This window comes from Centroberyx affinis, unplaced genomic scaffold (assembly GCF_046629955.1).
Source record: "Centroberyx affinis isolate AG114_WGS23_722 - 3 ecotype Tasmania unplaced genomic scaffold, CSIRO-AGI_Caff_v1 ptg006253l_1, whole genome shotgun sequence".
NCBI lineage: Eukaryota > Metazoa > Chordata > Actinopteri > Beryciformes > Berycidae > Centroberyx > Centroberyx affinis.
In genome coordinates, this window is record NW_027283183.1 from 1 (window position 1) to 124,278 (window position 124,278).

Below are 124,278 nucleotides of genomic sequence, written 5' to 3' on the forward strand. Positions count from 1 at the left end.
TGAATGTTGTTTGTTCTGGATGGTGTTCTGGTTGGTGTTGTTCTGGTTTTTTATGGATGATGTTCTGGTTCTAGTTTGTACTGGATGTTGTTGTTCTGGTTGGTGTTCGGAATGTTATTCCGGTTGTTGTTCTAAACTTGCGGTTGTTGTGGTTGTTGTTCTGTTTTTTTTCTGGTTGTTTCTGACTGTTTTTTCTGGTTTGACAAAGTGAGTGAAACTTAAAATAAAAAATCTATTTTTGTCATTTCAGTCATTTTATCTTTCCTTATTTTCCTCATTTTATGTTTTCACAGTAGAATGAGTTTCAGTTGCTGGATCAACAACATTAAAAGCAACCAACAGTACGGCAGTCAGAGGTCAGAGGTCAGAGGTCAGAGGTCACAGCACCCAGACGAATATTCCTGTGACCAAGTGCTAGGTAAGGAATTAAGAGAAAATATACAGGTTAGTACATTGGAACAAAAACCACTGATGAGTGTTGTCACATATTCCATTAAACACCAATGAAGCTCAAGTGGTTGACGTTAATTCTTGTTGATGGAGGCAACATGGCCGCCGCCGGGGGCAAACTGGCCCGGAGAGAAGAGGTTTTATATTCTGAACAATGTGGATTCAGAAGCATCGGATCTGTGGTCATCTGTTGTGACAAGCTGTCTTTCATCGCTGTCCATCACTCTGTCTGAGGAAACAGCATGGTGAATAGGAGGATAGATAGATAGATAGATAGATAGATTTCTCAGAGGCAGAAATAATGGCAAAAAAAGGAACTCTGCTCAAAATATAAATCAGAAGATAATTATCAGTGAGTGCCTGAACTCTCTCATTCACTTTCTCTTTATTTTATTTTTTTCCTCCATACGTGTGTTTGCCGTCAGTCCAGAGGGATTCTGGGAGCTCAGGTTCCTCTGGTGGATCCTCTGTGGTTAAACTAAAAGGAGAGGTGAATCTGGATCTGCAGATCAGGCCTGTAATGAGATGCAGCGACTGAAAATCTATTGGCAGACAGAATGAAGCTCACAGCCCCACATCCTGTGTGTGTGTGTGTGTGTGTGTGTGTGTGTGTGTGTGTGTGTGTGTGTGTGTGTGTGTGTGTGTGTGTGTGTGTGTTTGAGCACTTGCACCCATATAAATAGATATGTATGCATGGTTTTACACATTTTTTCTCTCTCACACCACACACACACACACACACACACACACAAATAAACACATGTATCCATGTGCTTATGTACATACAGACATGAAAAACACGCACACACACACACACACACACACACACACACACACACACACACACACACACACACACACACACACACACACACCTTTCTTCCCATCCACCCCATTCCCCAAACACCAGCAGGACTGTAGCTTTGCACTCAATCTGACAGTGAAAACAAAAGTGAAATTAATTTGCTCCAAACTCGCATGTTTTAACGGTGTGTGTAAAAAGTAACTTGACACTTTTTAATCGGAGATGTGTGAAACTGCCCAACACATACAGCTAAAATTAACAAGAGTGCAATGCAAATACTGGCATATTGCCCCTGTTCTGTGATGTATTGAATAAGTCATGACATATTACATCCGTAAAACTAAGCGATATATTAAAAAAAAACTACAACTCTCCCCCTCCGGCTCCACTCTCCTCGGCTTCTGCAGCTCCTTTTTTGGCTTTGTTGAGCTTGTCATTAAACCTAAAAATATGTGTACATGTGTTTATGTATTGAATGTATAATTAATAAAAGAGATATTTCAAACAAAAAGGAAAATATTAATGAAAAAAGATAAAGAATGAAGACAAATAAAAACAAACCTTAAAAAAAATGATACAAACAAGTCAAAGAAAAAAAAAACTTTAAAAAAATCAAATCATCACACAAAATCAAATCAAAATATAGCCGCAAGCGGCGATTGAGGGATCCAAGCACAATTTGATAAGACAGACAGACAAAACATTACAGAAGGTAGAAAGACACACAAAAAATATCATGTTGTGAAGTTCGGACATGCAGTCTAAACACCGGCTTTTGTGTTGGCCCGTGACTTCTGTCAAGTTAATCTTTTCATATGGTCATTTGTCCAAAGATTTGAAACTTTATTATGCTTAGTTTATCACAAGCTTAGTGGTGTGAGGAGACAGCGTTACCCATGGGATTTGAACCTGCGATCTTTTGCATTGCAGACCTATTCATTAACCATTAGGCTACTGAGTCCACAGGAGGGCTGTTGAGGGAACACCAAAAAATAGGGCCAAGTAATGAGACTGTCCAAGCTATAGGCTATTTAGAGCCTTAGAGTATTTTAACTATGGTCAACTATGGTTACAATACCACCAAATGTTGCATGCTACCTCAGAATTGACCTGTGCACATATGTACCAAATTTGTTTAAGGTTGACCAACAACTTCCTGACTTAGGGTAATTTTTGTATATTAGGCCTTGCCTACAAATTTTGAAAGCCAGTTGTAGCAAAAACGGTATGGACTATCAAAAAAACTACTCGATAACTTTTGTGCAGGACAGTCCAGACATGCTGTGGGCGAAAATTGGTGAAGATTGGACAAAATATGTAGGAGAAGAAGCGAAAAAACTGTTTTGGACAAAAGTCAACATGGTGGAAAACCTTGTGGGCTGAAATGGGATTGGCCTATATGGATAGATGCAACTTGGCCCAAGGAATCCAGCAATCAAGGAATTTTGTTCCTATGATCTACAGTCACCTTTTAAAATTTGAAATGTTGCTATAGCGCCCCCTATTTTTTGTGCAATAGGCCCCCACCCACAACAGTTGACCAAACTTTGGAAGTCGATTATATGAAAACGGTGTGGAATATCAAAAAACTGCTCGATAACTTTTGTGCAGGACAGTCCAGACATGCTGTGTCCACAAATTTGGTGACGATTGCACAAAAATTTGTAGGAGGAGTAGCGAAAAAAACAGTTTTGGACAAAATTCAAAATGGCGGAAAATCTAGTTAGGCGGAAATGGGCGGGGCCTATGTGGATGGATGCAGAATGAACCAAGGAATCCAGGGAAAGTGTTTTGATTTTGATTGTGGCCCATATGGTTCAGAAGTTATAGGCCAAAAATGTAAAGTTGCTTGTTATAGCGCCACCATGAGGCCAATTGACTTGGGTTTCGTTGCCTGACTAGCGGCTGAGACTTTTGGGACCCATCTGACAAGTTTGGTCACTGTAGCTCTTATGGTTTCTGAGATCCAGATACTTTTAGGGCAGAAGAAGAAGAAGAAGAAGAAGAAGAAGAAGAAGAAGAAGAAGAAGAAGAAGAAGCAGAATAATAATAATCTGAACAAAAAACAGATTATTAGGGGTCCCCAGCACTTCATGCTGGGACCCCTAATAATACAACACAGGAAGAAAGAAAGAATGAGAGTGTGTGTGTTTGACTCCACCCACCTCCTCGTGCACGCTCCTCGTGCAATTTCAGCGGGATCGGGGGGGCGGTGCTGCAGTCGAAGCCCTTCCTGTGGAGTAGGAGCGCCGCTTCCTGTGACGGACTTCCTGCTTCCTGTTGGGGGCGAAATCGCAAACGAATGAACTTAAAAAATTTTATTCCTTTTTTTATGATTTTTGTGAATTTTTCTCCACCAAGGTTTGACCAATTTTGCTCACTGTTTACTGTTTTCAAAATATTTATGGAAATTTTTGTCTCTTCATAATTAAAATTTTAATAAGTTTCATTTTATTGTACACTTTCATTACTTTTATATTTATTATTTTTGATTTTTATTCCTATTTTTTTAATGAATTTTTCTCCCTAAAAGTTTTACAAATTTTGCTTGAAATGTCATTAGTTATTCCAAGATATTTTAAGAAAATTTATCCCCAGTATAATTTCCCATATTCATTTCATTTTACACTTTTATTTTTATATTTATTACTTTTATATTTTATTATTTAATATTTTGTAGTCCTTGTTTTATCATTTATGAATTTTGTTTTTCCACTTTTTATCTTATTTTTATATTTTTTATTTTATGTTATTAGTTTTCATATTCAAAATATTACATTTATGTTTTTTCCCCTTTTTTATTTTTTTTATTTTTTCCTCCCTCAAAGTTTCACTGATTTTGCTCAAAATTTGCTCGATGTTTTCAGGACATTTTGTAAAAAAAAACATGTCCCTTTATAATTTCTGATATTTAATTTTATTTTACACCTATTACACCTATTCTATATTTATTACTTTTTAATTTGATATTTTATATGTTTTATTCATTTTTCTATATTTTATGGTTTTCTTGTGCCTCAAACTTTCACCGATGGTTCTCAAAATGTATTTCAGGACATTTTTCAAAATGTTTCCTGTTTACATTTTCCCATGCTTATTTTATTTTATATTTTATATATTTTATTTTTATATTTATTAGTTTTACATTTATTATAGGTTTTTTTATTACCTATTAATTAATTTTTGCCCTCTCAAAAATTGTTAGTTTTCAGAACATTTTTACAAATCTTATCGCTTTATAATTTCCAAAACTTCCCAGTAATTTCCTGGTAATTTTCCACCTTATTTTCCATCATTCATTGTTTTAAAAAATGTTATTCAATTTTTTTTTTACATTTTATGAATTTTTTCTCCTTCAAACTTTAACTTATTTTCCTCAAAATTCTAATTCAAATTATTCAGAATATTTTTTTATATATCTTTAATATTTATAATTTCCCAATCATTTTCCAGATATTTTCCTGGTGATTTCACATCTTATCTTCCATCGATTATTATTTTTACATGTTTTTATTTCCTTTTTTTTTTTTATTTTTATGAATTTTCTTGTGCCTAAAGTTTAAAGCAATTTCCCTCAAAATTTCTTTTATCTTTTTCCATCATCTATTTTTTATTTTATAATTTTCATATTTTTTCTAATGTACATTTCACCGTTTGTTCTCAAAATACAACCTATTCTTTCAAGTATATTTTTCAGTTAAAAAACAACATTAGAATTAGAATTTTCCATATTTCCCGGTAATTTTACCAGTAACTTTTCCCCCACCTCTCCCTCCATGCTCCTCAGGTTGAGCAGGTGCAGGTCGCATGGAAACGAGGCACGCAGCGGCCGGAATGGGCGGAGCTTCGGCAGCGGGGGGGCGGGGCCAGAGGGGGAGGGACCGTGCAGAATGATTGGCGGGTGGCAGAGGGCGAGCGAGGAGAGGTGAGCGAGCAGAGAGAGGTGGGCGACCGAGGCTCCGTCCACTTCCTATCAGAGAGGAAGAGAAAAAACATAAGAGAAATTATATAATATATATTTATTATTAATAAATATAGCCACAAGCAGCAATTGCAGGGTCCAAGCGCAATTTGAAAAGACATCGATTAATCATGAAAAAAAACTGCTTTTGCCACAGCCACTGTCTTTAGGCCTACTCAACAAGTTAATTAACCAAGCAAAATTCAAAAGATTAACTTTAATAATTCTGCAGAATTTTTAAGCCTAATTAGAGACGTTAACACAAAACATCAAACATGCAGAATAAACACAATTTTTAACAGCCATCTAACAGCTGAGGCCTGTAGTAACTTAACAGACCTCTGTGTTTCCCACAGGTTGACAATTTACTTTGTTTAGGGTTAATTACTTTTCTTTACATTGTGTCCAATAGAACCCAACTGGTGATCAGGGGGAATATGCAGTGAACTAACACTGTTAACCTTCTGTGTTGAGCAGTGTTAGAATTGTCCGAAGTTATTCTTTACAAATACCAACACACGTGAGTTTGGAGTGAGTTTTAGTTTTTCAGTTTTCAGAACGGGGGACAGACAGATTGAGTTCAGAGCTGCTGCATCGCCACATGACAGACGAGACGTGATGCGCACTGAAGACACCATGCCCCCCCCCCCCCCCATCTGTTCATCACATCTGGACAGGTGAGATAGCAGCTCCAAGCTGCGAATAAACAAAGCGATGGGTCCAGACAACATGTACCCATGTTGTCTGGACCCATCTAATCCATGTTCTTTGACTTCTCCAGTGTCTTCAACACCATCCAGCCTCCTGCTGGCAGAGAAGCTCTCTGAGATGCAGGTAGACCAAAACCCCGTGAACTGGATTACGGACTACCTCACCGGCAGGCCGCGGTACGTCCGGATGCAGGGCCGCCTGTCAGACGAGGCGGTGGGCGACACCGGCGCACCCCAAGGACCCGTACTGTCACCACTTCTTTTCACCCTCTACACCTCGGACTTCCGCTTCAACTCCGGATCGTTCCACCTACAGAAGTTCTCTGACTCCTCCTGTTGGCCGCATGAGGAGGACAAGGAGGAGGACAAGGAGGAGGACAAGGAGGAGGAACACAGAGAGCTGGTGGAGAACAACCACCACCTCCAGCTCAACATCACCAAGACCAAGGAGCTGGTGGTGGACTTCAGAAGGAGCAGGAAGTCCCCAAACCCCGTCACCATCCAGGGGGAGGAGGTGGAGGTGGAGATGGAGGTGGAGGTGGAGGTGGAGGTGGAGGTGGAGATGGAGAACTCCTATTGGTTCCTAGGAGTGCAGCTCAACAACAAACCGGAGCGGTCGGACACTGAGGCTCTGCAGGAAAGGACAGATCAGCTGTTCTTCCTGAGGAGACTCAGGTCCTTCAGCGTGAGCAACAGGCTGCTGCAGATGTTCCACCGGTCTGTAGCAGCCGGTCTCTTCTTCTTCTGTGGTGTGCTGTTGCAGATGTTCAACCGGTCTGTAGCAGCCGGTCTCTTCTTCTTCTGTGGTGTGCTGTTGCAGATGTTCTACCGGTCTGTAGCAGCCGGTCTCTTCTTCTTCTGTGGTGTGCTAGGAGGTGGCATCAAGGCAGGGGAAGCCAACAGACTGAACAAGCTGGTGAAGAAGTTTGGCTCTGTTGTTGGAGTCAAACTGGACAGACTGGAGGCAGTGGCAGAGAGGAGGATGAGGGGAAAGATCACCTCCATCCTGGAGAACCCCTCTCACCCCCCCCCCACCCCCTCACCCTCTCTATGATGTGCTGAGGATGATGAGGAGCAGCTTCAGCTTCAGCCTCCTCCTCCCACGCTGCAAGACGGAGCGGCTCAGGCGTTCCTTTGTGCCGGCGGCCATTGGACTGTTCAACAGCATCAGCGACCCCGGTGCCAGCCAGTCATAACTCCTGACCCCCCCCCCCACACACACATACACACACCCTGCACATGACTCAGACCTGGACTTCAATCTACTGTACGCTTAGTTTTCATTTTTTGGTTTACTAATTAAGGCATGATGATTTCAAAAATCATGTTGTTTTTTCCCTGTAACGTACGGTTTAGGAGGATCACTGTGGGATCACAGGCAGTTTTTCAGAGGGGGGGGGGGGGCGATGTCAGAATCGGGGGAGGAACCAGTGTACGAAAGATTTATTTTCTCTCTACGACACACGGTTCAGAAGTTATTGGCCAAAATGTAAAGTTGCTTGTTATAGTGCCACCATCTGGCCAATGTGCATGGGCTGCCTTGCCTCAGTAGTGGTGGGCCATAGGAGCCCACCTGCCAAATATGGTTTCTGTTGGACTTATGGTTTCTGAGCTGCAGATACTTTTAGTGGAGAAAAAGGAAGAAAGAATTCCAGCAAAGAAAAAAAGCCAGAGAGCATTTCAGAACTTTCTCTCCCTCCCTTCTCTCTCCTTACCTCTGCCGCCCCCCCCTCCCCCTCCTGTCCTCCAGCAGCAGTCGGTAAAAAGAGGCGGTCAGTTTGTTATCAGTGACGCCTTGTCCGAGTCCACGGTTATCGTCCTGATTCAACCTGCGGTCCAGAACCACCTCCAGATGACCTGGGGGGGGGGGGGGGGGGGGTCAGAGGTTACAACAGAAAAACACTCTACACAGAAAAAAATGGAAAAAAAAGTTAAGTGAAAAAAGATAATCAAAATTGCCATTAAAAAAAATCACAAAAAAAAGAAAAAAAGAAAACAAAACAGAAAAAAAGAGAAAAGTTCACAGAACAAACAAACAAAACAAAAAAATCAGCAAGAAAAAGACAGTATCAAACAGAAAAAAATAATATGAATAAATATGAAATATGAAAGTGAATATTTGTCACCTGGCTGTAGAGCAGCAGCAGCCTGACTCTGAGCCGTCAGCAGCGTCAGACGAGACTCAGAGTCCTGCAGGAAGGACGAGCTGCTGCAGGGGAAGAACAGAGCCTGGAGGGGCAGATTACCCACAATCCTCCTCTGCTGCATCTGCACAGACAGAGAGACACAAAGAATATGAAAATGAGGAAAAATATGAAAGTCAGTGGAGAGGGGCAAGAGACCTAACAAAACAAAACAGAGAGACATAAATAGTACAGACAGAAATGTTTTTAAGTGAATGGAGAGGGGCGAGGGACACAGAATACATAGAGAGGGAGAGAAATTTTCCTAATTTTCTCCCCCAATTTCTCAATTGTACTTTTCCCACATTTTTATTTCACAAATTTTCCCCAAACTCTGTTTTTCCCCAAATTTTCCCCCTAATTTCTTTAATTTCCCTTGCGTACTTTCTGAAATTTTCCAATTTTTCCCCTAATTTCAATTTTTTCCCCCAAGTTTTCTTTTCTCCCCTGATTTTGCCCAACTTTTCATTTTTTCCCTTTTTTCTGTTTTTGCCTGTATTTTTCTTTTTTTTCCTCCATATTTAGAAATATTTGAATGGAAGTAAATGGAGAGGGGCGAGAGCCATAGAGAATGAATGGAGAGAGCGATGGGCGAGTGAATTTGACGCAGAACAGCGTTTGACCTGGAAGCCGTTGAGGTCGCTGTAGAAGCGGTTGCCATTGGCGATGTCACTAACAAGCCGCATGACGAGCTCACGGTTGACCTCCGACCTGATGTCCACCATGTTGGAGAGCTCTACCGAGCTCCCAGCATGCCCTGGGGCCAAGAGAGAAAGAGAGAGGGAGAGAGAGAGAAAGAGGGGGGCTTTTATTCTGAAAAGATTTGGTTTAGGAGCAAAATATAAAATAAAATATATGAGATACAAAAAAACCTATACAAAAAATGTTGAAAATTTATTTGAACATCATTTGAATAATTTATTAATCAATATTTGAAAAAATCTGTTAAAAAAAACATCAAATAAAAATGAATAAAATAGTAAAATTTGACGTGGAATAAATTATAAATGAAATTTATTCCAAGCAAGATTAAAATAAAAAAATAAAAACGTATTTAAAAAAACACAACATTTACCAAAAAGTACTAACTCAAACTTATATTTGTATATATTTATATATATATATATATGTATATATTTATGTATATTCCCGTAAAAAATCAAAACTGTTCGGTTCACCTCCCATGGTTCGGTGTGCCGCGGTTCATTCAGTCCTGTGTCCACCCCCCCAAACCACTTAACTAAAACCACTGAAGATTGCATTTTATGATGCAGGGATATTTTATGTTATAATAACAAAGAGGAGTTTTTACTGTTGAAAGAATGTCTGTTGATTTAGTTATACTGGACTTTAATTTTCAGTGAAAAAAGATTTAATTCAGGCTAATTTAAGATTTTTTAAATAAATACATTGTGTAAATTGGAATTTGCAATTGTAGTATTTGTATTTTGTATTTATATTTGTATATTTGTATTTATACGAACTGAGTTTTCTGAACTGTTACACCCAAATATATAAATATAATTTTTTGTGTTGCAAAAAACTAAGGATAAAGAAAAAAAGTGAAAAAAAATAAAATAAGAGAAAAACAATCCAACACAAAACATGAAAAAAGTAAAATAAAATAAGAATTTAATAAAATATATACAAAATATAATAACAAATATTTTAATAAAAGCAACAATAACATAAAATACATTAAAATAAAGTAACAAAATAATAGTAGAAAATTTAACAAAAAATAAACTTAAACATAATAAAAATGGAGGAAGAAAGAGCAAGAAAAAAACAATTTTTGGAAAAATTAAGACAAAAAGTAAAAAAAATTAGAGGTAATAAAGAACAATAATTTAATAACAATAAGAACTGATTTTACCGTCCACATGATAGAGGCGGAGCGTGTGCGTGAAGTGCCGGTAACAAGAAGTGATGTCACTGAAAACCTGCCCCCTGGTGACACGCACAAGGGGAGGCTCTGCCTGGGAGTATGGCTGGGAAATAAAAAATTATTATTAATACCAAAATATAAAATAAAATAAAAATATTTTCCTTCCCAATTTCTAGATAAAAAACAAGCTTGATTTTTCACACTTTTCCCTAATTTTTCTCTGTACATTTTTTACATACCTTTTTTACAATATTCCTCCATTGTCTCATATTTTATTCTATTTTCTTCCCAATTTTCCCAAAATTTTGTCAATTTTCTACAGTTTTTGCCAAAATCTTCCTAATTCTACCTACCATTTTCATCTAACATTTCATAACATTCCATATTTAAAATATTTGCTATTTATTTGTTACTCGATTTTTTGCAAACTTTTCTTCATTTCCTCCTCAATTTTCCACATTTTCTTGCAAAAATCCTCCATTTCTCCCCTGATTTTCAAAAAAAGTTTCTAAAATTGGTGCTAATTTTTTTTGGGTCATTTTACCTATGATTTTTCTCTAATTTCTTTCTCTATTAAAAAAAACTTTTTTTTTTTTTTCAAATTTTCCCCCAAATTTTATTTCACTTTTTCACCATTTCCACACCACACATTTTCCAGTTCAGTCTAACTCTAATCTAGTTTTTATGACTTTTCTCCATAGTTCAGTCTAACTTTAAGTCCAGTCTAATTTTCATCTAGCTTTAAGTTTTTTTTCTCTATTTTCTTCCATATTTTTTCAAAATTTCTCCATAGATGAAAATTTTTTTTTTTGACAAATATTTCATAATTTTTTTTTACTCAATCCTTCTTAGATTTTCTATATTTTTCAAAAGAAAGTTCCTCCGTATTTGCCTTTTTTTTTTTCCCATTTTCTCATGTTTTCCCTAAAATTTTGCATTTTCTTCCAATTTTTCCACATTCCCCCTCCCCCAGTCTAACTTTAATCCAAGTTAGTCCCAGTGTAACTTTAATTCAGACTAATTTAAATCCATTCTTTTTTTTTATTTTCAAAATTTTTTCTCTTTTTGTCTCAATTTTTATTTTTCTCCAGATATTTTCTTGAAAAAGTTGAGAAAGATATGGGTTTAACTTTAGTCCAGTCTGAATGTTTTTCTCTGGGTTTTTTCCCCCAAATGTTCTGTTAATTTTCTGTTTTTTCCTCAATTTTTTTATGATCTTTCTCCATATATTTTGTTTAACTCTAGTCTGGTGTAACTCTAGTCTGGTCTAACCTGGGCCGGTCCATCAGGTAGAAACAGATAAGCTCCACTTTTGTCTCGGTTCGCTTCGGTTCTGGTTCCGTACCACAGGAAGTGGATCTGGATCTGACGCTGCAGACCTGAAGACAGGAGGCGGAGCTTCTGCACAACATGAATATATTAATGAATTAGAAACATTTAGAAATACTAAAACAGACAATATATATGTATCTATACATATATACATATATAATAAATAAAAGTAATTTCAAACACAAATACTTAAAACCAATAAAATTAATAAAATATATCTAAAATAATAATAAAAACATAAATCAAAAACAAATATATAATAGATAAATTAATATAATAATAAAATCAATATAAAACATATATAAAACAAATGACATATTACAACTAAATTGTACAAATTATGAAAAGCTGTAAATAATTTTAATTAAAATATCTTGAAATATGTAATAAAATATGTAATGACATTTTTAATCAATACATAAAGAAAAATCAAATAACAAATATAAAATATAGCCACAAGCGGCAATTGTGGGGTCCAAGCACAATTTGAAAAGACAGAATGACAAAACATTACACAAGGCAGAAAGACACACAAAAACTGACATGTTAAGATCGGACAGTCTATTAGTTAAGGCTTAGCACCGGCTTTTGTGTTGGCCCATGACTTCTGTCAAGTTCATCATTTCATTGCAGCCACATTCACAATGGCCAAACTTTCTATTAGAACACATACCTCTTGTTCTAATGACGAGACTGGATTTGAACCCACAACTTTCAATAGTACAATAGTAAGTAATATTTCAACAATAGTAAGTCACATGGGCCAGAAAACTGCTGCTGCACTGCTCTCTATGGGTGAAACTTCTAGCCACACCCCAATCTGTGATGCCAATCAGGTATTTTGCCACTGACAGATGATGTCAAACACTTTGAGTTTTCTGCACTGTGTGATTTAGTGTTGATTTACTTTTCATGAAACTTTAAAATGGTCAGAATTCATCAGGGACTTGAACTCACAACCTTGTGGTTTCTGTAGTTTGATGAAGATTGATCAAACTATCTTGAATATATCACACTGTCAATTTATTAACTATTTGCAGCTGCACATTTCCATCTACCGTACGCTCAGTTTTCAAGATATAACAATTTTTACTAATTAAGGTATGACGATTTCAAAAATCGTGGGATCACAATCACTTTTTGCTATAAACAGGGGGGGGTGACTTCAGAATCAGGGGGTAGGTACCAGTACAGAAAACATTTACCTCACTTCAGCCGACATGTCCTGAAAATGTCAGGTCTCTAGGACATACGGCTGATTTTTTTAATGAATTTTTGAAGTTGCAACTTAATACCTATGAAGATTTGGTTATTATGCAATAAGCCACGCCCACTTTAATCAATAATGACCACATTTCATGGGTCGACGATGATTCAGAAGTTATTGGCCAAAATGTAAAGTAGCTGGTTATAGCGCCACCGTCTGGTCAATGTGGGCTGCCTTGCCTGAGTAGTGGTGGGCCATAGGAGCCCACCTGCCAAATATGGTTTCTGTAGGACTTACGGTTTCTGAGCTGCAGATACTTTTAGCGGAGAAAAAGGAAGAAAGAAAGAAAGAAAGAAAGAAAGAAGAAATAATTCCAGCAATAACGTGTGTTGTGTATGTGTTAATGATATCATCACCATCACAATTTATGTTGTGCTTGGTGCCCTACATATCCCACTTTTAAGACCCATCTAAAACAATGGCTCAAGGCAGACCAGAACTGTGATCACTTTTAACCTCACATGTTGTTCAGTGTATTTTGTCTATTTCTACTTGGAAATTTGTATTTTGTCACTTGTAATGTTACTGTTTTTGCTACCTGCCTAGGGACTACGGATGTAAATTAGCATTTTTGCTAACTCCGGCATGTTTACATCTTGTATTTTTATGCTGATGTTCATTAACGTGCTCTGTCCCTATCAAATAAACAAATAAATAAATAAATAAAATATTTTTATAAATTTTTTATGTTATTCATTTAAAATAATTTTCTGTATTTTTTAAATCAATTGAATAAAAAGTCACTATTTATATACATATATATATATAACTAATATATATTGTGTATATATATCTATATCTATATAGTATATGTATAGTATATATGTGTATATATATATATATATATATATATATATATATATATATATATATATATATATATAATTATATATATATATATTTGTTTTGATGATGTCATTACCTGCAGGAAGCCGCTGCGAGGGGAACTCCATATTTGGACATGTTTATTCTTCAGCGATAAAGGGGCGTCGGCTTCGGCTCCAGAGGGGCGGAGCACCCGGAAATGATCGGCACTGACGGACGAATCAGAGTGCAGAAAGGTGTATTCAGCCCGGGGGGCGGAACCAGACGAAGCTCGGGTCACATGATAAATGACCAATGACAGAGGAGGAAGATTGGCGATGAAGGAGAGCTGAAAAATGTGTACATTAATATGGAAATTATTATTCATATATTAATACATGGAGCAAAAAATAAAATTATTTACAATTATAATTGTAAATAACCCAACTTTTAACCATAACTAAATATCAATTTATATAGTGTTTATAAAAAGTAAAAAAACAAAACAAAACTTTAAATTATTTTCATTCATTTAAATGAATTTAAACTAATTCTAAAAAAGAAACCAAAAATGTAAAAACAAAAATAATTTGATTGTAAACAAAATTAAAATAAAACTAATTAAAACTAATTGAGACATTCAAACTAATTAAGACATTATGAAAAAAAAATTATGCTTAACTAAGAAAATTAAAATATTTTTAAAAATTAATGAATGAAGATTAAGTTAAAATCAATCAAGAATTCAATCAGTATCAAAATTAATATAATAAATAAAATTGATGAATACAATTAATTAAAATATTAAGACAAGTAAATTAAACTAAAATTAAACAAAAGAAAATTGTTTAAGCTTGAAAATGAAAAACTTGAACCTGAAAAGACTTCACAACTGAAAATTTAAAAAAAAGTGAATACTTCAGTTGTAATCAAAAAAGAAAGCATTATTCATGATTTATATGCAACAATAAAACTATCATAAATAACGAATATTCTAAATATGAAATGAAAAGAAAAATATGTAAAATTGCCTGACAGAAATGTATCAAAATAATTTAATTAAAAAAACATTAATTGGGTAGTCAAGCTATCTGCATGCCTTCAAAGTGTTCTTGGCAGGTACAAAAGGATAAAGGCAGGATTAAACAGAGCAGAAAGACTCCATGCACACTGCCTTAAAAACAGTCTTTCTGTTTTTAAAAAAACATTAATTAAAACATTAAGATGACAAAATGACACTAAACAAAGAAAATTGCTTTTTCTAATTAGTGAAGATTACATTTTTTTTTTTTTTTTATTGCAATCAAAAATGAAATTAAAAAACAATTTAAATATTTTGAAATCAAATCAAATAAAACAAAACAAATTAAAATTAAAAGAATTAAATAAAAAATACTAAATAAAGAAATATGTAAATATGTATTTAATACCTGGAAATTCTCTGTGGATGATCTGGTTGGCTCCTCCCACACCGCTGAGATCTGCGACGGGATTGGCTGGTCGGTCTCCGCATCGACGACTCGAGCATCGGGCGAATCGATAAAAATGCTGACGACGGATGACTGAAGCTGCTCCGTCGGATTAAATATGATCAATGACCTGGAATATTTATATTCATAATTAATGAGGAAATTGATGAAAAGAAAACAAGAAAAACATTTGAAATATTACAAATTATATATGCAAAAAAAGAAAAAATATATAATATGCGTATAATATGAAAAAAAATACTACTAATAATAATATTAACAACCTGGAAAATTTATATTCATAATTCATATATTTATGAGGAGAAGAAAGAGAAAAACATATGGGAAATATTCCCATATATACAGTATATATATATATATATGTATTTATATACACACATATATATTGTTAGGTTGAGTGGTAGGAACAACTCCCCCAAACCACTCTATTTTCCATCTTTCCTTTTGGCTGGTTGGTTGTAGTAGGCGGGGCTTAATCATTACTGCGGAGACCAGGTGTGCAATGTGAATGTTTTCATGCAGCCGGACTTGATTCCTTTACGCAGTTTGAGTCTACTGAAGTGAATTGCGGGCCCAATGATGTTTCCCTGCCTACGTCTGATTATCTGAGAACCACCGATGTCATTATTGTTCACGGACCAACTTAGAATCACTCAACAAAACCTGAACGGGAGTGTCTCCCAACCAAACGTCGATTCGGCTGGCCACCCATGGGGAGCTCGACTGTGCTAGCCAGCGACATCACCCTCCTGTTAGCTCTCCACCCCGAGGTAAGCCCAGACCACCCTGCCAACCAGCCTTCTTTCCATCTTTCTCTCGATGCTGCACCAGGCCAAGTTAACACACATGCACACTCACATGTCAGTGTGTGAAAATAACCCTAGACTTCCAGGGCAACCAGAGCAGGGACAACGATACTGTAAGAAAGGCAGTTTTAGCTGCATATAAGGTTGTTCCCGAGGCTTACAAACAGCAATTTAGGTCACTTTGTCGTAAGCAAGGGGAAACCTACCTTGATGTGGCAAGGGTTAGGAAGCGGTTTTTGACAAGTGGCTGGCAGCCCGTCAAGCCTACACTTACCAAGATTTGCGCCAGCTCATGCTATTGAAGCAATTTAAAACCAGTGTCCCAAGACATATAGAGGCCCACCTTAATGAATTAGAGGTGAAAGATTTGTGAAAAGGCTGCCATGGCAGCTCATTCCTATGAATTAACTCATGGAGAGATGCCTTGGAGAGGGAAGTTAGGAAGACCAAGAAGTTGGCTAGTGAGGGTGATGGACCAGAGGCTGTGACCAAGTCCAATTCCCCTGCGATTCAGTCTCAGAGTTCCTGGAAAAAGCCTGACAGGCCTCTGTTTCCTAGATCTGAGATAATTTGTCACTATTGTAAAAAGCCAGGCCACATAAAATCTAGTCGTCCTGTTTTAAAAAGAAAAGAAAGCAAATATGTGGCTTTGATTGCAGCTCAGCCATGTGTAGACCATGCTGAAGACCAATTGGTCCAGGTATCCAGGCAACCTCCCAAGGGGTCTGAAGGTTTTGTGTCTGAAAGGGGTGTGGCTGTAACCACAGATGGGGAAATGGTCAGTCTATCCTGAGGGACACTGGAGCTCTTCTATCTCTTGAGGGAGTGATAGATTTGCCACCTTCCACCGATTTAAACGCTACTTCTCTCGTAAAGGTCTTTGTTCAATTTGTTGGTGTTACATTGCACAGTCTTTCTAACTATGTCATTTAGCAGACGCTTTTGTCCAAAGCGACTTATAGTACAGTAGTTACAGTTGGTTTCACAGTAGTGAAATCAACTGTGCATCACAGTATTCATCAGCTAAGCCTTTTAAGAGGAATAAGTAGCATTCTTTGAATATTTTTTATTTTTTTATTTTATTTTTTTATTTATTAAGAAGGGTAAGAAGACAGGTTAGTTCAAGAGGGGTCCAGGTGTAACCTGAAGAGATGTGTCTTTAGTCTCCGCCGAAAGATAGGAAATGATTCGGCCATTCTGACAGAAGAGGGGAGCTCGTTCCACCATTGGGGTGCCACAGATGAAAAGCGTCATGACCGGGATGAGCGACTTTGGAGCCCACGTAGTGATGGAGCGGCGAGGCGACCTGCGAGGGTGGAGGAGCAGAGGGAACGAGGCAGGGTTTGGAACCTGACCAGAGATTGCAGATAGGGAGGCAGTCTGATGTACTGCTCTGTAGGCGAGTACCAGTGTCGTGTGCAGAGATCATGTGTGCAGAGATGGGAAGCCAGTGAAACGACAGGAAGAGGGGAGTGAAGTGAGGAAATTTTGGTTGGTTGAACACCAGACAGGCTGCAGCGTTCTGAATGTGCTGTAAAGGTCTGATGGCAGAGGCAGGTAGCCCAGCCAGAAGAACGTTGCAGTAGTCCAGGTGGGAGATGACAAGTGCCTCGACCAGGAGTTGTGCTGCTTCCCTCGTAAGGAATGGACGAGGGAGAAAGAGTAGCTCCGTCTTGTCAAGATTGAGCTTGAGGTAGTGCACAGACATCCAAGCACTGATGTCTTTGAGACATGTTGAGATGTGGCCATCAATTTGTGTATCTGAGGGGGGCAAGGAGAGGGAGAGTTGAATGTCGTCAGCGTAGCAGTGACGGGAGAAGCCATGAGAGATCACATGGCTGAGGGATTTAGTATAGAGAGAGAACAGCATGGGCCCCAGGACTGAGCCCTGAGGGACACCGGTGCTAAGAGTGCAGGGTCTGGACAGAGATCCCCTCCATGACACCTGGTATGAGCGGTTAGACAGATAGGATGTGAACCAGGAGTGTGCAGATCCAGTGATTCCCAGTTCAGATAGGATGGAGAGAAGGATTTGGTGGTCAACTATCAAAAGCAGCAGACAAGGAGGACAAGGACAGAGGAGAGGGATGAAGCCCTGGCTTTCTTTCTTTCTGAAGTCCAATGTACTAAATGGTACAAAGTCCAACTGTACCTAACTGTCGAAGGGATAGATCTGGTGTTGGGTAATGATCTGGCTGGGACATGAGTTTGTGTGACCCCGGTCATAAGTAAGGAGCCTTGTGAGGTGCCTGAGACAGCAGCTTTGGAAAGTGAGCACCCAGAGGTTTTCACTGCATGTGTGGTGACACGCTGAAAGTCTCATGTGGTGGAGACTCAGTCCCAATGTGAACAGGAAAATTCTCCTGTTGATTTGTCAGACACCTTTGCTAAACTTGCAGATCTGGAGAACAGTACTCTGTTTTCTCATGAAGCTCTCCTTGTCAAACAAAGTCAGGATCCTAGTTTGGTTCCTTTGAGAGAAAGCTGAAAGCTTGGAGGACATACAGGAAGTGGCTGAGCCGTTTTATTTATTTTTATTATAAAATGTCAGATAAGTTGTAAGTCATACCTGCGGCGCCCCTGAAAAGCAACTAGGGTTAGTTACTAACCCTAACCCTAGTTTAAGGACTTAAGTTTATCTCGTACGTATGAGTTATCATTTTGGCCGACACTGACCGCAAACAATTTTTTTCCCTCTTGCCACTCAGGGTTTCCGTACTAAGGGGAAAGGAATGTTTATTAGTGGCAGTTGTATTTAATTCATTTATTAAACTTTTTATATTAATTTAAAAAACATATTTCATTCAAAATAGAAAGATTAGAAAATTTGTTTAGTGTTACATAGAAAACAATAACAGACAAGTGGAAAAAATGATATAGGACATTATTATACTGACAATAGAAAAGATAAAATATAATAGTCATCAAATATTTAAAATGATAACTACTGAAAAATGTAAATATTGATAGATACTCAAATTAATTAAAAATAAGAAAAATAAAAGACATAATACTCATAATTATGCAGAAAAATAGAACAATTTCATAGATTTTAACACAAAGCCCCGTCCCCTACCTCGGTTTGGCGCCAATTTTCATGACGGTTTTCCTGGGCAGAGCGTCATGTACCGGCTGAACATCATCCTGTAAAAAACGTGACATGTTAAAACCATTTCAAAAATCGATTTAAATATTTTAAAAACAATGACAACAACTATTGTTAAGTTTGTTTTTGATTATTTGTTTTCCATAATTTTTTCAAGGAATATTTTATATTCTGCAAATGATGATAATAATGAGAATAGAAATGATCTAATTTATTGTCATCATTATTTAAAATAAATTTAAAATGATAAAATACAATAATAAAATAATAATAAAAAGTAATTGAAAGTTAAGTTTTAGTTTACTTTTAATTTACTTTTAATAATGATAATATAATAATAATATAAACTTTCCTCAAGACAAACAAAAGTTGAGTTGACAAATAAAGTGTTCCTATTTTTTTTTAAAAGTTAAAAAAAAAAGAAAAATTATGACAACTGATGACAATGACATGTCAATGAAAAATTATGACAATTGACAATGAAAATCATAAATAACAAATATATTCATAAATGCTATTTTTTAACAGTGTAAAGGTAAGAGGCCAAAAGGTGAAAGGTCACCATCTGCAGGAGGGGCGTGGCCTCATCATGATGGAACTGGCTCTTGTCCAATAGGAGCAGCCAGTGGGCAGAGCTTTGCAAAACCTGCTGCAGGCTAAGGAGGGAGTGGAACAATCTGCAACAAAAGATCACAATTTATGGATGTATTATAATTCTATATTTAACTATATATGTTAAGTTTTTATCTCATTTTATCATATATATTTTTTAACATTTTATGATAGATATATGATTTAATTTTTATTATGTAGAAATATTGGAATATTATTCATATTTCTATTTTAAATCATAATTTGACTGTATAGTCTATTTTTATTTGTCGTATTTTCATATTATATAGTTTGTTTTTCATTCTTTCAAACATAACTAAATTGTATTTCCCTCATTGTCTCATTTTTTTTATTAGAATAAATTAAAATATAAGAAGAAAATAATAAATTATTTTTGTTTTTTGCTAATATGTTGAATATATTTTGCGATCATTAAACTGGATTTTTTTTTTCATTTTTCAATTTCATCTTTAACCGGAAATTGTGATAGTAATATCGATAACAACAGTAATCACAGAAATAACAGTATCAATAATACTAAATAAAATATGTATATTGATTAATTTAATCATTTATTCATTAAAGTACACAAATTCAACTGAAAATATTTCAGCTACACAATAAAAAGTGTTTTTCATTGTTACACTGTAGAACAAATCAAGTCTAACAAGTATTCACTGGTCAAAGTGATTTTAATGTACCTACCTACTGTAAACAATGTCCACCTGAACAAGTGATGTTAATGTTTACACTGTGACAAAATTTACAATTGATTTTAAGCAAATGTTAAAACCTACACAGTAAAACATTGTACACTGTAAAAACCACGTTAAAGATTTTAACTAAATTTACTTCAGCGTACATATCTACACTATAAAAAAATAATCAAATAAGTCTACACTAAATTTTACACACGTTTTGAGAAAATATTGAAAAGTTAATGTTATTTCTAATTAGCCAATGCTAAACGAATGGAAAAAGTTAGTTTTTCTTATTTTAAATGAATGGGGTAATGCTAAATGCTAATGCTAAATGAGCCAGTACCTGCTCCCGTTGCCGACAGCGACCGCATTGAAGAGAAAAGCATGAAGGAATAACAGGAGAGAAAGAAAACATGCTAACGTTTAGAAAGCTGCAGAGGCTGAACGCTAAAGCGACTAGACATGCTAACGTGAATTCTAGCTGGTCTTTATCGATTTTTTTCAAATTTATTTTTTTTCTCATTGTGCCAAATATTGTCATATTTTTCTTAATGTTTTGTTGCTTTTCTCAAGCTTTTCTTCCATTTTTCTATAAGTTTATTTTTTACATTAATGCCCGTCACATGCTAACATACTAATTTCAATCAATTTTTTCCTGTAATTTTTCTGTTTCTTTATTTTATCGCATATTTCTAGAACTTTGTTGAATTCTTTTTGGTAGATAATTTACCAAAATATTTTTTTCAAATTTTCTGTTTTTTTTTGTTTGTTTTTTCATTCGTTTTCCGGAGCATTGTTTTTCACATTTTTCCACAATTTTTTTACATTCTTCCCCCTAATTTTTCCCCCCTCAATTCTCTTTTTTCTTTCTTTCAATTTTTTCCCCTCTATTGTGTCGCTTTTTGTAGTTTTGTTCCGCAATTGCAGAACCTTAACTCTAACACGCTAACAAGCAAGCTACATTCAACTCTTCCAAACGCTAAGCCCCTCCCTCCTACACTCTAAACAGGAAGTCCCGCCCCCTCTCACCTGGTATCTACATTGTAACAAATGTCCGCTTGAACAAGTGATTTTAACCAAATGTTTAACTCTACACTGTAAAAAATATCCATCTTAAGTGATTTTACCCTAATGTTGAAGTCCACACTGTAAAAAAGTTTCACCATGAAAATTTCTACATGTTTAAGACCACACTGTAAAAAAAAGTCTACTTTAACAAGTGCTTTTACCCTGTTGAAGTCTACACTGTAGAAAATGTACACCTAAACAAGTGATTTTAACAAAGTTGTCTACACTGTGAAAATGTCCCCATTAACAAGTGATTTTAACTGAAGTTTACACTGCAAAAATGTTAATTTTACAAAGGTTTTGACAAAATATTGCAATGTACATTAATGAGTTCATGTTAATTCTAAATGCTAATGCTAAATGAATGGAAGTCACTGGGAGTTAATACTTACTGCTCATGATAAAAGAATGGGAGTTAATGGGGGCTAATACTAAATGAAAACACTAAATGAATGTGAGTTAAGAGAAGTTAATGCTAAAGGCTAACGCTGAACAAGCTGGTACCTGCTGCCGTTGGCGACGGCGACCGCATCCTTGAAGAGAAAAGCATGAAGGAATAAGAGAAGAGAACAGAAAGAAAACATGCTAACATTTAGGCTCAATACTAAAGCAGCTGGAAATGCTAATACGATAACATGCTAACACCAGACATTTAGGTGAACTGCTCAATTTATCTTGCGAGGTAGCTGGATTCGCGAGATCACGATCACGCGAGAATCCATCTTGCCAGGCTTCAAGTTACGCGTTTGTGGCCGAACCACAGCGGTGCGGACCGATCAGCGTCCTGTGAGGTCAGCTGGGGGCGGGGCTTAGGTGTGACGACAGCGAGAAGCGACTGTTCGTTCACAACAATGGTGGCTCCTAAAGAGGCTGCTGACATGCTGCTGTGACATCAGTTATTTCTGAACTTCCGACCGGCTTCGGCAAGAGTTTGTTTATATGGTTCATTGATCTGATTGGTTGAAGTTAGCCCGTGATAGACAGTGATAGACAGATAGTTCAGCCAATCACCTGCCAAGTATTTTTTGAAAGTGCCTGCCCTTTTCCAAACAGTTTCCAAGGACAACTTCCCAGATGGTTCTGTGTAACAAACCATCTGGAGCGCCAGGTTACTGCTCAATGCCGACTCCACAGAATGTATTCCACATACTAACATGCTAACATACTAGCCTACATGCTAAGGAAGCCATAGCAGCTGAATGCTAAATACTAAACCAATGGAAGTGCCTTGAAACACTTAATACTAACATGCTAACATTAAGCCAGAAGCCAAGAAAAGTAGTGCTAAATTCTAAACCAATGGAAGTGACTCCAAGCATCAACATTAGGGCTGTCCCGAATACCATTTTTGGGGCTTCGAAGCTTCAGTGAGAATTACCCGTGAATATTCAACGGGGGGCGGGGGGGGGGGGGGGGGGGGGGGGGACATTGATTGGACATTGATTACCATGGCAACGGTAGAAGCTTCGAAGCATTCGGGTCAGCCCTAATCGCCATGCAAACATGCTAACATGACAGCAGAGAATCCAACCAAATGCTACATGCTAAACCAATGGAAGTGACGCAGAACATGCTAACAACATGGAAGTTATGCCAACATGCCAATTCTACCTGGTCTTTACCTTTATTTTTTATTTTATTTTTTAATCTACTTTTTCCTAATTTTGTCCATATTTTTGTCATTCATGTGCCAAATTTACTCATTTTAATTATTTTTTGTTAATTTTCTCAAACTTTTCTTCCAGTTTTTCAATGACAGGTTTTTGATATTGATGACATCATAGCAAGTGAATGCTAACATGCTAAACCTCCAAAACCTGTTCCAAACCTTAAGCCCCTCCCACATGCTAACTTTTTCAATAACATTTTTCAATTTTCATCTTTTCTTCTTTTATTTAATTTTCAATTTAAGTTTCAATTCAAATATTTCAATTTTTCATCCATTTCCCCTTAATATTATTTTTCATATTTACAGCTGACATGAGGATCTGACCAAATTGCTTCCAAATGCTAAAACCCCCCCATATGCTAACATGCTAAGTTGATCTATTCCTCACTTTGTCTTCTCTATTTTTTCCTCCATAATTTCCCAAAACCTCTTAATTTTTCTGTTACTTTTCTGTTTCTTCTTCTTTTTTTCTGGGTTCTTTTTCTCCCCTTTCATTTTTCTTCCCTCAATTCTCTATTAATGTTAACATGCTACCATGCTAACACCCCACCTCTTCACCTCTTCTCCACAAAGCCCCTCCCCCCTACACTCTAAACAGGAAGTCCCGCCCCCTCTCACCTGGTGTGTACACTACTAATTGGCCCCATTAACATGAGATTTTAACCTAATGTTGAAGTCTACATGGTAAAAAATGTCCACCTGAACGAGTGATTTTAATCAAATGTTGAAGCCTACACTGTAAAAACTGTCTCCATTAACAACTATTTAACCAAACATTGAGGTCTACACTGTAAAAAATGTCTGCCTTAAAGGAATAGTTAACACAAAATACACCCAGCTCTTCCTATCGTTCCCGCCAGACGACCCCACGCCTCGCCGATATCTCAGCTTGGATGAAGGAACGCCACCTTCAGCTTCACCTGTCAAAGACTGAGCTCCTTGTCATCCCAGCCAGTCCCTCTGTACAACAACAGATCAGTATCCAGCTCCAATCAGCTCAGCTCATTCCCACAAAGTCTGCCAGAAACTTGGGTGTCATGACTGATGACCAGCTAACCTTCAAGGAGCATGTGGCTTCTGTCGCTCGGTCATGTGGATTTGCTCTGTACAACATCAGGAAGATCAGACCCTACCTGTCTGAACATGCAGCTCAACTCCTGGTTCAGGCTCTTGTAATATCAGCCTTGACTCCTGCAGCTCCTTCCTGGCAGGGCTCCCGGCATGTAGCTCAAACCTCTGCAGATGATCCAGAACAGGCGGAGCGTCCGGTCTTCACCCCCAAAAGAGCACATGTCACTCTGCTGTTCATCTCCTCCTCTGGCTCCCAGTCGCCCGCATCCAGTTCAAGTCCTTGATGCTCGCCTACAAAGCGGCTCCGACCGACCTGAACTCCTCATTCAGGTCTACGCTCCCTCCGCCCACTACGCTCTGCCAAGGAGCCACAACAAGGCCCTAAGTCTCTATCCAGACTCTTCTTCTGTGGTTCCTCGTCTGCCACCACAACAAGGCCCTAAGTCTCTATCCAGACTCTTCTTCTGTGGTTCCCCGGTGGTGGAACGAGTTACCAAACTCCATTCGATCTGCAGAGTCCCTCTCAATCTTTAAGAAAAGGCTAAAGACCAGCTCTTTACTGAACACCTTCTCACCTGATGGACTGTGCAATTGCTAAAAAAACCCAAAAAACTCTTTCTGTGCCTCTCTGCCTCGTAGCTCCTCTGTCTTGTTGGACCAGATCTTTGCTTCATGGCTCTTACTCTCGTTCTCTGCTGACTAGATCCTTGCTTGTGTTGTATTAAAATCTCATGTGTATGTCGCTTTGGATAAAAGTGTCTGCCAAATGGGAAATTGATTTTAACCAAATGCTGAAGTCTACACTAAAAAAATGTCCACCTTAAGTCATTTAAACTAAATGTCAGGAAGTATACACTTCAAAAATTATCCACCTTAAATAATTTTAGCCAAATGCAGTCTACACTGTAAAAAACAAAAACAAACTTAAAGATTTTAAGTAAATGTTTAAGGAAAAAGTGATGTCATCAAGTTTTCACAACACTATAGAAAATTATCGAAGGGAGTTCATTCAGTATCATTTCTACACTGTAAAAAATGTCCACCTTAAATGATTTTCAGCTAATTTTGCAGGCCACACTCAAAAAATCCCACATTAGTGATTTTAACTAAATGTTAAAATCATTTATTTTTTAACTTCAGCGTTTTACTTCAGTGTTTATATTTACTCTGTACATAATGTCAGTTATTAAAACATATGACAAATTGTTGAAAACTTCATATTATTTCTAACTGCTAATGCTAAAAGAATGGAAGTTAAAAGGGGTTAACACTTACTGCTAATGCTAAACAGGAAGTCCCACCCTCTCCTCTCACCTGGTGCCATAGTCCTGGACCACGTGGTCACGGGACGTCCCGGTCACAGCATCGTGATGCTGGAACAGCGCCAGGTTCCGCCGCGCCGCCACCAGCTGCCGGAAACCATCAGCGGCAGGAAAGAAACCTGAGGCGTCGCCACGGAAATGACGAATCTCTGCTAGAGCGAGGCTGTAGAGGATTTCTGACGCTCTGTGAAGAGAGGGAGAGAGAGAGAGGTTAGGCTCACATAGAAAAGACAGAAATGTTGGGAAAATGAGGAAAATTAAGAAAAATAAAGCAAAAATATAGGGAAAAATTTGCAAAAAAGGTTAAGAAAATTTAGTAAAAAATGTACTAACAAAAAGACTAACAAAAAAATAAATAATTAGGACAACTAGTAAAAAACAGGAAAACATGAAGGGAAATAGAGAAAATGAGCCAGAAATCAGAAAAAAAAGTAATATCTCTAATTCTGTCTTTGTTGTTTACCTGAATGTGGCCTCCATCACTATCCAGTCATTTACAGAATGGACTGGAAGTGAAGTATTAGTACCAGTAAAGAGAAACCATAAGAAACAACAGAACAGAGCAAAAAACGACGACAAAAAATCTTTAGCAAAGATTTTGAAAAAATGAAGAAAAAAAACGGAAATAATTTAGGAAAATGAAGCGAAATCAGGAAAAAACAGCAAAAACAGTGGATTATTTTTCTTTCTTTTTTCTTTTCATTCTTGTCGTTTACATGAGCATCGCCTCCATCACTTTATCCAGTCATTTATAGAACGGACTGGAAGTGAAGTATCCGCTCCAGTAGGAAAGAAACAGCAGGAAAGAAAAGATAGAAGAGAGACTGAGTATAGAGAGAATTAAGACAAAATTAAGAAAAAAATTTACAAAAATAGAAATACTTCAGCAAAACTTTTGGGAAAAAATTAGTGAAACATCAGGAAAAAACTCAGCAAGAAATATAGACAAAAAAGCAAAAAAAGGCAAAACTTAAGAAAAAATTTAGCAAAAAAGTGAAAACATGAACAAAAAATAAAAAAAGGTTTTGAAATGAAAAGTGAAAAAATGAAAGGAAATATAGCCGCAAGCGCCAATTGCGGGGTCCAATCACAATTTGCAAATACAGACAAAACATTACAGAAGGTAGACACACACACAGACAAGCTGTGAAGATCAGACATGTAGTCAGTTTTTGTTATAAACAGAGGGGGGCGACGTCAGAATCGGGTGTATGTACCAGTGGATGAAAGATTTATCTCACTTGAGCCGACATGTCCTGAAAATTTCAGCTCTCTGGGACATACGGCTGATTTTTTCCACTTTAATATCTATGGAAATGTGGTCATTATGCAATAAGCCACACCCACTTTCATTAATCACAACCAAATTTCATGGGTCGACTTGGACATGATCCTAAAACGTGTGTACAAAATTTCATATAAATTTATGCAGTCAATTATGAGATATAAACTTTTAGCACTTGTAGCACCCACTAGTGGTAGAGCTCAAAATGCTTTTGTGGGTGTGTTCCAGCAACACTCCTCAACATGTAATTCTGGCTTGATTAGATGAATGGTCAATGAGTTATGGACAATTTAGTGTTAAGGTGTGTCTTGGGACCGTCCTCTTTAAATGTTGTATAAAGGTTATTGATAGGGATTTCTCTAATGGATAAATATGCCCCTGTTAAAACATTGAGAGTTAAGAACAGACACAACCGCTGGTTGACATCTGAACTCATTAATTTAATTTAGTCAAAAAGTAAAGCCTGGGCTGAGGCTAGGCGTACATGCAGCCAAGTTGATTGGGATAAATTCAGGCAATTAAGAAACATATGTACCAAACTAGTAAGGGATGTCAAATGTCAATATTTCTTAGATTCTTTCTAAACATTGCACAAAAAGTTTGGAACTTTGTGTTTGGTAGATGATTTCTCTGTTGTAACAATGCTTCTTGGCAATACATTTTATACCGTTGGAAAGCCTGTTTATTTCCCTTTTAAATGGTGCCTCATTTGTAAGGAACATGCATTTGTGGGATGAGCAGCACAGCTGAGTATGTGGGTTGCGCTCATGTAAAATTTCCCAAATCTTCTCTGCCAATGCCAAACAGCTTATTCTGCTGTTATTATTAGGCTGATATTATTAAATCAGATTTCCAAGGTATAACTAAAGGTGTTCTGCAAAGGTCAATACTTTGTCCTGTATTGTTTTCAATTTTCATCAATGCAAGTGTTCCCTCATTGTTAAATTAAATTGTAAATTCCACCTTTATGCAGATGACACAGTGCTGTATTGTAGTGCGGACTCTGTACAGCAAGCCCTACAAAATTTACAGCTTGCATTCAATTCATTGCAGACCATATTTATAGAAGACCAAGAAACTTGATGTGGTAAATTCACAGCTGTATACTCTTGATGGCACACTGATCGAAAGAGTCCCACATTATAAATACCTTGGAATTTGGATCGATGATAAATTCTCTTTCAAAACTCACACTGATAGTGTTTTTGGTTTTAGATGGTGATGTGATTTATATGCATGCTTCAGCAACAACCTTAAACCAATTAGATCCCATTTACCATGCCGCCCTTCGTTTCATTACTGGTGATAGATTTAGGACACATCATTGCGCTCTCTTGCAGAAGCTTCCTCGTTACTTAACTTCTCTTTTAAATTACAAGTCAACAAATAGCCACAAGATTACTTAACACTCAAAATTCCACGTTTCAACTGATTTAGGAAAAACAGAATTCAGCTTTTTTGCACCATATAAATGGAATAAACTCCAAGACAGGTTGAAGCTGGTCTCGCTTATGCCAGTTGGACAGTTAAAATCCTTAGTTGAGGACTTCTTTATTATTGAGTGTTCTTGTTTCACCTAGCTGTGGTTATTATTATGTATAATAATGATTTCGTATTACTATTAGCCTAGCTATCTTATTATTAGCATGAGATATGTAAAAATTGTTTCTTTTGTAGCATTAGGACATACTTTCTGCAGTTAGGTATGCTTGTGTGTTAATGAGAGAGTGGTTAGGTGTGTGTGTGTGTGTATCTGTATGCTTGTGGATGTTTATCTCTTGTCCACCTTCCCTTTATTTTCCTATTGTCTTATTGTACTGTACTATTGCTATTCTGTAAACAGGGAACATTTGTAAAAGAGGGCTAGCTCTCAATATGTTTTCCCTGTGTAAATAAAGGTTACAAACCAACAAGATTTTCACCTATGGTCAAGCATATGTAGCTTTAAGTCATGTCACCTCACTAATCATTGAAGATTTTAAACCCAGTGCTATATATGCTAAAGACGCTATTGAAAAGTCAATGCAAAACATGCCTTCATTCATTGAGCGGATCTGCACACTCCTGGTTCTCATCCTGTCTGTCTAACCCTCTCACCAGGTCTCATGGAGGAGATCTCGGTCCAGACTCTGCACACTTAGCACCGGTGTTCCTCAGGGCTCAGTCCTGGGGCCCATGCTATTCTTGCTCTACACTAAATCCCTCGGCCATGTGATCCCCTCTCATGGCTTCTCCTGTCACTGTTATGCTGACGACACTCAGCTCTCCCTCTGCTTCGCCTCAGAAACACAAACTGGTGGAGCGTCTCCTCGTGTCTCAGACACATCAGCTTGGATGTCTGTTCTCCACCTCAAGCTCAATCTTGAAAAGACGGAGCTGCTCTTTCTCCCTGGGAAAGATTTCCCTCTCACAGACCTCCATTTCCATTGACAACACTACTGTGTTTCCCTCTCAGACTGCCAAGAACCGCTACATGGGCTCAGAAGTCGGTCATCCCAGTCATGACTCTTCTCATCCCTGGTGCCACAATGGTGGAACAAGCTCCGCCTCTTCAGGTTACACCTGGACCCCCCTTGAACTAACCTATCTTCTTACCCTTCTTTAAATTTAAAAAAAAAAAAAAAAAAAAAAAGGAATACTACTTATTCCTATTAAAAGGCTTAGCTGATGAAGACTGTGATACACAGTTGGTTTCACTACGGTTGACAAAATGTACTTATTGTAAGTCGCTTTGGACAAGAGCATCTGCTAAATGACATAAATGTAATGTAATGTTCATAGCCAACCAAAACGCCTCTCATATGATTAAAGTGAAGAGCTCTTCCAGGAATTGAAAAAGGAACAACATGGTGGTGCTGGAGTTTACTTCAAAAACAATGCAAAGTATAATATTGTTCACTGTTACGACCCTAATGCTAGTCCACCAGTCTAGGGAACTGACCTACCTGTTATCGGCAACCAAGTTAGCCTAGCGTCGTAACCTGGAAGCTAACCCTGTGTGTGTGTTTTGACTTGATTGTGATCCTTACTAAACCCTGTGTGGGAAAACTGAATTTACCTCGGAGGGAAAGAACAGAGTGTTACCGAGGCTGGGTGTCGGTTGGGCCAGGCTGGCTGCTTCATGGTCCTTGGTGAGTCACTCCACTTCAGGGACTGTATGAGCGGCCAGCTCTGGTCTTTCGTGGTTAGAGTTTAGTTTAATTGTGGTGGTTGTCCTTGGGAAAATACGTGGCAGTCGGGATGATAGGGAAAACAATTAGACTACTCTTATGAGGGCTTCTGCTTCCATTTGTCCTACCGCCGCCATGCCTCCAGACTGGCGCTTCAAAAACATAACTCTCTAGGGCAGGCCGTGCCCACAGGTATTTGTATTTGTATTTGTATTTGTATACTTTATCATCCCCGTGGGGAAATTTGTCCTTTGCATTTGACCCATCCTATACACAACACTAGGAGCAGTGGGCAGTCGCAGTACAGCGCCACCAACTCCAGTTCTTTTGCCAATGCCTTGGTCAGGGGCACCGACAGGAGTATTAACCCTAACATACATGTCTTTGAAACCAACTACCAATTGGCAAGATTCTACCTCCCCTCAATCAGCATCAGTCTTTCCCTGCACCAAACCCTATCACAAACCTATCCTGCCTGTACCTAAAGAAAACCATAATAAACGTCCTATCATAACATTTACAGTGGCACTGCTGGAAACCATTATTGCTGTCCTTTACAGACCATCAATGTAAAAACTTGTTGTTGCTTTCAGAAATCAACTGATAACCTTAATCAATCATCTTAACTCATTCTCTGAAGGTAATATAATTATGGGAGATTTCAATCAAAATCTGTTTGTCACAATCTATCCAGAATGTTATGGAGGAATTCGGATTCGTTAGCAGCTAACTTTGGGTTTAACTCTGGCTTTTCAGTCTCATGAAGGTGTCTCACTTTTAACCGGGGCAGATCACCATGGTAAGCTGCTGCACTGCTAACCTGCTCCAGAGCAGGGTCGGTTCGGGCTATCAGATCAAAATGTATGAAAGGCCTCCTGGCCAATCAGCTCTCTGGAAACAGGGAGTCATCTTTCCTACAGGATCCTGATATGGACAAAAATACTGCAGAGAAACCTACAGAAACCTGTTAGGCTACTATTGAATGAACAGACAGTAAGGAGTGCTGTTCGCAGGGCGATGTGTTTGCAGACCAGCAGAATCACTTTGCTTTCCATGATAACTTCTTATATTGGAGATATAGCAGGTACTTACATGACCATATTATCAATGAATGAAAGTTACTGTTGCATATTAATTGCGCTGAATTTTTTTCACTGGATTCCCGACAGTGTTTGGTTCAATGCAGCCTATTGAAGAACCCAATGTTAGTATCCATTCCTGTCCAATACCCATGTGTTGAAGATATCAGCAGTATATTAGGGTTTATATAATCCTCTAGGGATTGTCTCCCCAATAATAAAGGGTATGTACCTTAACTAGGGGTGTGACAATACACTAAGCTCACGGTTCCATACTATACACGGTACAGGCTTCACGGTTCGATACAATGACGATATTTTTTAACAAAGTTTAAATGGAAACAAATGATGACTGTAGAAGATTCTTTGCTTATTGCTTAGACATAAAATGTCAAAAAACAATATTTTCAACTTGAAGTTTAACCTATTCCTACGGTTTCTTTTATAATGCTTTTTGCACTGAAAAATATATAACAAAGAAATAAACCAACTAATAGAATCTGTTGAATAAAATAAATCAGCTTTTAACAGTGGATGCTTGTCTAAATGAAACAAATTGTAAATTAAAATAAAATATCTAAACAAGGATGTCCTCTTTACAATTTGTGCAAATGTCTGAACATGTTGATCTAACATTCTCCAAACACCTTAGTTGGCCAGGCAGGCCACAAAACTTCAACTTAAATGAAAACAACAAATATGTTCAGACACTAATTTTCTAACCTAGGATGACATGTTTTATTTTTTTGATGAAAATTAGCATGTCAACATTTTCAGGCAGCAGCTGACACCTTTGCCCACACTGCCAGAATTTGGTAGTGACAACCGAATTTATGAATGAGAGTGAATTTGCATATTATGTCTGGTCACACTGGAGCAGAGCAGAGTAAAATGACCACTGTGTCTGTAGGGTAACAGGAGTCACTCCACTCCTCCGACCTCGCAATGGTTGTAAATAATGTCTGTAACCATAGTAACATTTATTCCAGACCAATACGGCGGCTACCACTGCCTGTGTTTTCAGATTACACACCACTAACACCAGTAACCAGAGGTGTCAATTTATCCATAAGATCTTAATAAACCGCCACAGACAGCGGCGTCATATTCTCTTTTTCCACCACATGGATTTGATACTTTCAACCGCGACATTTGGGCCCAAGACCGCAGAACTGGAGGAACAACCGTTTAATATCTATGGGAATAACCGCAATGTTGAGGAAACAGACTGGATAGAAAATTTGAGAACACTTACCTCCGTCTCTTTCAAAATAACGATGATAATGTTACGTAACGTATTTGCGCTTATATTCTATATCCTTTTCCCTGCTGAATCATATTACTTTTGCCGTTGCAACAATCTAATTTCCCCACGGGAGCAGTAGTTTCATCTTATCTTATCCAAATTGTCTGATCTGGATCTGTCCATGTTGCATGTGATTGGCTATTTGTTACAAACCCCGCCTCTTTCATGTGAACACGCTCATAGCTGATAGGTAAATCCTGGGTTGACAGAGCCAGTTGATAACCAGCAGTTAGACCAGTTATCTGGATCACCAGTGTTAGGTTTAGTGACGCCGGCTTAGACAAAAAGAGCCTATGTTGAACTCGCTACACGAGACAGAACTCTGCTCTCAACAGTGATCATGGATTGGGGCTTCAAGTAGAGGTGGGCACCAATACACCAATAACAGTTACCTGTCACTGAAATCTGAAATCAATAAAAATCAACTGATGTGGATTTTCTATATCAGTGCTCAACCTTTGCCCAAAACTAGTAATACAAAGTGATATTGTACTGCTAGTTTTATCTCTGTGAATTGACCACTATTTTGAAATTGTAAAAGCTATTGAAATATGATTTCCAAATATTATATTCTTTTTTAGTTTCAATCGTTAACATTTTTAAATTTCTATCCTTTTAAAATCTTAGTGCAACATTTTTATTGTTTTTTTTATTCTTGTCATCTACCTGAGCGTGGCCTCCATCACTCTATCCAGTCGTTTATAAAACGGTCTGGAAGTGAAGTATCCGCTCCAGTAATGATCGTCGCGGTCGGCGTACGTGAAGAAGTCGCCACGCAGCACAGGAAGCTCTTCCCCCTCCGCGTCCAGACGCCGCCGCAGTGACAGGAAGTAGTCTGACAGCGTGCCAAAATGTGCCTGAAAGAGGAGAAGACGTGAGGAAGAGGAGAACAAGAAAATACGGAGTTTATCGTTTTTGACACAATTTTTCACTGATTATTTTTTCTTATTTTTCTCAATTTTTGCTCATATTTCCCTTAATTGCTAAATTTTTTCCCTATATTTTCCCTGATGGAAGAAGAGAAGAACAGAGAAAGAGGAGAAAAAGAGTTTTTTTTGATGCAATTTTTCACTGATCTTTAAAAATGTTTCCCTAAATTTTCTTGATTTTATGTCTGAATTTTCCTTAAAAACTTTCTTTTACCACTATTTTCCGTATATTTTCAGTTTGTGCTGATTTTTACACTCATTTTTTTCAACTTTCTCCATTTTTGGTTCATTTTCCCTCTCATTTTTAACCTCATTTTCCCTTTTATTTTTTTTGCACTTTTTATTTTTATTTTCTCAGTTTTTCCACTTATTTTTTCCCAAATTTCACCACTTTTTGAATTATTTTTCCTCTAATTGGAAGAAAACATTTTCTCTTCATTTGTTGCTGATTTTGTCCTTTTTTGCCACCTCTGCTAGTTATTTTCTGTAAATCTTTGTGTTTCTTCTTATTTTGCCCGACACTTTTTCTACACCTTTTTTCTGCTCATTTTCTCCATGTCCACTGTTTCTCCTTTTGCTGTTCCCCCTTTAGCCCCCTTTGGGTTTTTTTTTACTCAGTTTTTGGTTAATTTTCATCTCACTTTTTTGCTAATTTCCTTCAATTTTTTTTCCTAAATTTCTCATAATTCTTTTTTGAATGTATTCTTCATTTGTGGCTCATTTTCTTCAACATTTCTTCCTAATTTTGTATTACATTTTTTGCTAACTTAACTTTAAACTAAATTTCTATGTTTTTGCTCATTATATCTTAATTTTCTGGACACTTTCTCATAATTTCTCCCCCCCACTTGTCTCCATGGCAACCTTGACCCTCAGCTCGGGGTGCGAGTCGTAGAAGTCGAAAATCTTCTGGTAGTTTTGGAACTGAGCGTCCCATTCGCTGCTTTCCACAAAGCGGAAATCGTCTCCAAGCGGAACGAGCAGAACGGACGAGCGGAAGAGGCGGGACTTCTGCCGGTACTGGTCCAATAGGAGCAGAGCTCTACAGAGAGAGACACAGGGAGAAATAAATCACAGATCATTGACATTGAAGGAAACAAGAAAAGATAAAGAAACAAAACAAGACACAGGGAGTAAAAGACAGAGAGAGAGAAAGAGAGAGCGACTGCTAAAATATAAGTAATCTTTCTCTATTTTTTGTCCAATATTTCTTTCATTTTTCTTTGATTTTTCTTTTTTTCAGATTTTTCTAAAAATGTCAGATTTTTCCCTGTTTACCAAAAACATTTGTCTATATTTTTGCTTTTCTCTTTTTTGCTACAACTTTTCTCAAAAAAATGTTAACTTATCTTAGATTTTTTCATTTTGTCTTGCAATTTTTTAATAAAAAAAATGTCTTACCGTTATCTTGTATTTCTGTAATTGTCTTCAAAATTTTCGTTTTTTTCTTGTTTAGCGAATTTTTCCTTTTTTGTCATTCACACATCTGTTTCCGATTTTTTCCTGATTCTTTTCTTGTTTTTCAGATTTTTTGTTTCCTCAAATATTTATTTGAGTTTTTCCTCTAAAATGTATCTGAATTTCCCATTATTTCCCTCTATTCTTCTTCTTCAGATCTTCTCACCTTTTTGTCTTATTTTGGTGTCTTTTAATTACATTTTTATTTTCCTACCATGTCCCTTACCTCTCCTGGATGTTCTGCTCTGTGATTGGCTGCGGCGGCAGCCTCCAAGGACAGGAGACCCGCCCACCAGGAAGCCGGTGGAAGTCGAACTGACAGCAGACGGCCGGGTTCGGTCCACACGTGTGCGGAACGTCATAGCTGTAGAATGGCATCATGTGACACGTGATGTCACTGCGGGGGGAGGAGTCTGGGAACAGGAAGTGGGAGGGGTCAGGGAGGAAAGGTAGAAAATTGTCAATTTGAGTAATTTTTACTCAATTTTCCCTCATTAAGAGGGAAGAAAAAACATATATATAAAATAATATTCATATAATATATAATAATATATAATATACATATATAATATATATATAAAAAACAAATATATATATAAAAGCAATAACCCAAAAATGCTGAAACATTAAAAAAAACGCTAAATAACAAACAATAAAACAATATTTTCAGCCTTATTTGTAATTTTTATGTGATTTTTGTCATTTTTTTGTTTTGTAAATGTTTTTGCATTTTTTGCGTATCTGTGACATTTTTGTCAGTTTTTCTCATTTTATGCGTATTCTGTCAATAGAAAAAAGAATAGAAAAAACAAAAAAATTAAACAAAAATGACACTGAGCAAAAAAACAACGGAAAAGACCAAAAAAAGGATAAAAAATAAGAAAACAACAGCAAATGGCAAAAAAGAAAAAACAGAAAAGACCAAAAAACAACAAACAACCCAAAAATTATATTATATATAATATTATATATTCTACCTCCCTCTGTCTCTCTTCTGCCCCCCCCCAGCTCACCCCAGTTTTGTCGCCAAAGAAACTCAAGCGTCTGTTTCTGGGCAAAATGCTTCTTGACGGCATAGTGAACACGCTGGATCAACATGGCGCCAAGCCCCGCCCCCTTCAGCAGGTAGGCCATGGAGGGGGAGTGGCCAAATGGATCTACCGCCCAACCGCTGTGAGGACGCACACCTGGGAGCCAATCAGAGAAGAAAGGTTTGTTACCGGGCGGTATGTGAAAAAGAAGCAAAAAACATGCATAAAAAAAAAATTACACAAAGGAAAATGATAGTATGAAATTTAAATTGAAAAACCTAACATAATTTTATCATTTAATTAATACATAAATTGGATAGCATTTAAGTAAAATAAAATGAAAGGAACACTGAAGCAACTACCATAAAATTACAAAAAACTAAGATAAAAAGTATGATTAAAAAAAGATTTAAAAAAACCTACAAAAAATGCCAAAAAAGAGACCACAAACTACAAAAAGAATTACAAAACAAATTACCAAAAAATCTACAAAACATTACAAAACAATTAAAAGAAAATACAGAATGGAGCAAAAAAAACCCCAAAAAAACCCAAAATAAAATAAAAATAGAGTAACACACTGACCCAGGTGGCGCTGCAGCCACTGGTGTCCCTCCATCAGCTGATCCAGCAGAGAGAAATAATGAGAATTTGCTTCATCAGCCATCACCCAACCACCAGTCACCATCTCCAACTGACCCGACTGCACCAGCCTGACCAATCAGAGAGCAGGAGGGACAAAGAGAGAGAAAACATTAAACATCATGGAAACAATTTTGGAAAAATTTGTAAGAAATTGGTAAAAAGAAATTAGAGAAAAGGCCATAAAAAGTCAAGAATTACAAAAAAAGAAAAAATTGACCTGCAAACAACAAAAAATGACCTACAAACAACAATAGACACAAAAACACCAAAATATGACAAAAAATAGACCAAAATCACAGAAAAAAAGTTGGTGAATATGACATAAAACTAAATTTAAATAAATCTAAGAAGGAAAATAAATTTTAATATAATTGGTTAAAAAGATAGAAGAAATTATTATTATTATTTTTATTATTATTATTTTTAACCTTTATTTAACCAGGTGAGTCCCATTGAGATTACAAGATCTCTTTTTGAGGGAGCCCTGGCCAAGACAGCAGCGATAGTGTTGCAACAACATACAAAAACAAACATTAAGAGACATACAATAAAAACAAGGCAGTAAAACAAATAATAAAAAACACACAGAATCCTGCACCTAAACAGAGTAGATGAAAAATGCATCTATATTATCCATTTATGCAGAATAATGGGGAAAAATAATATATACTATATAATAATGGGAAAAAAAGATATTAAAGATATTTCTTAAGATTAGAACAAGAGCAATTTAGAAAAGAAATATGGGAAAAATTGGTAAGACACTGGGAAAAAGAAAACTGGTTAAAAAAAAGTTAAAAACAGTTAAAAACAGTTTAAATGTGGAAACATTGGGAAATAATTGGGAAAAAAATTGTAAAAAATAAAATTTTTAATTTTAAAAATTTGGTAACATTTGTAAAAACAAAAATAAACAATATAGCTGCAAGCAACAATAGGACGGTTTCCACTGCATTGGTCAATAACTCCGCCTTTTTCTTTAACCGATTCCTTAGCTACTTTCAAAGTAAAAGCAAGTCTAAGAAGCCTCCATACCAACTTTTGTATCATTCTGACTTGTTGTTCATAAGAGCACCCAAGGAATTATGGGAAATGGAGTCTTTGTTATAATATAGCAACAACTTCAAAGGGCTGTTATTTGCTCAAATCTCAACATGTTATTATATGGTTTGACAGGTCATTTTGTAAGGACCCCTCCACTCTCTTCTGTTTATTGGCGGAGCTTATGGGTCCCATTGGGAAAATTGTTCAGCATGATCAGATACATACGTGTACCAAGTTTCAGAACTCTACGACTAACGGGACAGCAGGGCTGAGCCGTAGATTTTTGGAGCTTATTATAGTGCCCCCTATGGGCCAATCTGTGCCATTCTTTGTATCCCAGTAGCGGTTACCTGGGACTATGTATATGACAAAATAGACAAAAAGTTATCAATGTATGGCCGAGTTACTGGCCAAAATACAGGGAAAAAATAATTAATAAAAATAATAATAGGAATTCCACCAATTACAACAGGTTTCCCTGCTTCGCACTGGAAAGGGCATAAAGAGACAAACATTAACATGATAGGAACAATTTGGGAGAAAAAACCTTAGAGACACAGAGAAAAAAATGGAAATATATATTTATAATATAATATTGTGACAATTGTGACAAAACAGAAAGTAAAGTAGGTAGAATGTTGAAAATTAGAATGTAGAAAATTTGTTTATCAAACATGCCAAAAAACGAGTTAAAATTAGAGGAAAATTTGGGGGAAAATTATCAATAATTATGGGCAAATAGTGTAAAAAGAATTGACAAAATTGTGGGAAATAAAAAAAAAAGTGATTTAAATGAGAAAAAAGTATTTGAAAAAAGTATGGTTGCAATTTAGAAAGATTATGATTAACATTTTGGTTTAAATGTTGGTTCAAATTACAAAAGAAATTGGGCAAAATGTGGGAATATTATGGGATTTGTAAAAAAAAAAAAAACTAAACAGTTAATAAAATAATAAATTGTAAACAAAAAATAAAAAAAATGCTTAAAATAAGTCAATTTTGGGGGAACATGAGTGAAGAAACTTCAAAAATTTGTAAAAAAGAAACACAAAAGGGAAAATGAGCAAATAAAGTGGAAAAAATAGGGGGGGAAGACAGAAGAGTGAGGAAAAAAATGAAGCATCAATGAGGAAAAATGGGGGGAAAATGAACGAAAATTACAGGAAAATTTTAAAAACTTGACAAAAATGCAAAAAATTGGCTGAAAATGCAAAAAGTGTCAAAAGACATGACCAAAACACTTCTAAAATTGACCAAAAAAACACAATGAAATGACAAAAATTTCACCAAAATAAGAAAAACATCTAGAAATCAAGAAAAACAATCTAAAAACAACATAAAACAAGATAATAGAGCAAAAAAAAGCAGAGAAAAGAAATCAAGGGACAGAGGAATGAAAAGTAAGTTTTTTTGTTTACCTTTTCACCATCTCTCTCTTCTGTTCGTCAATGTCATCCCACCACTTCGAAAAATAACTGATCTCTGCCCAGATCATCTTCCTCCTGCAAAAATTAATCAAAAATATGATTATTATGATCAATTTATTTATTTATTATTGTATTTATTTATTTGGTAAGTTCATTATTGTTGCCCATGACTCTGTCAATGTTTTGCCCGGGACCTATAGCATGCTAAGCCGTCCCGGGGGGGGGGGGGGGGGAATCCCTCTCTGCCTCAGCCCACCCAAGGTTTCTTCCAAGTTTTCCTACTAAGGTTTCTCTTGGGAGTTTTTCCTTGTGTGCATTAGGGTCTCAGGCTGGGGAGCCGGGTAGATTAGGCTGTAGAATAGGTAGATTGTCTTGCTAAAATCTGCTCTTGCCTACCTTGTGTTTTTCGCTATGCTTATCCTATATAATTTTGTTCACCACTGACTGTGTTTAGTTAGACCTAGCTAGACACATTCTCTGTAAAGTCCTCTTACAGTACAGTCGTACTTGCAGTAGTATTTGCAGTAGCACGATGTAAAATATTAAATATAAGCAAATGGAAAAAAATGTACATACATGTACTACATACAATTAAAAAAATTAAATCTTAAGAAAGAAATCGGAAAAATAAAATTCAACTATTTGTAGTACTTGCAGTAATATTTGCAGTAGTACTTGCAGTAGTTTTAGTAGATTTGTGGTAGTATTTGTAGTTGTAGTATTTGCAGCAGTACTACATAAAAATAATAACAAATAAAGAAAAAAATAAAAATCTAAAAAAGTTCAGAAAAACTTACATGAATTACACTAAATCAGCACTAGTACTTGCAGTAGTAGTAGTAGAATTTGCAGTAGTAGTAGTATTATTAGTACTGCAGTACCTGATGTCTTCAGTGAGTTTCAGCACCATATTGTCCAGAATGTGTCGCGTTTGATCGTGATAATAACCGTCAAACGTCTTCAGCCAACCTGAAAAATACTGCAGAATGAAGTACATGCAGTACTACAAGTAGTACTAGAAGAAAAATACTAAGACAAGTTTTTTTTTACTAATTTTCTCTAGTTTTCTGTAGTTCTTATTTCTAGCCATAACTCAAAGACTGTTGAACTTGTCCATGGGAGGACAGCAAGCATGTCTGCAATGGCATTTTCCAATCAACCCATAGCGGGTGTCGCAAAGGCCACAAAACTATCTGCTAATGCAATTGTTGAAATTGCATGAACTTTGGTACACATGCGAAAGTGGGTATGGTCTATGATGTAATAACCATGTAATAGCTTTTAAATCAAAGTGCATTTGCACAATCAGTACCACATTTGGCAGTATTGTCTGGAAAGGCATTTCAAATGTGTACCAAATTTTAAGCAGATGGGTCAAAAGGGGGCACTGTACTGACATTCTGAAATTTAAAAAGGCTGTATCTCACAGAATTACAGTCTGATTTACACCAAACTCGGTGACATGATCCAGCTGTCCCAGCTTCGGAAATTTCCCACCTAAATCTAGCATGACAATTTTTGAATATTGTGAAAAACATTTTTTTCCCTAAGACTTTTACAGTTTTTTACCTATCTGAATCAAACTTTGCATAAAGCCAAAGGGCATTGAGATACAATTTGAAACTATGTTTCAACAAAATCAGATAAACAATATGGCCGTTAGCAGCAAATGAACTTCACAAGGGGCGTGGCCTAACACAAAGCAGCCGTGACTCACTGATTTTTTTTCTGGATCAATACAAAACTTGTTACACATGTTCAGCAGAGATGATTAAGCATGTCTGCATCATCATTCCAAACCATCTCTTAGGGGGCGCCAAAAATGGCATGAATTTGTATCTCCTTAACTGGTAAATGGAGACTTGCTCTAGATGCAAGCATTAGTTGAAATAGCTAAATGCCATGTGTGCTTGAACCACGCAATCACCGCTTGCGGCTATATAATTTGTTTCTTGATTTTTGACATTTTTCTCGACTTTTTGCGCTTTTTCTCTATTATCACTTGATTTTTTTTTCTTTTTCTTGATTTTTTGTATTATTTTTTATTACGGGTTCAAGCCCGTAGGGCTGAAACCCTATTGTTTTTGTGCTGGTTTATTATTATTGTTCATCCGTGTTGGCGCAAATTCCCGTGAGTTGGTACATAGCAGAGACATCAAATTTGACCCAATGACAGATACTATGACCCATTACTAGCTCAACAAATATTTACCCAATCGGCCTGAAGGGGGCGCTATAACTATAATTTTACTTTAAAGGCCATAACGTCCACACCGTTGGTCCAATTTTCACAAAACTTGGTACACATGTCCAGCTGACCATACTGTACAACTTTGCTATAAGGACCCTCAAGGTCCGCCTGGAAAGTTTTTGAGATATTTTGAAAGTTTTGAAAAAACACATTTTTAACATCTCCTCCTACACCGTTTTTTTTTTTTTTTTTAAAGATTTATTTTTGGCATTTTATGCTTTATTTGAGAGATATAGTGAGAGAGAGACAGGAAGGTATGGGAGAAAGAGCGAGGGGAGGACATGCAGCAAAGGACCACGGGTCGGATTCGAACCCGGGTCGCTGCGGGAATGGTACGCGCCCTACTCGGTGAGCCACCAGGGCGCCCCCTCCTACACCGTTTGACCGATCATCACCAAAATTGGTATGTAGCATCTACAGACTAATCTCATTAAAAGTGGTTAAAAGGTTGTTGATATCTACTGTCGTTTTGAAGATATTAATTTTTAAATTCGTGAGAGGGCGTGGCCCGTCAGCAAAATTGTTATAACTTCATGACTGATTGTTCAATCATCACGAAACTTGGTGAACATGTTCAGATATCATCACTGACCATGTGTGCAAAGCTGTTTTAACATTGAACAGTAGGGGGCGCTACAAATGCCAAAAAACTATCCCGTGACGAAATTGCGTGAAATTTGGTACACATTTTCAGGGAGGCTGTACTAGTCAAAATCAGAAGTTTTGTCATCATTGGTGAAATTGGGCGGGGCCTATGGTGTAATAACCATGTAACAGCCGGTAAATCAAAGCCCATTTGCATAATCGGTCCCAAACTTCTCAGCCTCGTCTGGAATGGCATTTCGAACATGCGTACCGAATTTTGTACGATTTGACCAAAAGGGGGCGCCGCAAAAGCCAAAAATGGCCGTAACTCCACACCCGTGTGTTCAATGATCGCGAAATTTGGCAGATATATCAAGGGAAATATTTGGACCATGTCCTCGGAACCGCTGAAACTTTATTTGCGACGTCAGTACCGTTCAGAAAAGGCTTGAACCCCTTTCATGGCCACTTGTGGCTATATTTTTATCTTATTTTGTTTAATTTCTTCTCATATTTCCCTGTATTTTCATCTATATTTTCCCCTCATGTATTTCCATATTCATTTGTTTTTTCACCTGGATCGTTGTGCGAGTGCGGAACGATGAAAACCTCCAGTGGAAGCTCCGCCCACTCGTCTCCACGGTAACCAATCTCAAAGCCTTGTTTCCACGCTCCGCCGTCCGGATTGTCAAAGGTCAGGAGGTTGTAGACGTCAAGCAGCTGGGCATTATGGGTAAAAAAACAGGAATTATGAGGGAAAAAGAGAAAATATGAGAAAAAAATTATGGGAAATTATGGGAATTGTTCTGCCCTCTGTTTGAGTGCAGTATAATAGCGAAGTAGATTTTTGTGTACTGCAGTGCCCCCTCCTGGTCATTTAACAGCAGTATTGGTAGAGCAGGGAATTTCCCTCAGAGTTAATGAGGCAGGGTAGAGAGCACATCTGACTGCTTCTGCTGCTGCAAATTGTCTTCAGCGTTGTTGCCTTGGACACTATTTGTCCGTGAGTATTTTGTTTTGTCAATTTTTTGATACTACATGCATAATATAATTGCTGTATATTTGTTTTGCTGCAAATTAGGTCCTAAAGTGGTTTAATTGATAGCTAGCATAGCTGTAGCCTGTTAGCTAACCTGCCTTGCCCTGTGACTCAGCATTCTGTGTAAGGAGTATTGTTCAGATTCTGATTTGTGGTTGCATTTTCTGCTTTGTTGCAGTTTTACAGTAAATCTGTGGATCTTCATTAAATATCCAAGAAAAGTTACGCCTTGTCTTTATTGGAGGACTTCATACTGTTAGCTAACTGTCTAGCTTTGAATAAGGACTACTCATTGCGAGGACAGTATAGGAATTATGGGAAAACACAGGGGGGTTGTGGGTAAAAAAAATGCTAAAATATAGGGCAAATATACAGGAACATATAGATAAAAATATAGGAAAATATGAGAAGATATGAGGAAATACAAGAAACTATAAAGAAACATACAGAAAATACAGTGGGATTATGGGAAAATACAGTTGAAAATAAGAGAAATTACAAAAAAGCGCAGTGGGATTATGGGAAAACAGTATAAGAAAATATGAGAAAATACAGGGGGATGATGGGAAAATATAAAGGAAAATATGAGAAAATATGTGAAAATACAGTGGCATTATGGGAAAATAGCTGAAAATATGAGAAAATACATGGGGATTAGGGGAAAATATATGGGAAAATCTTTTAGACATCCAGGAGCTGGGCATTATGGGTAAAAAAAAAAAGGGAATATACAGAGGAAAATATAGGGGAAATACAGAGGAAATTTTTTAAAAAACAAAAAAAAATACTTCAATGCACTTAAAATATTCTTTAAAAAAAAAACTTAAATTAAAATTTTAAAATAAATGACTTCCAAAATAAAAAAAAAAGAAAAGCTTAGACAATACTTACAATTTAAAGGTCCTATATGTAACTTTTACAAACTTTTTACATGTATAAATTGTTTTTTATTGCCAATGTGTGAACGGGTTGTAACGTAACTTAAAAAATGAGACCTCCGCCGACTTTCTCCGTTGCCTGTAACAGTGTGTAAAGCTACATTCTATGTGAAGGACTCGGGCTGTTTTTTCCGGGAGATTCCAACGGATGTGACGTGATGCTCTCCCGTGGCGTCTCTTCAGCTTCACTACTTCTATAGCTCGCTTGCTCGTAACGCAATACTTTCTGAGTGGATATGTTAGTTGGCTAGCTTGTCAAATCACTTCACCAGCTAACGTGATCCATGATACTAATTTATGTAGCTATTATGACAAATAGTGTTGATTTTAGCCAACAATAAATGATGTAACGTTACAAAGCAAAGGTGTATAACGATTGCCTTCTACTAGCCAAGAGCGATGCAAGGCAGCGGCGCACACGGGACAAGTTCGCCTTCAGGGCTTTCTGGTAGAAAGCCTTAGGGTAACCCTAACCCCTACCTAAACCCTAACCCCTACCTAAACCCTAACCCCTACCTAAACCATAACCGTGGATTTCTGTCAGAAAGGCTTTCTGGCAGAAAGCCCTGAAGGCAAAATTCTCCCGTGTGCGGCAGCGGCGGCCAAATAACGTTATAACTGTAAACAAAGCTATGCTAAGGTTAGCCAGCTAGCTGTAACTTAGCTATGCTGCATGGATCTGGCATTTGTACAGTGAACTACAATGCTGATTTACAGTAACGGTGAAATAAACAATGGTAAGCTGTAATGACACAGCAAGGTGAACTACAGTCATTCAGGAAATTATGAATACATATAACGTTACATATTCCATGTAGTTCACTAACAGTTAGCGTTATTGCAGATAACAGATAGCGACATTGCTGAGCCTCACGGTGAAACTATTGCTGTTTTCACATATGAAAACTGGCTAGCAAGCTAACGCCGACCTATAATGTTATAAATACAGCCAATGTAACGTTATCACCCGACAAAGTTCACACATAGTCACAGTTCCTCCTCACAAAAACACAGCACTGAAAACATACTTAACATACATATAACTTCAATTAATAGCCCGAGAGAGAGAGCGAGAGAGAGAGAGATGGTCGAGCGAGCTAGAAAGTGAATGAAGAGAGGGAGCGGTAGTAGCGAGAAAGCCGGTGAATCAGAGAAATAAAACGTTATTTTCTGATTGTTTCACAGCGGTTACGTTCTAAAGCACAGAGAGAGAGAGAGAGAGAGAGAGAGAGAGAGAGAGAGAGAGAGAGAGAGAGAGGGAGGGAGGGAGAGAGAGAGAGAGAGAGAGAGAGAGAGAGAGAGAGAGAGAGAGAGAGAGAGAGAGAGAGAGAGAGAGAGAGAGAGAGAGAGAGAGAGAGAGCCCCGTATCAAAATACCGGTAGCCTACCTTAGAAAAAAGATTGAAAAAAAAAAAAGATCAACAGAGAAATGTCTTGCTGCTGCTTCTCCTGAGTTTTGTTCAGCAAATTTGAAACTGACAGCTTGAATTTCAGGTCGTACTTTTTTCACTGTGCCACCATGGCGATCAGCAAATGTGACTGACATTTGAATGCAAGTAAAAAAAAAAAAAGAAACTGTTTCCTCATCTATCAACATGATGCCGGTCCATCACGTTCATATGGTCACTGTTTTGGCCGATACACAGGATGCTCGCTCGCGCCTACGGAGTGCGGGCACACGCACGAGCAACAGGATGCTGACTGCAGTTACCTTAACGGCCACCAGGTGTCACTAATAACAAGCATTTTCTGAATCTTACAAACAGTACCTTTAAAAAGAAGAAAATACTTGCAAAAAAGACAAAATAAATGTGCTAAGCTAACTGTTAGCATGCTAAGCTCTGCCCACCTGCACTCCCTCCGGCCCGTCGTCGTTCTTCTCAGCCAATCGGCAGCCTTGCATCGTTTCTGCGGCGGCGTGGGCGGAGCTTTCATTAGCCCCTCCCCCTCCCCCTCCCCTCTCCTTCCATGATGCCTTGCGGTGCAGCAGAGCGTCTCGTACAGAGGCAATCAGCTGGTTGCTGTCACCGAGGCGACGCTCCAAGCTGTCAATCTTCTGCTGGAGGCGGGGCCAATCCTGAGGGCAAGAGAAAGGCAGCGCTTGTTATTCACACCGGGACGTTCGGCTTGACATAGGAGGTGTGGGCGGAGTTCTGTGTTTCTGTATATTTTACAGCAAGAATCCTTATTCCAGCAGCTCTGCCTGGTGAAAACACAAAACATGTTGCACAAGGATAGAAAAGCATTATAAGATAAATCACATCTTGCAGGAGAAAACGTGAACCTCAGCCTGCTGGTGTTTTGTCTGGTTCTCTTTCTAACTCCATTCAGTATCTCAGCCAATAGGAGAGCTCCGTGACATCAGCGCCGGTCTCAGCCGGTTGAAGCGGGTCGTCCGTGCGCACGCTGTGGCGTTGCTGTTTAAATATCAAGTGCTGACTCCACCCACCTGGGCCAGTTTCGGCGTATGCCGGTGGCAATTACAAGTGGACCCAGAGAGAAAGTGAGAGAGAGAGTTGCTTGTCATTTTTGGTCATTTTTGGTCACTTTTCACTTCAGAAGAATGATCTCTAGCCTGTTGCTACGGCTAACTAGCTTAACTGTTCACAGACGGAGCTCACAACTTCATCGCCGAACGTTGGTTTCCTTGGAACTACCTCCAGGTTTCACCGACCTTCTCCATAGGTAAGGTGTTCAGAGAGATTAGTGGTAGCACTCTGTCTCCAAACAGTAGGGTTTTATCCCGCTGGTAGTAGCTAGCTCCTTTCTGGCTTCTACTACTAAGCTAGCTCGAGCTAACGGTACCCTAAGCCGCGGCCGCCGTGCTGTCTTCGCACCACCTGAGCTAGCTTGGCTCTTATCACAGCAGATAATTAGCCACTCGTTTAGCATTCCAGCTAAATAGCTACAACTGCAAAGCTGCCTCCCATCCCAAATCCCGGCGCTCATCTCTGCACTTAAATAAAGTGAAATGTGATGAGTGAAGTGAAAAGATAAAATCTTGAGCAAAGACATAGACCAGGTCTGCTCCGCTCGCCTCGCGCTGGAACACGCCCGTACAGCGATCGATGAAAACCAGCTAGCTAGCTAACCCAGCTAGCTAGCTAACCCAGCTAGCTAGCTAACCCAGCTAGCCAACACTGGGGCTCGGCACTGGATGTTTCAGACCCGATGGCAGAGGAGCTCCTCCTACTGGATTTTGAGGAGGAGGAAGGTCTGTGGGAGAGGACGACTCCTCTTTCGTTCCCCTGACTCACCATTTCAGTAACAGTCCCTCTGACATGTCGACTGCTAAGAGTGATGGGGGGGGCATCCGAACCCTTCCCACTCTGTGTCAACATGCACAATGTATGCAAACGCACCACCGACAAACTGGATATTCCCTGGCCTGCTGTCACAGAGGAGATCCCCCGGTCTCGCTACAAGGGGAAGAAATTGCCCCAGACTAAGCGGGCTGCTAATTGGCTCCTCCCAGTTTTCCCGGAGCTCCTGGAGGAGGTGTCCTCCTCTTAGAAGGAGAATCTATATTCCAGCAAGACCCCCATACCAGGGGCGTCTTCTCTAGATTTTGAGGGGATGGAGAGACATCCCACGACCCGTCTGCCACCGATGGAACCGTTGAGTCTTGCACATGCTGTTCTGAGCGCCGTTCACAGCTCTTTAATATGTAGCCGCCTCTTTTTCAAGGGACCAAAAGTAATTGATAGGGTTAGAACAACTGAACTTTTTGTTCGATGTTTATATATATATATATATATATATATATATTTATATAGGAGGAGGATCCTGACCCACATGTCACGACTGCCAGCCACTCAGGGCTGGCGTAGTGGAATAAATGCTTCTGAAGATATGTGTGAGGGAATTATCTCATAGTGAGGCCTCACTTCTGCTCAGAGAACCACTGTTACGCAAGTAACCGAAAGTTTTCCTCCCCCCAGGGGCCGTAGGTCACCCAGCTTGGTAATCTGAGAAACCCAGAGGCTTGTGCGACACAAAGGTACCTCTGGTCCAGACTGTCCTGCTCCTCCTCAGGAAGAGTCCTTTTCCTTCTTTGAAAATATTTTTCAATATTAATCTGGATCGAGGGAGCAAACATTCAGAGTCAGAGTTAAAAAGTTAATATTAAGAATAATTAATTAATAACGACTGCTAACGTTAACGTACAGCGTGCTAATCTCAGAAACCCAGCTGTATCCCGAATAATGTTAACTGTTAGTTCTTCTTTTTGTGAATTCAGCCGGCGAACAGAGAGAGAGAGCGAGCAAGTGAGCGGAGGGGCTGAGCGAGTCAATGCACTACACACAACTCTACTATTAAATAGTGAAAATATTGTGGCGGTCAGTGCTGATAAGCTGTCTATGTATGGGAAACCCTGAAGTAATATCAAGGCTCTGGCAGTGAGACTACCAGCTTGGTTATTCCCCTGGTCAAGAGCTGTGGCAGTACATATGTAGATAATGAATAATAATAGTAATCAGTAAAAAAAATAAACGTAAAGACTCTATAGACAACTTTTTTGCTTTAACTTATCATTATGAAGTAAATGATGATTGCACAGTGTAACCTCTATAGAATAATGACATCATCGGCGTTTAGATTGGTTCCTATAAGCCTCACTTTCACTATGCAATTCTGTCTGCCACCGGGTTCGATCTCCCGGGAGAAGGAAGGCTCGACTTACGGCACAAAGGAAGCGCGTCATCCATTGCGCAACCAACAGAGGTCCGGTAGCTATCCCCAGTAAAAAAAAAAAAAAGAAAAAAAAAAAGGTAGCTATCCCCAGTAGCAGAAATGGCGGACGGTGGAACAACCGCAGTGACAGTGGAAACTCTTCCCTCTATCATCGCACTGAGATCGGGGTTTCTAGTTCAAATTGGGATTGTTTCTTGCTTTGGACAGTAGTAGTTTGGACAGTAGCAGGCTGCTGGTGGTAGCGTTAGCCATGTTGCTAACGCTACCGCTAGCAGCCAGAAAACGAACCAGGAGCTACAAGGAAGCCAGGACCAGCCAGAAACAAACATCTATGTTTGTTTCTAGAACAAAAGAAACAAACATCTAACTATGTTTGTTTCTGGCTGCTAGCGTTAGCTAGCGTAGCTAGCGTTAGCAACGTTAGCCATGTTGCTAACGCTAGCTAACGCTAACGCTAGCAGCCAGAAACAAACAAATGATCCATTGTCCGTTTGATAATCTAAACAAAGAACAGGTTTTCTTGCAGTGGCCTTTCTAAAATGAGCAGTGGTGAAAGTTACTATATTGTGAAAGAGATCCGATTGTCTTTGCAACAGCAGCGCAAACAACAAAACCACTTGGAAACACTAGAGGGGGACAACGGGGGGAAAGTTGAAAAGTTGTCTGTATCCACTTTAAAATAAGTTATCCAAAAAGATTTAACTGATAATAATAATAATAATAATAATAACAATAATGATAATAACAGTAAATAACTGACTTCCCATTGGTCGGCCTCTCAAGCAGTTACATAATAAAATAATAATAATAAAAGAAGAAGAAGAAGAAGAATAAGAAGAAGAAATAACTGACTTCCCATTGCTCGGCCTCTTCAGCAGTTAAATAATAATAAAAATAAATAAAAATCTTCTCACTCACTTCCCATTGGCCGGTGTGTGGGGAAGGGGGTGTGGCCTGCAGCAGCTCCAGCATGCGGTAGAGAGAGAGAGCGGCGGCACAGAAGACTCCGCCCCCCAGCAGCGCTAAAGCTCGACTCCGCCCCTTCATCCTAAAACAACAACAATCAAAAACAAATGTTACAACTGGTGAAAAAAAAAAAAATTATAATTAAATAAATATAAAAAAGGTATTTAAAAAAAATCCGGAAATTTTTAAAACTTGAGACTTAATGAGAGAAATCACTGGAGAAATGGAGCATTAGCCTAATGTTTGTGAAATTTTCTGTTGAAAAAGACAAAAATTTTAGGAAAATATGGATGAGTAAAAAGAAGAAACTTTTTAAATAAAATAATTTAAAAAAACATACGAGAAAGATCAAAGGAAAAAAATGGAAAGTAAAAATAGAACTGGTAAATAATAGAAATAGAAATAGTAATGGTAATATATCGTCTGGTAATTACTGAGTAATATACAAGTCAAAACAGGGCTTTTACCAGTAGTTGTATTATAATGACTAGTTATTAAGCAGTGAGTTGTATGTGTGCATGGTAACATCTTATAAATTTCACCCGAATTTCCTCCCCATGGCCTGTAAAGTGTAGTGGGCGCTGTTTCTTGGAAATATTTGAGTAGTTTCCAAATAATGAAAACATGGTAACTAATGAAGCGAAGCCTGCGAAGCTAGTTCAGTCAGACAACTTGATCATTACAATACAATAACTGGTCAAAAGCACCTTTTTTTACTTGTATATTACTCAGTAATTACCAGTCATTGTAATGCTGTAACTAGTTATTATTTTACTTTGATATTACTTATTTCCAGTCCTTACTGCGTAATTAATAGCCTGTAATTCAATGGGTTACTGAATTTTCCAAGAAAAAAAAAATCACTGAAAAAAAGCTAAAATTTGCGGAAAAATAAAATTTAAAAAACATGAAATTAAACCACAAACAAAATCAAAAAATTAGTACCAAAAAATCTATGAGTTGTGTTAAAACTTGTGAAAAACAAAAATAACAAAAATAAAAAATAAAAATACTACAAAACAGAGGAATAGAAAAAGTATTTCAAAACGTGCAAAATTGTACTATTACATTCCTACTACAAGTACCACAAAAAATACTCCCACAAGTACTACATATTACAGTACTACTACAAGTAGAAGATAAAGTATTTTAGTAAAAATTAGCAAGTAAAAATACCTCCAAAATACTTTTTACATGTTTACCACTAAAAATACCTGTAAAAGTACTTCAACAACTCTATTGCAAACACTTTAAAACAATACTTAGTACTACTCTAAATACTTTGGAAAATACTATGAAAATACTACAAAAAGTACCAACTTTTACTAAAACTGTACTAGTACAATTAGAACAAGTATAATTTTCTTGATGTATTTATACTAAAAATACCGCGGAAATACTTCATTTTGCATGTTTACTATTCAAAATACCTCTAAAATACTTCAAACAGTACTGCAATCAACAGCAGTTCTACTTTGAATACTGTGCAAAATACTACGTGTGAAACTTTCCTGGAATATTCCCGGGAAAATTTCAAAATAGAAATAATTCCCGGGAAAGTTCCAGTCAAGATGAAACAAGAAGGGATACTCTACGTCAACACCGTGACGTCTTAAAATTCATATATGCTTTAAAAATTAAACAGAATTAAATGCCTACTTGGTGACGCTCGAGGACTTCCGTGTTCACAAACAGCCGCGAGAGCGCCGGTGTTTTTTCCCCGGCTCTGTTGTTGTGTCTCTTTTCTGCAAGTTTTCCCGGTAAAAAATACACGTTAAAATAAAAGTGGAAAAGTTAAATGTTTGTAAGTGTTGCACAGCGCGAGCCTCCCTCCCGCCCGGCCGCTTTGTTTTGTTTCCGGTTTTGACAGCAGCTCGAGCTGACTCAGCTCAGCGCTTGGTAACGCATTTCCGGTTTCCGGTCTGAGGCCCCAAGAGGTAGAGAGATTATTATAAGACTTTTAAAAATAATAACGGAACGATGTACGATGTAGTAATACCTCATGAATAGTATATAAAAGTAAATATTTTTCTTTATTTTTAGACATTTTTATTCTAAAACTATAAGAATTGTTATTATTTTATTTTTATTTTATTTTGGAATAATACATGAATTGTATGGGAATTTTACAGATTTGTTTTTTTCATTTGATTTTTTTTTATAAATACTACAATACTATATTAATTAACACACTTTACATTAAACATTATTATTTTAAAATATTATTATTAATAGAAATTATCGGAATTCTATTGCAATAGTATGGACTTTTTTTTCTACTATTTTGTTTCATTATTATGCAACATTATAGAAATAGATGATTTTATTATATATTTTCGAAAGCATATTTTAAGATTTCTTTTGTAATACTATAACAATATTATAGTGAATATTACAGTAATATTTCATTGAATATTTTCAGTCATATGAACCCGCGTGACACCCACGCACATGACCAGCACGCGCCTCCCGCTCGCCGTCTCCATCCTCCAGCCAACCCCGGCGCTCCGTCCGTCACGCCGCCCCGTTCTCAGCCAATAGCAGCAAACCCGGAAGTGGATGAAATCTGTTTTGGAAGATGAAGCTTCACTTCGGTTCGGAAAAGTGAGAATTTATTCAAATGTTCGAACTCTGCGCGTTTCTTCATGACTGCCGAGGTAACGTTATGAAAAATCAATGCTTCATAAACCGCTTCTTTCGCCCCAAATATTGTATTTTAGTGTTTTTGTAACGTTAGTTTCAAAAGATAAAGCCAGTGTCGGGAGAGAAAGGAAGCACCAGGGTCCATTGAAAAAGTCTGTCTGTTTTTTTCGGCTCTTCTCATAGGCGAACGTTACGCGCGTAGTCGAGCCATTTCTTTAAAAAGATGAATTATTATTAAAATAAAATGATGATTGTTGGATGACTTGTACGCCGAATTTAAGGATAGATTCTGTAGATTGAGAAAAGCTCTTACGTTAAATTCTCTGATGTAGGAAACGCTGCCGATAAGTAAGGCAGCTTTACGTTTCAGGATTTCTGAATAGAGATCGGCGTGGCTGTCTCTCCCATTGAGATCACATTACGTATCGAGGCTGTATATGGATACCGAACCAGTCGAACTCAGCTTTATCAAGCTAACACGAGTTAGCCACATCCGTACCGGACGTTATGCGGATTGGCCTTCGGAATAAAAGCATAAAATTGTAAAGTTGGACAAAGGATTCAAGAATAATTATTTTAATTATTTAAAAAATTTTCAAGAATAAAAAAAGTAATAATTTTAATTAATTCATATTTTTATATATTATCACAAACATTGGTTCAAAATACCCTGTGGAATAATGGGATTTATTGAAGACTCAAAGTGTAACTCAGTAGGCTTTTATTTATCAGTTAAATGTGTCTTCTTCTTCAGGTGCGTGTGCTGTACTTCGCTAAGAGTGCGGAGCTGACCGGAGTGAGGGCGGAGCCTGTTGCCGTGCCGACGCCAATCAGCAGCCGGGAGCTGTGGCAACAGTTGCTACGGCGACACCCCAGGTGCGCGAATACTAGGAATCTTTATTTTTTTACAATCGGTTTTAAAGCAGGCTTCAAAATAAAGGCACGTAGGCTTAGAAAATTGCAGTTGGAGAAACAGTTCCCAGTCACTTATAGTACGCCTTCAAAATAAAAGCGCACAGTCTAATTTACAGCAGATCTTCAAATTAAAAACACAAAAAAATGAGTTGGGATAACGGATACCAGCAGCGTCGCTAGTGGGGTGAACAGTGATGCTGATTCTGAGGGCCACGGCTTATGAATTAATGTATTCTACAGATCCTGCAAAGGCATTTGATGCTTCATAATAAAACAATAATAAACCTGCAAATTATGTAATATGTGATGAAAGTAGTTTTAATTTTCCAATCAACTATTGACTGCTGACTGAGTGACGGGCCAGTAAAAAAACAGCCAAGTGTGTGTTTTTCCACCTGTGTTTACGCCTACTCAGCAAGTTAATTAACCAAGATTCAAAAGAAAAACTTTAATAATTCTGCAGAACCTATAGGTCTAATTAGAGACGTAAACACTAAACATGAGGCCAAAGAATAAACATACGTTTTTGCGGCGGCACGCCATGCGGCCGGGGACAGGAAGTGATTTCAGGTCAGAGCGGTGTCAGACGGCCTCTAGAGGGCGTCTTCCCAAACAGAGGCAAAAAATCAAGTTGGTCAGTGTATAGAAATTGATGTAAATCAATTTCTAATCCGCCTGATGTGACATCACATCCTGTCTGTCATGTGATGAAACACAGACAGCAGAGTCTCCTGCTGTGAAAAAGTGAAACTCAACATTCGTCACTCTGCTCTCCTGTGTTAGTAACAGGATGTAAACAGTATCTCGTCTTCTGCTGCCCTACAAACTTTAACGGTAGGTAACGTTCTTACTTTGTGGTGTTTAAGGAACGTCATGGAACTCGGTAAGTGAAGCGTGTCGCAGTTCTTCCTGTACAGAGATCTGAACACACTGTGTAACCCTAACCCTGTACAGGATCTGTGCTTGTTCTGTTTACAGCCATCTAACAGCTGAGGCTTACAGTAACTGGAAAAAAAACAAAATCAAAAATCCAGACTCCCGACAATCAGTCTCTGCACTGTTAACTTTCTGTGTTGAGCAGTGTTAATTAAAAAGTATCAAGTTATTCTTTACAAATACCAACACATGAGTTTGGAGAAAATGTGGACTTTTAGTTTTTTTTACTAACGTTTTCAGAACGGGGGACAGACAGTCAGACTGAGTTCAGAGCTGCTGCATCGCCACGACAGACATGATGTCACATGACAGACGTGATGTCACATGACGAGACGTGATGTCACATGACGAGACGTGATGTCACATGACAGACGTGATGTCACATGACGAGACGTGATGTCACATGACGAGACGTGATGTCACATGACAGACGTGATGTCACATGACGAGACGTGATGTCACATGACGAGACGTGATGTCACATGACAGACGTGATGTCACATGACGAGACGTGATGTCACATGACGAGACGTGATGTCACATGACAGACGTGATGTCACATGACGAGACGTGATGTCACATGACGAGACGTGATGTCACATGACAGACGTGATGTCACATGACACACGTGATGTCACATGACGAGACGTGATGTCACATGACAGACGTGATGTCACATGACAGACGAGATGTCACATGACAGACGAGATGTCACATGACAGACGTGATGTCACATGACAGACGAGATGTCACATGACAGACGTGATGTCACATGACGAGACGTGATGTCACATGACAGACGTGATGTCACATGACAGACGAGATGTCACATGACAGACGTGATGTCACATGACGAGACGTGATGTCACATGACAGACGTGATGTCACATGACAGACGTGATGTCACATGACGAGACGTGATGTCACATGACAGACGTGATGTCACATGACAGACGTGATGCGGGCATCAGGCGCATTACAGAGCGATTTGCATCAGTTTCTCTACATCATAATGTGTCGAGCCGATATTGTGGCGCTGATGAATATCAAATCACATAGAAATAATATGAAGTTATATATTGTTCCTGGTGTTATGGCAGCTGCTAACCCTGCAGAGGGAAGTTTATGTTCATTTGGTCTTAAAGCCTAGAATAACTTTTTCAAAACTCTGGAAATATTTTGTCCTAATGTTATTTTTGGATATTAGATACTAGATATTTCTTTATATTTGGGGCTAGGGATGCACATTTTAATCAGTTTCCTTAATCGACCGCCAGTCACGTTAACGACCAATTAATCGATTAATCATTATGTAAAAAACAGCTTTTTACATAGAAAAACAAAATGGGTGTTTTCACACCTGTTTTTAGGCTGATAAACAAGTTAATAAACCAAAAGCAAAATTCAAAAGATCTTCCTGCATTCCCTGTCACTGTGCTTGTAGACTTGCTGTATTTCAACACTATTACAATGTTTACAATGAACACTGTCGTCTTTTTGGGTGTAACTCTTCCTTCCAAACAATGAGAAATAGCGCATAGTCTACATTGTCGGTTAATCCGGTAATATATGTTTGATCGATCAAATTCTTAATGCCGATTAATTGATTGTCGATTAATCATTAACGTCCCTATTTGGGGCATGTACATATTTGTTTCAAAGTCCTTGTGGCAGAAGGTACAGACATGTTCCTCTTTAGCGCCCTCTCATGGTCACTGATTCTGTATTTGGTTCATATTTTTTTCTTTACATTTTTTGAAGGTATTCTGGACTTCTGTTCAGAGCCTGGTGACAGCAGTTTGTTTGGTGATTCATTTCCATCTTTCCACTGCTTGGTGTAGCTGTCAGGTGAAGTTCAGATGTTTTGGTGGAAGTTAGAGAGTGTGTGTGTGTGTGTGTGTGTGTGTGTGTGAACTTCAGACCTCTGGATCAGCTGACTGCTGAGGAGCTTTGTATGCTCCTGATTTAGTACAAAACTGAATTGCTCTTTTTGGATTTGAATGCTCAGGGGAAATATATATTTTCAGAGCTTCGTTCTCAAAACTGAGGCCTTTTCCAACCACCTGCCAGCTGTGGCATTGATAAGGCGATTTGGGCCACCTTGACACTTGATGTTTATGCCAATAATAATCAGATATAGATCAATTACTCTTTAAAACATGAGTTTGAGTTTTGAGCCAAGATACAAGTGAAAAATCCCTGAAGCACTTAGATCTGCTGTTTCTTTAGTTATTCATGCATCATAAATATAGAGAAAGTTCAGTTTATAATCCAATGTTACTGAAGATGAAATTGAGAACTTTAATAGTTTTATCAGTTGATATTTTTTATAATTGATATGGAATAATCGGTCTTGTCTTGATTTGGCTCCAGCAGTTTCCAGCAGATTCAAGCTGAGTATTAATTCACTGAATTAATAGAAAAATACTTAATTTATTTTGGTAAATGGAGTGTTCAGTCAGTTTAGTTCAGTCACTTTATTATCCCAGATGGGAAACTTGACTTGCAGTCAGGGGCACAAGATAAAAAACAACACAAGTACAAAAAACAAAAACAAGACGTACAAAAATGTTTCCTGTACATACAATATACAGAACACAGTACTGCAACAAGACAATCTCTAAAATGCTAAATTTTATATTATATAATGTGTAGATTAAGCAGAGTTATTGCACAGGGAACAAAGGAGTTTTTACTCCTATTGCATCTGAACCGGGGAACTCTAAATCTACGGCCTGAAGGGAGAGTTTGAAACTCAAAGTGAAGCGGGTGGTTTGTGCGGTCTAATGTAGACTGGGCCTTGTGGAGAACCTGCTGGTCAAAGATGGCTGGGGGGTCTGTGGGACACCTATCACCTCACCAGCCACCTTCACAATACAGCTCAGGTGGTTTTTGTCCCTGATGTTCAGGTTACCATACCAAGCAATCATAGAGAAAGTAAGAACAGATTCAATGAATGACTTGTAAAACAAAGACATCATTTTCCTATCTACATTAAAAGCGTTTAACTTCCTAAGGAAGTACAAACGTTGCTTTCCCTTCTTACAGACCGCATCAGAATTTGCATAAAATTTCAGGTCATCGTCAATGTCAGTTCCAAGATATTTATAATGTTCTACAAATTCAATGCCAATTCCTTTGATGAAGGTCTGAGATGGCGGGTGGGATGATTTCCTTCTAAAATCAATGACCTCCTTGGTCTTTGTGGCATTTAATTGGAGGAAGGCCTCGTCACACATCTGACAAACTCATCTACCACCGGCCCATGCTCAGATTCGTCTTTATGGAGCAGGCTGATGATAACTGTATCATCAGCAAATTTCAGGATGTGCCTGTCCCCATGCTGGCTTCTACAGTCATTGGTGTAAAGAAAGTACAGCAGGGGGACAGGACTCAGCCCTGAGGAGAGCCAGAGGAAGAGGAGAGCCAGAGGAAGAGGAGAGCCAGAGGAAGAGGAGCATCGTTCTGACAGAAAGCCTTTCACTCTCACCCTCTGAGACCTACATGTTAAAAAATCTACAATCCAGCCCACATAAGTAAGCAATTTCCTAGCTAAAACATGTGGTTGGATAGTATTAAACGCAGATGAGAAATCCAAAAATAAAAGTCTGGCAGGTGTGCCAGGACCTTCTAGGTGTTTATACAGGAAGTTGAGTAATGTGACTGAGGCATCCTCTACTCATCCCAGCCCTATAAGCAAACTGCATGAGGTCCAGAGCCTCCCCCACCATCTCCAACATTTCCCTTTTGACCAGCCTTTCAAATGACTTCATGACCTGTGATGTCAATGCCACTGGTCTGAAGTCATTTAGCTCCTTAAAGGTTCTGCTTTTAGCCACCGGGACAACAGTCGACTCCTTCCATATCTTTGGAACCCTTCGCTGCTCCAGAGATATCCTAAATATATCACAGAAAACCTCACAGAGCTGTTCTGAACAATACTGAAGCCCTGGGCTCTTATTTATCTTGTTTTTCTGAAATACTGCCTTAACATCCTGAGCATCAAACATCTGGTTTGACTTTGTAGGGGGGGCAGACTCTTTGCATATTTCCCTAAGTTCATCTGCAAAGTCATGGGTATCAAATCTTAAATAAAAAGTATTTAGTGCTTCAGCTAGGTCTTTGTTGCTATCATAGCCTGTAATGCTAACTGGCTTGTTTAGTTTTTTGCTGGCCTGTCATTTTCCTCATTCCATCCCACGCTGCCTTCAAATTATTGCTGCTTAAATTTTCCTCTAGCTTATTTTTATATTGTAACTTGGCCCTCTTTATTTCCGCTCTGACCTCTCTCCTTGCCTCTCTTTTTTCTGTCTCATCACCTTTAATGAAGGCCCTATGTTTTCTATCTAGCACATTTTTCAGGGCTTTACTAACCCATGGCTTGTTGTTTGGGTACAACATGCTTCTTAAGAATGACAGTATCCTCAAAATGCGATATAACTGCATATAGTGTCGGTGAGTTCATCGATATCTGAGGCAGAGTCCTTAAACACTCAGTACAATCAAAGCATCCCTGTAATTTAGAAACAGCATCTTCACTCCAAACCTTGACTTCTCTTGTCTTCACCTTCTCCCTCTTCAGCGTCGGCCTACAGGGGGACAGATGGTGCTGTGGTCAGAGGAACCAAGGGGGGCCTCGAGAAGCCTTTATTCTCCTTTTATAGAACCATAACACAAGTCTAGAGTCTTATTTTTCCTAGTTGGGCAGGTGACTACTGGTAAAGATTCAGGGATTTGTTCAGTTTGCAATTATTAAAATCTCCCATTAAGAAGCACAGGGCATCAGGGGAAGGGACTGGAGTCTTTGTGTCTCTAGATGGTGTCAGCAGCAATTTGGGCTTTTGGGTGTGTAGACACTACTGTCCCAAATAACTGGGGGACTCCCTGGGGAGATAAAATGGACGGACAGCAATTGGATGTTGGCTGTGCATATGGACTCCCTGATGGTGACGTTATTGCACCACTGCTGATTTACATACAGACTCCGCCTCCTCGGGATTTCCCCGTAGCATAACCTAACCCTAACCCTAACCCTAACCCTAACCCGTCCACCCTAACCCTCGCTGTCTGTAGACGTGAGCCGAGTCTCACTGGGTTAGGGTTTAGGGTTTAGGGTTAGGCCACAACATGCCTACATTCACCCGTCCACACACACTTCACACACACTTCACACACCCGTTCACACACACTTCACACACATTCACACACCGATGGCGGCTAGCTGCCCTGCAGGGTGCTGCCCCTCAGGAGCAGTATGGGGTTCAGTATCTCTCGGGGGGTTAGCCGAGAGATAACCTAACCCTAAACCCTAAACCCTAAACCCGAACCCGAGAGATAACCTAACCCTAAACCCTAACCCGAGAGATAACCTAACCCTAAACCCTAAACCCTAAACCCTAAACTCTAACTCTCGACTCTTCCACATGGAGCCGGGGATCAAACCACCGACCTTCTGATTAGTGGACAACCCGCTTAGTTAGCGGGCCTTCACAATAAAAGCGCATAGAAAAATGAGTTAGCACAATAGCATTAACAGTCAAATGTACGGCAGTATTCGGGCCTTCAAAATAAAAGCGCACAAAAAATATTTACCAAAATAAAAGCATGTCAACAAATTGTCAGTATATTTTTATAGTGGTAAAATAAAAGCCCCCCTCCTTCTTGCCCAGGCTCTCTCTCCTGCAGGAGCAGCTGGTGCTGGCGGTGCGGCAGCAGTACGTTGCCATCGGCGACCAGACGCTGACGCTGAACGACGGGGACGAGGTTGCCGTGGTGCCGCCGCTCAGTGGAGGATAAACGGCTCATCATCATAATTTATACTGTACGGGTGAATTTGAATGAAAACAGTTTTAATAAATCACACATGATGAATAACATATTAGTATTGTCACTGATTAATTTTTAGTAGTTTTAAATTATTTGAATAAATCAAACATGATGAATGATGTAATAAGTAAAATTATAAAAAAAAAAAAAAGAAAGATGAATAACCAATATTGTTTTACAAAGTTAAATTATTTAAAAAATATATCAAACATGATGCATAACACATGTTCTATGATAATCTATTGTTTTTCATGACTTAAAATGATTTCAGAATGTATATTGTTTTGTTAGATTACTAGTTTTACTAATTTAAATTATTTAAAGAATTTATTAATAATTATTATGTTTGTATTGGTAAATTATTAACTGCAATATTTTAAAATATTGTCATGATTCATCATGAATTATTTATTTATTTATATATAACATTTTTATTTTCATTTGTGAATATTACAATGTTCATAAATATTTTCCTTTGTTCCTTTTTTTTTACATTTTTGTCCCTGACAGTCTATATTTTGTTATTACTGTCAAGTGTAGGATATTTTTAATTTTTATTTATTTTGCAATTTTAATGAATTTAAAATTATTTACTAAATATAATTTTTACTTTATTTTTTCTTTTTTAACAATGTTTTTTTCTTGATTTAAACGTTTTTCTTGATTTTAATGTTTATTTCCTTTATTTTAATGATATTTTCTTGATTGTTTTATTTTAACGTTTTTTGTTCCAAATGAATGTATATTTCTTTGTTTTTCTGAATATAATAATCTATAATTCTGTGGCACAGATGGAGGGAGCAGAGAAGAAGAGAGACGTCTTCAAGCTGAGCCGTGATAGGCTGTCCATACAGGAAGTGGTCGACACTGTCAGCAGCACTTCCTGTGGAGCCATTTCCATATTTCTAGGTGGATTCATATTCCTATAGATTTATATTTCTACATATTCATATGCATTCATAATGCAGTTATATAGAGAATTAAAGTGGGGAAAATATTTTAATGTATGCAAATGATATGTAAATGTGTGTGTGTGTTGTCAGGGACGACCCGCGACTCCTTCGAGGGCCGACGTGTGATTGGCCTGGAGTACGAGGCCTATGAGGCCATGGTCCAATCAGAGCTGGGCAAGCTGAGCGCTGACATCAGAACACGCTGGCCAACTGTGACGCATGTCTGTGTTCACCACCGGCTGGGGTGAAGACACACACACACACACACACACACACACACACACACACACACACACACACACACACACACACACACACACACACAGGACTTTTAATTTGAAAGACTATTTTTTCTTTTAGGGAGGGCTTTTAATTAGAAAAAATGACAATCTGTCTCTCTCTCTGTGTCTCTCCCTCTCTCTCTATCTGTGTCTCTCTCAGGTGGGTGGGGGCGGGCGAGGCAAGCGTTGCCATAGCAATGTCATCGCCTCATCGTCATGACGCCCAGCAGGCCGTCCAATACTGCATCAACCAGCTGAAGGCCAATGTCCCTATATGGAAGAAGGTCATTAAGTATTCATTATTAGTATAATTAATTTAATGAAGGCTCACTTGTTATGAAGGCCAACTACATGGAAGAAGTCATTAATTATTTGTATTATTGGTATGATTATGAATTAATATTCAGAGAAAATGAATTCTAATAAATTATACAAATTAGTCATATTTGAAAATATTACATAAATGTATTAAGATATTAGCATTTATATTGTATTTATATTGAAATCATATTACTTATATAATATGTATATAATTATATACGTAAATATTATATAATATCGTGAAAATTTAATAAAAAAACATTCTAATTTATGATAATGGCATTCATCTCTGTATGAATATTCTAATGATGTTTATGTTTGTGTGTAAACAGGAAGTGTATGCTGGTGATGAGGAAGCAAGCTGGAAGGAAAACAAAGAATGTGCCTGGGGCGGGGCTAAAGAGGCAGGGGGCGGGACTTAAAACAAAAAAACACCAATGGATTCCATGGGTCGTTAGCTTTGGCAGCCAATCATGTTCAATAATATCAATTAAAAGGTTCTGAATATTAAATAAGTGTGGAAAACAATTTTGGAACATAAAAATATTTGCAATATAATATAAATATGAATCAAAATGTTTGAAATATGAATTTAAATATTTATAATATTAAGTAAATGTGAATGAAAATATTTGGAATAAAAATTTAAAACGTTTAGAATTACTACTACAATTCATGCTATTATTAATTCTAACTTCCCTCTGAGGAAGGTCATGACATTTTGCATTAGCTCACTATAAATGAGCCAGTTTCCAGGCTTCCTATTTGCAGTACATTCACTGTTTATGAAAGAGAACCAGAATTATGGAAATAACAAATATTATTAAGAATGCACCGATCAATCGTATGGCCCTGGAGCGTTCCCGTGGCCTAGAGGCCAGCTGATTGGTTGAAATGAGCAAATACGTGTTGTGATTGGTCGGACTAATGTGGGTGTTAGCCACAGGATATCTTCAAATCTGATTGGTTGGAGAGTACTGTGGGTGAAAAAGAAATTTGCGGATCAGTTTGCCGTCTTGCTGTTAGGATTCTTTCAAAAATCCACAAATAAATGAAAGTGATTCCACAAATGCCAGGTCATGCTTACATGCAAAAAACATATTTGTGAACCAATTATTTTGTTTGTAAGATACAAAACATTTGTGGCTTTTACTTCATTTGTGACATGTTCACACTATTTATTTATGAAACAATAATAACCCCGAGTTGCGTTGCGAGTTTCATTGCACAGTGGGTCCAAAAGTCCAGTACTGACCTCAAATTAGGCAATTATTATCTCCTATTTTGCCTTTAAACGCCGTTGGAAACACTATAATTACAGGCAGAAAAAGTAATTGAATACATGACAAGTGATGTTAGAGTTAATAATAACATTCTGTATAGTAATAATGAATAATTAATGAGTCAAGTCAGTTTATTTAAAGTGCAATATCACACCGAGGTGTCTCAGTACACTTTACAACAATTAAACAATATTAAAAGAATCAAGGAGAGATATAACAGTAAATTATATAAAAGTTAAACGAAATAAAATCACAAAAATAACAGCAGTAGAGAAATTATTAGGTTTAGGATTGATTATAGGATTATAGGAGTGAGAAAAGGTTTTCAGTTTTCTTAAAAGTTGGCAATGAAGGGTTAGTTCTGTCGGAGGAGGGAAGGTTATTCCAGAGGAAAGATAAGCAGAGTTTTGAGAGTGTAGAGTGCGAGGTGGTAAGTGCATGAACTGCTTTGTAAGTTAGTGTTAACATTTTAAAATCTGATCGAGCTTGTATGGGCAGCCAGTGGAGGGAAATCAGAGTGGGTGTGATATGATAATATTTTCTGGTTCTGGCAGCAGTATTCAGGGCAAGTTGAAGGGGTTTAGTGACTGAAAGAGGAAGAGAAGGACGACCGGAGAAGAGAAAATTGCAGTAATCTAGTCTAGAACAAACAAATACATGAATCAGGGTGTTGGCATGAGCGGAGGAGAGGATTGGTCTAATTCCAGCTATATTGTGTTCAAATTTGTTTATTAAGAAAAAACCCCTTGAGATGTCCCATCTTGTTTTCAAGGGGGTCTTGAACACAAACGCAATGCAATAATAGATGTACACAAAAACAAGCTACAGAAAAAGAATAGTGCAAGTGCACAAAGACAAACCAAAGACAACTAAGAAAAAAAAAAGAAATGACAGGTACAAAAGCACATAACAGTTGCACAACAAATAGAAAATAATAAATAACAGATACAACCAAAGAAACAAAGACAGAAGTGGATCAGCACATAGCAATTACTAAATATTATCAGTGATAGCATTGGGTTATCTAAAACATAAACATCTTATTTCATAAAAAGAAAACCAGATTTTTAAACAAGGAAAAAGATGACAACGATCGAATGGCAAATTGTTCCAGTCTGTGGGAGCTTTAAACAGAAAGGCCAATGGATGTAGAGACTGTAGGGACCTTGAAAACAACCTGAGCTAAGTGCCTAAGTTGATAGTTAGAGGAAAATGGTACAAGAAGCCATTTCAAGTAATCAGGATATTCCAGGTGTATACATTTAAAAATAGGTTGTATCCAGTGACAGTCCCTTCTTATGCTGGGAGAAGACCATTTAAGTGTTTGATACATTATACAATGATGGGTTAGAAAAGGACAACCAAGGGCAAATCTACACAGATTATTGTAGGCTGTGTTAAATGGAAGAACATTAGATTTGGAGGTGTCATAGACCCAAGTATTTAAAATGTTCGACCCTTTGCAGAGAGGTGCCATCAAGACAGGTAATTAAAATCGAATGAGATCTGGATTTGGCTTTAATGCACTTCCGTGAACCAAAAATCATAGTATGAGACTTGGTTTTATTGAGTAGTAATTTATTGAATAAAAGCCAGTTTTGTAAGGAATTGAAATCAGACTGTAGAGCTGATTGAATTTGAGGTAGGTTAGTCTAAGATGTGTATATGACTGTGTCATCAGCATAAATCTGAATGCAACATTCTGATAGAATTAAGGGAAGTTCATTTACAAAAATGGAAAACAGAAGTGGTCCCAAAGTTGAGCCTTGTGGCACACCTCTTTCTTGTACCAACAGATCCGATTTACTTCCTTGAATGACAACACATTGTTTTCTATTGTGAAGGTAAGAATTAAACCACAGTAATGCATTACGTGAAAGACAAATAGCATGAAGTGTATCAAGAAGAAGGTGGTGATCGACCAACTCAAAAGCCTTGCTTAAGGCAATAAAGATAGCACCAGACAGTTTACTGTTACTAGATGCGGTGAAAATATCATTGGTGAGTTTTAAGAGAGCAGTGTTTGTAGAATAATTCTGTCTAAAGCCAGATTGAAAAGGTGGTAAGATATTGTTGTTAAGATGGAGTGATAATTGATATATATCAGTTTTTCAAAAACTTTTGTGTGACACAAGAATCCAGTCAAGTAGACACGGACATGTAGGGGTGATACGAGTAGGTTCACATATTAACTGGGTTAAGTTCAGGTTTTGACTTTTTTTTTTTACAAGGGGATTTATTACTCCAATTCTTATTGAAATCACCCAGTAGGATAATTTCATTTCTACAGGTGATAGAGTTGATTGTAGAGTACATAGAGTTAGAGGACTCAGCAGGTGCAGAGGGAGGTCTATATATGTTTCCAGTAGTGATGTTCTTATTTTCATGGAGAGTTACCTTGATGAAAAGGCATTCAAAGTGTTTAGGCTCAACAGTAGGAGTGACAATTTAGTATCTCAGATACTAAATTGGAGAAAACATATAAAGCTACACCACCACCTCTGGTGCCTCTATCAGCTCTATATAATACATCATTTGAAAGTTTAATTTCATTATCTGAAATTTTACTTGTAAGCCATGCTTCAGATAGGATGATTATATTGGTATTATGCTGTACAAGCCACGCTCGCTATTCTGCCCTCACTAGAGTGTTGAGATGCTGCCTAGCTTGGCAGATAGCTAACAGGTTTCTTCCATAAACATCCAAGAAGCAGCAAGTAAGTTTCAGGATGTTTACTTTTAAAAGCACTGTGAAAAGACATATGTTGTTTAGGGATTAGGAGAAAATGAACAGAAAAGAAAAAACAGCAGTTGGCATTGTTACTAAGGAAACCAAACAATAACAACGGCACACATACAGCACGGACAGGCGATTCCATCAGTTCTCTTAAAGGGGCAGCACACTCCCTGCCTGGTATAATGAGTTATACCACTATTTACCTTTGAGAAGCAGCACAACTTCTGAAACAGGTCGTCAATACACCTTAGGGGTGCCCTCCTTTACCACTCGTACCTCCACCTTGCGGACTCTATTGTCTTGACCTGGAAAGGTATTCACTATAAGTCCAGTGGGCCATTCATTTCTTTTGGCTTGGCTGTCCTTTAGGAGTACAACATCGCCAATCTGCAGGTTAGGCTGGTCTGCCTGCCATTTTCGTCTTGGTTGAAGTGTTGCGAGGTATTCTTGACGCCATCTTCTCCAGAATGAATCTGCGAGGCTCTGGACTTGCTTCCATTGTTTTCTGTAGAGGTCGCTGAAGTCAAGGTCTCCTGGAGAAGCAGACACTGTGTGCGTTAGAAGCATCGCAGGTGTGAGTACAGCTGGCATATCCGGATCTGATGACACAGGAACTAACGGCCGAGCATTCATTATAGCAGCGACCTCTGCTATAAGCGTCACAAGAACTTCATGTGAGAGACTGGGGGAGTGCACTTTAAGCAGCATGGCATCTAAGATGCGGCGAGCGATTCCTATCATTCTTTCCCACACTCCTCCCATGTGGGAAGAGTGGGGCAGATTGAAGTCCCAAGTGCAGCCATGGTCTCTGAGGTAAGACTGAAGCTCCGGATCTTCTGTTTTTATCCCGAGTTCTTTGCAGGCGCCAACAAAGTTTGTTCCACGATCTGAACGAAAGAGCTTTGCTGAACCCCTGATTGCAGTAAATCTTCTAAGCGCATTTATGAAGCTTGATGTCGATAGAGACTCGACTACTTCAATATGTACTGCTCTTGTGACCAAACAGGTAAACATGACGGCCCAACGTTTGGCCTCTGAAAGACCTCCTCTGGTTCGACGAGCACAGACGTCCCACGGCCCGAACACATCCAATCCGACATGCCTGAATGGAGGAGCTTGGGTAAGACGATCGACAGGTAAGTCAGACATTTTTTGTTTTTCCATTTTTCCTCTTAGCTTCCTGCAGGTCACACACTTGTGTATGATGCTTGACACCAATCTCTTTCCTCCTAGGATCCACAGCCCAGCAGACCTGACAGCTCCCTCTGTGATGTGTCTACCTTGGTGTGCAACCTGTTCATGGTAATACTGCACCAGCAATGTAGCGATGTGATGGTTTTTAGGGATGATTATGGGATGTTTCTCTTCCCAAGAGAGCTCAGCTGATGATATACGGCCACCAATCCTCACTACACCATCTGTATCCAGGATGGGATTCAGTTTTCTGAGAGGGCTGCGTTTTGAGACTTCTCCTTTGGACAGGCTCTTGATTTCTTCTTTGAAGACCTCCTGCTGCACACTGCGGATGATTACCGTTCTTGCCTGCATAAACTCATCTGCTTTTTGCGTGCCCGCCTCTGGAGCTCCAGAACAGGATTTGACTTTCTGGATGAGTTTGGTTATCCCTCGGGTAAGTAGCTTCCAGCTGGAGAAGCGTTTGAATCTGTGTGATCCAAGCGACATTTCAGAGGCTTTAGTAGCAAAGGTTGCAATTAGTGGACGCACCTCTGCATCTGAGTCAGGCTCAACAATCTCGAAGGATTCTGGCTGAGAAGGTGCATTTCTGTCATGTTTTCTCAGGATGGCGGGTCCTGAGAACCAGTTTGTATCTTTCAAGAGTGCAGCTGGTACAGGTCGTGTACCGTGGTCTGCAGGATTGTGTTCTGTGTTGATGAAGTGCCACTGTTCTGGACGTGTTGACTTCCTGATGCGTGTGACTCTGTTGGCAACGTATACATAGAACCTCCGCTTGGTGTTGTAAATGTATACGTTGCCAACAGAGTCACACGTAATTGTAATGTATTCACTTGTATTGCAGTTTCACAGTGCTTTTAAAAGTAAACATCCTGAAACTTACTTGCTGCTTCTTGGATGTTTATGGAAGAAACCTGTTAGCTATCTGCCAAGCTAGGCAGCATCTCAACACTCTAGTGAGGTAAGTGTCTGTAAGTAATAATTAACATTTGTTTAGACACTTACCTTTATGTGTTTCTCAGCTTTAATACTTACCTTAAAGATCGCTAGTTTCTTCTTGCTTCTTGTTAATTATAAAAACGTTAGCAATGCTAATCGCGTTAGCACGCTATGGCTTTTCCAATGTTAAGTTAGCATTTGCGCTAATCGCTACCTGGATACATACTATCCAGTTCATTGAACATCAGCTACTCCAGCTAACCAGCACATACATATGTTTATTTGTGTTATGTGTATTTGTATCCTACCTGTTTTGCCTCAATATATGTAGATGAACAGAAAGTAGACACATTGTAATTGTAATGTATTCACTTGTATTGCAGTTTCACAGTGCTTTTAAAAGTAAACATCCTGAAACTTACTTGCTGCTTCTTGGATGTTTATGGAAGAAACCTGTTAGCTATCTGCCAAGCTAGGCAGCATCTCAACACTCTAGTGAGGGCAGAATACTCGCAGAAGATTAATTTTTGGCACAAGACTTTGGATATTTAGATTTTTTTAATCCTTAAACCCCATCCAATTTGACAATCAGAACTCATATGAGTGCTATCATTGAACAAACATAGAAGCAAAGCAGATCCTAATAAGAAAGAAGAGGTTGCAAACTATGTAAAAATCAAGTGCATTATTAATCAAAACAATTCAAGCAAACAAGACACATAACAGGACAGATAAATACATAACAGGAAAAAAACCCAAACCAGCCCAGTACCCCCTAACCCCCTAACATGGGTCAAGGGATCTCAGTGGTAAAGTAGGCCTTAACCAATCTCTATGAACAAAGACAACTCCATAATTCATTCAGAGCTCTGTCTGCAGCAGAAAAAAAGATGAGTGTAGCTGAATTATTTTTACAGTCTATGAGCTCATCAGGTTACATACAAAAATAATCATTGAGCAAAAATATTGCTATAGGTGAGCATCCATCAGCTAATTAATGAAAAGAGAAAATTCTCAAAACAAAAATAATTATAATGAATTTTCCAGGAAATGTCAACATCACCTCAGGACATAATCCACCTGATGTGTAGAGATTCTGGCAGACTGGAAGACGGCTTCTTTGACGTTGTATTGGGGATCTGACTAGAGACAGGAATTCGCTTCAGAGGATTGTTATGGTGGAGAGTTTTTTTATTTCTTTTTATTTAACCTTTATTTAACCAGGCAAGTCATTAAGAACAAATTCTGAGTTCATGGAAGCGTTTCTGGAAGACATGAAGGCATCCACAATTACACCCAATGTGCAGGGACAGCGTAGAGAGAACCTCAAGTTAAGTTCCTGAAGTTTGACAGGATCAAAACACAGACGTTGTCTCGTTAAATCGGCGCTGAAGTCGGGATATATGTAGATGCGGGTCCCGTTGTAAACCAGTTCCTTTTTTTCTCTGGTTAATCGAAGGATCTTCACCTTATCCCTAAAGTTATGTAACTTGATCAGAATAGGCTTAGGTCTGGCTCTATCGTTCTGCTGGACAGTGGGAGTACGATGAGTCCTCTCAATAGCCGGTGGAGAGGGGAAGCTGTGGAATCAGCTGAGACATGAAACTATACAGTATATATCGCGGCCTTCAACTAATTCTGGAACTCTGACAAAGTGTAGATTAGAGGATCTGCTCCGGTTCTCCAGGTAATCCACTTTGTCCATCAGGTAGGAGTTCTCTTCTTCTAGTCGTTTGACCCAAGTTGAGAGATCATTCACATTGTCCTCATTTGCTCCGACACGTTGTTTCAATTGAGAGACATGTTCACCCAGAGCAGATAGAGCACGCTCAATACTACTCAAAGTGCGATGAATAGGATCCACTTTCGAGTCAAAGTGGGTCAACATATCAGTCTTAATTTGTTCGATGGCATCAAAGACCGTTTTCATCTGGCCTTGTTCCATTGTCAGGCAACTTGGGCAATGATCTACTTTGGTAACAATAAAGCAATGACTCAGGTTAATGCATAATGATCAAAAAGTTTAGAAGCCTTGAAGAGCCACGAATGGTCAAACAAAAGCAGACAGGAGCTCGAGTCACTGTTACTCACTCTGCGGCCATCTTAGTGAGTCACAGTCATATTACAGAGGTGGTGGAACACAGTCTTGGTGATGGACTTAATGTGGGGTTCAAATGACAGTAAAGGATCAAACAAAACACCAAGATTTCTGACAGTAGGGCTTTGGTTGACCGGTCCAATGATTAGCAGTTCAGTTTTGTTCTGAGATTACACTGCATTTTAAAATGTGATATACAAATACATTTTATTATTATTATGATGATGATTATTATTATTACTATTATTATTAGCTATTTAGCTATGTATTCATCTGACAGGGTCATGTAGAGTAGGCCTACTAGTTCTATTTTAACTACTTAGCTAATGGTTATACAAATAAATTGTATTATTATTGTTAGGAGTTTAGAAGCAAATGTAGAAACTAGAGAAGCCAAGCAATCAAGACCCATTCAATCAATCACAACTAAAGCTAAACCATAACTCTTAAAATAATCAGCTTTGAGTTTTCGGATGGTCTGGGTGTATTTATTTCAAAGTTGTCTGAATGTCAACCAGTTTGTAGAAGACTGTGATAGTCGAGCCTTATGCCAGGAGGCGACGAAGAAGCTCAACCAGATCAGGGTTAATCCATGGACTGAGACAAGTTTTAATTCTCATTGATCTTCTGGGGGCGTATTTATTGATAATGGTGCTAAAATTATTATAAAACAGGTTCCAGGCATCTTCAATAGAGGGGATCAGACTGATTCTATACTATTTTATAGCAGCTAGGTCATGCAGAAAGTCTTTTTCAGACAATGTTTATAACAGATCAGAGGTGCTTTTTTTAACGGAACTTATTGCACGAATACAAGCTGTAAAACAATGGTCACTGAGATCATTACAGAAAACCCCAGCACGACACATGTGGGATGTGTTTGTGAGTATAACATCAATGAGAGTTGCCTTGCCTCTGACTGCTTTATATCATATCTTGTTGGAGTAGAACTAATTTGCGAGAGAATAAGAGAATCAAGTTGCAGAGAGACTTTCTTTGGTGGTTTAAGCATGTCCCAGTTAAGGTCTCCTGATAAGACAAACTCAGAGCTGAAGTGAGGAGAAGCTCAAGGCTGTAAGGACACCAGTCGGTGCTGATGGCGGATGACAACACCCAGCAACCTTTAGGCAAGAGTTGTTGGAAAGCTTAATATGTAAGACAAATAGATCAAATTGTTTGGGTACATATTTGGCAGGATCACAGAGCACTGGAGTTGCTCCTTAGTATAGATAGCAACACCACCTCCTCTAGAGGATCTATCTTGGAATAAATTATAACCAGACAGATTGACCTCTGAGTTGGAGATGCTCTTTTTGCTCAGTAGGCTACATCTGGATTAGCAGCATGAACCCAAACTTTCAACTGATCTAGTTTTGGCAATAAGCTTATAGAATTAATATGTAGAAAGCCCAGGTTTGTACAAGAGCAGAAGTCAGACAATCAAAAATCATCAATATTCAAGCCACAAATTATCACACAAGCCAGAATCAGGGACATCGGGGCCAGAATGAACATGAACATTACTGGAAATCATTAGCAATAGCTTAATCAAAGCATGGCTAAGGACAGTAAACCTTTTATCATTTTGTTGTATTTTCATAACTGCTCCATCTGAAGGCAATAAAACTGATTTGTGAAGAAGTGTCATGATGTAACATGAACACAGAGCCACCAAAGGACTCTTAACAAGAGGAAAACCAAAGGTCCTTGTAGCCACTAGTGAGTCATTATCACGAGCATGCAAACAAATAACGGCACAATCAGTCGGACAGTCAGGCGTGCAGATGAGTTCACTATGCTCACAATTTTTAAAGGTATGTTTTCTTAATAAAAAAGATGGTAAAACAGTTTGGGATTAGCCATGATTACTTAGTGAAGTCACTTACCAAAACATTGTTCAGACCAGTCAGCAATGTGCTAGCAGCCTAGCAAGCCTAGCAAGCATGCTACAGTATCTAACTGGGTAGAGAAAGAAAGGGCTGTAAGTGGAGGTAGAGTCCTACGCTTTAGCCGGTAGAGGAGATCAGGCTTTAACCAGCGCCTCTCACTAATGAATGATGGGACATGATGGGACATGAAGAAATGAGCTCGCAGCAGGGAAACAGGAAGTAGAATGGGAATATTATTATTAGTATTAGAGCTCAGTCAGTCCGGCTTTGAGCAGGGTACATGAGAGAAAATAGCAAGGACCATCATTCCTTTTTTGTTGGGATGGAGATTATCTCTTTTGTAAAGGTCTCTGAGTCCACAAAGAGTCAAAGTGGCTGATGAGGTCGTAGCCACACAGATCAATAGTTCAGGAACCATCAGTCAATACTAAAAAGATGACTAAAGATGGAATTGGAGCAAAGAAAATGCGAACCTTTCCCAGACTTTCTATTGTCACTGCCAGGAGCTCGTAGTCTCATCGGAGTCTGATTGGTTGGTTGATGTCATCACTGAGTGGCGTTCGATGACGGCTCAGAATACTTACATAGTATATCTGGGATTTTAGCAATTTGTAGCCTCATTTGTTCTAAAGTACAATTATTTCAAGTTTGAAAATAAAAGTAACTGCTATGGGTTTGTCTTTTGCACTGAACTATGCCAATTTATATGTGGGCCTTTCTGAAAAGAACTTTGTATTTAATCCATCTGAGAACACATTTTATTCCAGTGGTACCGATATATTGATGATGTCTTTTGCATCTGGGTATCAGAGGATACCTGGTCGATAACGCTTACCATTCAGCTCTTAAGAAATCCCGTACTGAGTTATTCCAAAAACCTATTCCCAAAGAAAATACATTTTCAGTTACATTTACAACCACACATACACCTAAGTCACATCTCATTACACGCGCTATAAGGAAACATTGGAACATACATACCTCAGATCCAGCTCTGAATGTTTTCAGTGATCCACCTTTAATGGCATTTAAGAGGTTAGGGGCCCTAACTTCCGTAACTTCAGTAACAGACCAAGAGACACAAACCCTGTTGAGTCCTGTACCGAACGCTTTCTATAAATGCGGTAAATGTGCGCAATGCAATAATGGCATTAAAAGTCATTATTTTCATGGCCCTCTGACAGGCAAGAAGTTTCCCATTACGGATGTGATAACATGTATTTCTGCACATGTTGCATGTGAACACAAAAGCTCCATTTGGAGGAATTATCAGGATTACCCAGCTGCAATACACTTAAGACACGATATATCTACATTTTGTGGCATAGAGGGTTAAAACGCCCCCTAGAGGTGGAAAACTAGATGAACTGCTTTTGAAAATCAGCCTTTTGGATATTCACACTACAATCCTTGACACCAAAGGGTGTTAGCCGATTAGACGTCTTACAACTTAAACAGTTACAGCTACTTGATTATAAAAGTCTCAAACTTCATGGACAATAAAACTAAGTTATTACAGACTGTGATATGAACCGAGGGAAAACAGTAATAACTCCCAGTAAGTTTCACCCGACTTCTACATATTTTGTTACCTATTTATTTGGCAATTAGCCTGAAGATGAAAGTTTGTGTCCAGTAATCTACAAAATAGAATGTTTGTTGACTTCCCAGCAACATAATTAATATCAAGGCAACTATATTCAAAAATCAGGCCCTTTATGAACAGGTCATTAATTATTCATTAGCACTATAAATGAGAACAGAGTTATGAATAAAAGCAAATGCAGCCTGCAGTCTCTGGTTAAGTTCTGACTCCACCTCCTCCTCTCTTCCTCCCTCGCAGGTCTCCTCCCTCCCTCCCTCCGTCCCTCCCTCCTCTCCTCCCCCCTCACAGGTCTCCTCCCTCCCTCCCTCCCTCCTCTCCTCCCCCCTAGCAGGTCTCCTCCCTCCCTCCCTCCGTCCTCTCCTCCTCCCCCCTCGCAGATCTCTTCCCTCCCTCCCTCCGTCCTCTCCTCCTCCCCCTCACAGGTCTCCTCCCTCCCTCCCTCCCTCCCTCCTCTCCTCCCCCTAGCAGGTCTCCTCCCTCCCTCCTCTCCTCCCCCCTAGCAGGTCTCCTCCCTCCCTCCTCTCCTCCCCCCTCACAGGTCTCCTCCCTCCCTCCCTACTCCCCTCCTCCCTCCCTCCTCTCCTCCCCCCTAGCAGGTCTCCTCCCTCCCTCCCTCCCTCCCTCCTCTCCTCCCCCCTAGCAGGTCTCCTCCCTCCCTCCTCCCTCACAGGTCTCCTCCCTCCCTCCTCCCTCACAGGTCTCCTCCCTCCCTCCCTACTCCCCTCCTCCCTCCCTCCTCTCCTCCCCCCTCTCAGGTCTCCTCCCTCCCTCCCTCCTCTCCTCCCATGTCTCCATAACAAACACACCCATCACCTCCATTATTTATCAACACACCAGTTTATTGAGAATAAAGACAAGATTAAATGTTAGATATGACATCATCAGACAAGACGGGATGGGCTTTGGACAAAAGGGGGCGGGCTTTGGCTTGGCCCGGCCCCTTCTCTCTCTCTCTTGTTCTTCCTCTATGCAGACGATCTACGATCTATTATTCTCTCTCTCTCTGTATTGTTAATGCTCGCTCTACCCACTTAGTTGTTTTAAGGCGGTTTTGTAGTTTTTCTGTCACAGCTTGGCCTTCGTCATCAGACTCATCATCTTCTCCAGTTTGATGGCGAGCGTCATGTCGCCGCTGATCCGCAGCTTCCCCGACATGAAGGCCAGTGTGGGCTTCAGCTGGCCTGCGACAGCCCATAATATACATGGGTTAGTAACCACGGTAACAGAGCAGGACACCCTAATGTACATCAGTTACATGATGGGATTCAGCCAGCCTGCGACAGCCCATAATATACACAGGTGTTAGAAAACCATGGCGACACACCGACATCCCACAATATACATGTCAATAACCATGGTAACATCCCATAATAAACATGAGTAAACAGTAACATCCCATAATAATCGTTGGTAACGTCACACAATAAACGCTGGTAACCATGGTAACGGCTTACCGGAGAACATCTTGGTGAAGTCGGCAGAGTCCATGCTCATGATGACATCAGCCTTGATGGGCGGTTGGCCCCGCCCCCGCGCCACCGGATTGGCTCTTCAGGTCCAGGAACCACACGCCGCCGTGCTCACCTTATATGGACGCATGCTCATTAATATGTAAGTAGGGGAGACTCCTTTAATCCCCATAGACTCTCTTCCTGAACTAGCATGCTAACAGAATCCCCATAGACTCCCATTGTAAGTTAGCATGCTAACAGAATCCCCATACACTCCCATTCTAAACTAGCATGCTAACAGAAGCCCCATAGACTCCCATTATAAACTAGCATCCAGACAGTTTCCCTATAGACTCCCATTATATTATTATTAAATTAGCATGCTAACAGAATCCCCATTGACTCCCATTCTAAACACGCTAACTAGCTCACCTGACAGGTCGAACTGGTAGATGCCCTGCGTTGCCTTGATGACATCAGCGTTGATGACACCTCGGATAACGTCAAAAGTGCTTTCAATTGGTCCGTCGGAAGGGGGCGGGGCCGAGGACGACGGCGGCGGTTTGAAGGCAGGGGTCGCCCCTGGCAACGAGGAGACAAGGGAGGAGGACACAAGGAGACAGGGAGACAAGTCAGTTCAGTGTTTTCTTTCTCTCTCTCTCAGCGGTGGTGTCAGCAGTCGTCATGGTTACCATGTTGCTCCATCTGCTTGACCAATCCCTCGGGCTCCTCGTCCAGGAAGAAGTCCGGCAGCAGCGGGTGACCTGCCGGGAGAGCGAGGTTAGAACGGAAGTCTATGGGAATGCTACATTAGCACGCTATGCTATTATGGAAGTCAATGGAAACACTATATAAACATTAGCATCATTAGCACGGTGTCACCCGGTCGAATAGGACTCTATGTAAACACGACATTAGCGTTAGCACCGTTACCATCCTGTCACCTGGTTGGACGGCGTAGGCGTCAAAGTCGGCGATGCCCCGCCCCCTCAGCACGTCCTCGTCCACCAGGAAGTGACCGGTGAAGCCGCTCGGCTCCGTCAGGACGGCGTAGGCGGCGTCCGCCATGATGTCTGCCTTCCGGCACTGGCTGCCCACTCCGGCCCCACCCAGCATGTCCATGGCTGCCGTCTGGATCGCTACGGCAACAGCAGAGAGGATGCTACTGTCAGGATGCTAATTCATAATGAGAGTCTATGGGGATACTGTTAGCATGCTAGTTTAGAATGGGAGTCTATGAGGATTCTGTTAGCATACTAGTTTAGAATGGGAGTCTATGAGGATTCTGTTAGCATGCTAGTTTAGAATGGGAGTCTATGAGGATTCTGTTAGCATGCTAGTTTAGAATGGGAGTCTATGAGGATTCTGTTAGCATGCTAGCTTAAACCACACCCACCTGTCTTGGGCCAGAGTGCGTTGACGGCGATCTGACCTCTGAACTCCTCGGCCATGCCCAACACACACATGGACATGCCGTATTTTGCCATGGTGTATGCTGGGAAAGGAGGGAAAACAGAAAAATGGCGGTTAGCATAGTAGTGTCTAGTGGAGAATACAGGATAACGGGTAGTAATACAAAAAACAAAAAAACAAAACAAAGAATGCGATAAACAAAATGGAAAAAATTTGAAAAAATGAAGAAGAATCAAGACAAAATAGAAAAGGAAAACAAGAAAAAAAAACATTGAGAACATGAAAAATAACCAAGAAAAAACGAAAAAAAAAAATCAATAAAATACAATTCATAACATGTTAGGTGCGATTCACTATCGTATGGAACAAAAAGAAAAAAAACATAACAGAAAAAATGGAAGAACAGGGAAAAAAATTTGAAAAACATAAAAGAAAAGATAGATTACAAAAAAACAAAATGAAACATTTCATTTAGAAAAAGAAGAATTGGGGAAAAATCCAAACAGAAGCCGGATGCTTCCTGGTTATCGTGCAGTTACGGCGGTTACCATGGTTACCTGTGTGGTTCTTGAACCACACTGGATTCAGGTTGAGGGGGGGCGACAGGTTGAGTATGTGCGGCCGCCGGCTCTTCAGCAGGTGAGGGATGCACAGCTTCGACCTATCAGGAGGAGGATCGTTAGCGGTCGGCTCATTAGCTACGCAGGCGTTAATGATATGTTAATGAGTGTTTACGTTAGGTAGGTTCCTCGCAGGTTGATCCCCAGCATCAGGTCCACTTTCTTCATGGGCGTGTCCAAAGTTCCGGTCAGCTGGATGGCACTGGCGTTGTTAATCAAGATGTCAATACCTGTCAATCAAATGTTGATGTCATAATGGGGAAGAGTAAACAAAAAAAGGAGGGGAAAGTCTGTTTTTCCCACTTTTTTCCTATCAATTTCTGTCATTTTTCTATTGTTTCTTTCTGGTCAGCTGGATGTCGACACCTGTCACACAGAGGGATTTGATGATGTCATCAAAAAAGAAAAAAAGAGGAGGAAAATTTTTCATTTTTTTCACTTTTTTCCTCTTTTCCATCTTTTTCCTGTCAAATTTCTTTTTTTTTTTCACTTTTTTCCTTCTTTCTATCATTTTTCTATTATTTCTGTCACCAGGATGTCTATGCTTGTCAATCAAACGAGGAAGTGATGTCATCAGGCGGGGAAAAAAACGGAGGGAAATTTCTGCTTTTTTCCTCGTTTTCTATCGTTTTCCTGTCATTTTTTTTTCTTTGTTCACCAGTATGTCAATACGTTGTTTTTTTTTACTTTTGTCATTATTTTCCCTTGAAGATTTTTTTGCCTGTCATTTTTTTCCTGTTTTTATTTTTTACCCTTTTTATAATTGTAATGTGAAAAAAAAATGTTTTCCATCATTTTTTTCTTCTTTCATTTTTTATTATGTTATTATTGTATTTATATATTTTTATATATTATAATAATTAACGTAACAAAATAAAAGTAAATAAAAAAATATTAAAGGTGCTATGTGCAGCATTTTTAAACCCTCAGTAAATAATTTACAAATGAATAATGCTTCCTTGGTAAATTACCGTAAACAAATGAGACCATGGAGGAGACAATTGGCAGCCTCTATCTCAGTGGTATTGTTAGTACTAGTGTCTCCTTTGTTTATGGTTATTATACTAACATGTAAAAATGTATTATTTATTGATGTTACATGTCGCACCTTTAATATACAAGAAAAATATGACAAAACATACGATTTTTTTTCTTTTCTATCACTTTGTATTTTTCTCCAACTGTCATTTTTACATTGTTGTCTGTAATTCTTAGACATTTTTTTCTGGGTTTTTTTTCTTTTTGCATTTTAAAGCCCCTATGTGTAGAATTTATATCTGATTCTATCATCCTCCAATTAATTTTGATACCATAAAAGTTTGTCAGTAGAAACATGAGACCATCATGGAGAAAAGGGGTTTAGTCTGTGTGCTGCTTTCAGTCTGTTCAGTCTGTGAACTGAGCGAAGTGCAAACTGACTTACGGCAGAAAGATGTCCAAACCAAACCAGGAAGAAAACAGACAGTCTGAATGCAGGCTGGTCGCTTAGATTGAACAGCGTGAAGCTAATCAATATGGCAGATTGAACAGCGTGAAGCTAATCAATATGGCAGATTGAACAGCGTGAAGCTAATCAATATGGCAGACAGTGGTAACATGGAAGACAAGACAGTAACTGCTGGACCTTCTGCAACAAAACAAAACAAGAAGCCTGTGACAGAAGAGGCTGAAACAGCTAAGAGGGACCCGGAGCTCCAGGTAGCCCCGCGGATCCATCGGCTTGAAGTTCCCGTTCCCCGGCCCCCTGGAACACGGCAGACCGGAGAGTCCGGTCACCGAACCCCAGGAGCCCCGTGGACCCATCGCACAGAGCGCTAACCATCGATCGGTCGGTTGCGTTTTTCATTTTTTGGTCATTGAAAAAAAAAAGTTTTTTGGCTTTAGAATTTGCTAACTTTTGTCTCTTTCCATTTTTTTTACCTTAACCCTAACCAACCTAACCCTCTTTTGTTTTTTATCATTCTGTCATTTATTTCGTGTTTGTCATTTTTTTTGTCATTTTTTTCTTTTTCTAGTAATTTCCTATCAACCAATCAGGCACAAGCGCGTCTAGTCGCAGCTACTTCCTGTGTGTTCCTACTGACTTCCCGTTTACCTCCGAAGGTTTGGACGGCTTTGTGGACGGCGTCGCTGATCTGCCGCTCGTCTCTGATGTCGACGACGCAGGCGAGCGCTCTGCCGCCCGCCGCCTCGACTGGAAGGAGAACAGACAGAAGAGAAGAGAAGAGAAGAGAAGAGAAGACAAGACAAGACAAGAGAAGAGAAGAGAAGAGAAGAGAAGAGAAGAGAAGAGAAGAGAAGAGTTAGCATGAAGAGCAGAGAGAACAGAGAGAAATATATAAACACAGAAAAGATACAATACAAAAAAATATATGAAACAAAATAAAAGTAAGTAGAGTATGGAACAAAAACAATAACAAAAAAAACAGAAAAATATGGAAAAAAGAAAACGGAAAAACTAGAAGAAAAATATCGAGAAAAAACAAGAAAACTGTAAAAATATAAGAAAGTGATGAGAAAAAAAGATAAAAGAATAAAGAAATATGGAAAAAAAAATAGAACAAAGGCAAAAAAAAACGAGGAAAAATATGTTCGTTAGTTTGGCATTTTCCATTAGTTCCTTTATGTAAAACATGTTAGCTAAAGATGGTTCAACAGTTTGTAGATATTAGTTAGCTTAGCATAGGTCAACTTACTTTTATTGTTGGCATGTTAGCTTATATCAACAGTTACTGTGTTGTTAGCATGTTAGCTTAGCATAAATGTTGAACCATGCTAAACTAACACGGTCACTGTAATATACCAACTATTGACCAATGCTGTGCTAACATGCTAACAGTAACAATGGGACTGTTGAACCATGCTAAGATAACATGACAATGGCTATGTTAGCATTAGCAATGGTGTAAAGACAACTTTCCATCAGCCCCCTGTGGACAGTCAGACCCTCTGCTTACCCTAACCCTGTACATGTATGTTTCACCTGTACATGTATGTTTCACCTGTACATGTATGTTTCACCTGTACATGTGTGTTTCACCTGTACATGTGTGTTTCACCTGTACATGTATGTTTCACCTGTACATGTGTGTTTCACCTGTACATGTATGTTTCTTGTGTTGGTGTATGTGTGTTTCACCTGTACATGTGTGTTTCACCTGTACATGTATGTTTCACCTGTACATGTATGTTTCTTGTGTTGGTGTATGTGTGTTTCACCTGTACTGGCTGTGGAAACAAATTTACTCTTTGAGGACAATAAACATCTATTATATTAGCAGGGTTCAACTTTTACTGTTATTTTTAACATATTAGCTTAGCATAGATCAACAGTCACTGTGTCGTTAGCATGGTGAACTCGCCATGATCATTAACAGTTAGCGCTGTTAGCATGCGGGTATCTAATGCTTTTTAAGACATTTCATGGCACTCCGAGCCGTACCTGGCCACACCATTAAGGTTATACAAAAGCAGAATGTGAAAGCAAAACCAAGCACAGTCATGATGGGTCAGAAGAACTCCACCACTTTAGTGTTTTAACAATGGGAGTGCCACTGTAGTGATGAAAAAGAATGGAGTGGGAACAAATCAGTAGCATGACGCCCAGAGTGCATCGCTTCAATGATTTCTGACAGACCGCACAGTGGCTTCTCGCTCATTTATATCAACGACACGCAACCTGCCTGAAAATCTTTCTCTTCCAGCTATTGTTGGGAACATTTCCATTTTCCCATCTCTGGATTAGCTAGCTATCTCCTGCCATTTAAGGCCTTCATTTTCGCAAAAATGATTTATTGCTTTTTCAGACTTCTTAATGACCCGCAGACACCGTGGCGTGGTAAACAGTTAGCGTGTTAGCATGGGACTCACTCTCCTGGGCGGCGGTGTAGATGGTTCCGGGCAGTTTGGGGTGCGGTTCGGCCGTCTTGGCGGCGACGACGACGTTGGCTCCGTCCGCCGCCGCCTTCAGAGCGATGGCCTTCCCGATGCCACGGCTCGCACCGGTGATGAAGAGCGTGCAGCCGGCTAGCTTCCTGCAACTCACATACACACATATGGTTAGGTAGCCCAAAGGGACGCTAGATGGCTATGCCGTCACTAGCGTCCGAAAGAAAAGTATCAAACTCACTATTGACAAGAAACTAATTTAGCGACGCCTTCCGAATGCCTGATCCTTGATGACTCAAACTTACACTGAGTGTCCTTGGGTTTAGCATCATGTACACGCCACCATAAAAGTTTCAACAAAGGCTTCTGCTTTCATTAAAAACAGCTTTTTGGAGCTGGGAGCTAAGCTAAAATGCTACCACGCTGATGACGTCCACTGCTAGCACAGGTCGTGTCAGCCTCATCGACGTGGTAGCATTAGCTTAGCTCCCAGCTCCAAAAAGCTGCACTTTGTGAATACGGAAGACTTTATTGAAACTTTTATGGTGGCGTGTACATGATACTAAGCTTAAACTTTGGGGCTAATGGTTAGGTAGCATGCTAACAAACAAAAAACACAGGAAATCGTACTCAAAAACTAGCGTGTTAACAAAACTCCCATAGACTCCCATTCTAAACTAGCGTGCTAACAAAACTCCCATAGACTCCCATTCTAAACTAGCGTGTTAACAAAACTCCCATAGACTCTCATTCTAAACTAGCGTGCTAACAAAACTCCCATAGACTCTCATTCTAAACTTAACATGCTAAAAAACTCCCATAGACTCCCATTCTAAACTAGCGTGCTAACAAAACTCCCATAGACTCCCATTCTAAACTAGCGTGCTAACAAAACTCCCATAGACTCCCATTCTAAACTAGCAGGCTAAAGGTCGTGATGTTAACTGGGTTAAAGTTGACGCCACTATAAAGCTAGCCAAAAGAAACACACTTCCGGTTACGGCTTACAAAATATAAGTCCTTCATTTACATAATAGAACAATTTATTGTCTGAAATACTACAAACTATGCGCTTTTATTTTGAAAGCAAGCGGTCTGATTCTAGCTATCTGCGGCTAGCTTCACGATAACTGAAGTTCGCAGCGTGTTTTTAACTTTACCCAGAATATTTCAGAAACACTTTATATACGTAACATTCCCCCCAAATGTCACCGACATAAAAATATTAAACTTAAAAGTAAATCAAGGTCACGAGCCGTGTTAACCCGGTTAGCCGGCTACAGAAGTTCAATTAAGCTAAGGCCAAGTTAGCCGTTACCAAACTCCGTGCAAAAAATCTGACACTTTTCGGGTTCTTTGCTTCTTGGGACATTCCGCAATTCAAACTGCGACTTTTTCTGAACCAATCGGATCCGCTCTATAATTCGGCTCCCATACAATCCATATAGCATTATATTAACAATCCACATAGCATTATATTAACAATCCACGCGACATTATAGTAACAATCCACACAGCATTATATTAACAATCAACATAGCAATGCGTATTGCCCTAAAATCGTAACTTTTTCCGAACAGTTTCCACGTTTGCCCCGATTATCCGGCTACAGCCGCTAAAAGAAGGCAGGAGCTAATAGAGTCGAAGTTTGCTTCCACCAAACTCCAGTAAGGTTCTTTGCTTCTTTGGCAAATAGGCTGACGTTCGGGAGTCGAACCTGCGACTTTTCCTGAACTAGTCGGAGCCGCTCTTCAATTCGGCTCACATGTCCTCCACATATCAATACGCATTTCGGTAAAATCTGAACTTTTATTCGGCCGGTTCTACGTTTGGACTGGACGTTTGCCATCCAGCCAGGCAGGAGAAAACACACCGATTTGTGAACGGACTTCGGTCAATCAACGAGCTAAATTTGCACCAAACGTCCACTCACCCTGTATTCTGCAACATTTTCCCACCCTTCTCTTCTTCGTCTCCCGTTGTTTTGTTGTTTCCTCGAGCTCGAGCAGCTGTTCCGCGCCGTTACAACCGTTTTTTTCGCTGGAAAACGAAGATTTACGTTGCAAATGCGGAAAAATGCAAATGTCAGTGTTGGAGAATGACAACCCCGCCTCCTCCTCGCGCACTTTAACCCAGTTCAAGAGTCTCCAGGCGACCGGAACTGAGAGACTACCTACTCTAAACGACTTCCGGTTGTTTCTGCCAAAGATTCGAGCAGATGGAGCTGTCAAGCGTGCAAAAAATAAAATAAGTTAACGTAAAATAATATAAAATAACAAGAATAATGAAAATGTAATTAAATAGAATCACAAATAAAAAATCGTAAAATATTAAAATAAAATAACGTAAACATACTGTAAAAAAAACTGAAAAAATAAAATGACAGCATTTAACAATTAAAAAAAAAAATGCATTACATTAAAGGCACATTTCTATACATTATAATAATGAATCATCGTAATATTTTAAATTAGATTACATATATGTATATATTATATTATAATTACTCTCATTTACTGACAAATATTCAAAATAAATTTCTCATTGACGTAAATTCTGCCTTTTCGCTGATTTTAAATTCATAAAAAAATGTAAATACATTTTATTAATTTTTAAATCAATTACTTTGGATTTTAATAAGAAATGATCGTTCTAATTTATGACACAAATGAATTGAAATGTATTCAATTTTATATTTAGAAAATGCAATATTTAACGTTACATTTTTCATTGATGTAATAGTGTTCGAATGAATGTTTTAAGTATTATCAAAATAATTAAAATAATTCTGTTTTGGAAGTTTGGAAGATTTTGTTAACGTGTCCTTAATTTCTCATGACAAAAACATGAATTAGCCATTAATAATAACACAGTTTAACAGGTTATATACTGCTGGTTTACATGTTGTTAATGAGTTATTAATGAGCTATTAATGGAAAGTTCCTGTCTCCCTGAACTCCAAGTCAGTCTCAAGTCTAAATGTAGAACAGCAAGTCAAGTCAGAACAAATCAAGAGTCCAGTATCAATTTCATATCTTAAAGAAAACTAAATATCTGGGACTTTTCAATGCAATATGGTTTTAATAGGACAAAAACTTGGTAAGAGCATCATGAGTTTGATTTCTATAATCAGTTTCAACTTCGATAAATTCAATCATTCCATACAAATTCAGAAAACAGAATTTTCCATTCATTTGGTATAATTGAGTATAATTAATTAGCTTTCATTCAAGATTCATTTGGAATAATTAATGAGCTGTCATAGTTCCACTTGGCATAAATGAGTAATATTAATGAGTGTAATTAATGGGTATAATTACAGGTCTGAATTAAAGAGTTTTATTTGGTACACTTAATGAGCTGTCAGTTCAAAATTCATTTAGTATAATTCATGTGGTGGAATTTGTTATGTTAATGAGATGATCAAATATTCCATAACATGCCTTCTGCCTACCTTCTGACATCCAATGGCTGCGCTCCTTTTTATCCCTGCCCACTCAACTTCCTTCCCGGCCAATCAGGGAACATGACATATATATATGCAAATAACGTCATTAATATGTAAAGAAACATAAAAAAAAACACAATTTATTTTGATATAATAAAACTTTATTGTTTCCTGCGATGACGTCACAGACCCCAGCTGTGATTGGTCGGTGTTTTTACAACAAAAACAAAACAAAAACGACAGAAACGTATTCGATGATGGCGAGTATGTCCGACTGCGTTCTCTCCGATTTTTTTTTGAGTTTTTTTTTTGCGTTAGCATCAAGCTAAAAACAAAAGGAAAAACAGCTAGCATCAGCGTGTGCCGGGTTTGAGCGGAGAAAACGACGATGTCATCAACCAAAACTCGTTCATTTACAAAAAACAAAAACTGACGAAAACGTTGACACTTCTGTATTTACATTTGAGACGCTAACAACAACAAAATTATGGATTTACAATGTTAGAAAAATCGTCACACACACAGTGTCCAGTGATTTGACTCAAAAAGGGCGGGGCTTGTTGGCGGGAATCGGCGGCCATTTTAGAATCATTTTTTTCTTCCCGTTAGCGTTGTTAAAAGTTTTTTTTTTTCATTGGAATGAATGGGCAGAAAATGCTAACGATGATGCTAACCACTCTAAAGCTAACAACACTAAAGGAAAGAGAGATTGGATTCAAAATGTCACATTCAAAAATTAAAGTAAAAGTTAAAAAAAAATAGAAAGTAATGAAACAAAATTTAAATACAAATGCAAAAAAAAATAAAAAAAATCAAATAAAAAATAATGAAAGTACAAAAATGTAAAAAAAAAAAAAATTGTGCAAAAAAAAATTAAAAAAAAGGAGCTTAACCCTAACCATTAGCATTCAAAAAGGGGAAAATAAAAAAATCTAAATACAAAAACATTAATAAAAAAAATCTAAGTAAAATAAAAAAAATAAAACTCAAAGTAAAAAAAAAAAAGCAAATAGTCTTCAAAATAAAAGTACTCAAAATAATAAAAAAAATAAGTCATAAAAATAAAAATAATGAACTAAAAGATAAAGACGAAAATAAGATGATTTTGTTTGGAAATGTTTGATTTTTTTTTTTTATTACAAACAACAAAAAGTTCATGAAATGTTTTTGTTTTCTTTGTTTAGTCCCACTTCTTTTTTGTTAGACACACCGAAGTCACGGCCGTTTTCGCCAAACTTGGGGAAAAAAAAAGAATCAATCTGATTTTGATTAAAAAAAATTAAGAATAAAAATAAAAATCAGCCAATGAGGCGATTTGACTGAAATTCAATAATTTACCAAAAAAAAGAAAGAAAAAAAAAACGTCAAATGAGTAAAAAAACAAACAAAAAATCGAAATAATAAAAACAGAAGTTATAACAAAACAACAAAAAATGTTATTTCATAAATACAATAAATATTTTAAATTCAGGCAAATTCTTGCAGAAATTGAGTTTGCTTTGAAAATCATACATTTCAAATCTCACCTCATTGGCTGATTTTTTTTGTTTTATTATGTTTTTTACGGCTTTGTTTCCACGGCGATTTTGACGTCATTTGTGATTTTGTTTGCTGGCGAGAAAACTTATGCCAAAGCATCGCAAAAAACAAACAAAATTTCAGCCAATGAGGCAAGAAACTATCCACTTCCTGGAAACACTCTCCCCTCATTGGCTCATTGTTTTCCCGCTCGTTTTTGGTGAAAAAAAAAAAAAAGGGATTTACAAACTCCTCACATCTTTCTAACACTTTTTTTCCTGCTTTCTCATTGGCTCATTTGCACTTTGTTTACATTTTAAGAGCACCAGCATAACATAAATACACACACACACACACACACACACACATTAAAACAGGCCAATCTTTTTTAAAAAAAATTTAAAAAAACAGAAAAATGGAAAAGTCCGTCTCTTGTTTCCTGCTCTTTTTCCGTCACACGTCCAGGATCTCCTCGGCGGTGCCGCCGCAGCGTAACCGGTAGCGACCGGTCCGCCAGCTGATGGTCGGGTCCCACAATGCCGAGAGGAAGATCTGCACCGTCATGGACTCTCTGATGAACCAGGCCACGGCAAAGTCCAGTTTGGAGAAGCATAGCGGGCCACCCTGTGATATCAACGTTTAACAGCATGTTTGTTAGTAAAAAAAAAATCTAAAAATATAATTGACCTCCCTGTATGTTCATATTCAAATAAGTGTTAGCAGTTATGTTTATAAAAATGCATAAATATTATTAATTCACAAAACATGAAAGTGTTAGTACAGTTTGGAGAAATTTGGAGAATTTAATATTAGTATAAGTCATTTAAAAAAAAAGTCTACAAATATAATGGACCTCTGTGTAAGTTCATAATCATATAAATATGAATACTTGCATTCATTAAAAAATGTGGATATTGAATATTCATATATACATTTCGAAAGTTATAATTTATCTTATTGTGTTGTAATATTAATGTTCAAATTAATGTGAAAAATTAGACTAACAATAATACTGATAATCATTGCAGTCAGTCAGTCCGTACCTAATATTAACATTAATAGTACTAATAATAGCAACTAGCAACATGAATCCAAATAATGGTAATATTCCTAATAATGATGCTAGTCCTCATTACATATTAATGAGCTGTCAATAATTAATAGTTTAAACCCTCCTCATTACATATGAATGAGCCATCAGTACATAATATTTATTACAAGTACTACAAATAGTGATAATACTATGAATGTAAATAATTTTAATAATCTCAATCTCAATAATTATTCTAAACATTACTAATGCTCCTCTTCATTACATAATAAGCCGTCAATACGGGCCCTCATTTATCAAGAGTGCGTTAAATACAAATATGTGTGTAAACAAATATGTGTACGGCCATTTCTAAGCAAAGAGTCGGATTTATCAATTTGTACTTATGCTTGAGAACGTGTGTAAATTTAAGCACAGCTCTGACCTGCTGACACAGCACCAAGCGGTTGAAAATGAAAGACCACCAAGAACAACAGGAACAGACAATCGAATGAACAGGCATTTTCATAATTATTACTATAAAATTCCTTTGGCTTCAGTAGTTGAGACTAAAAGTGCATGTTATACCATTCATAAACAATTTGTTTATGAATGTTATACCATTCATAAACAATGCATATTGTTCAACTATATTATCTAGTCCATTTAAGCATACTGAATTAAATCGATTAATCATCAGGCAATCATAAAAGGCAACAATAAGACATTGATAGTTGTGCTCATCTTGCTTTGATGGATGATTTGGAGCGTTATGCACATGGAGCGATGAGGGGCGACTCAGTAGATTTTGTTTTATTGGACCTCTGCCCCACTGAGAGAAATATATTCAAATGAAAATTATCTATCACAATCCTGTGTCCGGAGTGTCCGGTCCACATGGGACAGGCCGGTCTCAGTCTGTTCTCTGCCTGTTGCAGCAATGTCCTTGTTGTCGACGACAATTATTTTGTATTCAGGTCAAAACTTTTTTTTTTTCTGCCACTGCTCTGCTGATAAAACTGTTTCATGCCGCCGCTCTCACCTGCTGACAGGCTGGATGTTTCTGCTTGTTTATCAATCTACCATCGAGTTCCAGAAAGTACTTTGTGGTGCCACAACCTCAGTTACTAATTTTTAATAATTTTAATAATTCAGTGTCTGCATCTGTAAATTCTTCCTCCTGCGTTCTTTGTCTGAGCCGTGTTCAGCACAGACGTGATATCAGTGACATTTCCTGCTGCATTTAAAGGGAAGGTTGTCACCATATATGGCCAATTGGGGGCGTAAATTTATGTTAATGAGCGGCTGTGCACGAGCATCATGGTGGTTTAGAACGTGTGGTATTTATCAAGGCAGGTTCCTTACAGGTGTGCGTACGCACGTTTGATAAATACCGATTTTTTTGTACTTCAGCACATTCTAAATTTTATTCGTAAGAGAGAATTTAGAACCTTTTCTACGCAATGTTGATAAATGAGGGCCCAGGACTCCAGTCAATAATATGAATCTAATGTTAATAATTTCAATAACCTCCACAATTATATTACTACCAATAACAATGACCTTCCCCATTACATAAAAGCTATTAGTAATACCTGCGCTCCAGTCTATGTCAGTAATGTTAATAAGAATCTGAAAAAAAACCCTGAATTTCAGTTTCTCAGTAAATCTAGTAAATAAAACTAATGACCCTCCTCATTACATATTAATGAGCTGTTACTGATACCTGCACTACAGCCAATGTCAGTACAGTAATGTTAATAGGAATCTGAAAATCTATATGAACAATCTGAATCAGTAATTAAACTAAATAATTCTAATGAGCCTGCTCATTACATATTAATAAGCTCTGAATATTACCTGCACTCCGGTCAGCTGGATGTAGTCGGCAATGAACCAGGCCAGACAGTGACACATGAAGAACACCATGATGTCCCACCTGCCCCACACACACACACACACACACACAGAGTAGTTACTAGACCCGCCCACTAGGCACGCGGCTGCCTCCTAGAATAGAACAGAATAGAATAGAATAGAATAGAACAGAATAGAATAGAATAGAATAGAATAGAATAGAATAGAACAGAATAGAACAGAATAGAATAGAATAGAATAGAATAGAATAGAATAGAACAGAACAGAATAGAATAGAATGGTTGTTTACCTGAAGACGTGGTGCGCTGCCCAGCCAATGATCAGACTGGCCAGGAAACACTCAGAGATTGGCTCGACAACAGTGAGCGGCAGCATGTTGATCCGCAGCTTGGCCCACCTGCATACAGGTAGCCACATGAGTATTTCCACTAGCCACATGAGTATTTCCACTAGCCACATGAGTATTTCCACTAGCCACATGAGTATTTCCACTAGCCACATCACTATCTCCACTAGCCACATGAGTATTTCCACTAGCCACATGACTATTTCCACTAGCCACATGACTATTTCCACTAGCCACATGAGTATTTCCACTAGCCACATCACTATCTCCACTAGCCACATGAGTATTTCCACTAGCCACATCACTATCTCCACTAGCCACATGAGTATTTCCACTAGCCACATGAGTATTTCCACTAGCCACATGACTATTTCCACTAGCCACATGAGTATTTCCACTAGCCACATGACTATTTCCACTAGCCACATGAGTATTTCCACTAGCCACATCACTATCTCCACTAGCCACATGAGTATTTCACTAGCCACATTAATAGTTCACTAGCCACATGCATATTTTCACTAGCCACATGAATATTTGCACTAGCCACATGCGTATTTGCACTAGCCACATGACAATCAGCTGACAGAGTGCTTGTCACCTGATCATACGGGACTGGAACTGGCCAATAGAATAAGAGCCGGAGTTCTGCAGCGCCACCTGTGTTGCCATGGAGAACTTCCAGCCTCTGAGGAGAGAAAGCAGCTGATTTGTTGAGGCCGTCCAATTAATGAATTAAACAGAAATCAAATTAAAAAAATAAAATAAAATCTATTAATACAAAAACACTTAAAATAGAATTCTATAAAACTATGAAACAATATTAAGAAAAATTTTAATCTGTAAAATTATAAAAATAAATTAATTAAAAAAACTAAATATACTAAAAAAAAAAAAAAAAAAAAAAAACTAGAACTACAAAAAAAGAACTACAAAAAATACTTCGAAAACTATTTGAAAATAATCTATAAAATTATAAAAGCAAAAGAAAATATTTTTTTTGATTACATCCAAAAACTAGAAAAAAAAATAGCCTAAACTTATTTTGAAATAAAGATTACAAAACTACAAAAATTCATTTCCAAAACTAATTCTAAAATAACCTTGAACACTATAAAAATAAAATTAGTTTTAAAATAACAGTAACCCTAAAACTAAAACACACTAAAACACAAAATACAAACAAAATGTAAAAATAATAATAAATAAAATAAACTTTATTTACATACTGTTTTAAAAAATAATTTTAAAATAAAACAGCACATTGTTATTTCTGTGAAGTCCTGTATTTATTGCCAAAGCACTGATCAGTATCACAGTTCAGGTGGAAAAAATATGATCATGTTGTGCTAAATGTTGATTAAAATGGTGCTTTAAATTTGAGCTGGTGCTCCTGAAAATGTCAGTAGGGAGCAGCAATACTCCTAGTGGAAAAAAGGAGCCCTGAATATGCTAGAAAGTATAAAAGAGCAAAAATAATGTTAAAATAACCTACAACACTATAAAAACAAAAAATGTTCAATTAACTTAACTTATAAAGAATGTTAAAAAATACACTATAAAAACTATATAAAAAAAAAAAAAGATGTAATAATAAACACCAAAAAATGAAAATGTTGAATTTACTTACACTTTATTTACTTATATTAAAATGTTAAAATACACTAGAACAGGGTATCTGCAGGTATCAGCAAATTGAATGTAATGCTTTTTAAGACATTTCATGGCACTCCGAGCCGTACCTGGCCACACCATTAAGGTTATACAAAAGCAGAATGTGAAAGCAAAACCAAGCACAGTCATGATGGGTCAGAAGAACTCCACCACTTTAGTGTTTTAACAATGGGAGTGCCACTGTAGTGATGAAAAAGAATGGAGTGGGAACAAATCAGTAGCATGACGCCCAGAGTGCATCGCTTCAATGATTTCTGACAGACCGCACAGTGGCTTCTCGCTCATTTATATCAACGACACGCAACCTGCCTGAAAATCTTTCTCTTCCAGCTATTGTTGGGAACATTTCCATTTTCCCATCTCTGGATTAGCTAGCTATCTCCTGTGCATCTGTATGTCTGCACTTTCCCACTCATATATCACACTCATTTCTCTCTAAAGTTCCCAAGCAGCCGGTAACGATGCATCAGTTTTGTTCCGACCTGAATCGGTCCGGCAGAATTATAAGGTTCCACGGTTCCTACGGTACGCCGACACAGACACACGCTAACTACTGGCTATAATAAACCACAATTAATATACAGATGTTTTTTAGAAATTCAAACAAGTAATTAGGTTAAGGGATCAGTAACATGGACCCTTCAGTAATATCTAACGGCAGCCCTAGGCTCTACTACATCGGCAGACTGTCCCAAGGAGGTTCTCCTCCACCAGTCACTGCCAGCTCCACCCAACCTCACCCCCCCCACACACTCCGCGCTGTCAGAAAGAAACACAGAGGAAACACTGGAGCTAACGTTTGCTATGGTGCGTGTGGCTAACTTCAGCTACATCATAAGTCGCTTACCTGTCCAATAAATGTAAGGCCGACTCGGCATCGCTCTTGTTTTCAGAGTCCTGCTCCTCCACCTTCACAGCAATATTCAGTCTGGTTTTGGAGCAGCTTTCTTACTGCGGGCCGTCGGGCTTTTTAAGCTTACTGCAGTTCTTTCTTTTGCACAAATGAAACTGAAAGAAGTCCCGAACTCAAGAGGGGCGCGGATCATGTCCGCCAAAACAGAGAGTACGGGCCAGACTGTTGTTTAGGTAACACTGAGGGAACGGTGGAGTGCCTGCCGTTGATCAACAACACTTGCAAACCCCCGCTGATTATGTTTATTTAGTGGTAACAAGCCAGTAAAACATTACAGATTATTGCTAAAATGATAAAGAAAATATTTAAGACCTCTGGGAATCTAATTTCAGACTTTTCAATGCCATTTAAGGCCTTAATTTTCGCAAAAATGATTTATTGCTTTTTCAGACTTTTTAATGACCTGCGGATACCCTGTAGAATACTAAAAACTACACTAAATAACCTATAAATCAAAATTACATTATAGTAAAATTTTAAATGAAAATATGTTTAAAAAAAAATTAAAATAACATAAAAATTTTAAATGGTTAAAACAATAAAAAAAAAATCCTAAAAAAAATAACTGTAAAAATATGTTCAAATAATTCTCCATCACACTATAAACAAAATCCCAAAAACTAGCCACATTACAATTTCACTAGCCACAGGACTGTTTCCATTAAAAATGGTTAAAACAATCTAAAAAAAAATATAAAGCCAAAACTCAAAAAAGATCAAATAAAAAAATACAAATTTTTACGAAAAACATTTTAAAAAAAATATTTAAGTAACCTGGAAAGCTATAAAAAAAATTAAATAGCCTTGACAATTTTAAAAAAAAGTTACTTTACAACTGCAAAATAAAATTAATGTTTAAATAACCTACAACACTATAAAAAACACAACTGTTAACCCATCAAACTATAATTGTTTTTAAACTTACACATCTTATCACACTGTAAAAATAATCCTAAAAACACTTTTTTAACCACGTATTCCCCGCTAACACTAAGCTGATGTGCTAACCTGTCAGCGATGGCTTTAGCCATGAAGTAATCCTCAGCGATGTATTGGGCGAAGGCGACCAATCCACCGGCCTGGTCCAGCACTTCCTTCCTCATCAGGCATGACATGCCGGTGACGCACTTGATCCCCGTCACGTTGGCCGAGATGTAGGAGCGGGGGTGCGACGTCCCAAAATACACCTGAGAGGACACAATTAGTATTAAAAAAGCTAGAAAATTACAATTCACTTCTGTTAGCATTAAAACAGGCTAGAAAACAGCATATTAGGATTCGATTGTGCTAGTGTTCAAATAAAGCTAAAAAAAATGTTAGCATTAGCATCAGTTAGCATTACAACAGCTAGAAAGACACTTTATCCCAGTAATGTTAGCTTTAGAACCACTGGCATTAGAAAAGTTATGGAAAAGTTAGAAAACAAATTCTGAGCGTCAGCATCTTTAGCATAAAGAAAATCCCAATTTCCATCTGGGCATTGACAATAAATAAAATGCCCAAATTCACCTGATGAACAAGCAAACAAAAACAGATGTGAACATGTAGCATTAGCATTCTTTACCATAAACAAACCTGGAAAACATATTAGTCCTAGCATTTAGCATGCATTTGGCCCACTAACCTGTATATTATCTATTAAGCTAGCGTTAGCATGGTTAGCATAATTAGTACGATTAGCACAGTTAGCACATTTAGCATGGTTAGCCTGACCTGCTCCAGCGTGGCGGCAAAGCCCGGCCGGTCAGCGACATACGGCAGACCGTGAACCAATCCCACACTCTCTGTCATCTGATTGGCCAGATCAGTCAGGGTGTCGGGTTTGACTGGAGAGAGAGAGAGAGAGAGAGAGAGAGAGAGAGAGAGAGAGAGAGAGAGAGAGAGAAATAAATCACAGATAATCAGCATAGAAAGAAACAACAGAATAATAAACAGAGAGAGAAAGAGAGATGATGAAAAAAGTAGAGAAAGGACAGAATAGAAGGAATAGAAGAGTCACCTCGGATGCCGCTGTCACAAATCCAGACTAGCTCGTACTTCGCTCCTTCGTAACCCGGCATCAAGTTGTTGATCTTGGGATTGATTCCCACCTTCTTTCCCCCTGTAGACATTGAGGAATCCTATAGTTATCCTATAGTTTTCTATAGTATTCCTATAGTAACTGACAACCCGGCTTCAGGTTGTTGATCTTGGGGTTGATTCCCACCTTTTCCCCCCTCAAACCATGGTGGAATCCTATAGTTACTTCCCAGATTTCCCCAAGGGGATTAATAAAGTGAGTCTATAGATTCTATGTAATTACAATATACTGTAGTTTCCCTATAGCTTTGCCCAAAAACATCAAAAGAATGACAAAAAACACCAAAAAACGTAAAAAAAAAAAAAAAAAAAAGAAAAAAACTAAGAAAAGACAGAAATACTGGCAAGAAACTGCCCCCAAAAAAACACCAAAAACCAAACAAGTGGGTGAAATAGTGCCAAGAAACAACAAAAGAAAATTACAAAAATGGATATAAAACACTGCAAAAAATGACAAAAATGGATGGCAACACTGCAAAATAACAAAGAAATGGTTAGAGTGGCAACCATATGTGAAAAATACGACAGGAGACAAAAAATTTACCAAAAAACAAGAACTTTGTGTCTATGGAGGAAACTCTTTCCCTCCTTCCCTTCCCTCCTTCCCTTCCCTCCTTCCCTTCCCTCCTTTCCTTCCTCACCTATAAACAGCCGGGCATCCACCTCCGGATATTTGCCCAGCAGCTTTTTGCAGACGTCAACAGCCGGGTCGTCCTGGTCCTGGACGCACAGCAGCAGCTCGTACTGCAGAGAGAGGGGGCGGAGCCAGAGTCAGAGAGGGTGGGGCCAGAGTCAGAGGGGGCGGAGCCAGAGTCAGAAGGGGCGGAGTCACGTTACAGCAGCTCGTTAAGCTCGTTGCGATCACGGTTTGGCGTTTTTCATCTCCCAAAATGAATAAATTGATTAAAAAAATGACTAAAAAAAATGAATAAAATCGATTCGTATACATAAAACAAATACAAAAAAATAATAATTTCAACGTGCTGCCCAAGTCTTTTGAGCTAAATATGTAATTACATCTTTTTTTTTTTTTAACATATGATTGTGAAGTCACGTGTTGATTAATATACATAAAACAAAGTCATACATATTTAAAATATTGTAAAATATAAAAAAATATATATATATATATTTACCTTGGGGTAATCCAGGGCAAAGAATGTTTCCAGGTTGCCGATGAGATTCGGGTCGACGCCCTTCAGCGGCTTCAGCAGCGACACGCCTGCCATCTTGGAAAAGGGCGCCGCGACCTCTGACCTCTTCCTGTTAAGATGGAGGCGGCTGTGGGGGGTTGGGGGAGTGGGGAAAAAGTCAGCTTTCATGCCAAAAAACACACATTTACAAAGTTTTTGGATTGTTTTTGAGGGCGAGTTTGTGAGAGAAAAGACCTGGAAAGTTGGTGGATTGAGTATTCCCGCCAAAAATACAAAGTTAACAATTTTTTGGGGTTGTTTTTTTGAAGAAATTTGGCTTCAGGGTTTGCCTTGAAAGTCCTGGAAAGTTTGGATTTGAGGAAACCCGATAGAACTCTATCAGCAAAATCAAATTAAAGGGTTTTTTAAAATGACTTTAAAGGCAATCCATTCCTTTTCAAAAACGTTCCAGGCTATTTTGAAATCACTATTAGTCAAGTGGTTTTGGAAAATCCCATGTTTCCCAACCTGACCGGTCTGGTTTATCCTTCAGGAACCCAATGCACCAGACTCTATTGAGAAATCTCTTACTTTTAAACTTCTTCGATTATCGGCACATACACACACGATAGAAAACAACTAAAGCATTCTTCTCAACCAATCGAATCTTACAGAAAATCCGGCACACATATATTCCATCAATCAGATCGTTATTCCAATAAGATATCAACTTTATTGCAGTTTGTTCCGGCTGCTCTCTGCCGCTCACCACGGTGTGTTTTGGTGGAAGAAAGCTAGTTAGGCTTCACATAGTTACCTGAAAGGCGAAATAAAGCCATTTCTACTGTTATGACCTCAGCTAGCTAGTTAGCTAACGAACACAAAATGAATGAGGTTCGCTAGCTAGAAGCTACGAAGGGAACCGAATGAGTGTAACGTTAATTAACTGAGCTGAGATAGCGGTTAGCCAGGAAGACGCCCAACAGCTAACAGTAACGTTAACCAAACACGGAGATTTAACGGCCGTAATGCAGCCACAAAGCTCCGGTTAAATCCCCCAATTCGCGATATTTCGTGATTTTAGAGTCAATGGAGATATTATGACAACACACCTAATAACAAGCCCGAGTTGCCGCTAGCTGGTTAGCTTAGCTAGCTAGCTTAGCGGTCCACTTACACATATATGATGGACATGAAGTGCATGAGCCACAGCACGAAGAACAAGATGAAGCCGAACACGGAGAGTCCCTGCATGGCGAGATCCAGCAGAGCCATGGCGGTCAGCGGGGGGCTGCCGGAGCGGGAGGCCGGCTCAGGGGGCGAGGAGCTCGGCTTGACTCTGCCAGCGGCTCCGGCGTCGGACCGGGAAGTGCGAAATGCGGGTCAGAGTGTGAGGCTGTCGGCTTGGCTAAGCTAGCGGGCCCGGCCTCCGGAGCGTCAGCGGCGAATTTCGAAGGACGAGTCCGGGTCAGGGTGTGCGGACGGACCGGGTGCTCAGGTCCAGGTCAGGGTGCGCGGTTCTGGGGCTTAACTCGGTCAGCAGACCCGGCCTCGGACAGTCAGCTGACAACACCAGGGGCGGGGGCGAGGGGGGGGGCGAGAACACGACGTCCGGTTTTCTTTCAAAATAAAAGCCCCGTGTTAAACGTGTATTACTGATTAATACTCAAAATCGGGGACGTAGCAAGGAATTCTGCCCCCCTGAAAGAATAGTGCTCTGTTTTGTTATGTTTTTTTAATAAAAATACATTAAGTATTTTTTATATAAATGGCATATTTAATGCAGTGAGTTAATACTCAACTTGAATATAGAGGTCATATCCATTTTCCTCACTGCTCAATCTGTCTTCTCTATTCTTTTACACATGCTTCTCTGCAAATGACTAACAGCATAATGCTGATATACTACTAGTACCAAATCAAGACAAGAGAAATTATTCCATATCTATGGAAGCCCAAGCCCTAAAAGGCCACAATATTCATATATTTTATTTACTCAGTTTTCCCGTGATAACGAGTTAATAGGCAGCAGGGGGTGCTGTCTCCCTGCAATGGGCAGATTAATCAGAGACTGTTGCCTACACCTGCGATGGATGACAGGCAGGGTGAGGGCCGCTGAGAACTGAAACAGAGAGACGGTCTTGGGCTGCAGGGTTGGCCGGGGAGCGTTTTGTGTGTCCGTGCAGCTCGGTACTCTCTCTGGAGGGGAGGTGGGGGGGGAAGCTGGCTCCGGTGTACCGACCACCGCTCTCCAGCTCTGTTTCCAGCAGCGGCGTGCCGCGGTCTGCTGTGGCCTCGCCCTGTCCTGTGCCGCCCGGCGAAGCCGTGATTCCCCGAGGAGTCGGACGGCGCCACAAGCTCAGACCCCGGGGGAAGGTCTCGCCAATCGGGCGAGTTGAGTATTCCTTGCACACATTCCATGTTTGTTTGTATGGTCCTGTCCTTGTCTTATTGTCTTTGGTTTTAGCGGTCTTAATTTGCAGTGGGGAGCCGGTAGGGAAAAGCTGCGGGGAGTTATTGCTCATGTGGGGGAGAAGGTTGGGTTTCTTCCTGTTTAGCTAGTTCATCACAGGCTTTAAGGTTTGCAGTGAAGTTTGTAGTGCAGTGTGCTGTGCAGTGATTTGCTGTGGGCTGTTCCCAATTGTGTGGCAGAGTGACGCTCATCCTCAGCAGAAGCTGGGAGCAATGAAGAGAAGAAAAAAAACCTTATAGAACGCATACGACATAAAATGAAACTTCCAAGTTCTGGCCAGACAACAACAAGCTTTCCAAATCATACTCGCCAAGGACTTGGTTTGGGGCACAAGAACACTGAAGGAAAATAGAACTGGGTTGGATGAATCATCAAGCTGGTAATTTCAAGCAGGTTAGATGACCGACTGGTGGGGGCACAAGAGAGATTATTGCCAGGAAAGATGAAACTGTGAACAAACTTTTACGGGATGGGAAGAAAATATTTTTTCGCAAGGGGAAATCTACAAAAGGAAGAGTGGAGGACTTTGACTTCACACGTGTTATGGACTCGGAGGAGCACTTATGGCACACTCACAGTTGGGAAGTTGTACGATATAACTCATCATAAAATACTTTGTTTGTACATTTGTTCAAAGAAAAAACAAAGTGATTATTTAAGATTTAAGTGACTCATCAGAACAAGTGGAATCACCAGAGAGATCCCACACAGCAGAGTCCCCCACCCTGCCAGATCTTTCTCCCAAATCCTGCTCCCATAACATGTCACCTCAGTGTCACCTCTCTGTCCTTTCACCTTTGTCTAGCTCCAGCCCTTACATGAGTGCAAGTGTAGGCCATAAGGTGAACTAAGAAAAAGTGGCTAGAAAGTGATTTTTGTTCCCACACCTGGGCACTACTTTTTAAATGCGTTTTTGCATAGACAACACCCTTATGGACTTTGTGTTAAAAGTTCTCCGCAAAATATCCTGCAGTTTTTTGTCACGATCCATAAATGTATATAAATGTGAATTAAAAAAAACAAAAACCTTATGCTGCTGGTTTTGCTCGTAATTTCATTTATATTCATTTTAGCAACACAAAATATCTCTCAAACTGACATTTATACACAGCAAATTCAAAAGTGTTAAATTTCCAGTGTTGGTGTTGTATGTTAAAAATACAGTGTTAATTCAACACTTGCTTAGTTTAATTCAACTATTTGAGAGTTGATTCCTCAAAAGAGTTGGTGTTAATCCAGGGAGTTAAATCCAAATAACACTGTTGAGTGTTCATTTTAAAATCAACACTCAACAGTGTTACTCCCAGAATCCCAACGGACCTGTGACGTGTTTGTCTGAAGAGCGGGACGACTCCGAGTCAGGTCAGGTCAGACTGGAGCGGCATCGGCAGAGGACGTTTGAGGGCGACTTTCTTTTCACCTGCAGACTTCACGGAGTATCTTCCTGTAAGTAAACGAACGGCGCCCTGTCCATTTAATAATACTTTGTATGCAGTATTTTGACGTTATATGTGCCGAACGCAGAGACTGTAAAAAAACGTCTTGTCTAAGTCCCATGTGGGTTAGCCAGACTGTAAAGTGGTTAGCATGGTGATTGTTGGATGATATTTTTTCAAGGGTGCATTAATCAATTTGCTTAATGTAAGTATAGGCTACACGTTCGGATAACACGGTGTATGATGTTAATTAAACATTTTTTAGTTAGCTAAAGTCAGAGCGCCGCTCTGGCTAAAGTTAGCTAAAATGACGTAGCACAAGGCCCAGGTTAACGATTTCTGTCGGAAAAAATGCCATGTGCGCCTGCGGTAATTAATTGGTCTTGTCTCGATGAAAATGCCAGGCGATAGAGAGCCGGGGCTGGGCCGAGTGGTTGGGCTCCTGCCTGCCCAGACTGCTGCTAATGCTAAAAGTCAGGCTAGCTTTGTTAGCCGGGTAAATTAGCACGTGGCTGCTGTAACGTTATGCTTCCTGGAGAAACAGACACCAGACCACCTGGCCTGCCACACGGCGCTCTGCTCTTACGAGCATGAGTAGTTTATGTAATTATTTCATTTTATCAATTTATTTCTAACTTTTGGGAAAAGTTTATATAGTTATATACAGTTTTAGATTCTCAATCTAGCCGCAGCTAATATTTATACCGGAGTCACACACACACCCCTCAGCTGCTGCTATGATAGTAAGTGTCTGAAATATCTGAGTTTTTTCTGTAATTTAAGTTGATGTAACAGTGTTTTAACGTTAGCTATCTATGCATGTGAACAGTAGCGTTGCTGTGGTGTTTATTGACGTTAATTTGCCAACCTAACAGAGAAGAGTTGATCATGTATCTTTGTGTTTATGGATAAGTGTTGGTGTTAGCAGGAGAAGTAGGCAGTCATGACGGCAGGCAGGCTCAACTGCCTCTGTTGTCCAGGTAGAGACGAGGTTGCATAGTGAGTAACGTTTCAAAGAATATACTCGGTTGAACTCAAGGCGAGAAAAAATCTTAATGTCTCTCCACATCCATGGTCAACATATTGAAAATGATGACGTAGTGCGTGTGTCTCTTCTTCTTTTTTTCTGTAGTTCGTCATGTTGGTGAAGGTGAAATTTGGAGAGACTCAGAAGTATGTCAAAGTGGCTGAGACTGGAGATGGCTATGATGACTTCAACACATTTCTTCAGAAAGGTTGGCATCGTTTTTAATTGAGCAGAGAAATTGAGTAATTGCAATAATATCTACTGAAATGATGTGATATGTAAATGTCTCATATTATGGAGTGGTGTTTATGATAGCTAATGGTAATACCCTGTGTGTCCTTGACCCAAAATGTTAGGAAAAACAAGTATAGCAAATTTCTTATTGTAATTTTTCCATTGCTCTGAGTTAATTTTTTTTTATCAGTCATTCAAAAGCTAGATCTTCCACTTGAGACTGAGCTGCACTTGACAGATGGAACAGGGACAGAAATCGATGAAGATGTGTTTGAGGAGCTTTTGCAAGCAGGGAACCTTATTGTTAGGGTGGAAACTGAGAAGTCAACAGGTGAGACTCAGACTTGTGAGGCCAGGAGTGGATCATCAATATTAAAGAGATTTGTGTGGAGTACTCATTCTTTTTTCATTGTGTATACATTTTTTTACTCTTTACAGTTTTGCTTCATGATGATCTTTCATATACTTCGTTCGTCTAAACCCACTCAGGTGGGTTTGGTTAATTTCTTCTTTCTTCTCTTTAAAATTATATGATGTGAATATGTCAGACATTTTCTTCTGTTTTTCCCCTAGGCTGGGACAGTGACTTATCAAGCATTCTGCTGTTGGTTCACCTGCTGCCGCCCACGTCCAAAGGCCACAAAAAGAGTCCAAAAATCAGCGCAAGCCAAGCCGAAGACCATGTTGTTCGATATTTGCAGGTAAGTAAATAGAAATGTAACCATGCAGAGCTGTTTGACTAATCTTGTGATTGTTTCTAGGTTAACAATTATCAATTTACAAAAACGCTGTGGTATGCCATCTCCATTTTGGAAAGGCTGCAGATAACATGATTAACCAATCAACATTTCCTTTAACAGATAACAATAACTGACCAATTAATTAAAAAACAACTCCCAATGCATAATTACATAATTATGCAAATAATTATTATAAAATTCCACTTGTGCCTTTAGTCATATTTCACAGTTTATTTCATGATTTTCTCATAATTCTTATTTACATTTTGTTCAAGAGTGGAGCCAGTGTGGAAATCTTCCTTGCTGGTGTGGCACCAGGTCAGCCCTTCCTGCTGTGTGTGGGTCAAAAGAAGAACAGCATCCAACATTACTACATCATCATTGACCACAAGGCCATACCATGCAAGGCGCAGACATCTTTGTCAGCTTTTGATGAGCTGTTCAAAGCACACTTCATCTTCAGTCTCAACTACCACGAATCCCTCCTCAACTTCTATACATTCATCCAAACCACAGTTTTTAACATTGACGTGGGAAGTGCCAAGGAAAGTCCCAGAGTCAAGGAGCTCAGAGCAAGATTTTTGCACGACGCTTGAGGTGATAAATATCCCTGGATGCAAATATGTTTCTTTGTTACGTCTGTAAAGCACACCACAAAAGTTCTACACTGCTTTGCAAGCATTTAAGACTCCAACACGGCCTATATCCTGGGAAGAGGTTACGTTTAAAATGTGGACAGCCGGGATGTTGTTTATCATTTTGCACATATTCAGGTTTCACGAAGCATCTTGTGCATTCCCATGGAGATGTTCCTGTGACTAATACTGATGACAATGTGGACATGCAGAATGAATATAGTGAGCCCTCAACCTCACTAGCACTTACAGACTCTCCAACTAGCCAGCCCCAGCTCTCTACTCCATCACCTGTGAACAATAATCTTGTGTTAAACATGTGTGCTTCTGTTGTAGCACAGTTGCAAGCATCTGGTGTTGCTGAGAGCACAGTCCAAGCAATGGTGGGGTCCATGGAGGATCTTGTAAATGACATTCATACACAAGCGAAAGAGGCAGTTCTCAGCTGTACTACAGAAATTCAAGGCACAGATTTTGAAAAGAAGGTGGAAAAGTGTTTTGATGAACTAGAAAATCCGTTCTCAACCTTGAACACAAGAGTGAAACGACAGAAGTTCTTTGAGGAAAAGTGGGAAATTGTTGAACCTGTTGAATATGTTCTTGGAGTGCGGTTTGATGTTCGCAGGGATCACACAACAGGAATTTACAGTCAGGTCCCTGTAACGGATAAATTTGTGTATACACCCATCCTGGGAACTCTCAAGTCTATGTTCAAGAACACTGAATTGTGTGAAAGTTTCTTGCAAGCCAAGCATCAAGAAGAAGGTGTTTATAAAGACATATGTGATGGTTCATACTTCAGGAATAGTGTTTTGTTTTCCCAGAACAAACATGCTCTACAGATTCAACTCTATTTTGATGAGTCTGAGACAGCAAATCCCTTAGGTTCAAAGAAAGGGATCCACAAACTTGGTTGCATTTACTTTATATTGAGGAACCTGCCCCCAAAATATAATTCTGTGTTGATGAATATACATGTTGTTGCACTCTTTCACTCACAAGACCTGAAGACTTATGGATTTGATGACATCTTAAAACCTCTTGTTGATGATCTTAAAATACTTGAAACACAAGGAATTGAGGTGCCTTTCTCAGACTCACCTTTACTTGGTTCTGTTATACAAGTAACAGGTGACAACCTAGGCTTACATGGACTGTTCGGTTTTGTCGAGTCCTTCAGCGCTACCTATTACTGTAGATTTTGTTTGACAAGTAAGGCTGAGGCACAGTCTATGTTTACTGAAGATGATCCTGGCATGATTTTTCGAACAAAAGAAATACATGCAGAACATTGTGCAGCTCTACAGGAAAATCCTATGTTGAGTTCAACATTTGGTGTCAAAAAGACATGCTTGCTCAATACATTGCATTTTTTCCACACGTCTGACAACTATGCAGTTGACATTATGCACGACTTACTTGAAGGGGTTGTACAGTACGAACTCAAACTTATCTTTCAATATCTTGTCAACCAAAAGTATCTGTCTTTGGAAGAGTTGTCACAGAGGATCCAAAGTTTCAACTATGGGTATATTGAGAGAAAAAATAGACCAAGCGGGTTGAAAATGGATGATGCCAGCAAGGACCTTGGTCTCAATGCAATACAGTCGTGGTGTCTTGTGAGAAATGCTCCTCTTATTTTTGGTGATGTATTGGAAAGAAATAACTGTTACTGGAATCTGCTCCTCCTTTTGATTCAGATTGTGAACATTGTTTTTTCACCTGTTGTAACTAATGGTATGACATACTTTTTGAAGCACTTGATTAAGGACCACCACAAGCTATTTAAATCTTTGTTTTCAGAGAAAAGATTGATTCCAAAGCATCATTTTATGTTACATTATCCGCGTTGTATTAGGAAAATAGGTCCACTCCTTCATGTATGGTGTATGAGGTTTGAAGCCAAACATAATTTTTTTAAAAGATCAGTGAAAAATTTCAAGAATATCACAAAAGCACTGATGAAACAACACCAGAGACAGCTAGCTTACCACTGGGAGAATTTTGATTTTCAGAGATTTGAGTTTGGTCCAGTGAAAAGAGAAACTATTGATAGCTTGGAAGGAGGTGATATTTTATGTTCTGTATTTAATGCAAATGCATACTGTGAAGTGTCAACCACTAATTGGGTGAAGAACTATGGAACAGAATATCAGATTGGTATGTTTGTTTGCACAGGAACAAATATGGACGATCCTGTTTTCAGAAAGATCACAAACATTCTTGTACATCAGGAGCAAGCTTTTATTTTGACATGCAGAGTGGACACTCTTTATTTTGATGATCATTTCAGTGCATACTGTATCGATGAGAGAGCAGATTCATTTTCTGTTTTTCCAGTTAAGGAGTTGATTTATTACAGACCCTATGACAAACAGTTTTCTAATGAGATGAGTGAAAAATGTTATATTGTGCCACATTGTCATATTGTGTGACCTGTGTTGGTCATTGTTGGATATTGCAAAGACAGTGCTGTTTTTTTATGTGATGTGCTTGTTTGAAATAAATACAGACTGATTCAAACTGCAACTACTGTGGTTTTATTTGTTTATTAGTAGTAGTAGTAGTAGTAGTAGATTTAACACCATCCATAGTGTTAATATATTGAATCTTATTCAGTGTTAAAACAACACAATGGTAGTGTTAATTTTTGACACTACACACTAGTGTTGGGTAAATTCAACACTGGTGAGTGTTAAATTTCAACTATTTACAGTGTTGTTTCAACACTGTCATGTTTAACACTATCAAAAGTGTTATTTTAACTCGATCTAGTGTGGCGCAATATAGACACTTTTAAAGTGTTGAATTTAACTCCCTGGGAGTTGAATTAACACTTCTGAATTTGCTGTGCACCACCGTCCATCCCTCCTCAAAACGCCCCATGATTGGCGCTCAGTTCGCCTTTGTTATCCCTTATTTTGGTTTTTAGTTGGTTGTTATAGATAATAGTGTAAATATACCTTTAATTCTATTTATTTATAGTGATATAATATAATAATAATAATATATAGTATTATATATCAATACCTAGTGTACCTTTTATTGTATATAACTTATTGGTAATTCTCTATACAGGTATTATAAATCAACTTATATTAGTGTATATATCTCTATTAAATAAAACAATAAAAAAATAAAAGTCAAATAAAATAAATCAAGCTAATTCCCAATATCAAAGAAACTCGTGTGCCCAAGCGACGTTTCGACCTGAAATAGGTCTTCTTCAGGCTATGGCACACAAATTATAAACCCACAATTTCTATCGAGAGACAGAAGTGCAATGTTCGGCTTTCCAACTGCTCTCCACGAAGGTCTGAGCAAGAATGAGCTCTGAGCAGCTCTGCTCCTTTTATAACCTCTCCTTCGTGAAAAGATTCGTGTTTTCCTTTTTGGTCACTCCCCCTTGGTTTAAACCACTTTTAATGTTTCCAATGTTTTTAGAAATATACAATGATGTAGATAGATATTTTAATGCTGTAATGTTTTTTAATCGTTTTTAAGGTTTTTTAATGTTTTTTAATCGTTTTTTAAGGTTTTTTAATGATTTTAATGTATTTAAATGCTTTTTAATTGTTTTTTAAGGGCTTAAAGGGTTTTAAAATTTCTACTGTATCAGGGGCATAATGTTGTTCAATGGTTTTAATCCTAATTAACGTATTTAGTGTATTTATTAATGTTTTTAATGTCTTCCACGGTTTTTTAATCCGTTTTCGATCCAAAAGGGGCGGAGTTAGGGTTGGGAAAGGGAAAGGGGTTGGGTTTAGGTAAGGAGAGTGGGAGGGGTTGGGGTTAGGAAGAGGGAGGGGGTTGGGATTAGGTCAGGGAAGTGGAAGAGGTGGGATTAGGGAAAGGGGCGGGGCCAGGGTTAGGAAAGGGATGGGAAAGGTGGGGGTTGGGTTTAGGTAAGGAGAGTGGGAGGGGTTGGGGTTAGGAAGAGGGAGGGGGTTGGGATTAGGTCAGGGATGTGGAGGAGGTTGGGATTAGGGAAAGGGGCGGGGTCAGGGTTAGGAAAGGGGATGGGAAAGGTGGGGGTTGGGTTTAGGTAAGGAAAGTGGGAGGGGTTGGGGTTAGGAAGAGGGAGGGGGTTGGGATTAGGCCAGGGAGGTGGAGGAGGTTGGGATTAGGGAAAGGGGCGGGGTCAGGGTTAGGAAAGGGGATGGGAAAGGTGGGGGTTGGGTTTAGGTGAGGAAAGTGGGAGGGGTTAAGGTGAGGAAGAGGGAGGGGGTTGGGGTTAGGCTAAGGAAGGGAGGGGTTGGGTTAAGGGTGAGGAAAGGGGAGGGGTTAGAGATGGGGACGGGAAGGTGTTGGGGTTAGGGTTAGGGTTAGGGTTAGGGTTAGGGTTAGGGTTAGGGTTAGGGTTTAGGGTTAGGGTTAGGGTTAGGGTTAGGGTTAGGGTTAGGGTTAGGGTTAGGGTTAGGGTTAGGGTTAGGGTTAGGATAAGGGGTAAAAACGATGGTAGTTATGGCCCTTTTTGCTCTAAAACGCTGGTAAAAGGTCCAAACAAGTTGAAAATACATACCTACCCTATTTCGGGGGCGGGGAATCGAACGGAAGTGGTCCCATCTTTTTATTCCAACCGGAAGTGCGTCAAAATTGAAAAGGGCCATTTGGGGCCATCCGATTTTTGCCCATAGCGCCCGAACGAAAGGTCGTAGGTCAAATATTCCTTTACCTACCCCCCCAAAGTCACATAAGAGCTTTCCAATGCGCCCAGACTCGACCTTGTACGACCTTCCGTTCAAAAGTTATAGCGTTTTTAAATTTTTACATTGATTTTTGACATTTTCTGAAAAATTGACTAAGTGCCACGCCCAAAAAAGTTCCCCCAGAAAGTGTCTAGGAGCACGTTTCAGGCCATTTGGAGTCGATTGGACACTACTTGTAGTGAACTTTTTTCAAAACTTTACTTGACTAATTGTGAAAATTTCACTTAGTGCAGTGACTCGGTTGAGTTCAGGCACCAGTAAGGGAGTGGTTGAGGTTAGAGTTTGGGTCATGTATAGAGTTAGATAGTCAGATAACTGTATTAAAATAGAAAAACACTAATTATCATAGAAAACATGGAAACTATAAGAAAATGCAAGTATTATAGGACCCTATAGTAATTTATAGGGAGGGGGGGAGGGGGGGGAGGGGTGGGAGGTGTTGTCTCTTCGAGTTCCAGCTTGGAACTGAATGTGGCTCAGTCGGTGCTTCGCTTATATAGGGCGTGGCTACAAGGAAAACATTCAATTTAGTTTTCAAAATAAAAGAAAAAGATAAAAAATAGGGTTTTTCTTGAATAACTTTTTTTGTGAAGGTCGTATCGACTCGGAACCAAGCTCCGCCCATAGGTTTTAAGGGACGCCCGATCCAACGGTACCACCCCCGACTTTCTACGACCACCGGAAGCGGTAGCTGCCATTGACATCCCATTCATTTTCAGCAAAACAGGGCGTGTCCACAAGGGGGCGGAGTTGGCAAGCTCCACCTAGGTGTTTCAAGGGACGCCCGATCCAACGGTACCACCCCCGACTTCCTACGACCACCGGAAGGGGTCGCTGCCATTCATTTTCACCAAGTGGGCGAAATACAGGGCGTGTCCACAAGGGGGCGGGGTCGAGAGGGTTTTTCGTGAATAACTTTTGTTCCGAAGGTCGTATCGACTCGGAACCAAGCTCCACCTAGGGGTTTTAAGGGACGCCCGATCCAACGGTACCACCCCCGACTTCCTACGACCACCGGAAGCGGTAGCTGCCATTGACTTCCCATTCATTTTCACCAGCGAGTGTAATACAGGGCGTGTCCACAGGGGGCGGGGTTGGTTAGGGTTAGGTCTTAGTTATATATCACGTGACTCTCCCCACATTGTAGGGTTAGGGTTAGGGTTAGGGTTAGGGTTAGGGTTAGGGTTAGGTCTTAGTTATATATCACGTGACTCTCCCCACATTGTCCAACGACTCTGCAGTTGATGGAGAGCCACTCGCAAGGCACTGGCCGGCGCATGTCACTCAGATGTCCCATCTGGGTGGGACTCCATTTATCGGCGTTAAGATCCGACCGTATTAGGGAGGGTTTGGGTGACAGGGTTTCTGTCTGGATGTGTTGCGGTTGGATGAAAGTCCAATCACGGGGAGTCGGGTGTTGGTTCAGAGTTAGGGTTAGGGGGAGAAAACTGAACCCGTCCCCGAAACGGGGCGGGAGGTGCACGGGCCATCCCCCAGCGGTCTCGCCCCCCTGTGGGTGGACGGCGTTGGCGTCTTCCGCCGTATCCCACCACCGTCCATCCCTCCTCAAAACGCCCCATGATTGGCGCTCAGTTCGCCTTTGTTATCCCTTATTTTGGTTTTTAGTTGGTTGTTATAGATAATAGTGTAAATATACCTTTAATTCTATTTATTTATAGTGATATAATATAATAATAATAATATATAGTATTATATATCAATACCTAGTGTACCTTTTATTGTATATAACTTATTGGTAATTCTCTATACAGGTATTATAAATCAACTTATATTAGTGTATATATCTCTATTAAATAAAACAATAAAAAAATAAAAGTCAAATAAAATAAATCAAGCTAATTCCCAATATCAAAGAAACTCGTGTGCCCAAGCGACGTTTCGACCTGAAATAGGTCTTCTTCAGGCTATGGCACACAAATTATAAACCCACAATTTCTATCGAGAGACAGAAGTGCAATGTTCGGCTTTCCAACTGCTCTCCACGAAGGTCTGAGCAAGAATGAGCTCTGAGCAGCTCTGCTCCTTTTATAACCTCTCCTTCGTGAAAAGATTCGTGTTTTCCTTTTTGGTCACTCCCCCTTGGTTTAAACCACTTTTAATGTTTCCAATGTTTTTAGAAATATACAATGATGTAGATATTTTAATGCTGTAATGTTTTTTAATCGTTTTTAAGGTTTTTTAATGTTTTTTAATCGTTTTTTAAGGTTTTTTAATGATTTTAATGTATTTAAATGCTTTTTAATTGTTTTTTAAGGGCTTAAAGGGTTTTAAAATTTCTACTGTATCAGGGGCATAATGTTGTTCAATGGTTTTAATCCTAATTAACGTATTTAGTGTATTTATTAATGTTTTTAATGTCTTCCACGGTTTTTTAATCCGTTTTCGATCCAAAAGGGGCGGAGTTAGGGTTGGGAAAGGGAAAGGGGTTGGGTTTAGGTAAGGAGAGTGGGAGGGGTTGGGGTTAGGAAGAGGGAGGGGGTTGGGATTAGGTCAGGGAAGTGGAAGAGGTTGGGATTAGGGAAAGGGGCGGGGCCAGGGTTAGGAAAGGGGATGGGAAAGGTGGGGGTTGGGTTTAGGTAAGGAGAGTGGGAGGGGTTGGGGTTAGGAAGAGGGAGGGGGTTGGGATTAGGTCAGGGATGTGGAGGAGGTTGGGATTAGGGAAAGGGGCGGGGTCAGGGTTAGGAAAGGGGATGGGAAAGGTGGGGGTTGGGTTTAGGTAAGGAAAGTGGGAGGGGTTGGGGTTAGGAAGAGGGAGGGGGTTGGGATTAGGCCAGGGAGGTGGAGGAGGTTGGGATTAGGGAAAGGGGCGGGGTCAGGGTTAGGAAAGGGGATGGGAAAGGTGGGGGTTGGGTTTAGGTGAGGAAAGTGGGAGGGGTTAAGGTGAGGAAGAGGGAGGGGGTTGGGGTTAGGCTAAGGAAGGGGAGGGGTTGGGTTAAGGGTGAGGAAAGGGGAGGGGTTAGAGATGGGGACGGGGAAGGTGTTGGGGTTAGGGTTAGGGTTAGGTCTTAGTTATACATCACATGACTCTCCCCACATTGTCCAACGACTCTGCAGTTGATAGGGTTAGGGTTAGGGTTAGGGTTAGGGTTAGGGTTAGGGTTAGGGTTAGGGTTAGGGTTAGGGTTAGGGTTAGGGTTAGGGTTAGGGTTAGGGTTAGGGTTAGGGTTAGGTATATGGATAATGACCACGATCGCACGTCGTGCGATCCTCTAGTTTTTGAATAACTCACAAACCGTAAGTGCTAGAAACACCAAACTTGGTGTGCGTGATCGTATTATCCCACTGCACCTGTGTATTAAGTTTGGAACCCCTAGTGTCTTTCTTTGGTATAGCTGCCATAGACTCCCCATTCAAAAAAAGTTCTCAAAAATTGACTAAGTGCCAAGTCCAAAAAAGTTCCCCCAGAAAGTGTCTAGGAGCACGTTTCAGGCCATTTGGAGTCGATTGGACACTACTTGTAGTGAACTTTTTTCAAAACTTTTCATCATAAAAATTGAAAAATTGACTAAGTGCCACGCCGAAAAAAGTTCCCCCAGAAAGTGTCTAGGAGCACGTTTCAGGCCATTTGGAGTCGATTGGACACTACTTGTAGTGAACTTTTTTCAAAACTTTACTTGACTAATTGTGAAAATTTCACTTCGTGCAGTGACTCGTTTGAGTTCAGGCACCAGTAAGGGAGTGGTTGAGGTTAGAGTTTGGGTCATGTATAGAGTTAGATAGTCAGATAACTGTATTAAAATAGAAAAACACTAATTATCATAGAAAAACATGGAAAACTATAAGAAAAAGCAAGTATTATAGGACCCTATAGTAATTTATAGGGAGGGGGGGGAGGGTGGGGAGGGGTGGGAGGTGTTGTCTCTTCGAGTTCCAGCTTGGAACTGAACGTGGGTCAGTCAGTGCTTCGCTTATATAGGGCGTGGCTACAACGAAAACATTGAATTTAGTTTTCAAAATAAAAGAAAAAGATAAAAAATAGGGTTTTTCTTGAATAACTTTTTTTGTGAAGGTCGTATCGACTCGGGACCAAGCTCCGCCCATAGGTTTTAAGGGACGCCCGATCCAACGGTACCACCCCCGACTTTCTACGACCACCGGAAGCGGTAGCTGCCATTGACATCCCATTCATTTTCACCAATACAGGGCGTGTCCACAAGGGGGCGGGGTCGGCAAGCTCCACCTAGGTGTTTCAAGGGACGCCCGATCCAACGGTACCACCCCCGACTTCCTACGACCACCGGAAGGGGTCGCTACCATAGACTTCCCATTCATTTTCGCCAATACAGGGCGTGTCCACAAGGGGGCGGGGTCGAGAGGGTTTTTCATGAATAACTTTTGTTCTGAAGGTGGTATCGACTCGGAACCAAGCTCCACCTAGGGGTTTTAAGGGACGCCCGATCCAACGGTACCACCCCCGACTTCCTACGACCACCGGAAGTGGTAGCTGCCATTGACTTCCCATTCATTTTCACCAAGCGAGTGCAATACAGGGCGTGTCCACAAGGGGGCGGGGTTGGGATGAGGCATAGGGTTACTGAGGGTTAGGTCTTAGTTAGGGTTAGGGTTAGGGTTAGGGTTAGGGTTAGGGTTAGGTATATGGATAATGACCAGGGTTAGGGTTAGGGTTAGGGTTAGGGTTAGGGTTAGGGTTAGGGTTAGGGTTAGGGTTAGGGTTAGGGTTAGGGTTAGGGTTAGGGTTAGGGTTAGGGTTAGGGTTAGGGGGAGAAAACTGAACCCGTCCCCGAAACGGGGCGGGAGGTGCACGGGCCATCCCCCAGCGGTCTCGCCCCCCTGTGGGTGGACGGCGTTGGCGTCTTCCGCCGTATCCCACCACCGTCCATCCCTCCTCAAAACGCCCCATGATTGGCGCTCAGTTCGCCTTTGTTATCCCTTATTTTAGTTTTTAGTTGGTTGTTATAGATAATAGTGTGAATATACCTTTAATTCTATTTATTTATAGTGATATAATATAATAATAATAATATATAGTATTATATATCAATACCTAGTGTACCTTTTATTGTATATAACTTATTGGTAATTCTCTATACAGGTATTATAAATCAACTTATATTAGTGTATATATCTCTATTAAATAAAACAATAAAAAACTAAAAATCAAATAAAATAAATCAAGCTAATTCCCAATATCAAAGAAACTCGTGTGCCCAAGCGACGTTTCGACCTGAAATAGGTCTTCTTCAGGCTATGGCACACAAATTATAAACCCACAATTTCTATCGAGAGACAGAAGTGCAATGTTCGGCTTTCCAACTGCTCTCCACGAAGGTCTGAGCAAGAATGAGCTCTGAGCAGCTCTGCTCCTTTTATAACCTCTCCTTCGTGAAAAGATTCGTGTTTTCCTTTTTGGTCACTCCCCCTTGGTTTAAACCACTTTTAATGTTTCCAATGTTTTTAGAAATATACCATGATGTAGATATTTTAATGCTGTAATGTTTTTTTAATCGTTTTTAATGTTTTTTAATGTTTTTTAATCGTTTTTTAAGGTTTTTTAATGATTTTAATGTATTTAAATGCTTTTTAATTGTTTTTTAAGGGCTTAAAGGGTTTTAAAATTTCTACTGTATCAGGGGCATAATGTTGTTCAATGGTTTTAATCCTAATTAACGTATTTAGTGTATTTATTAATGTTTTTAATGTCTTCCACGGTTTTTTAATCCGTTTTCGATCCAAAAGGGGCGGAGTTAGGGTTGGGAAAGGGAAAGGGGTTGGGTTTAGGTAAGGAGAGTGGGAGGGGTTGGGGTTAGGAAGAGGGAGGGGGTTGGGATTAGGTCAGGGAAGTGGAAGAGGTTGGGATTAGGGAAAGGGGCGGGGCCAGGGTTAGGAAAGGGGATGGGAAAGGTGGGGGTTGGGTTTAGGTAAGGAGAGTGGGAGGGGTTGGGGTTAGGAAGAGGGAGGGGGTTGGGATTAGGTCAGGGATGTGGAGGAGGTTGGGATTAGGGAAAGGGGCGGGGTCAGGGTTAGGAAAGGGGATGGGAAAGGTGGGGGTTGGGTTTAGGTAAGGAAAGTGGGAGGGGTTGGGGTTAGGAAGAGGGAGGGGGTTGGGATTAGGCCAGGGAGGTGGAGGAGGTTGGGATTAGGGAAAGGGGCGGGGTCAGGGTTAGGAAAGGGGATGGGAAAGGTGGGGGTTGGGTTTAGGTGAGGAAAGTGGGAGGGGTTAAGGTGAGGAAGAGGTAGGGGGTTGGGGTTAGGCTAAGGAAGGGGAGGGGTTGGGTTAAGGGTGAGGAAAGGGGAGGGGTTAGAGATGGGGACGGGGAAGGTGTTGGGGTTAGGTTGGGGAAAGGGGAGGAGTTGGGTTTAGGGTTAGGAGAGGGGAGGGGTTAGGATTAGGGAAGGGGAAGGGGTTGGGATTAGGAGAGGGGAGGGGGGTTGGGATTAGGATTAGGGGGGAAAACTTTCCCTCCTTCTTCGGTGCCGGGAAGGATTGGAATTAGGGTGGGCCGGACTTTACTCCCTGGACGGTCCTATGTTAATTGTATTTTAAATTTAAACCATCGGGTTCTTTTGTTTTTAATCGGTAGATCCATTGTCTCTCCCCCTTCTTTCTTTCCCCATCGGTCCAGTTCGATCTACTTTCCAGGCCGGCCACCCTCACCGAATCCCATCCGTGAGAAATAAAATGTTCCACCAAGTGTGCATTGCTCCCTTTCTTGTGTCTAATATTATACTTGTGCTGAACCATCCGAGTGAAGATCGGGTTTTTGGTTTCGCCCACATATTGTTTACCACATTTATCACAAAATATCATGTATACACAATTTGCGGATCGTGGGCTGAACCGTTGCCAAATTCGAATTATTGTCCCATCCACTTTATTCTGAACGAACCGCAATCTGCAAAATATTTTTTCCAAACTATGAGGTTTTCCTCTCGCCAAGGGGCTCAATTTCGCCCGAATCAACATATCCTTGAGATTCTTATTCCTCCTATACGCGGAGATAACCACTGAATTTGGGAGCAATCCCCGGTTCCCAATCAGATTCTCAAAATTCGTCCGTAATTTCCCGAGGAGTACTCGTCCGATCGACGAAAATGTAGTCACCAGGGGAACCAGTTTCCTCTGGTCTACCTCCTTCCGCTCCTGGAAGGTCTTACAACAATCCCTCAAGAATGACCTGGAATATCCCCGGTTCCGTAGCTCCTTAAACAGGATAGTAACCGCTTCCCAGAAATCCACATCCCGAGTACAAATCCTCCTAAATCGGATCAATTGCGACTTAACAACCCCTCTAAAGGTATGCCTGGGATGGAAGCTAGTATTAAATAACAACGCGTGTGTATCCGTACTTTTAAAATGCACTTTAATATCCAACCCACCGGTCCTGTCGAACATGGGACCTTTGTAGACCGTTGTGTCCAAGAAGTCAATGGAATTTTGATCGACCTCCTTCTTTAGTGTAATTGAGGGATCATGTGAATTCAGGACGTCCAGGAAATGGTCAAATTCTTCCATGGACCCGTCCCACACTCCCCAAATGTCATCTAGGTATCTGCAATAATATACCGGCTGCTTCGGGCATTTAGACAGAGCCTCCTCCTCCCATTGTGCCATGAAAATATTCGCATACGCCGGCGCAAACTTCTTCCCCATAGCCGTTCCTTTAACTTGTAAATAGTATTCCCCATTAAATACAAAATCATTTCTGGTTAAATTAATTTCCAATAATTGTAACAGTTCCTCATCGGGCCGTCGTGGATCGGGGTATTTCTCCAAGAATCTCTTAACTGTACTTATACCGGCCGAGATATCAATATTAGTATACAAACTGTCCACGTCCATGGAAAAGAAGTATGAATTAGGTGGGATTTTTAAACTTTTAACTATTTCAATAAAATGATAAGTGTCTCTAACGTAGGCCGGGTGTTTAATCGACAGGGGGGTTAAATAATACTCTATGTATTCAGCCGTACCATATGTTTCACTCTGACAGTCGGACACAATTGGTCTACCGGGTGGGATAACGAAGGGCACCGTCCACTTTTCGGGGTCCTTGTGGACCTTCGGCAGAATGTAAAACCGTCTTTCCCTCGGTTCTGTATTCCCGATCAAATACCGTCGTTGCTTACCGTTAATGAATTTTTTCTTCTCCAAATTAGCTAAAATATTCTTAACTACCGGAGCCGTTTCTTTATAAATTGGCCCGTCCAGCTTCCTATAATACACTGAATCGCTTAACTGTCGTTTGACTTCAAATACATACTGTTCCCTACTAAGAATCACAATCGCACTCCCCTTATCGGCGGGTTTAATCACAATACGTTTATCATGTGCGAGCTCCCGCAGCGCTTTCACTTCTGCTGGCGATAAATTATGTGTTTCCTTCATAGGCCTATAATGCCTCTCGAAGGTTTCCAAATCCGCTTGAATCAACCGGTGGATTTCCGGTGGTAACTTACTCAACTCGGGAGACCATGTAGAAGTCCCCGTGAACGGTGGCGCCTCGGTATCCTCCGAATCCTCAAAGTACGCTGCCAATTTAATTCTTCTGTGGTAATTTTGAATGTCCAATTGTAATTGTGTTTTCTGATCCTTCACCAATCCGACGGCCGGAATGAACGTTAAACCCTTATTTAAAACATCATATTGCGGTTGTGTCAGATGGAAATTTCTAGCCAAAACTATGACCGTTTGTGCCCCAGCGGGTCGGGTCGACTTGGTCCCCTCCTGGGCCAGGCTTATTGGGGGTCCAAGTTTAAACAACCCACCCAGTGGACAAACATGGCCTTGGCCGTGTCCTTGGTCCAATGAACATTGTCTTTCTCCGTCTGGAACTTCTCATTCCGAAGTTCCGGGAGGAACGGTAAGTTTCTACGTATATATCCGTTCAACGTAGTCAGACATTCTTGGTGCAGGTATGGCAAAGAGGCCGAAAAATTCACCACAGGGACCCACACTTCCGCATACGGGAATTTTAGCTTAGCAGCCCTGACCGCACCCAGCATTTGTTTGATAGTCGTCTCCCTGACCTTCTGTTCTCGACAGTTCATCCCAAACGAGAGAACAACCTTCTCCACCGTCACCTGGCTAACGGCCTTTGCCATCAAGGCCTGAGCGTGACGAAAGTTAGCCCCCGGGTAACTCTCAATCTGCAGGTCCGGGATATAATATCCCGGAATCCTAGACAGATTGGAGTCCCCCACCATAAGCCACTTTTTCCCCACACTCAGGCCCCAGTCAATCATCTTACGATCGGTGTTGATGTGTCTCCGCACCACACACCGGTTTGGTTGTGGGGTGGAGCTGTGGGACTCCCCCAGCTCTTCCTCGACCAGCTCGTCAAAGGAATCCCTGTCCTGATGGACCTGTACTCTCTGCTTCGCAGCCCGGGTCTCTCTCCCGGAACCCCCCGAGCTTCGGATGGGCTCCAAGACCAACGAACCGTCCGTTTCTCTCTCAAAGTCCAGGTCCAACAAACTCTCCTCGGTGGGTCCTCCCCCTCCCCCGGGGGAACCTGCCTGGACCTCCGGAGCTTGGACCTGGTTCACGATTTCCATAAGGACACTATCCTCTGGAATCACGCAACCCTTTTGCCGACCCCTCCCCTCGTCCTGCCTAGGCTTTCGTTGAGGTAGTGGAGCGGGTTTCGCCGTTGCGTCCTCATGAGTCGTCACGGTAGCGACTGAACCGCTCGCACTCTCGTCCCGTGGTGGCGGGCGTTGTTGGTCTGGGGGTTCCTGTTGCGGCGCCTCCCCTGCAACCTCCCCCTCGTCGCACCTGCCCATGATCAGTGCCTCCGCGTGATCAATTACATCTTGTGCAATGCGGGGCAAATTCTTACGGGCCCACTTGGTCGCCACTTGAAATGCGGGCTTCCAGTCCGAACCCAACATCCCCACCACCTCCTCCATAACATTATCCAGACCAGCCTTGTAATGGTCTTCCAGGATCAGTAAGGTGTTATAACCCCAGTTATTGGCGTTGCCCCTTATAAAGTCACCCGTTTCCGGTGTGGGGGATGCCGGCTTTATCATGGTGGACAACACCTGAACCATCCTGGAAATCATCATTGGTTCTGGCTTCCCAGGCTTGGGAGCCACGTTGTGAAGGTGGTGGACCAATTTAATCACTGTATGCAGCTTGCGTACCAGCCGTCCAAATTGGGGATCGGTCGGTGGACGATCAAGCTGCGTCTGCTTAGCCCTCCCAAAGGTGCCAGGGGCCGCTCTGGTATCATACCCCCGCACCACGGAGGCAAAGGAGCGGGATTGAGGACCCTGGAAACGAGCCCGACTTGGGGGAGGCACTGGCCGGTTAGGGGGAGAAAACTGAACCCGTCCCCGAAACGGGGCGGGAGGTGCACGGGCCATCCCCCAGCGGTCTCGCCCCCCTGTGGGTGGACGGCGTTGGCGTCTTCCGCCGTATCCCACCACCGTCCATCCCTCCTCAAAACGCCCCATGATTGGCGCTCAGTTCGCCTTTGTTATCCCTTATTTTAGTTTTTAGTTGGTTGTTATAGATAATAGTGTGAATATACCTTTAATTCTATTTATTTATAGTGATATAATATAATAATAATAATATATAGTATTATATATCAATACCTAGTGTACCTTTTATTGTATATAACTTATTGGTAATTCTCTATACAGGTATTATAAATCAACTTATATTAGTGTATATATCTCTATTAAATAAAACAATAAAAAACTAAAAATCAAATAAAATAAATCAAGCTAATTCCCAATATCAAAGAAACTCGTGTGCCCAAGCGACGTTTCGACCTGAAATAGGTCTTCTTCAGGCTATGGCACACAAATTATAAACCCACAATTTCTATCGAGAGACAGAAGTGCAATGTTCGGCTTTCCAACTGCTCTCCACGAAGGTCTGAGCAAGAATGAGCTCTGAGCAGCTCTGCTCCTTTTATAACCTCTCCTTCGTGAAAAGATTCGTGTTTTCCTTTTTGGTCACTCCCCCTTGGTTTAAACCACTTTTAATGTTTCCAATGTTTTTAGAAATATACCATGATGTAGATATTTTAATGCTGTAATGTTTTTTTAATCGTTTTTAATGTTTTTTAATGTTTTTTAATCGTTTTTTAAGGTTTTTTAATGATTTTAATGTATTTAAATGCTTTTTAATTGTTTTTTAAGGGCTTAAAGGGTTTTAAAATTTCTACTGTATCAGGGGCATAATGTTGTTCAATGGTTTTAATCCTAATTAACGTATTTAGTGTATTTATTAATGTTTTTAATGTCTTCCACGGTTTTTTAATCCGTTTTCGATCCAAAAGGGGCGGAGTTAGGGTTGGGAAAGGGAAAGGGGTTGGGTTTAGGTAAGGAGAGTGGGAGGGGTTGGGGTTAGGAAGAGGGAGGGGGTTGGGATTAGGTCAGGGAAGTGGAAGAGGTTGGGATTAGGGAAAGGGGCGGGGCCAGGGTTAGGAAAGGGGATGGGAAAGGTGGGGGTTGGGTTTAGGTAAGGAGAGTGGGAGGGGTTGGGGTTAGGAAGAGGGAGGGGGTTGGGATTAGGTCAGGGATGTGGAGGAGGTTGGGATTAGGGAAAGGGGCGGGGTCAGGGTTAGGAAAGGGGATGGGAAAGGTGGGGGTTGGGTTTAGGTAAGGAAAGTGGGAGGGGTTGGGGTTAGGAAGAGGGAGGGGGTTGGGATTAGGCCAGGGAGGTGGAGGAGGTTGGGATTAGGGAAAGGGGCGGGGTCAGGGTTAGGAAAGGGGATGGGAAAGGTGGGGGTTGGGTTTAGGTGAGGAAAGTGGGAGGGGTTAAGGTGAGGAAGAGGTAGGGGGTTGGGGTTAGGCTAAGGAAGGGGAGGGGTTGGGTTAAGGGTGAGGAAAGGGGAGGGGTTAGAGATGGGGACGGGGAAGGTGTTGGGGTTAGGTTGGGGAAAGGGGAGGAGTTGGGTTTAGGGTTAGGAGAGGGGAGGGGTTAGGATTAGGGAAGGGGAAGGGGTTGGGATTAGGAGAGGGGAGGGGGGTTGGGATTAGGATTAGGGGGGAAAACTTTCCCTCCTTCTTCGGTGCCGGGAAGGATTGGAATTAGGGTGGGCCGGACTTTACTCCCTGGACGGTCCTATGTTAATTGTATTTTAAATTTAAACCATCGGGTTCTTTTGTTTTTAATCGGTAGATCCATTGTCTCTCCCCCTTCTTTCTTTCCCCATCGGTCCAGTTCGATCTACTTTCCAGGCCGGCCACCCTCACCGAATCCCATCCGTGAGAAATAAAATGTTCCACCAAGTGTGCATTGCTCCCTTTCTTGTGTCTAATATTATACTTGTGCTGAACCATCCGAGTGAAGATCGGGTTTTTGGTTTCGCCCACATATTGTTTACCACATTTATCACAAAATATCATGTATACACAATTTGCGGATCGTGGGCTGAACCGTTGCCAAATTCGAATTATTGTCCCATCCACTTTATTCTGAACGAACCGCAATCTGCAAAATATTTTTTCCAAACTATGAGGTTTTCCTCTCGCCAAGGGGCTCAATTTCGCCCGAATCAACATATCCTTGAGATTCTTATTCCTCCTATACGCGGAGATAACCACTGAATTTGGGAGCAATCCCCGGTTCCCAATCAGATTCTCAAAATTCGTCCGTAATTTCCCGAGGAGTACTCGTCCGATCGACGAAAATGTAGTCACCAGGGGAACCAGTTTCCTCTGGTCTACCTCCTTCCGCTCCTGGAAGGTCTTACAACAATCCCTCAAGAATGACCTGGAATATCCCCGGTTCCGTAGCTCCTTAAACAGGATAGTAACCGCTTCCCAGAAATCCACATCCCGAGTACAAATCCTCCTAAATCGGATCAATTGCGACTTAACAACCCCTCTAAAGGTATGCCTGGGATGGAAGCTAGTATTAAATAACAACGCGTGTGTATCCGTACTTTTAAAATGCACTTTAATATCCAACCCACCGGTCCTGTCGAACATGGGACCTTTGTAGACCGTTGTGTCCAAGAAGTCAATGGAATTTTGATCGACCTCCTTCTTTAGTGTAATTGAGGGATCATGTGAATTCAGGACGTCCAGGAAATGGTCAAATTCTTCCATGGACCCGTCCCACACTCCCCAAATGTCATCTAGGTATCTGCAATAATATACCGGCTGCTTCGGGCATTTAGACAGAGCCTCCTCCTCCCATTGTGCCATGAAAATATTCGCATACGCCGGCGCAAACTTCTTCCCCATAGCCGTTCCTTTAACTTGTAAATAGTATTCCCCATTAAATACAAAATCATTTCTGGTTAAATTAATTTCCAATAATTGTAACAGTTCCTCATCGGGCCGTCGTGGATCGGGGTATTTCTCCAAGAATCTCTTAACTGTACTTATACCGGCCGAGATATCAATATTAGTATACAAACTGTCCACGTCCATGGAAAAGAAGTATGAATTAGGTGGGATTTTTAAACTTTTAACTATTTCAATAAAATGATAAGTGTCTCTAACGTAGGCCGGGTGTTTAATCGACAGGGGGGTTAAATAATACTCTATGTATTCAGCCGTACCATATGTTTCACTCTGACAGTCGGACACAATTGGTCTACCGGGTGGGATAACGAAGGGCACCGTCCACTTTTCGGGGTCCTTGTGGACCTTCGGCAGAATGTAAAACCGTCTTTCCCTCGGTTCTGTATTCCCGATCAAATACCGTCGTTGCTTACCGTTAATGAATTTTTTCTTCTCCAAATTAGCTAAAATATTCTTAACTACCGGAGCCGTTTCTTTATAAATTGGCCCGTCCAGCTTCCTATAATACACTGAATCGCTTAACTGTCGTTTGACTTCAAATACATACTGTTCCCTACTAAGAATCACAATCGCACTCCCCTTATCGGCGGGTTTAATCACAATACGTTTATCATGTGCGAGCTCCCGCAGCGCTTTCACTTCTGCTGGCGATAAATTATGTGTTTCCTTCATAGGCCTATAATGCCTCTCGAAGGTTTCCAAATCCGCTTGAATCAACCGGTGGATTTCCGGTGGTAACTTACTCAACTCGGGAGACCATGTAGAAGTCCCCGTGAACGGTGGCGCCTCGGTATCCTCCGAATCCTCAAAGTACGCTGCCAATTTAATTCTTCTGTGGTAATTTTGAATGTCCAATTGTAATTGTGTTTTCTGATCCTTCACCAATCCGACGGCCGGAATGAACGTTAAACCCTTATTTAAAACATCATATTGCGGTTGTGTCAGATGGAAATTTCTAGCCAAAACTATGACCGTTTGTGCCCCAGCGGGTCGGGTCGACTTGGTCCCCTCCTGGGCCAGGCTTATTGGGGGTCCAAGTTTAAACAACCCACCCAGTGGACAAACATGGCCTTGGCCGTGTCCTTGGTCCAATGAACATTGTCTTTCTCCGTCTGGAACTTCTCATTCCGAAGTTCCGGGAGGAACGGTAAGTTTCTACGTATATATCCGTTCAACGTAGTCAGACATTCTTGGTGCAGGTATGGCAAAGAGGCCGAAAAATTCACCACAGGGACCCACACTTCCGCATACGGGAATTTTAGCTTAGCAGCCCTGACCGCACCCAGCATTTGTTTGATAGTCGTCTCCCTGACCTTCTGTTCTCGACAGTTCATCCCAAACGAGAGAACAACCTTCTCCACCGTCACCTGGCTAACGGCCTTTGCCATCAAGGCCTGAGCGTGACGAAAGTTAGCCCCCGGGTAACTCTCAATCTGCAGGTCCGGGATATAATATCCCGGAATCCTAGACAGATTGGAGTCCCCCACCATAAGCCACTTTTTCCCCACACTCAGGCCCCAGTCAATCATCTTACGATCGGTGTTGATGTGTCTCCGCACCACACACCGGTTTGGTTGTGGGGTGGAGCTGTGGGACTCCCCCAGCTCTTCCTCGACCAGCTCGTCAAAGGAATCCCTGTCCTGATGGACCTGTACTCTCTGCTTCGCAGCCCGGGTCTCTCTCCCGGAACCCCCCGAGCTTCGGATGGGCTCCAAGACCAACGAACCGTCCGTTTCTCTCTCAAAGTCCAGGTCCAACAAACTCTCCTCGGTGGGTCCTCCCCCTCCCCCGGGGGAACCTGCCTGGACCTCCGGAGCTTGGACCTGGTTCACGATTTCCATAAGGACACTATCCTCTGGAATCACGCAACCCTTTTGCCGACCCCTCCCCTCGTCCTGCCTAGGCTTTCGTTGAGGTAGTGGAGCGGGTTTCGCCGTTGCGTCCTCATGAGTCGTCACGGTAGCGACTGAACCGCTCGCACTCTCGTCCCGTGGTGGCGGGCGTTGTTGGTCTGGGGGTTCCTGTTGCGGCGCCTCCCCTGCAACCTCCCCCTCGTCGCACCTGCCCATGATCAGTGCCTCCGCGTGATCAATTACATCTTGTGCAATGCGGGGCAAATTCTTACGGGCCCACTTGGTCGCCACTTGAAATGCGGGCTTCCAGTCCGAACCCAACATCCCCACCACCTCCTCCATAACATTATCCAGACCAGCCTTGTAATGGTCTTCCAGGATCAGTAAGGTGTTATAACCCCAGTTATTGGCGTTGCCCCTTATAAAGTCACCCGTTTCCGGTGTGGGGGATGCCGGCTTTATCATGGTGGACAACACCTGAACCATCCTGGAAATCATCATTGGTTCTGGCTTCCCAGGCTTGGGAGCCACGTTGTGAAGGTGGTGGACCAATTTAATCACTGTATGCAGCTTGCGTACCAGCCGTCCAAATTGGGGATCGGTCGGTGGACGATCAAGCTGCGTCTGCTTAGCCCTCCCAAAGGTGCCAGGGGCCGCTCTGGTATCATACCCCCGCACCACGGAGGCAAAGGAGCGGGATTGAGGACCCTGGAAACGAGCCCGACTTGGGGGAGGCACTGGCCGGTTAGGGGGAGAAAACTGAACCCGTCCCCGAAACGGGGCGGGAGGTGCACGGGCCATCCCCCAGCGGTCTCGCCCCCCTGTGGGTGGACGGCGTTGGCGTCTTCCGCCGTATCCCACCACCGTCCATCCCTCCTCAAAACGCCCCATGATTGGCGCTCAGTTCGCCTTTGTTATCCCTTATTTTAGTTTTTAGTTGGTTGTTATAGATAATAGTGTGAATATACCTTTAATTCTATTTATTTATAGTGATATAATATAATAATAATAATATATAGTATTATATATCAATACCTAGTGTACCTTTTATTGTATATAACTTATTGGTAATTCTCTATACAGGTATTATAAATCAACTTATATTAGTGTATATATCTCTATTAAATAAAACAATAAAAAACTAAAAATCAAATAAAATAAATCAAGCTAATTCCCAATATCAAAGAAACTCGTGTGCCCAAGCGACGTTTCGACCTGAAATAGGTCTTCTTCAGGCTATGGCACACAAATTATAAACCCACAATTTCTATCGAGAGACAGAAGTGCAATGTTCGGCTTTCCAACTGCTCTCCACGAAGGTCTGAGCAAGAATGAGCTCTGAGCAGCTCTGCTCCTTTTATAACCTCTCCTTCGTGAAAAGATTCGTGTTTTCCTTTTTGGTCACTCCCCCTTGGTTTAAACCACTTTTAATGTTTCCAATGTTTTTAGAAATATACCATGATGTAGATATTTTAATGCTGTAATGTTTTTTTAATCGTTTTTAATGTTTTTTAATGTTTTTTAATCGTTTTTTAAGGTTTTTTAATGATTTTAATGTATTTAAATGCTTTTTAATTGTTTTTTAAGGGCTTAAAGGGTTTTAAAATTTCTACTGTATCAGGGGCATAATGTTGTTCAATGGTTTTAATCCTAATTAACGTATTTAGTGTATTTATTAATGTTTTTAATGTCTTCCACGGTTTTTTAATCCGTTTTCGATCCAAAAGGGGCGGAGTTAGGGTTGGGAAAGGGAAAGGGGTTGGGTTTAGGTAAGGAGAGTGGGAGGGGTTGGGGTTAGGAAGAGGGAGGGGGTTGGGATTAGGTCAGGGAAGTGGAAGAGGTTGGGATTAGGGAAAGGGGCGGGGCCAGGGTTAGGAAAGGGGATGGGAAAGGTGGGGGTTGGGTTTAGGTAAGGAGAGTGGGAGGGGTTGGGGTTAGGAAGAGGGAGGGGGTTGGGATTAGGTCAGGGATGTGGAGGAGGTTGGGATTAGGGAAAGGGGCGGGGTCAGGGTTAGGAAAGGGGATGGGAAAGGTGGGGGTTGGGTTTAGGTAAGGAAAGTGGGAGGGGTTGGGGTTAGGAAGAGGGAGGGGGTTGGGATTAGGCCAGGGAGGTGGAGGAGGTTGGGATTAGGGAAAGGGGCGGGGTCAGGGTTAGGAAAGGGGATGGGAAAGGTGGGGGTTGGGTTTAGGTGAGGAAAGTGGGAGGGGTTAAGGTGAGGAAGAGGTAGGGGGTTGGGGTTAGGCTAAGGAAGGGGAGGGGTTGGGTTAAGGGTGAGGAAAGGGGAGGGGTTAGAGATGGGGACGGGGAAGGTGTTGGGGTTAGGTTGGGGAAAGGGGAGGAGTTGGGTTTAGGGTTAGGAGAGGGGAGGGGTTAGGATTAGGGAAGGGGAAGGGGTTGGGATTAGGAGAGGGGAGGGGGGTTGGGATTAGGATTAGGGGGGAAAACTTTCCCTCCTTCTTCGGTGCCGGGAAGGATTGGAATTAGGGTGGGCCGGACTTTACTCCCTGGACGGTCCTATGTTAATTGTATTTTAAATTTAAACCATCGGGTTCTTTTGTTTTTAATCGGTAGATCCATTGTCTCTCCCCCTTCTTTCTTTCCCCATCGGTCCAGTTCGATCTACTTTCCAGGCCGGCCACCCTCACCGAATCCCATCCGTGAGAAATAAAATGTTCCACCAAGTGTGCATTGCTCCCTTTCTTGTGTCTAATATTATACTTGTGCTGAACCATCCGAGTGAAGATCGGGTTTTTGGTTTCGCCCACATATTGTTTACCACATTTATCACAAAATATCATGTATACACAATTTGCGGATCGTGGGCTGAACCGTTGCCAAATTCGAATTATTGTCCCATCCACTTTATTCTGAACGAACCGCAATCTGCAAAATATTTTTTCCAAACTATGAGGTTTTCCTCTCGCCAAGGGGCTCAATTTCGCCCGAATCAACATATCCTTGAGATTCTTATTCCTCCTATACGCGGAGATAACCACTGAATTTGGGAGCAATCCCCGGTTCCCAATCAGATTCTCAAAATTCGTCCGTAATTTCCCGAGGAGTACTCGTCCGATCGACGAAAATGTAGTCACCAGGGGAACCAGTTTCCTCTGGTCTACCTCCTTCCGCTCCTGGAAGGTCTTACAACAATCCCTCAAGAATGACCTGGAATATCCCCGGTTCCGTAGCTCCTTAAACAGGATAGTAACCGCTTCCCAGAAATCCACATCCCGAGTACAAATCCTCCTAAATCGGATCAATTGCGACTTAACAACCCCTCTAAAGGTATGCCTGGGATGGAAGCTAGTATTAAATAACAACGCGTGTGTATCCGTACTTTTAAAATGCACTTTAATATCCAACCCACCGGTCCTGTCGAACATGGGACCTTTGTAGACCGTTGTGTCCAAGAAGTCAATGGAATTTTGATCGACCTCCTTCTTTAGTGTAATTGAGGGATCATGTGAATTCAGGACGTCCAGGAAATGGTCAAATTCTTCCATGGACCCGTCCCACACTCCCCAAATGTCATCTAGGTATCTGCAATAATATACCGGCTGCTTCGGGCATTTAGACAGAGCCTCCTCCTCCCATTGTGCCATGAAAATATTCGCATACGCCGGCGCAAACTTCTTCCCCATAGCCGTTCCTTTAACTTGTAAATAGTATTCCCCATTAAATACAAAATCATTTCTGGTTAAATTAATTTCCAATAATTGTAACAGTTCCTCATCGGGCCGTCGTGGATCGGGGTATTTCTCCAAGAATCTCTTAACTGTACTTATACCGGCCGAGATATCAATATTAGTATA

The 124,278-nt window shown here is 39.9% G+C and overlaps 5 protein-coding genes and 1 long non-coding RNA gene across 9 annotated transcripts; 2 read left to right on the top strand and 4 right to left on the bottom strand.

Annotated features, from left to right (window-relative positions):
* Positions 1 to 3,420: 3,420 nt before the first annotated feature.
* Positions 3,421 to 50,942, bottom strand: LOC139638304 (alpha-mannosidase 2-like; the record flags this gene model as incomplete). The annotated part of the gene is made up of 23 exons (XM_071512403.1): positions 50,752 to 50,942; positions 49,045 to 49,174; positions 45,281 to 45,508; positions 42,031 to 42,175; positions 39,501 to 39,588; positions 38,611 to 38,694; positions 36,089 to 36,216; positions 35,486 to 35,659; positions 34,699 to 34,885; positions 33,879 to 34,056; positions 32,752 to 32,942; positions 25,238 to 25,429; positions 19,365 to 19,479; positions 18,773 to 18,840; positions 14,831 to 14,999; positions 13,519 to 13,749; positions 11,270 to 11,398; positions 9,986 to 10,100; positions 8,733 to 8,866; positions 8,053 to 8,194; positions 7,655 to 7,783; positions 5,022 to 5,227; positions 3,421 to 3,532 (listed from the first exon to the last, which is right to left on the bottom strand). Coding segments are annotated over exons 2-23 (3,274 nt in total), but the record flags the coding sequence as incomplete, so codon positions are not given.
* A 695-nt stretch (positions 50,943 to 51,637) lies between these two features.
* On the top strand, positions 51,638 to 62,030 carry mocs2 (molybdenum cofactor synthesis 2). Of its 4 annotated transcripts, XM_071512407.1 has the most exons (5): positions 59,268 to 59,407; positions 60,204 to 60,321; positions 60,456 to 60,609; positions 60,807 to 60,930; positions 61,300 to 62,030. In XM_071512407.1, exons 2-5 carry the CDS (start codon positions 60,204 to 60,206, stop codon positions 61,387 to 61,389), a joined length of 486 nt encoding a protein of 161 aa, XP_071368508.1. In that variant the 5' UTR covers positions 59,268 to 59,407; the 3' UTR covers positions 61,390 to 62,030. The 4 variants fall into 4 exon arrangements, with proteins under 4 accessions (XP_071368512.1, XP_071368510.1, XP_071368511.1 ...); XM_071512411.1 differs by lacking the exons at positions 60,456 to 60,609; positions 60,807 to 60,930; positions 61,300 to 62,030 and adding exons at positions 51,638 to 51,749; positions 52,490 to 52,611 and having other exon boundaries at positions 59,256 to 59,407; XM_071512409.1 differs by lacking the exons at positions 60,456 to 60,609; positions 60,807 to 60,930; positions 61,300 to 62,030 and adding exons at positions 51,645 to 51,696; positions 52,490 to 52,611 and having other exon boundaries at positions 59,256 to 59,407.
* A 3,194-nt stretch (positions 62,031 to 65,224) lies between these two features.
* Positions 65,225 to 69,222, bottom strand: LOC139638308 (uncharacterized). Its single transcript, XM_071512406.1, has 2 exons — positions 69,212 to 69,222; positions 65,225 to 66,926 (listed from the first exon to the last, which is right to left on the bottom strand). The coding sequence occupies exons 1-2, from the start codon at positions 69,220 to 69,222 to the stop codon at positions 65,225 to 65,227; spliced, it is 1,713 nt and encodes a 570-aa protein (XP_071368507.1).
* A 4,315-nt stretch (positions 69,223 to 73,537) lies between these two features.
* hsdl2 (hydroxysteroid dehydrogenase like 2) lies at positions 73,538 to 82,199 on the bottom strand. Its single transcript, XM_071512405.1, is given in 12 exon segments — positions 73,538 to 73,894; positions 74,168 to 74,243; positions 74,245 to 74,297; positions 74,597 to 74,746; positions 74,857 to 74,928; positions 75,109 to 75,303; positions 75,561 to 75,659; positions 76,135 to 76,238; positions 76,313 to 76,427; positions 78,293 to 78,391; positions 80,068 to 80,231; positions 82,019 to 82,199. Coding segments are annotated over 12 exon segments (1,260 nt in total). The 5' UTR covers positions 82,036 to 82,199; the 3' UTR covers positions 73,538 to 73,778.
* A 1,479-nt stretch (positions 82,200 to 83,678) lies between these two features.
* Positions 83,679 to 95,508, bottom strand: ugcg (UDP-glucose ceramide glucosyltransferase). Its single transcript, XM_071512404.1, has 10 exons — positions 95,282 to 95,508; positions 94,108 to 94,252; positions 93,613 to 93,715; positions 92,892 to 92,993; positions 92,606 to 92,718; positions 91,901 to 92,079; positions 88,907 to 88,993; positions 88,249 to 88,356; positions 87,942 to 88,020; positions 83,679 to 85,675 (listed from the first exon to the last, which is right to left on the bottom strand). Exons 1-10 carry the CDS (start codon positions 95,377 to 95,379, stop codon positions 85,505 to 85,507), a joined length of 1,185 nt encoding a protein of 394 aa, XP_071368505.1. The 5' UTR covers positions 95,380 to 95,508; the 3' UTR covers positions 83,679 to 85,504.
* Positions 95,509 to 97,923: 2,415 nt separating this feature from the next.
* On the top strand, positions 97,924 to 99,595 carry LOC139638303 (uncharacterized). Its single transcript, XR_011694766.1, has 3 exons — positions 97,924 to 98,023; positions 99,146 to 99,248; positions 99,465 to 99,595. It is a non-coding gene; the product is annotated as an uncharacterized lncRNA (long non-coding RNA).
* Positions 99,596 to 124,278: the final 24,683 nt, after the last annotated feature.

Bases quoted from the DNA above. Each gene is read 5' to 3' on its own strand.
- mocs2 (XM_071512407.1), top strand. From the start codon at position 60,204: ATGGAGGGAGCAGAGAAGAAGAGAGACGTCTTCAAGCTGAGCCGTGAT. The intron at 60,322-60,455 runs GTGGATTCATAT...GTGTGTTGTCAG, and splicing joins AGCCATTTCCATATTTCTAG to GGACGACCCGCGACTCCTTC. The intron at 60,931-61,299 runs GTCATTAAGTAT...GTGTGTAAACAG, and splicing joins ATGTCCCTATATGGAAGAAG to GAAGTGTATGCTGGTGATGA.
- ugcg (XM_071512404.1), bottom strand. From the start codon at position 95,379: ATGGCTCTGCTGGATCTCGCCATGCAGGGACTCTCCGTGTTCGGCTTC. The intron at 94,253-95,281 runs GTAAGTGGACCG...AACCCCCCACAG, and splicing joins TTCATGTCCATCATATATGT to CCGCCTCCATCTTAACAGGA. The intron at 93,716-94,107 runs GTAAATATATAT...CTCTCTCTGCAG, and splicing joins TTGCCCTGGATTACCCCAAG to TACGAGCTGCTGCTGTGCGT.